The sequence below is a fragment of the Mesocricetus auratus genome, unplaced genomic scaffold (assembly GCF_017639785.1).
Source record: "Mesocricetus auratus isolate SY011 unplaced genomic scaffold, BCM_Maur_2.0 Super-Scaffold_100008, whole genome shotgun sequence".
NCBI lineage: Eukaryota > Metazoa > Chordata > Mammalia > Rodentia > Cricetidae > Mesocricetus > Mesocricetus auratus.
The window spans coordinates 74,230,311-74,354,171 of NW_024429192.1; the positions used below are offsets into that span (position 1 = coordinate 74,230,311).

Genomic DNA, 123,861 nt, shown 5'->3' on the forward strand with positions numbered 1-123,861 from the left:
CAACTGTTGTGCCCTGTTCTTATACAACCTGAATGGTCAGTGACTGTTCTTTATAATACTTTCTATTATTTTTCTGAGAAACATATGTTAATTTATGGTTTGTTTCTGAGTTTGGAGGAATGTTAATCTGAGTATTCCATTGCTGTAACAAATCATGCCCCCATAAATTTGTGACTGTGTTAACCACAGATGGCCTTAATTTTGCTCTCTATCCTTCTGACCCTATACTTTCTACCCATCTCATGCTCTGTTTTACATTAAAGTGCCAATCTCTAAAAGCTGAACATTTACCTCCTAAAGAGTCCAATTTGGATGTCAAGATTCTGGTGCAATTATTGTTCATTCACATATATGTCTACAAGACCTTCAATGACATCATTTATTCATATTTTTAACTTTAATCTTTCTTCATTTATAGAAGTTTGCCAAAATATTTGTGTTATACTTTTTTTCTGGATTTTTTCTCTTCTATAGCTTTTCTACCATCAAGAGCACTATGATTTCTTACAATAAGCATTAGGTTCCTTAATTGCTTTGGGAAGGAGTTTCCTCTATGGTTACAGGAAACAATTGAACTGAATTTGGCATGGGGATCTGGGAGATGCCCCTCAAGATGTTTCCCAACAGCAAAGGGCTATCTACATTCATTAGTCCAATGCCTGCCCTTGCCACAACTGCATAATCCAGAAAGGAGAGGTGTTCTGTATGGATTATGCTTAGATAAAATATTGTTTCTAGGAACATCTGTTTCCAGTCCCTTTTTAGGTGGCCTTGTTTGCCACAATTGAAACTCTTGACATTTAAATTTTTTTCAATTCTTTGGAAATCACTTCTATACAAGCATCATCATGGTCATGAGATTCAATATTGACTGTATCTCAGACTCATTCCCCTAAGGATGCTGAGATTACCTTTCACCATTTTACATTGTGCATTAGCATTTTCAAAAGCTGGAGATTCAATTATTATTTGTCTAGCTTCTGAATTTGGTATCATTTTATTTCCCACTGAAGTCAACCTTTGCAAGAAATCTATGCAAGTTTCCTTTGGGCCCTGTATAATTTCAGTAAATGACTAAATTTTCTTTTCTACTTCTCCAATTCTGTTTCAAGCATTCAAAGCTGCTGAGTGTCATAAATACAGGGCATAGTCATCACATACAGATTGTACAATATCATTATCTCCCTCTCTAAGAAATCAATCTTAGGAGATTTTTATACCTCTAGCCCTGCTTTGTTGTTCAGTGGTCTTAGCCTCATCTTTCTACAAGTTTCTCCACTGTAATTGAGGACCAGGTCACAAAACTGCTGTAACCAAGTCTCTCCAGTCTTGAGGGATAGTTCTCTTACAAGCTGACCACGCATTTAACATCTGCTTCACAAAAGGGAATGCATGCCATATGAGACAATTGGTTCCTTAAATCTCCTTAAATCCAACATTTCCACAGTAGTCTGTTTAGCTCTTACACTTCCTTGTGGATATCTATCACTTGGATGTTGTTACTGTAAGGTGACTGGAAATATTAAAGTTGGTTGTTTGAAAACCTTAGGTTGGATTGGGTGTTGGTGGTACATGCCTTTAATCCCAGCACGTGGGAAACAGGCAGGTGGATCTCTGTGAGTTCGAGGCCAGCCTGGTCTACAGAGTGAGTGCCAGGATAGGCTCCAAAGCTACACAGAGAAACCCTGTCTTGAAAAACCAAAAAAAAAAAAAAAAAAAAAAAAAAAGAAAAAAGAAAACCTTAGGTTGTTCCTCTCTAAGCTTACAATGCAAAGCTGAAATTGGTTCTCCATTAAATTCCTCTGTTTGGGTCTACCTGTCTCTATGATCTTTTTTAAAAAGTTTTTCTAAAACTTGTATCTTAGCATTCAGATTAACCAGCTTTTTAGTGATAAAACAAAAATGATAAAATTGATAATGTTTATAATAGACCTTACACAAATCGCATCTAAATTACCTATCCTTTCATTTAATGTTCCATTTTCAAACCATGTAGTGTATTATCATAAAAAGAGCTAATTCTCTCCGTTGCAATGATGTTTTTAATGTGGGAAAAACTCTCTCTTTAAACTAATTTCTCTCTTTAAGAATTCCCAATTATTGGAGCCAGAGAGATGGCTCAGTGGTTAAGGGCACTGGTTGCTCTTCCTGAGGTCCCGAGTTCAATTCCCAGAAACCATATGGTGGCTCACAGCCATCCATAATGAGATCTGGTGTCCTTTTCTTGCCTGCAGGCAGACATGCAGACAGAACACTGTATACATAATAAAAAAATCTTTTAAAAAAGAAATCCCAATTGTCTAACCAAATCTGTCAACAATGACGGCAAAACAACAACAAAAATTCCAACCTCGCTTTGAGGCTTAGGGAAAAAACAAGAACCTAGCTGGCAAGGTGGTGACTCCAGCGGGAGCCCCTTGTGCAGCTCTGGCCTGTGCTGGTGGCTGCAAAGCTACAGGCAAGTGGCTTTCTTGTGAATTCATGCCTTAAGGTTGGGTGCCAAATGTAAGCATGAGTGCTAAGCTCCTGCAAACCATGACTCAGCCACTTCCTGGGCCAGTATCTAATTAAAACTTGCCTAAGTTTGGTTTTAAATTGTCCTAGTGGTCTTATTCTCAACTGGTGGAATTAACACACTGTGAAGGCAAATGAGGGACTCCATCTCCCCTCATCCCACAGTGCCCTGTTGGTTCCTAGACATTCTTCAGATCTCAGCTTGCCCCTGTGTTCCACCCCTCCCCCGTGACACCCCTCCCCCATGGGCTTCCTCTACCTACTGTCTTCAGGTTCTGTGATGATCGGCTTTGACTGTAAACTTGACTACGAGCTGGCTCAGACAGATGAGAGTCAGCTGTGTATCTGTTGGGGCTTTTCCAGGAAGACTGGTATGTGTGATAGTGACTAGGGGAAGAGACACACCCTAGATGTGAGTGGCACATCTCCCAGCAGTCTGACACCCTGGATATTAGGGGAAGTTGGTGAAAGGCAGCGTATGTCACTACCCTTTTCCTGAGTAAGTGCACCTGTCACTGCTGCCATTACCTGATTCAGATTCTTAAGTCTTTCAGCGTGGACTCAACACCAGCCACTCTCCAGGGCTCTTCCGGGCTTCCAGCGCTGGTTAACATGCTTGGGTAACTCATCTACTGGGACCCTCCGCCTCTCCAGAACCACTCCATCTCTGTCAATCAAGGACCTACTCCCCATATTACAGGTGCAGCAGCAGGCGAAACGTCCACACCAGACACCAAATGTTGGTGCCTGGAACTGAAATCCTTGGCCTCTGGAAGTGTAGGAAGTTCTTGTCTGCTGTGTATGAATTACTGCTATCATTTGGATGTTAAGTGTCCCCAGGGACCATGTGCTAAAGGCTTGCTTTCAATGGCAGTGATATTGGGAGGAGGCTGAGGCTTTAGGAGACAGAGCCCCGGTGTCTGAGTCCTTGGGGATATGATCTTGAGAGGGAACACAGACTCCAGCCCCTTCCTCGACCTCCTTCACCTCCCGGTCACACAAGGTGGTCGGCTTTGCTGTGGCTTGCCGGGACATACGTCATCACAGGCTTCAAAGCCACAAGCCAACAGACGACTGTGGAGCGAACCTCTTGGACTGTGGGCCAGAAAGAGAGACCCTTTCTCTTTCTGAGGCATTCTAAAGAGATTCGTGGGTTTTTTCTTTATGTGTGGTTTTGCCTGTATATTTATAAGTGCACCACATGTGTGCCTGGTGCTGAGGAGGCCAGGAAAAGGCACCAGGTCCTAGGGCACTGGAGTCACAGACAGCTGTGATCTGCCATGTGGTGCTAGGATCAGAACTGGGGCCGTTCTTAACGACTGAGCCTTGTCTCCAGCCCCACCTCATGTCACCCCCCACCCCAGGGTTTCTGAGAGTAGTCTGGCTGTCCTGGAAGTCCCGCTGTAGACCAGGCTGGCCTCAAACTCACACAGATCCACCTGCCTCTGGGTTCAAAGGTGTGGGCCACCATGCCTGGCTGTATAATTTTAATTTAAACTGTTGTTCTTTTTTTTTAAGACAGGGTTGAATGTAGCTCAATGAGTTCTCAAATTCCGTGTGTGGTCAAAGCTGGCTTCCAGCTCCTGCCCCTCCTGCTTTTGCCTTCTAGATACTGAGGAGACAGGTGCATGACACCAGGCTTGGCTTCAGCTCTGGTGTTTCTGACACCTAACCCAATTGCTGATACTCGAGATTTTATTACAGCAGCACAAGTGGAATAAGGCAAATAGTGTATGTGTTTTTAAAAAGGACTTTATTTTGGAAATATTCTAATGTCCAGAAAAGCAGAAAGAGTGATGAAGTCTCACGTATGCATGGTTCAGCCTCAGCAACTGTCAATATTCTATTTCATATACTTGACCACCTGCATGGTTAATGTGATTGTCACCTTGACAAGATCTAGAACAATCAGGTACATGAGTTGAATCAGCTTCTGGCATGTGATGAAGGGGGTAGGAAGACACTCCTTTCCTGTGGGCAGCACCGGTCCACAGGGTGGGGCCCTGAACTTATAGAGAGGAGAGAGACAGCTGAGAAGTAGCATCCATCTTGCTCCCGACTGAGGGTCCACATGACCCGCCACCTCCAGCTGCTGCTCCATGGCTTCTGCTACCATGATGGACCAATCTTTCCTGTAGAAGTTGCTCTCTGGATATTTTGTCCCAGCAATCTGCAGAGCGATGAATACATAGGCCATCATCCTTTCCTTCCTTCACCCCCAGGTCCTCAGTGTCTAAGGAGATAAATGCTGTTTTAGGAGAAACTCAGTGTATTGGAGTCCAACAGGTCCCCGAAATGCACACAACTGGAAATCACCATACAACCTTCCCTTCCACACACTTCTTCTGTCTGTCCTGGCCATCCTGGAGACAAGTCACAGTGGAACCGCCTCAGGTTCAGGTGCTAAAGTGATTTGGCCTTGAGCCCAGTCCACCCTCCCCAGCCAAGCAAACACAAAGAGATGCGTCCCACCGAGTCACCTACTTGGCTGAACTGTGCACCTGGTAACCTCCTTGGGAGCTTCCTTCTTGGATATTTTTCCTCTGCCGCACAAAGTGCCTACGCCATCACTGGAGAATGAGAAAAACAGGAAAGCCCCTGAGAGTTAACAGTAAAGGCTGGTGTGGCCCAAATCCGTAACGAAGACGTGAGAGAAGGCAAAGGATGTCATTGTCCACCTCACGCTAAGAGGGACAGCAAAGAGGGAAGCTCTTACGCCAACAACTTCTACACTCACCGATCATAGTGAAAAGGGACAAAAGTGTTTGTCCTCATTGATGTCACAAAATCATTTCACAGCTGTTATTTTTGGCAGCCACTGTTCTGGAGGGCTTCTGGTATATTAACGTTACCTCAGGCAAAGCCACCACAGGCCAAAGTTCATTGTCATTTCAGGGAAAAGAGATTTAAGGGGGAAGGTTTTTATTTTTTGAGACCAAGCCCCATGCAGCCAAGGCTGAGCTTAGTGAATATGTGGCTGAGAATGACTTGGAATTTCTGTTCCTCTGCCTTCACTTTCCAAGTACCGAGGTTACTGATGCGTGCCCCTATCCCTGGTTTATATAGTACTGGGGTTGAATCCATGGCCTTGCCCTGCTCGGTAAGCATTGTAGTAACTGCACTACCGCTTTAGTCAGGACTTCTTAACAGTCGATATAAAAGCATCTGAGGCCTGGTGAGGTGGCAAAGTGGGTAAGGGTGCTTTCCACTAGGTCTGGGGCCCTGAGTCATCCCTGGAAGCCAGGGATGGTAGGAGAGAACCGGTTCCCGTAAGTTGTCCTCTGACCTCCACATGAACGCTGTGGTGTGCATACACAGACACACTAAGAAAATGCATCCAAGTTTTAAGCGTCTGAAAGGTTTTCCAAAAAGCAGAGTCATCTATCTAAACCCCATGGGCAGAGGACAGAGGCCTACAGAGTACTTGACTAGAAGTGCAACACCCAGGCTTTTGAATGCCAGCACCTCAAAGAAACAAACAGAACAATGAAGCCGGGCATCTGTTTCAGCCAATGTTTTGTCCATTGCCAGTGCAGTCATACAACCATCACTAAAGGTCCCACTCAGCCAGCTGAGCCGATCAAGCAGTGCACGCTGAAAGCCCAGCAGAGGAGGAGGAGTGCGGCAAGTGTGAGGCCAGCCTGGGCTACACAGCAAGACTTTATCTCAATAAAAATAAACCCCAGCAAAAGCCAGATGAACCCATAAGGAATCCTACAAAATGCACTACAGAGAAGACCGAAGCCTGTCCCTGTGGCCCACAGGCTCCTCCATCAACACTAAACTAGCTACCCCCGAGCTCCTTGCACTTACTTGTCTCCCTCCGGCAAGGAGTACCACAGACTGCCCCACATTGGTCACTTGGGTTGTAGCTAGACCATGTGGAACATGAGAGTCCTAAAGGCCAGAGAATCAAGTGACAGTTGTCAGGATAGGAGGCCGGGGTAAGTAGGGGAACCAAGGCTGAGAAATCTGAAGGCCCCCAGGCTACTGAATCTCATTGTTTACAAAAAGAAATATTAACTTAGAAAAACCACACTTGTTGGTCTTTGGCTAAGATCACGTGTAGAGAAATCACCATCCGTGTACACTGGGCTCTGGCCGTCACCCTCTGCTACCCATGCTCCACTAGCCAGGTGTGCTGTCCTCCTGAGGACAGAGGCCATGCTAGCCACTCCCTCAGCTCAAAGCAGCAGTTTGTGTGTTCCTTCAAGTCCCCTCACAGACCCCTACTTGAGCTAATTGGGAGAGAAAGGAAGAGTGGAGTGAAAGAGAAGATGTGTAAAGGCATGGTACTGCCATCTGGAGGAGTTTCTTCTCAGTGCCAGAGATACTGGGGAAATGTGGGGGTCCCTCTTGAGGCTAATGAAGACTCAAGGCCAATTTTACTAGAGTTAAAGAAGGCTCCAAGTCACACACGCTGTGATTTCAGCAGCTCCCGGAGGAGCACAGAGGAGAGAAGGTGTGTGTCTGCCACACAGCAGCAGGCAGCTGCACATGAGTGTTGGCGGGTTGCTTTGGAGAAAAGGAAGAAGCTCACAATGTCAGGGAAAGCGTGCTTAGAACACAGACGGAAGGAGAAGATACAGTTTACTGGGTAATCTAGAAAAGCCAGGTGACTTATGAAGCGGTACGACTGCAGCCTGGGAATCCACTGTTCTAGGGGTGAGGATTCTTCGAGGGAAAATTACAGTATTTCATTGACCGTCTCCTTAGCATGGCAGGAGGTGAGCTCACCTTCCTAGGAGTGGTCCTTCAACTCTGCCAGATAGTATCTTGAGCAAAACTTTTCCCTTAACCGTCTTCTGGTTCTATTCTTGAAGTGGTCAAAATAATGCCGTCTTGTCCAGACTCCGTGTTGTGTCTGCTTAGTTGCTTCTCAGCCCACAACCCCCCACAACAGCCAACACACACTTCTGAGTTCCATGACCCTGACCATGTTCTAGACGTGTTAATCAAAATAATTAATGTTGGTGTGAGCTAAACATAAAGTCAACTGTCATATCTGAAATTCCTATGTTTGTCCAGAAACAAATACCCTGAGGTTAGTTTGACCTTTACATTAAATCAATGTAAGTTTGGATTTTGTCTTTAAAAATGCTGTACCCTTGATCTTTGACACTAAGAGATTTTTCCAAGGCATTGATTGCTGGAAAAAAATTAAATGACTCATACTCTTTTTTTCCTCTTTTCTTCTTTCTTTCCTTCTTCTCCTTCTCCTCCTCCTCGTCCTCCTCCTCGTCCTCCTCTTCTGCCTCCTTCTCCTCCTTCTTGAGACAGGATTTCCTTTTGTAGCCCTGGCTGTCCTGGAACTTGCTCTCTAGACCAGGCTGGCCTCGAACTCATGGATATCCACCTGCCTCTGCTTCCTGAGTGCTTGGATTAAAGGTGTGTGTCACCACTAAACTGACTTAGAGGAGCCCATTCAACATGGAGAGATACCTTGCCCAGCTTAGACACAGGGGTGTGAGGGTGGAGAGGTGCCTTGGTTCTACCTCAACTAGATGATGGGACAGACTTAGTAGACTTTCTAGGGGAGGCCTTACCCTCTACATGGAGCATATGGGAAGATGAGGGAATGGGGGAAATGGGAGGAGAGAAGGTAGGGGGAACTGGGATTGGAATGTAAAAAATAAATTAATTTAAAAAAAAGAAGAAAAAGACATGCACCACCATGCCTGGCTGGCTCTTGTGCTCTTCATTGACTTAATTATTGTAGTGATCTGCTTCTTTCTTGTGTGAATTATTTCACTCTAACATCAAAACTTAAAAGCTGATAGTTTAGGCTGTTGAATTAAAGCTGATCTAGTGGGCCGGGCGTTGGTGGCGCACGCCTTTAATCCCAGCACTCGGGAGGCAGAGGCAGGCGGATCTCTGTGAGTTCGAGACCAGCCTCGAGTACCAAGCGAGTTCCAGGACAGCCTCCAAAGCCACAGAGAAACCCTGTCTCGAAAAACAAAAAAAAACAAAACAAAAAACAAAAAAACAAAAAAAAGCTGATCTAGTGAGACCTCAGACTAATAAAATAGGGGAAGAATATGTTTGGCAGACAAGGATTAAGCTTCTAGACCTTATGGACCTAGTTCAAAACCTGGGTATGCCTCTCTCTAACTGAATGATCTTTGACCAGCTACTCTACCTTAGTGGTTAGATAGGAAGGGTCCACAGAGACTCATGCTGAAGGCACGATGCCCAGTTGGCAGACCTGGTCATTGAGAGGTGAATGGACCATGAGAGTTCTGACTTTGAATTCATATTTCATGGCCTCTTGTGTGGGAGACAGGGGATGATTGGAGGAAGGCCACTGGGGACTTACCTTTAATGGTTCTTTGTTTTTGACCGTTTCCTGTCTATCTTAGTGACTTTTCCATTGCAGTGACAAAACACAATGACCAAAGCAACTTATAAAAGAAATAGTTTAATTTGTGACTCATGGTTACAGGGATTCATGACAGCAGGCAGGGCACTGTACCAGTAGCTGATGCTGCTCATCTTGAGATACAGCCATAAGGCAGAGCCTGGGAATGGCACCAGTCTTTGAAACCTCAGAGCCACCCCTCCAAGTGACTTATGTCCTCTAACAAGGCCACACCTCCTAATCCTTCCCAAATAGTTCTTCTATCAACTGAAGCTCAAACATTCAAACATGAACCTAAGGGGCCATTCTCATTCAAACCACCAATGAATTCCTCTGTTTCCTGGCTGCCATGAGGTGAGCAGCTTTTCCCAACAGACTCTTTCACTGCCCCCTCAATCCACCCCACATCACCTTGCTGCAACTCTACAAACTTCAGTCTGCCTTAGACTACTGTCTCGAATTCATTCTGACTGTTAGTGAAACTGTAAGGATCACATTGAACTCATGGGAAGTTATGTGGGCTAATTAAGGAACTGCATCTGGGTGGTGGTGGCGCACACCTTTAATCCCAGCAGTCAGGAGGCAGAGACAGGTGGATCTCTGTGAGTTCGAGGTCAGCCTGGTCTATAAAACAAGTTCCAGAACAGCCAGAGCTACACAGAGAAACCCTGTCTCAAACAACAACAACAAAAGATTAACTTGTGAGTGCTGAAGATGTGGCTCAGCAGGACCCAGGATTAATTCCCAGCATCCACAAGGCAGTTCACAACTGTCCATGACTCCTGTTCCAGGAAATCTGATGCCCTTTTCTGGCTTTCATGGACATTGTGTGAACAAGGTGGATGGACATATATGCAGACAATGCTTCCATACACAAAGAATAAAATAACTCATGTGGGGGTGCATGTCTTCAATCCCAGCATTCAAGAGGCAGAGGCGGGAAGATCTCTAATTTCACTACTAGTCTGGTATAGACTATACAGCCAGTTCCAGACCAACCTCAGAGCTATGTAGTGGGAGCCTGGAGTGGGGGACAGAGACATACAAAGAGACAGATGTTTCTTGCCCTTGGAGTCATCCACAACCTCTTTGGCCACCAGTTCCTAGCCTTCTGTGCTCCTATTTCCCTGAAGCCCAGGGCTCCTCCTTCAGGAAGCACTCCCTACCCTCACCTCTACTCTGTCTTTTTTTTTTTTTTTTTTTTTTTTTTTGGTTTTTACGAGACAGGGTTTCTCTGTATTGTTTTGGAGGCTATCCGTCCAGCCTGGCCTTGAACTCACAGAGATCCGCCTGCCTCTGCCTCCCGAGTGCTGGGATTAAAGGCGTGCGCCACCACCGCCCGGCCTCTCTACTCTGTCTTAAGCAAAGTTAGAAGATATCTGGTATTAGACATAATAGGTAGAATAGAAGACAGTATATACACTAAAGAAAAAATTATCTTGTGCCTGCCTGTCCCAGTCGAATACAAATGCCTTGTGAGCAGACTCTAGGTCTATTGTTTTTGTATCTTTGGCATGTGTGCCTGGCCCCAGATTCACTCTGGATGGGAACTCGGCTGTCTTGAAAGCACAGCAGGTGTTCCATCCAGGAATCCACTTTAACCTGGAGCCTGGTAACGATGATCTCTGAAATTTCTCTGTAACTCTGCTTCCTTCTCTGTCCTCCTCACTCCAGGTCTGTTCGGGCCCTTATTATTTGTGGCAGTCTGACTTAGACCTCCTTCCTCCAACGTGCACTGCGCGTGACTCCAGTTCCGGTCTGGTTCCTGACCTAGTGACTGCATTGAAACACACATCTCACTAAGTTGTGTGTGTATACCCTCTGCTCACATGATCTCCATGTCTACAGGGGAAGGCACTTCCCCAGCCTTCCTACCTCTGGCTTTCTCCAGCCCCCAAACTGTTCCCGGAGCTGTTCCCAAGCTGTTCAGGGACACACACGCCCTGTGTGGACTTTTCAGATACTCCCTGTGCTAGGAGCACTCCACTCCCAACGCATTCTTCAAGATCAAGTTCAGTGCCAGTGAGACAGTTTGGTTGTCTGGCAAGCCTGCAACCCAAGTTCAAGCCTCAGAACCCACTGGAGAGGAAAAAAACAGACTCCAAAAATCTTCTGACCTTCACATGCGCTTTGGAATGCTGATGCCCACATCTACTCATACATAGCACACACACACACACACACACACACACACTACATGCACACAAACACATAGTACATACACTTCACACTATTATACACACTACATATACATCACACACACAAACACACATTACATACACATCACAATATTACACACACATCTCACACATACACACACTATATACCTATCACACATACACACATATTATATACGCATCATAATATTATACCCGCATCTCACACATACACACATTGCTTATACATCACACACATATTACATACATATCACAATATTAAACACATATCACCCACTCATTATACACACCACACACATAGCACATACATTACAAGCATTGCACATATGATATACATATGACATACACCACACACACACAGCACATGCATCACACACATATCAACACACACACACACACACACACACACACACACCACCACCACCACCACCTATAAATTTGAGAAATCTCTTCTCGAGGAAACATGGGCCTCTGCCCCTCCTCCCATACATGTCTACTTCTTACCTCCATGCTGTTCCCAGGTTCTTTAAGGAGCTGTTATCCATTACACGTTTTCCCCGCCCTCCTGGCGATCCACTGTAACACCCCAAAGCCAGCGTGTGCAGCGGGTCACTCAAGTGGCCATCCGTTTCCTTCAATTTAATAATCTGTAGAGTTCAACACATTCGCTGTGCGCCCTCCTCATCTTAACAATGGGGAGTAAGGAGCTCCAGGGATATGCCGTGCCTGGCTCCAAGCCACTCTGGATCTAGACTTGCCAGATAAATGGAAATCTTATTTATCCATGGCACTTGGCACTTGGCAGAGGAAAGTGGGACTTAAAGACAGGGAGTGGTTTCCCAAGTGGACCTCAGGCCATCTCGTCCAGAGCACTTGGTCCCCTCCATGCTTGGTGGACTGCAACTATTCTCTTTCCACAGCTGAGGCAAGCAGGGCTGCTTTATTGATGGCAGCTGTGTGCCTGGCTGCCTGAGTAGCAACAGAGCGTGTAGTGCAGGCACTGGCTTACCACACGCGTCCATGCTAGCTCATGGCCTGACTCCCTGGCTCTCTTGCCAGTCTTAGGTTACAGCTTAGCCATGTTGCCTCAGGAGAGCTTGTCCTATTGGGTAGGAGGGTGCCATGCAGGATCTGAAGTGGGAGATTCGTGGGTTGAGTCCCCCTCCACTGTCTGTGCAACTCTAGGTCAGGGGAGGTAGTTCTAGGTAGGCAAGGGTAGTGGGCCAGCTACATGAGGGTGTCCACTGAGTGCTGAGGGTATGATGCGTGTGTGTGTGTGTGTGTGTGTGTGTGTGTGTGTGTGTGTGTGTGTGTGTGTGTGTAAGTATGCTCATTGTCAAGCTGTGGAACAGAGAGGATGGGCTGACATTTGTACCATTTCCCTTTGCTTTTTCAAGGGGTTCACTGTGTAGCCCTGGATGTCCCAGAACTCACTCTGTAGACCAGGCTGGCCTCAAACTCACAGAGATTCGCCAGTCTCTGCCTCCCCAATGCTGGGATTAAAGGTGTGTGCAGCCACTGCCCAATGACATCTGTGCCTTTTTGCTGTTGATTGTTTTGCTTGCTCTTGAGTAGTTTCAAATATGCAGCAAACCACAGCTGTTGTGGTAGATTTCCTCTGCATCTCCTGCTGGAAGATGCCTGAGTGTGTCCAGCAGTTTCAACTCCAGCCTGCGTTTGCAGAGAGTCAAATTTAAGGCCCCTAATTTCTTATCCCAAGAGCATAGGTAGTTACTTTTTCCTTGGTGGTTTCCTGGGCTGGAAAGCCTAGTGGTCCCGCTTCAGCGTGCTGCTTCAAAGGCTGGAATGAGTGTAGGGTTGTAAAGGGGACTAGTGCAGCACCAGAGAGCACTGGGAGTGCTTTTGATATGATTATTAGTGTTCATTGGAACAGTGGACGTCACAAACTGGGTGTGGTGACTCACACCTATGATCCCAGGACTCAGAAGCTGAAGCAGAAAGACACAGATTTGAGGGTAGCCTGGACTACATACTAAAGCATGACCTTGTCTTATAAAACAAACAAGAAAATAATTTTACATAACTGGAGTGTTTAATGGGCCTTTTTCTGATACCCTGGTAATGATGAATCAGGGCACAAGGGTGAGGACCCAGAGATCTTTAGTATCCCATTCTGTAAAAAGAACCCCAACATAGTAGCATCCACTAATCATGGCTTGTAAGCAATCTAGGAAACTTGAGACACTGGGTGGGCAGACATCCTATAATTGACTCGAGACTTAAGAAACTAGGTCCACATCCTATTACTGTTTATGCTTTCCAAGTCCAAGATCCACCTGATAGGCCAGGGGCTCAAGAGCAAGAGGTTATAAAGGGTACCACTGATGGCAGAAGCTAGTTGGTACTAGGAGGAATAGAGGTTGGGGTAGAGAGAAGCTGTTCGCCATCAAAGTGCTATGCACCAGCAACAGGCCGAGGACCTTTTGAAGACCTAACCACCCCTTCCCCTTGAAAGAAAAAATCAGCATTGGACTCACCTCAAAGTCCAAAGGTTGCTGCTTGGAAGTCTTGCTTTGAGACTTAGTATGAAGTTACAGCAACCTAGACACAGATTGGTGGGGAGGAACAAGGTTCAGAAATGCACTTATACATATGTGGCCCATTGATGATTGATGATGATACCAAGGTAAGGTTAGTCTTTGCAACAAATGGGGTTGAACAATCACAGAAATTCATATGCAATTATCCTAGTCACTGTTGTATTGTTGTGGAAAGATACAATAAGCACAGCGACTCTTATAAAGAAAACTATTTAATTGGGGCTGGTTTACAGTTTCAGAGGTTTAGTCCATTCTAGTCATGACTAGAATCATGGTGGCATACAGTCAGACATGGTAGCTGAGAATTCTATGTCTGGATCTGCAGGCAGCAGGAAGAGAGCGAGACACTGGACCTGGTTTGGCCCTTTGAAACTTAAAGACCACCCCCAGTAACACACTTCCTCCAACAAGACCACACCTACTCCAAAAGGCCACACCCCCAATCCCTCTCAAGTGACTCTACCTCCTGATGACCAAACATTCAAATATATAAATGAGTCTGTGAGGTACATTCCTCAGCAGTAATGTAAGGCTCAAGTTTTACTGTAGACCACACTGAAAAACTAAGGTAAAATAGATCATGGACATAAATATAAGAAAAATAATAGCTCAGGGGGAAAAAGGAGCTTGCCATACAAGCCTGAAGATCTATGTTTGACCCGGACCCATATAAAGATAGAAGGAAAGTGTGCACTCCAGAGCATGGTCTTCTGACCTATATACGTATGCCTAGCACTTGAGAGCTCCTGTCTGAATTTGCTTTCTATTGCTATGATAAACACCATGACCAAAGACAATTTGAGGAAGGAAGGATATACTTAACTTACTTGTGTCAGCCATCATTAGGGAAAGCCAAGGCAGGAGCTAAAGCAGAGGAATGTTGCTTACTGGCTTGCTACCATGTCTTGCTTGGCTCGCTTTCTTACACAGCTCAGAACCACCTGCTCAGGGGTGGCATGGCCAAAGTGAGCTGCTTCATGCCTATCAATCATCAATTAAGAAAATATCCCATAGGCTTGTCTACAGACCAATTTGATAGTTTCATTTTCTCAATTGTGGTTGCTTCTTCCTAGATGAACCTAGTTTGTAGCACAAGTTCTACTTGGTCTTCATAATACAAACCTAGAGTCAGATATCAGGGTAAATGCTGAAAGATGGGAGAGACAAAGGAGTCAGCCACAGCCACCTCTGACCTTGCCAACTTCTCAGCCAAAAAGTGGGACAAGTTCAGGACTCCGTCCTGTCTTACCACTTTCTCTCTTCACTCAGCCACATCACTTCCTCTTTCCTCCTCCTGAGTGCTGGGATTGAAGGTGTGAGCCACCACTGCCTTGTTGGGCCTAAGAAAGGCTCCAATGCGAGGCCCAGTGTAAGCTCCTGAGCCTGGCTAGAGTTTGGCGACCTGTCTCTAACCTGTAACCTCCACGTGGGGGTGACTCAGCCAGACCGGATGTAAGATTGCCCCCTGCCTAGCTACCTGCCTGCTTGGTAGAATGCTATTGGCCCTTACTCCTCACGTCACCTTACCCTATCCTATGTTTCCCATCTCCTACCTCAGCCCTATATAAGTTCCTGCCTGTTGGAATAAATCGAGATCCTGCTTCAACAGACTCTGGACTCAGTGCCCCCCCCCGCCCCTGTAACTAGTAGGGGAGGGTCTGAGTCGTCGACACTCACCATCCCGCTCAGCCCCGGGAAGAGATCAGATGGACTGACCCTTCCCCTGCTCTACCTGCAGGAAGGACCCTGTACTGCCTGTCCTCTGTGGTTAACTCTGCACTCTGATCTCCAGGCAACCTTTATTTGTTAGAGCACAAACAAAAGCGCATTCCTCCTTTATTGTCTAAAATAAAAATTAAAAAAGGTTATAACTACTACAAGAAAAACTATATACAATAAGTACAATAACTATATACATTATATACAGGCAATAAATACATCAACAATGTCTAGTCCACTAGTAATTGACAAATTCATAGAAAATACTCCTGTCTATGATATCCCAGTGAGTCCAAAAGTCTCTGTCTATCATAACTGGAATAACCAACCCAAAGCTATCTTTTTATGTCTCTCAAACATACACACTTACATTTCTTTAATGAATTTCCTTTGTGAATTTGTTAACAAGGACAGCTATAACTATAAAGTCTTCAACTCCATCTAAGACACGAGAAGGAAATATTACCCTGTTGGGGAAGTCCTTTGTCAATAAAGCACTGCTGGCCAATAGGAATCTAGATACGTGGGACTAGGAGTCCAGGAGGACTCTGGGAAGGAGAAACACAAGAGAATCGAGATGTAACGCCATGGGGTAGGAAGCCTGGACTATTCTCTGGTAGGAGAAATACTTAGATTAACAATTATGGGGTAATTACTTAAGTCAGAGCTAGCCAGTAAGAAACAAGCAAGGCCAACAGCTTCATAATTAATATAGCCTCCTGTGTGTTTATTTGGGACTGATGCGGCTCTAGAACCAGGCTGGCGGGAAGGCTTCACTCAAAGGAAAAAGCTCCTCTTTACATTACCCAAGTAAGCAGGAAGTACAAGTAAGCAACTTGCAAAATATGTGAGAAATGACAAACAGCTGGCTGCCTGGACAGTCACCCAAGGTGCCTCTGTAACATTGGGGCGTTTATCTTTGACCAGCTGGCCTAGCATATCTGACAGACTTTTCTGTGAAGCAGGATATTCTGAAGGGCTGTTCTACCTTGTCTTGGTAAAGTTCAGCAGTCCTTTCTTTTGTGTCCTACTTGTCGAATTTGGACAACAAACTATCAACTGTTGAGGCAAGGGTGCTTTCTTAACCAGTAAATAACTTTTGCCACGAAGAAAGTAAACTCCATGTGGAGTTTCTTCAATGCCTATCATCTTCTCTGAAGTAGATTTGTGCCAACAGGAGCAGATATATCTCATTGTCATAAAAAATAACCTATGTTATTAAAACATCTTAAATGCCATATTCTGTAGATCTCTGAAATGTTTGAAGATGACCTATCTATCTAAACTATATCTGTTCACCTTGAGAACACACCTAATATGACTACAAGTTTGATTGTAATAGGTAACTAATTGCTAACCTGCATTTCTTATTAACTTAAATAGTTGGTAATAATAGCTTTCAAGGGCTAAACATTTACATTACATTATTAAATGAGTTGTATGGATACAATATCTTGAACAAGATTAAAAATGTATGTACAGTAAGTTCTAACAAAGATTAAATTTGTATCAATATATAAAATCCATATTAATTCAAAATATTTAAGACTAGCAGTTGCCTTTTTGGTTTAAAAGTAGATTCAATAATCTACCTTTTTACTCTATTTCTATATCCTCCCTCCTTATTTCTTTCCAGAGTACATTTAATAATTTACCCATATATTCTATCATGTCTATATTCCCTTTTCTTGTTTCAAAACAAGAACTCTGAATCACTCTCCTTTGTTCAACTTTTTTTTCCTGACCATTAGCAATAACAACTTGCAACCAAGTCCCCTAAATGATGACCCATAGCCCACTGAATGACTAAAACCCACCATTCCACCTCTTGGGAATGTGGGTATCTTGTTCTTAAATTTACTTCCTGCTGTCTGGGGCAACAGCATCTTCAGGGGATCCTGAAAATAAAAATTTTGGTTAATTGTCAAGTCCTGGGAAAGGTAGCTGCATCATTCGTTGTCCACTTCCTGTGTAATGGGAAAGTGCAGGACTTATCTCAAGTCCTGGCTAGAGTAGTCTGAAGCTGAATCATCTCAGCTGGCCACCTTGAAATTGCCCTAAGCAGTTTGTAGTCCAAAGCCAATCTTTAGTTGGTGTTTTTGGGTTTAGCGTTGTTATGATAGTCCTGGTAGAACCATCATTGTAGGGTCCCATCATCCTTTAGGAGACTTCAAATGTCACTGTTAGGTGTGGTCATGGTTCACTAGAAAAAACTGAAGCATTTTAAATGTTATATACATCAGATTTCAAAGGGGTTAAAGGACCATACTTTATTATGTACATCCAGAGTACAAAAACTTAATTCCTAGTTACCTGAGAGAGACTGAAACCTGAAATCATGTACAGGAAGCTAGATGAAGCCTTTTTCTAGAATTAATTAGTATTCTATATGTCCATTAATATCATGACAAAAATTTAAATATAATTAATCTTATAAATTCTGAGATAATATTTATTTTATTTTATTTTATTTTTATTTGTTTTTTTGAGACAGGGTTTCTCTGTGGCTTTGGAGGCTATCCTGGAACTAGCTCTTGTAGACCAGGTAGGTCTTGAACTCACAGAGATCCGCCTGCCTCTGTCTCCCGAGTGCCAGGATTAAAGGAGTGTGCCACCACCACATGGCTTGAGATAATATTTATACCTTAAGAAAAGCTTTAAAGAGTCAAGATAAAATCAAAGGGTTATGAGGTTATCGGCAATACAATAGATCCTTAAATTTTGTTTTTCTTCTGTCCCTTAATAGGTGATTCTTCAGACATGAGGCAGAGATTTTAGATTTTACTTTAACAAGCAGGTTTGGATTTAGAGAAGGAGAAAGCCACATTCTAACTCCAAATCAGCTTTAACCTTTAGTTGCACTGGGACTACAAAAAGACCATTTGTTTTATATGTCTGTAGAGAAAGGAGAAACAAACATTAGGGAAGATTTATGAAATTTTATCCTGTGGAAATGTGACATACCAGTAGACCGATTTACTCCTTTTCTTGGGACAATTTTTTCTGGGTGATTTGTCCTTTTTCTTCACATCTCACTTGTCCAGTGGCCTTCAGGTTCTTTAGCTGAATGCCTTCGTTCTCCTGAAAAGACAAAAATAAAACCCTTCCCCCAAACTAATTTTGAGACAGTTCCCTTATGGCAAGTTGCAGCTGATCAAATGAAAAGCATTTGTTAGTTTTATTGGTTAGTTGGATTGAATGACCATGTTGTTTGATGAACTATCACCTCTTCTAATCAAGAGGTGTCTCTTCTTCGAATCTAATCTTTATCAATTTTGATGAAATCCATAGCTTTTCTTCTCCTCTGGAAACAAAAGCAAAACCTCTTCCTCAACTTAACACATATCCTGGTTTCCATTCTAAGGTCAGCACATTTTTAAAGTGCACAGGCTGATTTAATTCCATATAACTTTTTCTGTAATCCAATGCCTCTCCCAGCTGTCATTTATTTCTCATTAGCACTCATAAAATTCAAAGTTAATAAACCATTGTGCATTATATTTCTGGGGGTCTTTATTACTCCTTTTGGTTTATTTAGTATGACCTTTAGAGTTCAATTCGATCTTTCTAAAACTGCTTCCTCCCAGCAGGATTGTGTGGCATACCTGCAATATGCTTTATATTGTACAAAGCAAAAAAAAAGTTTCATTTTACTAGGGACATATGTTGGAGAATTGTCATTCTTAATTTGTACAGGTATTTCCATGATGGCCATAACTTCTAAAAAATGTATGATTAAAGAATCAGCCTTGCTGGGCATTGGTGGGGCATGCCTTTAATCCCAGCACTTGGGAGGGCAGAGGCAGGCGGATCTCTGTGAGTTCGAGGCCAGCCTTGTCTACAGAGTGAGTTCCAGGACAGCCTCTAAAACAATTCAGAGAAACCCTGTCTCGAAAAACCAAAAAAAAAAAAAAAAAAAAAAAAAAGAATCAGAATCAGCCTTTTCAGAACTCAAAGTAGTTGCCCATTGAAATCCTGACTAGGTATCAACAGTGTGGTGTACATGGTTTACATATATTAATTTTCCAAATTCTACAAAATGAAATACACCCATTTGCCAGATTTCATTCCTTTGAGTACCCTTTGGGTTACTTTCTACTGGTAGTGGAGTGAGTTTGTATAAAGAACAAGTAGGACATTTCCTTATAATTTCCTTAGCTTGTATGGAAAAGTCTTTTTTCAAACCTTGATATTGACATGTTGTTTTTTTATTAAATTCAGGTGCCTCCAGCACAACATTTCCTATTAATAGTTGATCAGAATATATATACATATATATGTATATATATATTCCTGATTACTCCTTGTAACTGAATAAAAATGTCAATTCTGTATTGTGAATCAGTAACTACATTGAAAGGCTCCATAAAATCCATTAATACCATAAGAATAACATAAAATTCTGACTTTTGGACAGAATCATAAGGCCTTTGAACCACTTTACTTACATTTTCTGATTTGTAACCTGCTTTTTCTGATTTATTTGCATCAGTATAGAATGTAGGGGATCCAGATATTGGTGTTCCCCATACAATGTGAGGAAGGATCTAGTTAGTTCTATTTATGAATTGAATTCTCTTGCTTTTGGGATATTTGTTGTTAATTTCTCCTAAAAAAATTACTGAAAGTTCTTTGCTAACTACTTTCTGCCCATAGTTTTTCAATTTCATCATTAGCAAAAGGTACTTCAGTTTCTGCTGGGTCTATTGCTGCTAATTGACAAAGTCTCAATTTTCCTTTTTGAATAAACTCAGAGACCTTTTCCACATAAGTTTTTAATGTTTTACTCTGTTTTTGTGGTTTAAAAAATCCATTCTAAGATAACATCTCCCCTCTGCATTAACATTCTGTAGGAGAATACTTAGACAGTAAAATAACCAAAATGCAATCAAGCTTTGGATACAAAAGATCCATATGTGCATTTTGTAATTTCTTTATCAGGAAAGCCATTCCTCTCTCAGATTCAGTTGATAATTCTCTTGGACTATTGATGTCTTTGACATTATCTAAGGCTTTGAACAAATTTTACTCAGTTCCTTTAATTTCAATTCTAATAGTGGGCCTTAGATAGGAAATGTCTCCTAGCAATATTTGAAATTAAGAGTCTGCAATTGATTTCTCCTAATTTACATCTTTTGGGGTCTAATTTTCTGGAGACCTAATTAATATCCTAAGTAATTGATAGAATCTCCCTCTCCAAGAAATCAATCTTGGGAGATTTCCATTCCTCTAGACTTACTTTGTTGTTCAATGGTCTTAGCCTTATCTTTCCACAAGGTCCTCCATTGTAATTGAGGACCAGGTTACAAAACTGCTGTAACCAAATCGCTCCAGTCTTGAGGGATAGTTCTCTTACAAGTTGACCACGAGTTTAACATCGGCTACACAAAAGGGAACGCATGCCATATGAGACTATTGGTTCCTTGAATCTCCTTAAATCTAACATTTCCACAACAGTCCAGTTAACTCTTGCATGGCCTTGTGTATATTTGGCAGTTCCTGTAAGGTGACTGGATAAATTAAAGTTGGGTATTTGAAAACCTTAGGCTGTTCCTCTCTGGCCTTCTAATGCAATGCTTAAATTATTCTCCATTACATTCCTCTGTCTGGGTCTACCTATCTCTATGATCTGTTTTAAAATTTTTTTCTAAAACTTGTATCTTTGCACTCAGATTAACCAACTTTTTAGTGATAAAATAAAAATAATAAAACTGATGCTTGTAATTTGCATCTAATTTATTTATCCTCTCATTTAACTTTTCCCTTTTCAAAATGTTCAGTGTATTATCATATAGAGACCTAACTCCCTCCATTGTAATAGTGTTTCCCATTTTTTAATGTGGGACAACTCTCTCTCTCTCTCAAGTAATTCTCCCCTTTAAGAATTCCCAATTGTCTAAATAATGCTGATGATGATGGTGGCTCAGCATAATGCTGTGTAGCGTGTCTGATGGGAGAACACAGATGGTGAACAGCTTGGCTAAGGGCAGCTGCAGCTGCTAGCATGTAGCTATGAGCTGACAGTGGCAGCCTGAGGAGGGGGTCTAGTGGAAGCCTGCAACCCACGGGGAAGAGGGGGCACATGGCTTCGTGTGGAAAAAGCATGTGTGCTGCGAGCTGCCTGAAGGCAGAGCCAGCCAGTCTAGGGTGGGTAAGTCCTGTGGTGTTTGGAGCTCAGGTGCTTCTGGAGTTTGAGTGGCAGTTGGAGATTGATGTAGAGAGGCTGCAACAGGAATATCCCGAACTCTCTCAGAGGCTTGGGGAAAAAAGCAAAAGAAAGCCCAGCTCATGGGGCGGTGACTCCAGCGGGAGCCCCCAATGCACCTCCGGTATGTGCCAGTGGCTGCAAAGCCACAGGTAAGTGGCTTTTTTGTGTGTGAATTTGTGCCTTAAAGTTGTCCACCAATTGTTGCATGTATTCTAATTGGTCTTAATAATAACTACCCAGAGTCAGATATCGGGGTAAATGCTGAAAGATCAAAGACACAATGGAGCAAGCCATAGACACCTCTTACCTCGAAAACTTCTCTGCTCCACCTTATCACTGCCTGTCTGTACAGACCTCCAGACCTCTATGGTTAACCAGTGGCTAGTTCTACCCTCTGATCTCCAGGTAAGCTTTATTTGTTAGAGTGCAAACAAAATATCATAACAGGTGAAGGTGGTGGGAAGCCCTCAAGCCCTGCTCCTAGCAGGAAGATAAATGATGATGCTAAGTGGCTGGGGCAGAATTCAGGAAAGGAAGCCAGCCTGTGCATATAAGGCCAGGGGCAAGCCTGCAGGGGAAGTGGACGCACCGTTTGGTGTGCTCTAAAACCAAAGGGCGGTTGCATGTTCTGCTCCTTCATAGGACTCCAAGGACGCAAAGCAGTAGCAGCTCCTGTACCAGCTCCTTGTGTCATACGGTAGGAGCGGGGCTTGGAGAGCACGACGGGGTTACCTGATGGGATGTGGCCACTGTGGAGCACACAGATCAACCGTCTGATACTGGGCATGTCCTCATGCTGTACAACAGATTCCTCTGAGGTTCAAACACTCTCTCCAGCAGGGAAGCTCCTTAAGCCAGAAGTAAACAACTCAAAATAGCTTCAGGAAGTCCCTGAAACTGCCAAGATTCACCGGGCTACTCCTTGCCAGAGTAAGCAGCGAGAGCTCAGAGTCCCTGTCAGACAGAGCTCGGCTGGGCTGCAGAGTCCTGAGAGTGGACCAGCTGCCTGGAAGAGATGATTTAGACCAACTGAAGCACCTGGAAGGACATGCTTCAACCTGCGAGCAGCCTGCCGCTGTGCCTTGTGCTCCAGGTTCCCAGCTTTGTGAGCTGTCACCCATGTTTATTTAGGTGGGCTTTGCTGATGGAGCTGATTTTGAGTCATTTCTGCTCCTGTACGTAACCCAGTAAAACTCATAGTTCACCAAACTGGACTCTGGCTCTACCTGTACTTTGGTATGTCATGGGTTCCTTATCTGGGATAAATAGGTAGGCGTGTGTGTTGTGTCTCCCTGTAGAGCCACACAGATCAACCACATTCCATTCTTCAAACTGGTGGAAAGCTTGGTTGTGGCTATGGATGTGTTTTATCTACATGGAGTGTTTTATCCACCTGTCTCTGCCTCCCAAGTGCTGGGATTAAAGGTGTGTGTGCCACCACGGCTCAGCTATATATTTAAACTAATTCTGTAGAACGTGGCTTACTAAAACACATTTCTAAAATTTAAGGGTTTATAAACAAATACTCCACGCTGGCTTCCATGTTTTGTGATATCTTGATGTGGGAGGTTTCACGCCACACTCTGCATGTACACCCCCAAAACACCCTGAGCTTTCCAGTTGTGAGACACCAGCGTCTCGGCCAGCACAGTGAGCATTTTCTTGCTGACAGTTCTCTGTGTTATTTAGTTTAGTTGTCCTTTTTTGCACTCTTTTTTTTTTCTTCTTCTTTTTTCGAGACAGGGTTTCTCTGTATTGTTTTGGAGGCTGTCCTGGGACTCACTCTGTAGACCAGGCTGGCCTCGAAGTCACAGAGATCCGCCTGCCTCAGTGGTAGATCCTTAAAGCTGGTCCCTGAGATTCCATATCTTAATTATTCCTTCAACACTGACCTCAGTACTGCTGTGAGGTTCATCTGAGCTGCCACAGTGAACTGTCCCAGCAAACCTGACCAGGTCAGCTTATGTCATTACCATAAACCACCTGTGGCAACCGAAGGTTTTATAAAGAGCGAAGGCTTACTTACTTCAGTTTGGGAGGTTCAAAGCCCAGCACCACTTATTTGGGCTCTTGTGTGGCCAGGAATTGCTGAAGAGAAGTCCACAGTCCCAAATTTTCCTCCAGGGCTTAATGTCCTAAAGTGAGTGCTCCCATCAGGCCCCGCCTTCTAGAGGTCCTACAACTTCCCAATAGCATCATCTAAGAGTCAGGTTCTTGGGGATCCACGCCATAGTGAGCCCTTGAATGTGGCAGTTGAAGGCAGGAGAGTCAGAGGTGTGTGGGGAACAGCCAGGAAAGGGTGGGAGGGACCCAGCCTGCCTTTGAGGGCGCCGAGGAGGACCACGGGCTAGGGAGGGAAGCAGACCCCTGGGTCCACATGGCCAGCCTCAGTTCCACAGCTTCATTGAGCTGAGGTCAACTCAGTATAGGGAAAAAAGTGCCCCCCCCCCAGACGCGAAATCGCTTTGCTAGAGCCTAAGAACAACAAAAGGTAAACAAAACCAGCAAGGACTCTTAGGGATACATGCTTTGGGATGCAAAGCTGCTCAGGAGACTGGGCTGGAAAGGTCTACAATCTCAGCGGGGAATCCGGAACTACCTGACCAATTGTGCCGGCTGCCGCTAACTGTGATTGGTCCTCAGAGCCATGGTTTCCGAAGTATCTTATGTAAGTTGCAATTTTATTTTACTTTTTTCTTGGAGGCACAGTCTCCCTCTGTAACCCAGGTTATCCTGGCGCTCACTAGGTACTCTTGAACTCATGACAATCCTCCAGCCTCAGGTGCTGGAATTTCCATTGTAAGCCTCCACATTCTGCTTCGTTTTTCCTTTAATGGTGTCCCTGCACTCCGCCCCCTTCCGGCAAGGCTCTTAGTGGGGACACTCCCTTTGCTAAGAGCTTTCTTCTAAGCATGGGGTAATGGCCTCTGCTTCATCTGCTTTCTCTCTGGCCTGCAGCTATGGGAAAGCTAAACGAGTGGGTGCTATGACAGTCTGGGGCCCAGGGGGACTGATAACGGCAGGAGGAAGCTTCAGCCACTTGGAGAGGGTGGCCCTTTGTCCCTGTGGCTGGCTTCTTGACAGAGCTGGGTGAGGTCTCTTTTGAGTTGAATATCCTGTCCAGTGTCAAGATTCTCACCGTCTCTTGGACTTTCTACTGCTTCACCGTGTCAGGGCAGGGGCCACCGTCTTCCCCGCTCTCTCCCCTTTTGATATCTTACTTGGCTCAGTGGGGGAAGTCTTGTCTGCTCCACCACAAACTCAGTGGAAATAGAACTCTAAACTCCAGCCTTCATAAAAGCAGTTAAGAAATTAACAAAAATTCTCAGAATCAGAGGAGCCAGGTTCCATTTCCAGGACCAGTGACAGGTGCTACCTGAACCCCAGCTCTGGAGACTCTAGTCCCTGGTCTCTGCAGGAACCAGTGCTCATATGCACAACCCTGTACACATAATTTAAAATAAGAAATCCTTTGCATTTTTTCCTACGGAGTATCAGGACTCTCAGGAGACAAAGGTGCTTGCTGTCAGACTGAAGACCGAGATTCGGTTGCTGGAACCCATTTGGTGGGAGAAGAAGAGTGACACCTGCAAATTGTTCTGGATTCCAGGTGAGCATGATGGCATGTGCGTGTTCACGCTGGTAAACAAATACCTGTGAAAACAAAAGGCAACAGTGTCTAGCACAGCTGGGCCTTGTGGTGCACGCCTTTGGTCCCAGCACTCTGGAGGCAGAGGCCAGTGGATCTCTGTTCGTTCAAGGCCAGCCAAAGTTACACAGTAAGGCCCTGTCTAAGATAAATAAACAAAGCTTTTAATATTTTTAAGAAAAGGAGCCATAGGATCATTTATACAAATTTGGAAAAATTTGACACAGAAACATTTGACAAAATAAAAATTTCCTTTAATGATAAAACATGCAACCAATTAGGAGCAAAGGGAGCATTCTTAGTCTGGTAAGGGCATCTAGCAAAGTCCAGAGCTAACAGCTAACTGTTCGGGAGACCCAAGAAAGCTGTAACATTTTTCAGAGCTAAGTCTGCTCTCAGCATCATATTGCTATGAAGAACTCAAACCTGTTTTTTCTTTTTCTGAATTGTTAATCCCCACATGTCAATCTGTTTAAGTTGTTTGTTTTATCTTATTTATGGTTGATAATAAGACACCTCCCCCATTTGTAGTCTTCACTGTCTGCCACTCCGCCCCTGGAGGAGGGAGGGACAAATGTCGGGCACCTAAGGGGTCCAGTCATTCAAGAACCTGGAAGTCACTGGCTCAGAGTGGCTTGGATGGGTTTTGAGTTTCCAAGGTCCTGGATTAAGCCCACATGAGTTGAGAATCTATCACACTCATAGACCTCATAACAATAGCACCAAACCCAGTACTTTGTAAGTACATAGAAATAAATGGTGCTAAAACACAAAAGGACAGATGTCCTGTGTCCGATGACTAGGACTAGACAAATGACCACTAAGATCTTTCAGATTAAATACAATCCCTATTCACACTCCATCTGCCTCTTTTGAAAGACAGGAATGGGTAAGATTATTTCTAAATTTCATATGGAATTGGACAGGACCTATAATCCCAGATACTCAAGCTGAGGCAGGAGAATCATTAACTCAAGGAGTTCCTGGGTTACAGAGTGAGTTTGAGGTCAACCTGGGCAACTTAATGGGGCCTTATATCAAAATTAAAGGGGCTGTATTTACAGACAAGTGGTCCAGCACTTACCCCTTATGTCCAATCCCTGGCACCCCAAAGCAGAAAAATAAAACCTACATAGAACAACCAAAAACAGTTATGAAAACAACCATATTGAAAGCTCACTCCTGATTTCATAACTTACCAAAACAGTGGCTAAGCTTATGTAATTCTTGGTGAGCATTAACATAGCCTCAAGGCACAGAAGGCCTGTCTTTGGCATTGCTCTCAGGTTCCCATGGTAACCACTTCAAGCCTTTCAAAGGCAAGAACTCCAACTGTTCTGACCGACTCCCACCAGGCCTAGCTTCTTGATGATCTCACTACATCTTAATACCGTCCTCTGCCTGAGTCGGACCATCTCAGAGTACACAGCCTCCCAGTGACTTCATTTCACCTTTCCTTCAGCTCCAAGTGGCCACGTAACTGGCAGTCTCTGAGGCTTTGGCCCTGTGGACTTTTGTCCTACTGCATTAGCTCCCATGCTGGTCATGAGACTGCTCAAGGCTCCCCTGCCTGTCTCCACCTCCCTGGTTAGGTGGTTGAGAACTGCTGATTTCTCTTGGTGACTCCTCAGCTTCCTAGGTGGGTGGCCCTGTCCCTGTCATTTTAGGCAGTAGGGCCTCCTCCACACCCGACTTGGCACACTTGAGTCTGGACCAGGAACGAGTGAGCAGGGGCAGCTTCCTGGGTAACTTGAGGCTTCCCCCACGGAATGTGCTGCAGGTGAGCCTGGCCACTCATGATCTAGAGTCTCCACCTTGGGTATCTTTGGTGGAATATGAAGAGCAACAGTGTGGAAGAACACATGGGTATGCATGTCCAGGCCCTGCTAGCCTCCTCACAGCTGACCGTAGAAGGAAGGTGCACCACATCTCAGGGTGCCCTGGCTTCCAAGATCAGATCCTGGTAAGGGTTGCAAACCCAAGAGAGTGGCCTTATGTTCCTGGCACAGTATGGGCTGGCCCTGGATGCCCAGCTCTGAATTCTGCTTTGTTTGGGCGATGCTGACCCAGGCCAGGTCTGGGTGCCAAGTCCTGAAGGCTAGACAAAGGCAGGGAGAGTAGATAGCATCTGAGGCCCAGCTCCTGGGAACTGCGAGGGTGCCCGCCCTGTGCTTACACTGACTTCCTGCTCCTGGCATCTCCGTCTGGCAAGTTGGGCGAGGCCACAGTCTGAGGGTAGGGAGGTGGGGGGGCATCCTCTCTCAACCCTCCTCATGGACTCTGAACACCGGGCACAGAGTGGTGGGAAGCGACGGTATGTAGTGGGTTAAAAAGGGCATCAACTTCCTATGTTATTTACGTGAGAGTGACAACTGAGACAGACACAGGTTATGGGACAGACAAGAAGATAGACAGAAAATGTTGACTAAGAAACACAACACTACACACATACACACACTCTCTCTGTCTCTCTGTCTCTGTCTCTCTCTCTCTCTCTCTCTCTCACACACACACACACCAATTAATTTTAAAGAAGATAGGTTTAACCTGCCTTTAATTCCAACACTCAGACAGATCTCTATGAGTTTGAGGCTAGTCTGGTCTACCTAGGGAGCTCTGGGCCAACCAGGGCTACATGGTATGATCCTGTCTCAAGTAAGGAGATGGAAAGGAGTGTGTGTGGGATGAAACATGGGGTGTTACAAATAACTTGAAAGGCGGCTGTAATTACAAAAGACACGAGAGCTCAAGTACTCCAGGTAAGGAAAAATTAATGTCCTATTTTATTTTATGTTGATAAAACAAAATGCCTGAGACTGGTTAATTTACACAGACTTTTTTTCCTCAAAGTTTAAGAAGACCAAAAGTGGACTGTGGAATGTGCCTGGTCCCACCACCCTTCGGTCCCAAATAAACACACAAAGACTTACATTAATTACAAACTGTTTGACCAATGGCTCAGGCTTCTTACTGGCTAGCTCTCTCTTAGTTATTAACCCATAACTATTGATCTACATGTTTCTACATGGCCTTATCTTACCAGAGAATGCCTCATCCTAAATTCCCATAGCTATGTCCTCTCCCCAGAATTCTCATCTTGTAGCCCCACCTATACTTTCTGCCTGGCTACTGACCATTCAGTGTTGATTCATCAAACAATAAGAGAAACATATATACAGAAAGACATCCCCCATCAGCCTCTGGTAAAGACCTCATGTGGCTTCAGCTTGTGGTGGGAAGAGAAACGGCATGTCGGCACATGAATTTAAAAAGGAAGTACAGGGACAGCCTTGCTTCTATGAAGCAACATTAAGCCTCCACAGAGGCCTGGGTTGGTGCCCTGAAGACTTCTAGCTGGATCCTCTCAAGCGTCTCCTGCATGAAGACTCAACAGGAGCTTCCGTGTGTTCAAACCATAGTACACAAAAGGCCTTCCTAAGAAACTAAGACTTTGAAGGCCAAAGCACAGAAAGATGTACCAGGAAAATACACCAGTTGTGTCAGATCAAAACACAGGCAGGGGCGCCACGGGTGTGCAGAGATGCTAACAGCAAATCAAGCTCCTGGGAATTCTGCTGAAGGGGGGGGGGCGGCACAGATGAGAATGCAAGGAAAGAAAGGGGCTTTCTGTCTGTGTGTGTCTGAGTTGGCCTTTCTCTGCTGCTGAGGTTAGCTTTCAACTCTTGAGATAAAGTGATTCCCTTGCCTCTATTCCCTTCTCTATCTGCGAAGTTGCTGGTACTGTAGACACATGGCATTGGTCTATGTTGATTTAAGGAGTCAGTGGGCATTTTTTCAATTAATTTTATTAATTTGATTTTATGTATAAGTGTTTTGCCTGTGCATGTGTAAGTGTGTGTGTGCTTGGTGGCCGCCAAGGCCAGAAGAGGGCATGGGATCCTCTGGAGTTGAGTATTGGATGGTTGTAATAAGCAATGTGGGTGCTGAGAATCAAGCCCCAGTCTTCTGCCAACGAAACAAGCACTTTTAACTGCTGAGCCATGGCTCGAGGCCCTGGGAGTCAGCCTTTGCGTGTGTGTGTTGGGGGGCAGGGACACATGTGTGCATGTATGTGGAAGCGGGAAGTCAGCCTTGGATGTCAAGCCTCAGGAGCTATCCACCTTGCTTTTGAGGCAGGTCTGTCACTGGCTCTTGCCTATCAGGCTGACTGACCAGCGAGCCCCACAGATCTCCTTGCCTCTGCCTTCCCATCACTGAGACCACAGTGTGATTTTCATGTAGGTTGTGGGTAGGAGTTGAACCCAGGCTTCATGCTTGCAGAGCAAGCACCTTACCCTGTTGGCAGCTGTGCAGCCTAGTTTTGGACCAGAGTATGAGGCAAAGCCCATGAGGACAGTCATGCTCCGCAAGGACCAGAGGACTTTGGGTCAGTGCAGAATACTTGTGGGATCACCGGGCCGCACACGCTCTTCTCTCATAATATTGATTCTTCTGGTGGTTTCTAGTGTCATTTTGTCAGTCATGCATGGGACAGATGTAATCATTTCTGGAAACCCCATTTTTTTCTTGAATATTTTCCCCTAAAATTCTTTGGATGTTGATGCTTCTTGTCTGGGGATGGCAGATCTCACTCCAGGCCCCCGGGCTGTTCTAATTCAGTGCTGACTGAGGCCAATCATTCTTATTTCTGTAAATACATTTTGAAAGAGATTGCTGTTCTTAAAAAAATGTGGGCCTATGCTTATCGCCTTACAGTTTTGTAAACACAGGATGTACCTGGCTCAATATTTGGCCAAGCTGCAAAATGATAAGTTGTTTTTGTTTTAAAGATGTTTTGATGTAAAAGTTGGGAAAAAACATATTTGACATTTATTTGCCGGAGGTTAATGTTGGAGGGTGGGAAAAACATACTTGTTAGTGTGGAAAAACATGCTTGATTTTGATGTCTGAAAGACTTGGCTGGAACTTTTTGGGGAAGGCAGGCCACTTTATGAAACTCACCTAGTGGTTAACAGTTCCTGTCTTCAAGCCGACACCCTTTCCCCGTCTCAGGACCTGAACCCAGGCTGCAGCAGGACAGCGGCATCACCCAACTTTAGTGTCAACTTTTGCCAGCAAATTAGAAAACAGATAGACTGGATTCCTTGGGAAAACACAGTTTTCCAGAGCAGAATGAAACTAAAGGAAAATTTGTAAAAACTGTACAAATGTCACCAGTGATTGAAAAACCTTGTGTGCAGCCCACAATTTGCAGAAAGCAAATTCTGACTTTCAAGAAACCGCTAATTCCAGTCATCTACCAACTTGTTTCAGAGATTAGAGAAGTAAGGGATATTTTTGTTTCATTTTGAAAAGCTAATCCAAGCTTGGTATGCAAATTACAGAAGGATGGGACAAAAGGCAAATTCATGCTAAATTCAGCTTACAAACAAAAATGATAGCTGAATCTAATATGCACAAAAAAGACAATTCTTCACTGCCAGTGTGAGGTTGGGGTTGAGCAGGGTGTGGTGGTGCACTCCTTTAATTCCAGCACTCGGGAGGTAGAGCTAGGTAGATCTCTATGAGTTTGAGACCAGCCTGGTCTACAAATCGAGTTCCAAGACAGCCAGGGCCATACAGAGAGACAGTATCTCAGAAAGGGGGTGTGGGGGCTGGAGAGATGGCTCAGAGGTTAAGAGCACTTGTTGCTCTTGCAGAGGACCTGGGTTTTATCCCAGCAACCACATTTTGGTTCACAGGTATACCTTGTTGCAGAAAATCTGTCTCCCTCTTCTGACTTCCGAGGGCAAAACACCCATACATATAATAAATAATACATATAATAAAATGGGGCTGGAGAGATGGCTCAGCCGTTAAAGGCTAGGCTCACAACCAAAAATATAATAAAATGAATACGAAAGTATATAAACATATATATGCACATATATGTAAGTATATATGTATGTTGTTATGTATGTATCCCAGTCCTGTGTAAGAGCCAGCGCCCTTAGCGCCCCAGCCCTCCACATGTAGCTTTGGAGGAAACCGATGAGCCGCTTCCACGCTTTGGAGGAAACCGATGAGCCGCTTCCACGCTTTGGAGGAAACCGATGAGCCGCTTCCACGCTTTGGAGGAAACCGATGAGCCGCTTCCACGCTTTGGAGGAAACCGATGAGCCGCTTCCACGCTTTGGAGGAAACCGATGAGCCGCTTCCACGCTTTGGAGGAAACCGATGAGCCGCTTCCACGCTTTGGAGGAAACCGATGAGCCGCTTCCACGCTTTGGAGGAAACCGATGAGCCGCTTCCACGCTTTGGAGGAAACCGATGAGCCGCTTCCACGCTTTGGAGGAAACCGATGAGCCGCTTCCACGCTTTGGAGGAAACCGATGAGCCGCTTCCACGCTTTGGAGGAAACCGATGAGCCGCTTCCCCGGGTGCTCACGGTTCGCTCTCCCACCTCAGTGTAGCGCTCTGCTTTCTCTGTATTGCACAGAACTCGGTGGTGGTGTTTCTAAGTCTCGCTGCATCTTCCTGTCCCACAATGATCCTTTTCGTCGTGTGCCTGATGGACAGAGATGTGGAACCTCCTGCTCATGGTCCATTTTCTCTGGAGAGAAGTCTCTTCATGTCTCTTGTTGAATTTCTATTTGGGCTGCTTTGGTTTAAAAATGCCTGAATTTGGAGCCTGTTTGTGCATTCTGAGTCCTTCTTCGCTGCATGTGGTAGTGCAACCGTTTCTGCCTGTGTGCCTTTTTACCTGTTTATCAGGACTTTCACAAACCAAAGGCTAATTTTTTTCCTTTTTTAAAAAAATTAAATTAGAATCAAGCCTGTTTTACATGTCAATTCCAGTTCCCTTTCCTTCCCCTCCTCCTCTGCTCCCCACCAACCCCCTATCCCATCCCCCTCCTGCTCCCCAGGGAGGGTGAGGCCTTCCATGGGGGATCTTCAAAGTCTGTCATATCCTTTGGAGCAGGGCCTAGGCCCTCCCCTGTGTATCTAGGCTGAGACAGTATTCCTCTATGTGGGAATGGGCTCCCAAAGTCCATTAGTGTTCTAGGGATAAATACTGATCTACTACCAGAGGCCTCATAGATTGCTGAGGTCTCCTCACTGACACCCACGTTCAGGAGGTCTGGATCAGTCCTGTGCTGGTTTCCCAGCTATCAGTTTGGGGTCCATGAGCTCCCCCTTGTTCAGGTCAGCTGTTTCTGTGGATTTCTCCAGCATGGTCTTGACACCTTTGCTCTTCACTCCTCCCTCTATTATGGTATCTCTTTTCTTGCTCTCCTCTATTCTTCCCCTAACTCAATCTTTCTGCTCCCTCGTGTCCTCCTCTCCCTTCCTCTTTCTACTAACTCCCTCTCCCCTCTCCCCGTGCTCCCAATTAACTCAGGAGAGCTTGTCCCTTTCCCCTTCTCTGGGGACCCATGTATGTCTCTCTTAGGGTCCTCCTTGTTTCCTAGCTTCTCTGGCAGTGTGGATTGTAGGATAGTAATACTGTGCTCTATGTCTAAAATCCATATATGAGTGAGTACATACCATGTTTGTCCTTTTGTGACTGGGTTACCTCACTCAGGATGGTTTCTTCTAGTTCTATCCATTTGCCTGAGAATTTCAAGATTCCATTTTTTTTCTGCTGAGTAGTATTTCATTGTATAAATGTACCACATTTTCTTTATTCATTCTTCAGTTGAGGGGCATCTAGGTTGCTTCCAGGTTCTGTTTATTACAAATAATGCTGCTATGCACATAGTTGAACAGATGTCCTTGTGATATGAATGTGCATCTTTTGGGTATATGCCTAAGAGTGTAATTGCTGGATCTGTGGTAGACTGATTCCCATTTTCCTGAGGATCCACCAAAGGCCATTTTTTATGAACATCAATTTTGTAATTTTTTTCTTTTATTGAGCATGCTTTTGATGGTCTATTATGCCTCCCCCTGATTTTCTCCTGTTCTCATCTAAAAGATACTTGAGTTACTGTGAACAGTGGTGAGCACATGTCTGTGGCAGTCACTGATTTCAGCTCTTGTGGTGCTGAGTTGCTTTGAATAATTGTAAAAATGTCAGTTGGCTAAACTTGTGTAGGCCTAGTTCTCAGCCTACATGGATCCATCACTCCACAATATTACACAGTCTCTGTGTAAGCTTAAAAATACAGTATTGTGTGCTGAGGGTGGGGATCAGTGGTAAAGGTGCTTTCTGTGCAAGTGTGAGGACTTGAGTTAGAATCCCCAGCACCCATGTCTAAAAAAAAGGAAAAGAAACAGACATGCCAGCATGGTGGTGCTCGTCTTTGATCCCAGCACTCTGGAGGGAGAAGAAGGCAGATCTCTGGGTCCCAGACTAGTCTAGTCTACAGAGTGAGTTCCAGGACATCCAGGATTATACAGAGAAACCCTGCCTGAGAAAATCAAAACCAACCAAACAGACAAACCAGACACACAGTGCTTCTATGGGATAGTGAGAGAGATAGAGGCAAAGGATTCCTGGAGCTCATGGCCAGCTAGCTTGGCACAGAGCAGAAAACAGCAAAGGCCCAATTCCTAACTGACATTCCATGTCTTCCTCCATGGTCTAGCCTAGCCCTACCTTCCCTACTTTCAGTGCAGAAGAGCTCTAGTTTTGGGCCAGGATCTTCTCCCCCCTCCCCCGTCTGTCACCCCTGTCTACCCCCACACTCCTGTCTGTCATACTATAGGAGTGTCTCACTTCTATCTACCCCCACACTCCTGTCTGCCATACTGTAGGACTGTCCACCCTGTCTACCCCACACTCCTGTCTGCCATACTGTAGGACTGTCCACCCTGTCTACCCCCACACTCCTGTCTGCCATACTGTAGGACTGTCCACCCTGTCTACCCCCACACTCCTGTCTGTTATACTGTAGGACTGTCCACCCTGTCTACCCCCACACTCCTAGCTTGGAACAGAAAGCTCTGCCCACTTGCCTGAATACTTCCCAAGCTACTTCTAACTTCTAGAACTAACCCACACACATGACCTCTCTTCTCCTCAACCCTGCTCCATCCAAACCAAACTTAAAGTTAGCAAAGGAAGTCCACATGCCCAGAACTCATCACAGGGATGACAACAATTTAAAAGATCAAATCAGTGTGTTCTCTGCAAAACCAGTACAAATAGTTGCCAATGAGAATTACCTAGATGAACTCTAGGACACAGAAGTTAAAAATCAGAAAGATCACGAATAAATGGCTTAATGATGCAACTCAAAATTTGAAAAAAGAGGGCTGGAGGGCTCAGAGGTTAAGAGCACTGACTGCTCTTCCAGAGGCCCTGAGTTCAATTCCCAGCAACCACATGGTGGCTCACAACCATCTGTAATGAGACCTGGTGCCCTCTTCTGACATGCAGGCATAACAGTGTGTACATAATAAATAGATCTTTAAAAAACATTTGAAAAAAGAAGACCAAGAACAACATGAAGAAACCAAATCCAAACTCAGTCAACAGCAAAAGTAATAAAAATCAGGATAGTACTGTTTTCTTCATTAACTGATCCCTTGAGTAGAATGAAGTGTCTCTCTTTATCTCATATGATTAGTTTTAGTTTGAATTCTATTTTGTCAGATATGAGGATAGCAATGCCTGCTTGTTTCCTGATACCATTTGACAGGAATTCTTTGTCCACCTTATACTTTAAAGCAGTGCCTATCTTTACAACTAAGATGTGTTTCTTGTAGACAGCAGACAAAAGGTTTTGTTTCTTGATCCATCTGCAGGTTTTTCTGCTGTCAATTGTTTTAATTCATTGTGGTCCAATAGGATACAGGGAGTGATGGTAAGCAAGTGGGAGAGCCTGATTTCAGCACCAAATGTAAACAAGGTGGAGTATTACTGCTCTAGGGCTACAAAGGTGTCCAGACTTTTCTGGAAGCCAGGCTACCTAGGACAGCTCTGGAGACTGGAGCTGCAACAGGATAACTCTGGAGAGAAAGGTGTCCTGACTTTTCCAGAAGCCAGGCTTCCTGAGGCTGGGGTGGGGGTGGGGCTCCCCACAGATTATAGCAACCCTGCTCCTCTACTGGAGAGAGCCATTACTGCTGAGCTTTGCTCTGTTCCTCTAAGGGAACATGCAGCTTCTTTTGCTTTTGTTACAGTCTTCTAATGCCCCTGCAGATTATAGCAATCTCCTCCAGCTCCTGCGAAAAGTTGTTACTTTTCTGCTACAGACTTGCTCAGCCCTCTAAGGGAAAGTCCTGCTATCTCTTCTATTCTGTGCAAACAGAGCAGCCCACCACTAAACAGGCACAAGGGCCTCTATAGGGCTTCTTGGGGGTGGAATTTTCCCAGGGAGAGGTTTTTCTGCTCAGGGATTGGTTAGTTTTCCTGCTCAGGGATTGGTTAGTTTTCCTGCTCAGGGATTGGTTGCTTTAGTGGATCAGGGGCAGACTTGGCTCTGATTTCAGGGCAAACTGTTTCTTTCGCATAGTTCTTTTTAGCCTTTTGGCTCTAATTTTAGGGCCAAGGCATATTTCTTTCACTAGCTTTGATTCTAGGGACAAAGTGTGTTCTTTGGCACTGGTTTCAAAGAGTCAGGGTGTTTTTCTTTGGTCCTGGGCTCAGGGATAAAGTGTTCCTTCCACTAATTCAGGTTTCAAATCCAGTGTGTATTTCACTGGCTCTGGGTTTAGAGTCAAGGTGCACAGGGATTAGTTGGTTCTGTGTTTCAGTTGGTCAGGGGCAGAGTTGGCTCTGGTATCAGCTGGTTAAAGTGGGTTTCTTTGGCTGGCCCTTTTACCCTACAGTGATGGCCTATCTGTTGGAAAAATTGAGACATTGAATGCATTCACAAGTCACAGCAGAATCCTACCAGACATTCAAAGAGCTATAGTCAATTCTTCTTAAAGTGTAAAAAAGAAACCAGAAACAGAAGGAGCACCCCAAACTCCTTCTATGAAGCCAATATCACCCTAATACCCAAACCAGGCAAAGACACAATAACAAGAAAACTACAAGACAATATCCCTGATGAACATAGACTCAAAAATACTAAATAAGCCGGGCGTTGGTGGCGCACGCCTTTAATCCCAGCACTTGGGAGGCAGAGGCAGGCAGATCTCTGTGAGTTCGAGGCCAGCCTGGTCTACAAGAGCTAGTTCCAGGACAGCCTCCAAAGCCACAGAGAAACCCTGTCTCGAAAAACCAAAAGAAAAAAAATACTAAATAAAATACTTTGAAACAAATACAGGCATACATCAAAAATACTCAACATAACAAAATTTGCTTCATTCCTGAAATGCAGGAATGGTTCAACACACACAAGTGAATAAATGTAATAAACTACACAAATGAACTGAAAGACAAAAATCACATGATCATCTCAATATATGCAGAAAAAAAGCCTATGAAAAAACACAACATTCCTTCATGTTCAAAAGTCTTAGAGGGCCAGTCGTTGGTAGCACACACCTTTAATCCCAACACTCGGGAGGCAGAGACAGGTGGATCTCTGTGAGTTCGAGGCCAGCCTGGTCTACCGAGCCAGTTCTAGGACAGCCAGGACTGTTTACACAGAGAAACCCTGTCTCAAGAGACAAAAACAGAAACAAAAAAATCTTAGAGAGCTGGGTGTTGGTGGCACACGCCTTTTATCCTAACACTCAGGAGGCAGAGGCAGGCAGATCTCTGTGAGTTTGAAGCCAGCCTGGTCTTCAAAGAGAGTTCCAGGACAGCCTCCAGAAATTACAGAGAAACCCTGTCTCGAAAACAACAACAAAACAAAACAAAAAACAAAACAGTCTTAGAGAATGTAGGGCTAGAGAACACAATAAAAGCAACTATGAGAAACCCACAACCAATATCATCATAAATGAAGAAAAGTTTGAAGCAAGCCCACAAAAGTCAGGATGAGACAGGGATGTCCACTGTTTCTACTCCTTTTTCAACAATGTGTTTGAAGTAGAAACTGGAGCAATAAGACCAGAGAAAGAAATTAAAGGGATACAAATAGGAGGAGAAGAAGTCACACTATCCTCATTTGCAGTTAATATGATGCTATCTATTAGAGATCCCCAAAATTCTACCAGAAAACTTCTAGAAATGATAATTAAATGCAATATGCCAGATACAGAACCAACTTGCAAATATCAATAGCTTTTCTATGTACCAACATCAAACATATGAAGGAGGAAATCATAGGCACACTCCTATTCACAATAGTCTCAAAAAATGTCCAGGAATAAACCTAGCCAAGGAAGTAAAGGCCCTATGCAATGAAAACTTTAAAACTCTGAAGAAAGAGATAGAGAAAGACACTAGAAAATGAAATGACATCCCATGTTCATAGATTGGTAGGCTTAACATTGGGAAAATGACCACTCTAGCAAAAGCTATTTACAGATTCAATGCAATTTCAATCAAAACCCTATGTCATTCTTCTCAGAAACAGAAAAAAAATTTATTCTAAAATTCATATGAAACAACAGAAGACCAAAGACAGCCAAAACAATCCTGACACCTCCCCCAAAATGCTGCAGGGATTGACATTCCATATCTTAAAATATATTTTAGAGATAAAGTAATAAATCAATATGGTGTTGGCACAAAAGTAGACATGTAGATCAACAGAGAAAATCAAATACATGAAAATCAGTACATGTAACTTGGATACTTAATGTTTGACAATGATGCCAAATATATTTCACTGGAAAAAAAAGCATTTTCAATAAATGGTTCTGAGAAAACTAGATGTCCCCTTGCAGAAGAAAGCAATTAGACCATATCTATCACCTTGCACAAAAACTAACTCCTAATGGATTAAGGACCTGAAATACTGAAATTGCTAGAAGAAAATATGGGCAGTGGCCTGTGCGATACAGGTACAGGAAATGACTTCCCAGCGAGGACTCCACTTGCCTGAGAAATAAGGCCAAAAACTGACTAGTAGGATTTCATGAAACTAAAAAGTTTCTGCACAGTTAAAGAAGTCAACGGGGCCAATTCCTGGGATCCCAGAGTGGATCTGATCAGAGTCCATAATGGCTAGTATTTAATTAAAACTTGCTTCAAATTTGGCTCAAGAAAAAAGAAAATAAAAACAAAGAAACAATCAACCAAGTGAAGATGAAGCAAACAGAATGGGAGAATCTTTGTCAGCCATGCGTCTGACAGAGGATTAATATCCAGAACACATAAAGAACTCAGAAAAACAGACAAAGAGAAGGAAGAAAGAAAAAAAGAGACCCATTCAAAAATAGGCCTGGGACTTGAATAGAGAGTTCTTAAAAGAAGAAAAAAGAATGGCTAAGAAATATCTCAAAAATGTTCATCTTCCCTAGCAATTAGGGAAATACAAACCACTTTGAGGTTTCTTTGTACCCGAGTCAGAATGGCAGAGATTGATGGAACAACCCACAACAAAGGAGGGAGGGAATGCAGAGAAAGAAAACACCCACTCACCGCTGGTAGGATGGAAACTGGTGCAGTCACCATGGAAATCCAAGTGGAGGATCCACAAGAGTTTAAGAACAATTCTATAACCCAGTTATACAACTCCTTCACATGTGCCCAGAGGATTCAGCGTCCTGCTACCCAAATACGTGCTCAGCCATGGTCATGGCTGCTCTATTCACAATAGCTAGCTTTATATCTACATAGCTCATCACATTGAATCCTTTCTAAGTACAATATATTTGGGTTGGATTATTTTGTCCACTCATTTAGTCTCTGTCAATTACTGCTGCTTGTGGATCATTTATGTTTAATGCAATTATTGATGTAGTGAGACTTAAATATGATGTTCTATTTTTTATATTTTTATTTTTGTCTCCCCAGTCCTGTTCCTGCTTACTTTTCCCTGCCTTCCTGGAGTTTACTTGAAAATTTTCTCAAATTTTATTTTGAGTTTCCTATAGGTTTTGAGTCATATCTCTTTCTTTGGTTTCTAAGGGTCGCTTTAGAATAGGACTGTGTTTTTTGTTGTTGTTGTTTTGTTTTTGTTTTTATTTATTTGTTTGTTTATTTTTGGTTTTTTCGAGACAGGGTTTCTTTGTGGCGTTGGAAGCTGTCCTGGAACTCGATCTCTAGACCAGGCTGGCCTCGAACTCACAGAGATCCGCCTACCTCTGCCTCCCGCGTACAGGGATTAAAGGCTTATGCGCCACCAACGCCTGGCAGAATAGGATTCTGTGTTTAACTCAGCAGTCTTTTTGTGGCAACATTTTGCAGGTGGAATGAGAAACATTTTATCTCCTTTTCCTCATCCCTGACATCACTATGTTCAGATGTCTGCTATCCCCCACCTCCTAACATCAGTGTGTTCAGGTGTCTCCTATCTCACCCCCCTCCTGACAATAGTGTCATGTTCAACTGTTGTCTTCCTGAGTGTCCTGATGTCACTATGCTCAGGTGTCTCCTACCCCATTCCTGATGTTACAGTGCTCAGATGTCTCCTACCCCATTCCTGATGTTACAGTGCTCAGATGTCTCCTACCCCGTTCCTGATGTCTCTATGCTCAGATGTCTCCTACTCCCTTCCTGATGTCACTATGATCAGATGTCTCCTACCCCCTTCCTGATGTCACAATGTTCAGATGTCTTCTATCTCCCCATGCTGATGTCACTATGTTCAGCTGTCTCCTACCCCCTTCCTGATGTCACTGTGTTTAGGTGTTGTCTCCTCTTTGTAAATGAGAGCCACAGCCATACTTTTGCTTCACTTATGAAACAGAGTTTAGAAGATGAAAGGGAGGAAAGTCAGTTGTATTCACCAGTAGTTTGCTTATCACATTCTTTCCTCCTAATATCTTGGAGCTCTTCTGACATGGAAATATCTGAACAACTTATTATATAAAATAGTACGTAGTTAACATAGTTAAGACACACTTGTTAGGCTAGAGAGATGGCTCCATGGTTAAGAACGCTTAATGCTATTTCAGAGAAGTCTGGGTCCTGTCTGTAACTCCACTTCTAAGGGACCCCACACCCTGTCCTGGCCTCCTATGCTATCAAGCATTCACACGGCGCACAGACATACATGCAGGAAAACACCTACACCCATAAGACAAAAATAAATCTAAAAAGTAAAAAGCCCCACAACTGTCCATTTTCTGTATTTGGGGATTATTAGCAGTAAGATGTGTTTTAAAATTAATTCTCTAGGTTAGCATACAAAGTATCGGGGTTCACATTTTCACCTCTTTGGCACTTATTGTAAGCAGATTGTAATGATGTCCTTTAGTGATGCTTCATGTTTTCTGTACTTGCTACTTCTCAACATCCTAGGATGCGTGGCTGATGTGACATTAAATGAACCTATTAAACTCATGTGTTACACTTGGCCTACAGGTGGTGGCGCTGTTTGGGGTGGTTTTGGAACCTTTAGGAGGTGAGGCCACCTAGCTGGAGGAAGTGAGTCCCTGGAGATGGGCTTGAGGGTGGCAGCTTCCACACACCCAACGACCATGCTTTTGCCATCATGATGGGCAGCATCTCCTGAAAGTGTGAGTCAAATGCCCCCCTCCTCCCTCAAGTCAGGTAGTTGGTCACACTGACAGGAAAGTCATGAATTTAGTGGGTTTAGAGTGTTAAACAAATCTGCACATTTTCAACTAATGTTTTTTCAAGCATAAATTTGTCTTCTTCCTTGACTTTTGTAGAGACTCTGACTACATGTCCATTAATCTGTCCGAAGCATCTGGGGGCTTGGCTTTCCCCCTACCCTGGCGTTTCTTCCTTGTGTATCATACTTGAGTCAGGTCCTATTTCTATGACTGCAGGTTCACTAATCATATCTTTTACAGACTGTGCCAGGTGTTTGGTTTTGGTTTGTTTGACACAGGGCCTCACTATAAAATCCATGCTGGCCTCTCGCTTGCAATCCCCCTGCTTCAGTCTCCTGAGTGTTGGGATTAAAAGTGTGCACCACCGCACCCAGTGAAGTAACACACTTTTGAAGCTTAGCTTATGAAAAGGTAGCCTCAGGTAACATTATCAGTAATAAAGTCTCCTACATACAAAGGATTATGCATAAGGACACTGATAATAGTATTGTTTATAATAGAAATGTATCACTTGCAGGGGCTGGGTATGTAGCTCAGTGGTTGCTTGTCAAAGGCAAAACATACAATCATTTATCAAGAGATGCCTGAGGATGACTACATAATTGGCTGAGTGCAGTCAGACCTCTGGTTCTACAACCACAGACTCAACCAGCTGTGGATGAAAATACTGTAGCCAGGTGTGGTAGCATATACCTTTAATCCCAGCATTTGGGAAGCAGAGGCAGCTAGATCTCAAGACCAGCCTAGGCTACTGTCCAGCCTAAGTTACTGGACAATCAGGTCTATATAGTGAGACTCTGTCTCTACAAAGAAAAAAATTAGCATGTGAAATATATATATGTATATATTTTATATTACATATGAAATAATATGTATTTTCATATTATATATGAGGAAAATTGTATCTGTGCTGAACACTTCTGTATGGTTATGATTCTCTAGACAAAGTAGTACATTAGCTATTCACATATCTTAAGTAACCTACAGATGATTGAATGTCTGCAGACTGAAGATCACACTATTTATACACCAGCTCTGAGCATCTGTGGATTTGGGGAATGAGTCCCTAGGTGACATCATGACAGTTCAGTGTCCCTTTGAGGCACGATGTGAACTCCACTAATCTCCATACCCTTTGTGGTCATGACCATTATCATGTGGGCATTTTTAACAAAGTGGGGAGTGTTTCCAATCTGATGCCTAGTGACAAAGGGGCATGACTCTGTGATTTCAAATAGACAAGGGTATGAAGTTGTGCCCTGATGTGCACGGCAAAGGAGAGATGTCATGGAGCAGCTAGGCGCTGGAGAGTTGAAGGGGGTGAGGTGGGCGGAGAGAGTAGAAGGAGAGTCTAGGTCCTAGAGCATCTCTCTGGGGTTGGGGAGAGGTCAGGCTGGATTGCATGGAGACTGCATCCAGTATGGGCCTTGAAGGGACAAAGAATCTACAGGACCCCAGTGCTCTGTCACATGGAGCTCTCTACCCACCCTCACAGAACTCTTCTTGCTCATTGAAGATGCTACAACCACAGTGACCTCTGATGTCGATGGCTACTTGGCACCTATCTGGGCCTGAGTTTCAATGAACTTCGAAGATCAGCTGAGTCAATGAGTGACTTCAAGCCCCTCCCAGGCTCCCAGGAATAGCACTAGGACCTTCAGGTAGTATTAGCCTCTTCTTCAAATCTGGGACCTGAGGCAGGGGCTGCACTATGAATGGAGAAAACAAAGCATTAGTTCAAAAAGCAGGGGTGAATCTAACTCCAGGCCTGCTCTGGGCCACAGAAGACACCCATGCCAATAACTGAAAGAAAACGGGAGGGGCCCCTGCCCACCTACCCAGGCCACCATGGGTTCCCAGCCCAATGGCTAGTGACATTGGAGGTCTCAAGATGCTGCCTTTGGGCCAGTGAGAACCCAGGCTCTTGGCTTCCACCAAGAAGTGGCTCTGGACAAGAAGGCTTTAATGGTTCTGTAAACATCTGCTGGACTAGGAGGAAACATCCTGCACCAGAAGCTGGAAGATGGAAGGAAGGTTGGCTTTTCACTCCCTTTGAAATAAAGCCTGTTTGCTAAGAGCTTCCCAAATCCAAGCCCCAGGAACCTGGAGCCTAAATTTAGATTGTCCATGGAAGGTCAACGGATCCCCTCAGGGCAGGGTCAGCCAGCAGCTGCTGGAGATAAACTTTGCTTTTCTGCAGACTCAGGTCTTTCTGTCACACAATTAATGGGATCCTGTGCCACTTCCCCTGGGAAAGCAGAACAATAGCGATGCAGGAACAGGTGGCCTGCCTGGCAATCCCCCTACCCGAGACTGGGATTCTTGTCCCCACACAGTCCCAGGCTCGCTGGCCCTGGCTCCCTGCTGCTCTCTAGCCATACTGATTTTTGCCTGCTCCAGGATCAGTTCCATTCAGAGCCTTGTCCCACTGCTAGGGCAACTTACCTAGTTTTATTTTATTTGGTTAGTGATGAAACTTGCTGAGCAAGTGCTTTACCCCTGAGCTGTCTTGCTGAGCCCCAAATGTACATGTACCCCAGGCTCCTTCCATGTGCTCCCTGGGAACTTCTTCCTGGAACCCCGAAGAGACGGCTCCTCTTTGGGGAGCCCTTTGTTGCTTTTCTTCCAACCAGCACCTCATTGGTGGCTTGTGAAGCGCCCTGTGCTATGTGCTCTGGTGGAGACACTGGCCAGCGCTCAGCACTTTTCCTTGGGTCTGGGATGGGACCCTTGTCCCACCTTCAGTCTTGGAGGAGGCTTGAGGAAGCAATGTGAGCCCTAGCTGCGCTTTTCTGGAGTGGTACTGGCCGGTTGCATGCTGGGGAACATGACATCTGAGGTTCCACCTCCAACTCCTAGAGATACTGTGAGGCTGTTACCAAAGGTATGTGAACTTGTTGATACCATCCTGGGTGTCAGTCTGGGTATACTACCAAAATGGTGGAGAGGAGGGCAGGCAGGAGGGAGGGGAACATGTCCTACTGTTTGCATCCCCAACTAGCTGAAAGCAGCAACTTGCCTCTTGTCTCGGACAAATGGATGGCAATGATCACTTTGTTGAGACTCACTGGTAGGAAGTCAACAAGCAAAAGCTATCCTGGCTTGGACCTTCTGAGGCCTGGATGTAGGGAGGTGTACTCAAATATGTCCATCAGTGCAACCTTGCAGAACAGCAGGACAGACAGACAGAGAAGCCAGCAGCAGCAGGAAGATTAGTTTAAGTCCCAGAGGAAGGTGTATCTGGTCAATGAGTATAGCCTATGCTCCTGGTCACATTGTCAATCCCAGCCACTCACAGCCACCTAAGTCTAGGCTGCTCCCAGGATCCAGGTCTTCGTCAATGGGCAATGAGAGCCAAACAGGGTTATAGGTGAGAGCCTGAAGAGGCTGCCTTGCTGGGCGGTCTGAAGAGGCTTCAGCAGTTGCCCCAGGAAGATGGCATGGATCTTGAAGGGAAGGAGACTGGCAAAATGCATTTCTCCAGCCTGGAGCAGAGAAGTAGGATCAAGAGGGTGAGCCTTGGAGTTTACACCCACTGGGCAGTGGAGAGGCCCCCAGAAAGGCAGGGGAGGGTTTGCAGACCATGGAAGGCAGCAGACAATATACGGTGGCTGGAAGGAGCTATTCCTACATATCAGGAGAGTTGACTGGGGACAGGAAGGGTGTGCCTCAAGGCCTGGCACCTTTTCCTAAGCACCTTTCTGTGTAGGGTGAAGCAGGTACTGAGCTGGTCCCAATACATCTTATTCAGAGTCATCTCGGGAAGGAAGCCGGGGACCAGAAGGGAAAGATTTACCCAAATCCCCACATCTGTGGCTGTTCTCAACAATGTCATCCTTTTTCTATAGAGGCCCCAAGTTCTTTTGAGCAGAGAAAAACAACAAAACAAAACCCAAACACAACAATGACAAAAAAAAAAAAAACCCATCCGGAGTCTAGGACTAACTGGGAACAAAGGGAATGGGGAGGCAAATGCTGGAAAGGGGTTGGTGCCCTCGTTGGGATGTGGGCTGTGGGGCCGGGTGCCCCCACCTGAGCCTCAGGGACCCAGAGTGTCCAACCCAGTGGACCTTTCAAGAAATGGCTGGGCCATTGTGCAGAAGAATGCCCGGAAATCCCGCGACTCCCTCCTCCAGTGAGGATGGGGCTCTTCCTCCTGGTCAGGAAACTCCAAGTTGGCTTCCGGAGGGTGGCCTGGGGGCTGGGGTGGCAAAGCACCACGACTGCTTGTAGGAGGGCAAGGCACAGCCTCATTATGTCCTGCTGTGTCTCCGCTGTGCCGGGGATCACAGTCTCTGTGCTGGAGGAGACTGGGGACTGGGTGGTGCTGCCTGACACACTGGACCATAGAGGATGCAGGCAGCATCACACAAGAGACAGCACAGGCCCTTCCCCTGCCCACTGTGTATCAGCCCCGAGTGCCTAGGGAAGGAGTGAGTGTAGGCGGTGGCTGGGTAGGATCTTGGATGAGGTTATAATCAAGGGCATGACCAACAGAGGTTTGTTTAGCATCTCTGCTTGGTGTGCCGAGGGACAAACAGTGTAGAGGTTTGTTTCGACTGTGCACAGGGGTTCTGGGAAACTCCATGCCAAGCCTTTTTGCATGGAAAGGTTGGAATGAAACGGGATGTCGTGAGTGGAATTGGTCGGTGTAGGCTAGAGGTCATGCAGCTAAAGTTAAGAGACAAGCCACGCAGATCGCCTGTGAACCCACCAAGGTCAGCCCGAACTTGGACAGAAACTGGTAGGTTCATAGACGGCTGCCCTGCTGGGAGCGGTAGGGGCGAGCAGGACTAGTCCTAATGGCTGTGGTTTCTTTAACTGTTACTGCCAGGGGGTCTGCGATTGGGTGTAGAGGCCGAAGGTCTGCTCATGGATTGGCTGGCCTAGCTCGGGCTGCGCCCTGGGGGCAGAGTCCGCCCCCGAGACTTCAAATAAATCCCCAACAGGCACAAAAGAACTTAGTTGGTGTTGTTGATCCTCCCTTCTGGTCCACTTGAGGAAGCTCTGGAGCAGAGGCACCAGAACCAGTGGAGCTCACAGCCCAAGCAGCGTTCTGCGCACCCGGAGGCCCCAGGGGCCGTAGGGCGAGCATTCGGTCTTTAGCCATGGGGTCCGCAGCGTTGGAAATTCTGGGTCTGGTGCTATGCGTGGTAGGTTGGGTGGGCTTGATTCTGGCGTGTGGGTTGCCCATGTGGCAGGTGACTGCCTTCCTGGACCACAACATCGTGACGGCGCAGACGACTTGGAAGGGGCTGTGGATGTCGTGCGTGGTGCAGAGCACTGGGCACATGCAGTGCAAGGTGTATGAGTCTGTGCTGGCGCTGAGTGCCGAGGTGCAGGCAGCTCGGGCACTCACCGTGGGCGCTGTGCTGCTGGCGCTGGTGGCGCTCTTTGTTACCTTGACCGGCGCGCAGTGCACAACCTGCGTGGCCCCGGGGCCAGTGAAGGCGCGCGTGGCCCTCACGGGCGGAGCGCTTTTCGCGCTGTGCGGGCTGCTGGCGCTTGTGCCGCTCTGCTGGTTCGCCAACATCGTGGTGCGCGAGTTCTACGATCCGGCAGTGCCGGTGTCTCAGAAGTACGAGCTAGGCGCGGCGCTGTACATCGGCTGGGCGGCCACCGCTCTGCTCATGTGCGGCGGCGGTCTCGTGTGCTGCGGCGCCTGGGTCTGCACCGGCCGCCCGGAGTTCAGTTTCCCGGTCAAGTACTCGGCGCCTCGGCGGCCCACGGCCAACGGCGAATACGACAAGAAGAACTACGTCTAAGGGCGGGAGGCACGGCGGGGCCCTTCCCGCAGCCAAGCGGGTGATCGGAAGGATGGACGCGGGAAGCCGCACGTGGGTTACGCAGCGCAGACTCCGAGGCAAGTCAAGCAGGATTCCGACCAGACTTCCATGCCCACAGAGGGTTCTCTGACCGTCACCAGCCAGGCCCTTGCTCAGAACAGACTACAGGCGCTTGTGAGGACTTGATCGACCTCCTTTTCTATGTGCAGTTGACCGCGGCGTTTAGGTGGGGCTCTCGGATTTCGTCGGTGTGGCAGGCACCAAACTGCAGCTGACAGTCCCTATTGAGACTGGGGAGTTCTGGATGCTGCCTTAATGTCCAGTAGCTCCTGCTGACCTGAAAGTACAGCTGGAGTACTACAGGCTCGCAGCCTGGGCTGCCAGAGGGATATGTTATAAAGGGCATTTTCCATTTTAGTGGAGAGCCCACTGAACCAAACAAAGGACTTGGCCTGGACCTCCTCTCACTCCAGCACTCCCCCAACGGGGGGGGGAGGAGGGACTGTAGGTACCAGAGCCTTAGTGGGGCTGCCCTCCTCGCAGCTTGGGGGTGGGGCGGGATGGGCAAGAATTTGCTTAGTAAATGGTTTGAACACTCTCCGCCGCGTACTGTCCTCTGTCCAGCTAGCCACTCCCTGTGCCCAGCACAGCTCTTCATCCAATCGCCCACCAACCTCCTCAAAGTCTCCCACAGGGATTCCTCCAGTCCGCAACTGGAAGATGGAGTTACACTTGTAAGAAGCCAAGATGGTGGGCAAAAAAATCCCAGGGCAAGAGTTGGAGTCAGGCTGGGATGTATGCGGGGAAGCTGACCCCAGGAGAGGACCCAGCTGGAATTTCACTTCATGGGAATGGACCTGGGCCGGGAGAAGGTAGCTAGGCTGCTAGCTTCTCCCAGCAAGCCCCTAAAGCATTTCCTCCCCGTGCTTGTCCAGCAAGTACCATGAAGTACAGTGTACTTCAGCTCCAAGCACCATGATGTGACCACAGACAACTGTAAAGTCAGACCAGGCACTTGCCTCGGGTGTGGGAGCCAGGGTGAATCGAGGATGTCACTGGTCCTCAGTTCTGATTGCAGTGCATGACAAATGCGAGGAGAGGCACTTGCTCAGATAACCTGGGCCCGACTCCAGCTTTGTCCTAGCTCCTCCGGTTAGTGTGGCTCTACACAGGGTCTAGGCTGTGTCCATGCTCTGTGTAATGCAAATGTGTCGACAACTAGAGAACCTGGGGGTGTGACTATTCTGGGGGAAAGAGGGAGGAGGGCCTGGGTTTGGTAAAAGACCCTAGGGAGGAAAGGCAAGTAAAGCCATCAGCCACAAAGCTTATTGTTTCTCCCTACTTGGACATTTTTCCTTTTGCTAAAAGACCAGAAACAGGAGTAGCAGATGGAGGGGCTGCAGGGAGGCATACAAAGCCAGGACAGCAGGAAGGCTTGGTTTCTGGATCCCAGAAGTCTGTTCAGAAACGGTTGGGCCACATCCATTGCTAAGTCTTTCAGGCTTGGCTGGGTTCCTCACAGTGAGGAAGGGGTAAATCCTTAGGACATGAGCTCAGAGGCTCAGGACAGATTCTGGAATTAGGGACAGAGAAGTCAAGGGTGAGACTTATGGGGAGGCTTACTTTCAGTGGCCCGAGCCTGTGAGACTGTCAGTGGAAACCTCACTGTGCCAACAGGCACATGTGCAGGAGTGATCAAGGGCAGCCCCAAACTTGGGGACATGTGATCTAGAGCTAGCCCTGTACCCCAGCTGGCGCCCTTGGCTGGTGCACTCTTCTCCCATTGGACTCTACCTGGTACAGAGTAAGGAAGGGAGCTACCCCTCCCGAGTTTTTCCGAGTGGCCAGGGTGGCTATGTGAAAGTAGCTGGTGGCACTACCAGCGTCAGGAGAGGAGCCAGTCCCCACCAGCGTCTACCCGCTGTACCCCTCACTTCCCTAAGAGCAGCCTGATCATTCGGGGTCCCTCTTCTAGGCCACTTTGTCTGCTCCCTGTCACTGACTTAAGATCACCAAATGGATATACTTCCTACCATGTCTTCTTCTCCAGGACCCACGACCCCAGGCAGTGAGCAGCCCCTCTTCACCTTCCAGTCTCCAGGAACAGTGACAGTAGACTTTACCATTCTAGGTTCAATAGTCGAAACATTCTGAGTGGGTGTGTGCAATGTTGACAGAACCCTGGGTAGTGTTTCTCTTCAGGCACCCCTTGGGGGTTAGCCCTCCTCGACCTGAGGCCTTCCCTCTGCACGCCTGCAGGGACAAGGCATCTGAGCAGGCCCTCTATGGCAAGCTGGAGGCCATGGTGGAGGGGTGTCCAAGAGGGTGATTGACACAACTACAGTCTGGCAGGCAGAGTCCAGTCCTTCCTCAGACTGGTGGGCTGCAGTCATCACAGGTACTGGTTGTGAAGACACTTGTACTGAGGGGCTGGCCCAGCCTCTGCCCATTGCCTTCAGGAGGCCAGGGGAGCAGGCAGGGAGCCCTTGTCTGTGCGGCTGCGAGAGGAGTCTCTGACTTTCTGTCTGGCACACAGCACACAGGAACCAGGGTGCCCTGGGTCCCAAGAAGGCTCAGAGTACTTGCAAGTACTGACCGAAGATCTGAGGCACAATGGGACGAACCCCAAACAAACATTTTACTTTATTAAAAACCACGTAGTCCCACACTTCAAATGTATCTTGCAATCTAATAGAGGTCGGGTGATATAAATAAGGAAAAGGAGGTCACTTCTGGAGAAATCAAATTCTGGAAGAAAAAAAAGAAGGTTTCACACAATTCATCCTTTCTCCCCATGCATCAAACAGACTGAACCAAGGCCTCCCTCCCTGAGGTGTGTGAGGCTGCTGTGAGGATGAGTGTGGCGCGGAAGGCCACAAGGATCTCCAGTGTGCACTGCTCTCCCCTCACGGAGCAGTGTCTTCCCCATCCCTGCAGTCCCACCCCTGCTGGACGGCCACATACACAGTGCTGCTGAGGCAGTGCAGGAGGGAGGTCTATCTCCAGTCAGCGGCACATGCCGGGCCCACAAGCCGAGTACACGAAGTCACTGCTAGTCTGACCAAGGATTTCCTGGTCCAGTCTACATACCCTCCTTAGTATGGCCCCGAATGCTTAGGTTACCCTGATTGAATGGAGTTCTTGAGACCAGCTAGGCCATTCTGGCCCTTCAGCTCAGGGTTTAACAAGGATAGGGCAGCCCCAGATTGAGTGTTCTGGTGTCAGAGCCTTGGAAAGGCTGCGATGGCTACACAGGCATGGGGAAAAGCCCCACTCCATGCCACGTGGTCCCCCAAAGAGAAGAGTCACGTGGGAGAAGAGCCAGGGCTTTACTGGGGAGGTTCCGGGCTCTCAGCACAGCTGTCCGCAGCTGAAGGCTTTGCAGAGCCCGCATCTCGTCATCTGCAGCTGGGCAGTTGCCAACAGCTTGCCATCTCATTAAAGACTGAGCGCAGAGAAGCTCAGAGTGCCACTTGTGTGGGCTCCGGCCGTAAGAACTCTGGTGGCCCCTGGGGCTAGCACTGGGTAATCATGATGCTCAGCCCCATGGAGTGGGCATTAGAGAGAAAATGTGGGGTTGTTCTGAGGGTCAGAGGTGCTTAATGAAATTAAGCTTTCTCAGAAGCGCTCCATTGTGGCCATATTGGAAGTCTTAGGACAGACATTCCTGGGAAAAATCTCCAGACCCTGCTCTGATCTGAAACACAAGTAAAAGTCTCTGTTGAAGGAGACAAAGCAGGAGCCGGGCTTGAGGCCCGAGGACTCCCGCCGCACCCCATCACCCCTACCCCTGGGCTTACCCTCAGGACAGCAGAGATACGAGAGCATCCAGGAACTTGCCCCGGTCCTCAGCTTTCAGCTCAATTACTGAAGTAATGAAAGGAAAACATCCTGTGAGTGGGGAGGAGTGAGAAACAAGGCTGCAGACACAGGCTCCCCCTCCCCCTCCCTCAGGCCAGAGACTCTCCACTGCATTCCACACTGCAGCCTCCTGCCAGGCCTGGGACGTCCTGCAGTATTTGAGGTCATCTCTTCCCCACATACTCCCACTTCAGATCTGCTGGCTGCACTGTGGAGAGGCCAGAGCCTTGTCCTGTAAGGACTCCCAGGGCACACAGGGTCAGCAATGTCAGCCAGCAGAGCGGACACAAGGCATGTGACAACTTTGATAGTCTTAGACAGGGACTGGCATAGGTGCCTGGCCCCAGAGTGGTGCAGGCCACATCAGCCCTGCTTTGTCTTGTGCCGCAGCTTCGGTGTCCTCTTCTGGAGAGGACATAATGTAAACTACTTGTGTTTTCAAGGGCAGGCGGGCTCAGGCAGGCACGGTGCTGCCAGAGCCTGGCTGGCATCAGGATGCTCCATGCCGCTGGCCAACGACCCAAGAGTACAAAGTCTTGCCGACCGGGCAGGTACTGACCACAGTCACTTCCACACTCCCTACCTCTGGCTCTCCAACCCTCATGGGAATCTGGGGTCTTCCAGCCCACACTATCCCTGTGTAACAAAGATGGGCTGTGGTCAGCCTGCCCATATCACAAGCAGGAAGCAGGAACTGCTGTTCAAGATGCCACAGCTACGGCTGTCTGGCACAAAGAAGCCTGCCTGACACAGTGTAGGCAATCTGAACACAGGTCAGTGTTAGGAAATCAGAGAGTGGCAATGTAAGAAAACGTCCTTTCTGAGAGATGCGGATAAAATACTAAGGTAGCCAGGCGGTGGTGGCGCACACCTTTAATCCTAGCACTTGGGAGGCAGAGGCAGGCAGATCTCTGTTAGTCTGAGGACAGCCTGGCCTACAGAGTGAGTTCTACGATAGCCAGAGCTACATTAGGAAGACCCTGTCTCAAAACAAACAAACAAAATCACAAACCCTAAAAACAAATGAGAGGTGTGATGGTGTGAGCTGTGTCCCTCAAGTTCCAGATCTTAGAATACGACGCATGGGACAGGACCTTCAAAGAAGTAAACAAGGTGCTCAGGGTGGGTCCTAACACAGCACGACTAGTGTCCTTCCAAGAAGACGCCAGACACAAACGGAGGGGCTTCAGAAAGAAGACAGCCCTGTAGCCAAGGACAGAGGCCACCAGTCATGCTGACACCTTGACTTCAGCACCAGGCATGGCACTGAGAGGAATCAGCCCATGCAAGCTAACAAGACAATAGTATTGTACAGCCTGTGATCTAGTGGCAGCAGTGTGTTGGTAAGCCAAATCTCTTTTACTTTAAAATGTGTCAACAAGAGGCTGGAGAGATGGCTCAGCTGTTAAAAGCGCTTGTTGCTCTTGCAAAGGATCTAGGCATGCAGGCAAACATTCATATACATATACATATACATATACATAAAGTAATATAAATAAATCTAAAAATGTCAGCAAGAAGACGGAGCAAGGTGGGGTGGTGCACCTATCACTTGGCAGGCAGAAGCAGGAGGGTTTCTGAGTTCGAGGCCAGCTTCTTCTACACAGTGAGATCCTGTTTCAAAAATAAGGTAACAAACTAGGTACAGGGGTGTACATCTTTAAATCAATTCCTGTTGGGGAAGTCCTGTGTATATGTCAATAAATTACTGCTGGCCAATAGGAATCTAGATAGGTGGGGCTAGGAGTCCAGGAGGATTCTGGGAAGGAGAAAGACAAGAGATTCAACATGTGACGCCATGGGGGTAGGACGCCGGGAACTATTCTCCGGTAAGAAGCATACTTAGATTAACAATTATGGGGTAATTACTTAAGGCAGAGCTAGCCAGTAAGAGACAAGCAAGGCCAACAGCTTCATAATTAATATAGCCTCCTGTGTGTTTATTTGGGACTCATGCGGATCTAGAACCAGGCTGGTGCGGCAGAGCCCAGGCGACTGGCGGGGGATAAACCAAAGCGGCTAGCAAAAGTAAAAGCTTCTCTTAACAAATTCCAGCACTCAGGGGACAGTGGCAGAGACAGGTGGATCTCTGAGTTCAAGGCCAGCCCTGTCTATATAGTGAGCTCCAGGACAGTCTGAGCTGTGTAGAGAGCCCTGGCTCACAAAACAAAACAAACAGCAAAACAAAAACCAAACAATTCAAGGCCAGCCTGGTCTACAGAGCTAGTTCCAGGACAGCCTCCAAAACAACACAGAGAAACCCTGTCTTGAAAAACCAAAAAAACCCAAAAACAACAAAAAAACAAAACCCAAAACCCAAACAAGCCAGGCGATGGTGGCGCACGCCTTTAATCCCAGCACTCGGGAGGCAGAGGCAGGCGGATCTCTGTGAGTTCGAGACCAAGACTGGTCTACCGAGCGAGTTCCAGGACAGCCTCCAAAACAACACAGAGAAACCCTGTCTCGAAAAACCAAAACAAAACAAAAAAAAACCAAAAAGAAAAACAAAACCCAAACAAATAAACCAAAAACAAGACAACAGACCAGCCAAGTAAACCAACAAAAAAAGACAGTAGTTTGATGGCCCATGCTTGTAATCTCAGCATTTGGAAGGCTGAGGCAGGAAAATTATGAGAACAAGGCCAGCTTAGATTATATAGCAAGACCCTGTCTATAATTTTTTTTTTAAAACAGGGTGCTGCCACCTGTCTCAAAATGTGCTTTGTGGTGAAGTGGTCACTGGGCCTTTCCTTCTCTGACGAACACATTACGCGTGATACCTGTTAAATTGTCTCACAGGTAAAGTGCTGCAGCCTCAGGTAGGGCTCTTCATATTGCCTGCCTTAGGTTGCCATAGGCTGTGTTATTCCCTTGTCCACATGAGTGAGACTGTCCTGACCAGTGTGGCCTCTAGAATCACCACAGTTTGCTCTTCGTGGGTGGGAAATGATTTGCAGGGCAGGGCAGTAAGGCTGCATCCAGGCTTGTGGTTCCCAAGCCAGTGTTCTGTGGATGCTGAGAGCAGCTTCGGCCAGGACTGCTTGGGTAGGACAAGAAGGCTGCTGGCTAGGTTCCTTCATTACTAGCTTGCCTAATTCCAGGGCCAGTGCTGGCCTGTAGGGTGTGACGCAGAAGTGCAGCCACGGGGCAGAGACCCTCACCTGAGAGGTCAAAGTGGTTATGCAGAGTCCGAGAATTGGTGCTTTCCGCTGCCTTCTCAAATGCCCGACCAAAAAAGCTGTAGGAACAGGACACACACGTTGGGAGACAGACCACAGACAATAGACCTTTCCCAACCCTGTCCCTGTGATAGACACCACAGGGCAAATGGCAGAGCTGGTAAGCCGATGTGTTGACACCCAGGGCCTTTCTGTCCATGGGCAAGTAGACGATACTCACTTCTTTCTGTCTGAGCCGTCAGTCTCTGGGGGGATGCCCACCACGGTCACTGTGCCCTGCTCTATGCTCAGGGGGGCAGCCATCACCAAGGGCAGCAGCTTGCATCGTCGATTCTTTGTCTATGGGGACAGGGACACTCTCAGCCACAGCACAGTCATCCTCTGCACTGCAGGGTGGAGCACACTGCTTAATACCTAGAGACTTTGATAGCATCAGGCTACCCCCTAAAGCCTACAGGGTGTAGGGTATCACCAGAGGATAGGCTACTATTCAACAGGACATCTGAGTTCTTAGCCACCCAGTTACCTACTGGCCCATGCCTCTTAGCACCTGGCTAGGCCTTGCAGGGGGCTCAGTCAGCCCTTGCTTTCCTCTGAGCACCTCCCAACAACCCTGCCCTGGTCTATTCTTCCTCTCAGTGCTTCCTGTTTGAAACTCATTCATGGACTCATGTCTCATGGGTCCCTCCTGCAAGTTAGGGTAGAGGAGGTGAGGTCTCCCTCAGTGACACACCTGCAGCTCTCACCACACCATCAAGGTGACCACCTAACTGTCTTGGTTTTTGCAAGGCTGAGATGTGACCCAGGATGTGAACTAGGTCAGCTGGTGGGTGTGTAGGCAATGTCTGATAACTGACTAGACCCTGTCAAGTGGCTGCCTCCTACAGAGGAGGAAACAGAGGCACGGAAGTAAGAAACTTTCTCACAACCGATACACAAGGCTGAGGTGGTAACGAAGCCAACAGGACTGCAAAGCTCGTTTGGTCTAGTTCATCTTTTGACATTTTTCATTCCTAGCAGGTAAAGGGGTTGGTTCCGGGACTTCTGTGGACACCCAAATCCAAGAATGTCACATTTCTCATGACAACACTGGACCGTCTGAATAATCCATGCATGCCCTTGTATACAGTGTAACCATCTCTAGACTACTTATACTACCCAATACAATGTCTCCACGAAGTCAGTGCACAATAAATACAAGTTTTGTTTCTTGTTTCTCAAAAGAATTCTTTTCAGGGCTGGGGATCAGATATAGTGACAAGGTCTCACATATACTAGGAAGGTTCCACCACTAAGCTATATCCCTAATCTTCACAACAGTTGTGGCCAAAGATTGGTGAGTCTGAGGAGGCAGAGCCCACGGAGACAGCACTTGGTTATCTTCAGGACATGGACGTCATTGCTTTACTGGCTGACTTGCAGCATGTCTAATTCTCATAACTCTCATCCCAAAGCAGAGGAAGACTGACAGTTGAAGTCACCGTGCCCTGCTCTATGCTCAGGGGGGCAGCTATCCTTTCTGCTTCCCTACCTAGAAGTCCTCTATTAGCTGGCTTAGGACCTGTCTAAACACCAACTGAGTTAGAATGTGTTCTAAGAAAGGTATTAGGCCACAATCTACAGGACTAACTCCATCTTTTCCTGATTTACCACAGAAGAACATAAGCCCCAGTTGCAGGCTTTCTGGATGTCCCTCCCTATTCAGCTGAATGACATGAGTAGAGTGATCATATCAGAGCTGTAGGAAACTGGAGGGTTCCTAGAAGTTAGCTGAGTTAAACTATGGCGCAAACCAAGAGTGATGCCGTCCGCACAACTGGTGAACAGCATGTACCACCTTGGGTAGCACGCATGCCTGCCCTCTTATACCTACGCCACTGCCGCCTCATCCCCACTCCTCCAGCTCCTCACCGAACACACAAAGGACTTGAGCAGATGTCTGCTGAGCAGACTCAAGGACGCTGGCTTGGAAAACAGCGCAACATCTGGAGTGCCCTGGAAAGGGAGAAAGATGGTCAGAGAAAGTCACTAGGAGGTGTGGCCTGGCCCTGCAAGAGTAGGGAGCCTCACCTCCATGAGTGAGCAATAGAGAAAAGGGCCCTGGGAGGTGACGAGGTTGGTGCAGAGGCAGCTGGCGATGGTCTGCTGGGTGGCTTGCAGGTGCTTCTTGGCGAGCTCCAGACCAAGGTATAGCTTGTCCAGGTTACTCCTGAAACAGGGCAGACACTGGGCTTACATGCTGCTTTTGGAGTAGTGTTGCTAAAATTCCAAAGTCATCGATAAATAGCTTGATTCCTGGTTCAAGAGGGGTTTAGCAATAAGGATTTATCTTCTTAGCCAGGTGGTGGCGCACACCTTTAATCCCGGGACTCGGAGGGAGAGGCAGTCGAATCTCTGAGTTCGAGGCCAGCCTGGTCTACAGAGTGAGTTCTAGGACAGCGTCCAAAACAATATAGAGAAACCCTGTCTCGAAAAAAAAAAAAAAATCAAGTCAAAAGACTAATTAATAGGCATGGTAGTGTACACTTCTAATCCCAGCATTCTGGAAAACTGTGACTCTGAGGTCAGTCCAGCTACAAAGCAACACAGGAATCTACAGATCCCATAAGAAGGACCGAAGAAGGTACCTGGAGGGATGTAATAGCGTAGGCTTAGGCAAGCAACGGAGGAAGCGTAAAATTCCACACACCCACCCAACAGATGGACTTTTATTCTTCCTTCCCAAAAGAGAACATTCCCCTCTGAATATTTTAAATGAGCACAGCCTCTATGCCCAGCAAGCTATGCCCAAATCCAGGACTCAGCCAGGGTTCCATAGCTTCCTTCCTAAATACAAAGCATACAAGATTATTTGAGAAATACTTACGGCCTGAAAAGAAAATTATCCCAAAGGAAACAGGTGATTAGAGAACAAATGAAACTTAAAATGTCCCCATTTATGTTTTGAGAGATGTGGATGACTAAACATTCCCATAACAAGAACAGGATCCTATGTAAAAAGGTCAGAAACCAGAAAGTGTTGGCAGAAGTGGACACTTTGGAAAGAAGTAAAACTTTCAGTCAGATGCTAAGGGATGAAGTCAAGGAAAGCTACCCAAAGATCCATGCAGAAACAAATCCATGGAAATACAGAGCAGAGACAAAACAGCACATCCTTGCAGGGCGACAGAAACACGATGAAGAAGCAACAGTGCTAGAGGGATAAGAAACTGTAAAAGAGCAGCCATGGACTGCAGGGCCAGGGTCCGTGAAGCGAAGCGACTGGTCTGCAACCCGAGTACAATGGGGGAAAGCATGTTAGTGGAGCAGGGTTGGGCATTATAAAGAAACAACAATCAAAATGGGTGTGACGACACACACAGCAGCCTCAGCACTTGGGAGGATGAGGCAGGAGGATCATAAACTTGAGAACAGCCTGAGACATATACAGAAAAATAAACAAACAAACAAATAAATAAAATTAAAAGCAAGAACAACCAAGAATCAAAAGGACTCCCACTTTTATTAGCAGTGTTGGCTGCTGGAGGTCAAGGCACAGTGGAATCTACAGTCTACAGGATCTACCTTCACCCTGAGTTCTAGGAATGAAACCACAGATCATCCGAGGGTAGAGAAGGGCATCTTGTAACACAGAGGACGCAGGATGCCTGTTACATGTGCTCCCTTTCTCTGAAGTTTATCTGAGAATTGTGCTCTAGGAATACACAGCTGTGGTGACAGCAGGCAGCAAGCCTCAGGGGCTGTAGAGGTCTAAGCCAAGATAGGAAGACGGGGCAAGTTCTCCTGGAGAGAGGGATTAGGAGATGACATGTGGGGGCTCAGTCGAAGTACTTACCGCATAAGTGTAAAGACTGAATTCCATCCCCAGCACCCATGTAAAAAGTGGGCACATGCCTTTAGTCTAGCACTGGGGAGGCAGAGGCAATAGGTCCCTCAGGCTTGTGTGGCTAGCTAGTTGGCTGAACTGGTAAGGTCCAGGTTCAGTGAGAGACCCTGTCTCCAAATGTAAGGTGAAGTTAATGAAGAAGACACCCAACACTGCCCTCTGGCCTCGGCATGCACACACATACGTGTACACACATAAAGAGACTACTTGTTGAGAGAACTGGGGGAGAAGGAGGGGCAGGAAATGGACCTGAAGAAAGGAAGCAATTAAATTAAATCTTCAAACGGGAGCTGGAGAGTTGGCTCATTGGTTAGGAGTGCCATCTGCTCTTGCAAAGAACCTGAGTTTGACTCCCAGCATCTACCTACGTGATAGCTCACAGCTGTCAGTTCTAGGGGATCTTATGCTTTCTTCTGACCTTCACAGGCACCGGGCATGCATGAAGTGTACATACAGACATTCAGGAAAAACACTCATACATGTAAAATAAAAATTTTAAAAGCCTAGAAAAAATATACCAAACCAAACAACAAAACAGAGCAACTAGATTATAAAAGAGAACACTTAGGTTCTAAACTTGCAAGAAAACAAAAGAACAAGGGACCACCACAAACTCCAAGACACAAGAAAAGCGACACCCATCTGTCCCACTGTCAACATCACCGTGGGTGCTTGGAGTCAAGCAATGAAAACTCTGGGCGACTTGGATGTTAGATACCAAAGCTGAGGGGAGCTTTGCCCTATTCAACAGCGTGTAATTGTAACAGGACAAGGTAAACTACATGGAGCTGTGATACAGTGCAGGGGAACCTGGTAAAGACTGAGGAGCCAGAGCAGTGTACTCCAAGTCTCCGCAGAGCCTCCGCCTAAATTGCCGACAGGGAAGACACTGCTGACAGCGGAACAAGAGAGCAGGAGAGGACGTAAGAAAATGAAGCAGGGGGCTGAGAGTGTGCTCAGCAGCACATGCTTAGCATGCGCAAGACCCTAGGCATAACCCCAGCATAAAAGACAAGAGGAAAGGCACAGGAAGGTAGCACAGACCGGGATTACAAGAAACCCAGACTGCAAAAAGCACAGGTAGTGCCACTTGCAGAGTATGTGATCTTTCCTATCCAAAGCTTAGAGTCCACAAAAAAGTCAGACTAATGAGTTCAGCAATGCAGCAGGCACAGGGTATATTAACAAAAGGGGCTGGAAAGATGACTCAGTGGGAAAGGTGCTGTCTGCTCAAACTTGGCAACCTGAGCTCGATCCCCACGCATGTCTCCACCTCATCATGTATGTGTGCGCTTGCATATACACAATAATAATATTTTAAATTCTTAACAAAGTAAAATTTATACTCTGTTAATCAGGAAATCAATATTCAGCCAAGGGAAGCAGTGCCTGCCTATAATCCCAGTACTTGGGAGGCAGAGCCAGGAGGACTAGAAATTCAAGGTCATCCTTGGCTATATTTCAAGTTCACATGCTCCCCAAACACAAAATGATTGATCTACAGATTGAAAACAGGAATGGAAAATAGCAATGGAAGACTACTTCTTCAGGGACTGGTGAGCTGCTGATCACAAGATTAAATTCAAGTTACCTAGAATAGCAAAAATAATCCTTAAAAAAAGAAAATTGGAAGTCATGTTTTCTAGTTGAAACTTGCTACACAGCTACAGTAATCAAAACAGTGGTGCAGGCATAAGGTTAACATTTAGGTAGATGGAAGAGAACCAACAATCTAAAATACATCTTAATGCTTATAGTCAACCAATTTTTAGCAAAAGTGTTAATTGAACGGCAGAAGAAAAAAATTAAAAACAAACAGCCCTAGGAAGAGTAGGTGTCCACATTAATAAAGTTGGAGGTCAGTAAGAAGGCATAGTAAGTAAAGCCTGATGACCTGAGTCCAATCCTGGAACTCATATGGTGGAAGAAAAGAACCAAACCCTACAAGTAGTCCTCTGACCTCAGACACGTATACTGTGACACCCATGTGCACATACAATAAATGAATGTTGTAATAAAGTTTTAAAAAGAATAAAGTTGTTGTACACCTTCTTGTACTAACCACAAATATTAACCTCCAAAGAGTCATACACCCAGTGTAAGAGCTAAAACTAGAATATGCTTAACAGAAAAAAAAGCATGTGAAATCTTTGTGATTTGGACTTAGCAGTGGTTTCTTAAGAATGACACCCAAAGCACAACAAGCAAAAGGAAAATCAGATGATCTGGACACCGTCAAAATTAATACCTAACTTATCAGTGGGAGATGTGAATAGGCAGGGCTTCAAACAAGCTGCCCAAATGGCCTATCAGCACATGGAGGGGCGGGGGAAGGTCGGGGGTCTACATCATTAGGTTCAGTGAGAGACAACCCAAAAGCACAGCTACCACTTCTAACTTCAAAACAGCCCACAAATGTTGGTAAAGCCATGGAAAAGCTGCATCTCTCATACACTGCTGGTGGGAACTGGAGCAGCTATCACGGAAAACAGTCCAGCAGTTCCTCAGAAGGTTAAACCAAAAGCACACATGTAACCCCACAATTCCACTCTAGCAAAAGAAGTGAAAGCCCAGCTACACAAAACCTTGTACATGATTACAGAAGAAAAACCCATGTCTATCAGCTAATGAAACGGCACATAAAATGTGGTATATCCATCTAGTGGAGTAAGATTTACATTAAAGGGAAGTCCTTACATAAGCTATAGATAGCATAGCCATTATAAGCACTACACTAAGGGAAAGAAGCCAGATGCAAAGAACCACACATTGCACATCATTTGTATGAGCACTCAGGAGAGCAATCTGCAGAAGCAGTTGTTCAGGGCTAGGAGGGCTGGGTGGAGATGGCTAAGGGGTGTAGAGCTTCTTCTGTGGCAATGAAGAAGCTTGAAAACTGCATAGTGCTGGCTGTTGTACACTCTTTCCTTCGGGTGTGCTGTATGTGTGTTTTGCTTCTTTAGGATACGATCTCACTATATTGCCCAAACTGGCTATTTTTTCCAACTTTTGAGGCTCCTGCCTCCATCTCCTGGGCACTGGGATTACAATCAGACACCACTACTTATGGTTGCATCATATACTTTAAGTGGGAAAATGTCTGACAGCACAAGAACTATATCTTAATAAAACTTGAGGGGGGGGAAATGGGGAAACCGAAGGCAGAGTCCTATGTTTTTGGGTTTTTTTGTCCTTGCACACAAAATCAACAGAAACAGCAGTTCTGTTAAGTTAGAAAAGCAATCTGACCTAACCTTTTTGTAAAAACCTGTGGGATTAAATCCATAATATTTACGAGAGTATTAGGGTCCAGTCTCCATGAAATCATTATTAAAAACACAAACATCAAACTGAGCATTGCAGTGTACACCTTTAATCCCAGAACCTGGGAGACTGAAACAAGTGAATGTCTGAGACTTTGCGGCCAGCCTGATCAACATAGTTAGTTCCAGATCAATCTGGGCTACATAGTGAGACCCTCAAAACAAATAAACAAGCAAGCAAATAACTAAACAAACAAACAAAATCAACAAATAATAAAATGATGAACAGCATAAGATTACTTCTGACATACAAGTGTACCAGAAGTCACAACTCCAAAACACCAAAACTGAAATGTCCTACTTTATGATACATTAAAAAACATAAGGAGAATTAGAGATAAAAGAATTGAGAAAGGAACAATTAGAAGAAAAACAAGGGCAAATAGCAACGCCTTAATGGATCCAGAAGGCAGAGGAAAAAGAAGACAATCACAAAGGGAAAGAAAAGGACTCAAGAATGCGGGGGATGTGTACACATCACCAATCCCAGCCCATGGGAGGCTGGGGCAAAAGGATCATTAATTTGAGGCCAGTCTGGGCTATGCATTAAATGTGAGACCAGCCTGAGCTACCAAGACCTTACTTATCTCAAAGAGAATACAAAATTGACTCAAGAAGAAGTGATGAACCCTGGAGCAGGGCCAGCAGCGTAGGAACAACTATAGGACAGTCATCCTCATGCCCAGGGCATCCTGGTGATTGATCTCCCTGTGCTGGGTTAGACTAAGGTCACAGTACAGCTGCCCAGATCATACTCATTACCTGGAGAGGCTATCGAGAGCCTGGATGAAGTGATCTGTCCCTGAGGCATCCTTCTCAGGACTCTCCATCAGAGACGTGGTGGCAAAGACCACATCGCTGGCCAGGAATTTATGCTTGAACCCAAAATGAATGCTGAAAGTCTGCACACGCATGTCCTTCATCCTGACAAGGGAGGAAGCAATGTAGTTGTCACTCAACTTGTGAGAAAGCTTATACATAGACCACACCAACAGATACCCCAAAGTTCCTCATAGGTCCCAAGAATGCTCACTGTGACCAATGCTTAGAGGATGAGGTAGCCTAAACACCCAGCCAATTGACCTGACCTCAGTTGCATGGCTGGCCTAGGGATGAGAAGCACAGCCCATTGGGCTGAGGTATGGGCAAGATTCTTGTCTGTGTCCTAATGTCAGCTGCCCAGGCAGGAGCACCCTGCACAGGACCTCAGTGGTGCCTGAAGACTTGGTAGAATAGAGCATGCCTGTACTGGCCCTGGTGCCTCATTTCTGTCTACATCACAGTCTCAGGATACGAAGACCCTCAACATGCCAGGTGTGGTGGTGCACACTAATCCCAGCACTCAGGAGGCAGAGGTGAGTGGATCTCTGTGAGCTCGAGGTCAGCCTAATCCACAAATGAATTTTAAGATATATGACTATGTGGAGACCCTGTCTCAAAAAAGAAAAAGAAAGAAAAACTAAACACTATGGGCAGTTTAAGGAAATATATTTTATTTTTTAAAATCTTTTTTTGTAAACTTATGATGTGAATGTGTGTGTCTATGCATACATATGCCCAAAGAGGCCAGAAAAGGGTACAGGATCCCCTGGAGCTGGAGTTACAAGTAGTTATGAGCCAGTGGACAAGATCCTTGGAACTGAACTCATGTCCTCTGGAAGGGCTGTATGCACTTTTTAAAAAAATTATTTTATGTATTTTGCCTGCATGTATGTTTTTGTGAGAGTGTTGGATACCCTGGAACTGCAGTTACAGACAGTTATGAGCTACCATGTAAGTACTGGAAATTGAATCTGGTCCTCTGGAAGAGCAGCCACTACCCTTAACCACTGAATCATCTCTCCAGTTCCACAGTATGTATTCTTAACTGTTGACCCATCTTTCCAGGCCAAGAGGGTACATTTTTAATGTAAGAAAAGCTTGAAATTTCAAAAACAATCAAAGTTGAGTCAGTTGTAATAGTCTGTACATTCTTGGGGTTAGTTCTTATTTTTGTATCAGTATAGTATAGTTAAATCAGAAGCCCTATCTTTAAGAGGTGTAATCCAGAAAAGCATTTACCCAAATTTATTTGCAGATTCTTCAATCATTTCCCGCAAATTCTCCTTCAAGGAGACATCCATGGAATGAAACTTCTGTTTCACTTGCTTCAGGGGAAGCCTGGAGGGAACAAGCTGTGTGAATGAACCTCAGGCACAGATAGCAGGGAGAAGAGGCTTGTCATGCATGGGGTCGCTGTACATGCCCACCAGGGATGTCCTGACAGGTGCATTCAGACCATACACTAGGACATGGAGGAGGAATTGTACTTTACATTCAGACCATACACTAGGACATGGAAGAGGAATTGTACTTTACATTCAAGTAAGTCACAACAGGGTGGGGACAGTGTAGAAGGTTACAAGTCAGGACAGTCAGTCACTCACCCCATGTCTGCAAGGAATTCCTGGAGTCGCTTCTGCCCATGTACAGACCAGAGCTTGAACCTGGCTGCAGTGTAGCTGGTGTTGTACAGGCTTTCATGGAGGGACCAGTGCTGGTATAGTGCCAGGCGGAGGCTGGGTCCAAGGTCAAGGAGCACATGTGGTGCCCAGTGCCCACTCCCTACTTGGAGTTGTCAGTGGCCTACATCCTTGGGCTGGTACGGACAGCCCTGTTGGTGGGACCCGTTTCTTGGGGCCTGCCTGCATATCTATGCTGGGCACGGCAGATCTCAGGGCTCTCTGACTCATGCAGGGAGCATTGGAAGTTGAACTGTTTCTCCCTTTGTACCATGCACCACCTTTTCTCTTTGATAGACCAAGATGCAGAGTTTGAGAGTCAGTTACTGAAGTCACAGCCCCATATACCATGAGGAGCATAGTAAGCAGCTCAGGTTATTACTTTGGTCTGTTGCCCCTGGTCTGCCTAGGCCAGCCTATCTCTTCCTATTCCTAAAGAAGTTTTTCCACCGCTCCTTGAACTTGCCCTTCACCGCCAACACCCCTTGAGTACACGTGGTCCCTATCACAGGCTCTCCTCTACAGCGATCAGGTTAACTCTGCAGTCCTGCTGGTGCCTTGCCACAGCTCCACTGGATACTTGGTGTTTCTTGTTCTCATCAGTGCCCTTCCTTACCAACTCCTGGGCCCAAGGACTGCTGTCCACTGCTTCAGCTCTCAGCAGTCTCCCACATGACCCAGACGTGCTGGTCTGTGGCCAGCAAACATACCATACTGCTTGTAGGATGACAAGGGTGACTCTATCACCATAGTGATGAAGCAGAAAGAGCCTGCTGAGCAACACGCTAAGGGCGGTGTGTGCTGCCTAACCCTCAAGGCACTAGCTGCAAAGATACTCATACTCAAAGGAGATCCGGGTGCAGTCTACAGAGAGCATGTTCTCCTCGGCTTCGTTCCGGTGGTTATGTCGGGTCACATGACGCTGCAGGATGCCCACATCAGTCACATACTTCATTCTGGAAGAAAGCACGGCAGGCTGAACCAGCTCCTTCCCCAACTCAGGGGCCTCTCCACCCAGCAGTTGTTACTGAATGAGGACTGAGGAAGATATAAACTGGCCAGTCAGGGATCGACAACAAGACAGCAGGGTAGGATGGCCTCTGGTCAGGCTACATCCATCCTCAGGCATTGAGACACCTTTTGGGAGCAGAATGGCGGGGGGGCTGGCTGGGTATCCAGCCATATAACAAATCAGACCCCATAACAACAATCCACACAGAAAGTAGACTAGCACATATATGGCACTCAAGTGCAGACGGGGTAGGCAGACCCCATTGGGACAGGCAACAAACCAAGGTCTCATCTGAGGCCAAGGGGAAGTTCCTAATGCTGCATGCACTACTGTTTCTAGATTCTATGTCACTAACATGCTTGCCCTATGCCATCCCTTTTCAAGCGGAAAAAAAATATTTATTTTTAATGTGTCTCTGTGGGGTACCTGTGTAGGTCAGAACCCCAGGAGCTAGAGTTATAGGAGACTGTAAGCTCAAGTCCTCCATAAGAGCAGCAGGTGCTCTTACTGCCAAACCATCTTCCCAACACCCACATCACCCTTAACAGGGAAGGAGAGAGAGAGAGACAGAGAGAGAGAGACAGAGAGAGAGAGACAGAGAGAGAGAGAGAGAGAGAGAGAGAGAGAGAGAGAGAGAGAGAGAGAGAGAGAGAGAGAGAGAGAGAGAGAGGCTTGGTCTGTTCATTCTTTTACATGTCCTACTTGATATCTAGAGGAGGCTGAACTGCCCGAGGGGGCAGTGAGAGACTACTTTCCCCAGTTCAGAATCTACCAAAAGGGGAGCCTGCCACACTCATAGAGGACCAGACTGCTTTGTACCAACCCTCCTTAAAGTCCCCTGCTTACCTTTTGAGATCAAATCCACACTTCCTGACAGGACCTCTAGGCCTTTGCTTTCTCTTTCCTTACTTCCTACATGCATCCTAACCTCTGACATGCATGGGCTATATGTTAGTGCCTGCCTCTAGAATGGAGAAGTCAAAACAAGCTCTTCCTGCCACTGTGAGCTCCACTCAGTGGACTCCTCAGGGAGACAGAGGCCAAGCTAGGCCATAAGCAACGACAGAGACCTGGTACTGAGCCCAAGAGCCCAGGCAAGGAGAACAGCCACCCTTTTCCTCCTTCTCCATAGACTTTTCAATGACACTGCTTCCCATCTCCTTGTGGCAAACCCAGGGGCTGCCACATAGCACAGAGCTGTCCCCCCAGATTGAGGGCATCTTCCTTACTGAGTGATCTTGTCATGCACCCACTGGTCCGTCAGTCCCACAATGGCCCACCTGGAAGGAAAGCAGAAGATGACGGAGTCAGCTACAAGCTGTTTGGGCTTGGTATGCTTTCTGCCATGGAGACAGTTGACACGATGGACAGCCGGGCTCAGCATTCCCAGGAGTGTCCTGTTACCATGGCCTCCCAACTCACTGTGCCCAGCCCAGGATTTGTAAATAATCCTCTTGGGACTTCTTTTCTACTGTGATTTTGAAATATTGAAATTTTGAAACTGCAACTTCCATCTTAAAAAACTGGACGTCTTAGGCAAGGTTTTCCTAGATACTAGGATAAACACAAGGTCAGGTTTCCAGTTGCTGGGCAAAGCTTGGGTAGACATAAACTATAAAGGGGTCACACAGAAGCCACAAGTGTTAACAAGTGCCCTAAAATAAGACCCAAAAAAATAAAAAAATAAAATAACAGACTCATCACAGGTCAGACATGAAGGCATTAAGTCATGTTTTAGTAAAAAACATGCCCTATGATAAGTAGGCTGAAAAAACCCAAGCCCAGTACTCCGCAGTTCCCGTCAAGACTGGCTGCTACTGAGGCTATTAAGAAACTAATTTAGCTTGAATACCAAAGCAATGTGGCAAGCAGGTACCCATCACTGGAAGGAGTCCTGCCTCACCTGATTGTAGGATCTTTCATATTAGGCTCCAACTCAGTACTCAGCATTAAACAACCTGGCTGGGGCAGCTGGTGGGCAAGTGGCCGAGCAATGGCACACAGTATAAGAATGAGAGCTGAGAACTGGCGGAGGCCAGCAGATCAGCATCCTCACACCTAGAGAATGGCGGAGCACCCTTGGGCTTAGAGGTGGCCCTGCAAAGTCCTAGCCTGTCCTGATTCTGAGCAGACCAATGTGACTATCACTGTGGTGATCAGAGCTAAGGGGCCTTGGTAGACTGTGCAGAGAAAACTAGGACCACAAATAAGGGGCCAAGGAGGTGGAGCCAGACCAGATTTACATGCTTCTCATTTATAAGGACCAGATTTTATTTCTAGATCAACCAAGTTACCAGTGACTGGCAGGCCCACTGGTCTGTGTGTTCAAGGCCCTGGTTGTAGTCTGCACAGAGAAAATGCAGGCAGGGACAATTCTGCATTGGATTGTACCAGGGCTGCAAGGATGCCTAGTAAGGGCTATACCAACCACTCAAACCTCAAATTAGTGTACTTACAGGGCATAAGGCTAAGCATTAAGTTGGGGACAGGAGCCTCACTGTCCTCTGTAAGGTCTTAAGAGGCCCCTAGCTTCACACTTAACCCCAGGAAGACTAGGGTTGTAAGTCATCCCAGGGAGGGGATGTACCTAGCATTCTTGGTGGAAGCAGGGGGCTGTCATGTGACACTGACGTTGACTGGTGGCAGGACTACCAACATGGATGCTGCAGGGTGTACAGGAATGTGTATGCTACATACCACAGCATGTCATTCAGGTCCTTGGACATCATCCATGCAAGGTCAAACATCACCATGGCTGACTGCAAGGAAGCAGAATAGCCTGAAGCCAAAAGCCATTGAGTTCACAGAGGGGCAATACAATGGTGACAGCTTTAAGCCAAGAAGCTGATCAGGGTGTTCAGGCTTGTTTCCAGCATGAGGAAAGAGTTCCCATCAGAGTGAAGGAAGGGTGACAGGGTAATTCCACTGACCTGAACATTAGTCTCCTCTATCTAAAGTCACTTGTATCTGCAGTTTTACCAAGTAGCAAATGATGACTGGAAAGAAAGTGCCACCCAGCGGGAAGGCCAGGCATAGCAGTGTGCAGAGACCTCTGTACACCTTCAAGGCTATAATGAGAACATAGGTTGGGAGGCCCTGCTCTCTGACTGTCCACCATGCATTTTCATTCTTCCTGCTAGGAGGCAGCCTCAGAGTTGTCTCTAGGAGGCCAGATGAGGCAGGGCTTAGGTTCTGGTCCCCAGGATATTAAGGGGAGGGGTTTCTGGACTCCTCCTGAAGGTCTTTCAGGGACAGAAGAGGTAAGCAACCCTGAGTGGTGAGACTGAATGTAATGGATGTCTGGCCAGCACATAGTGAGAGATGCTGGCTTCCTCCAGGAAGAAAACTTGCAAGGGAATTGTCCCCCTATCTGGAGAAAGGCAGGCATCACTTCTGAGATCATCAGGTCCCTCCCTACCCACTGCAAGGGCTGAGCAGAGAACTAAATGATGGCAAACCCAGTCTACAGATGAGACAAGGGAAATACAATATGGGGAGTCCAAGGTCTAAGAGCCAAATTTGAGATTAAATACAGTGTTTTTAATTGAAAACAAATTTGATTTGTACTGAGCATATATCACTTTTGCACTATCATAAAGTAAACAAAAAAATCTTAAGTTGAAATAACATGTATTAAAAACCACATATCTTCTAGAGCTACTGAAGGCCCTATATTCTGGTCAACGCCGACAGACTTTCTACACTAAATTCTATTTAAAAATAGGTGTGCCACTGTAATTCTACAGTACAGAGATTAGTAGACTTATTTACTTATTTATTTTGAGATAAGAGACTCATCATGAAGACCTAGATTGCCTGGGACTTGCAACGTAGACCAGTCAGGCCTTGAACGCTAAGCTCTGCCTCCCAGGTGCTGGGATTAAAGGTGTGTGCCACTGCGCTAGCTAGTTTTATGTCAGTTTATCATAACCTGAAGTCCTCCGAAAGGAAGGAAGTCTCAATTGAGAAAATACCTCTTTAAGATCCACAAGCCTGTACGGCATTTTCTTAATTAGGGATTGATGGCGGAAGAGCCCAGCCCATTGTGCTTGGGCTCATCCTGGCATGATACGAAGAAAGCAGGTTGAGCAAACCATGAGGAGCAAGCCAGTAAGTAGCACTCACTCCTCCATGGCCTCTACAACAGCTCCAGCCTTCAAGTTCCTCCCTGTTTTGAGCTCTTGCCCTGATTTCCCTCAGTGCTGAAGTGAGGGAAGCGTAAGATGAAACAAACCAAACAAACCCTTTCCTCCCCGAGCTTCTTTGGTCATAGTGTGTCATCATAGCCAACAGTAACCCTAACTAAAACAGCCACCAAACCCAAATGAATCTGTGTTCCTAAACATGTTTTATTTTATGTGAGTGTTTTGCCTGCATGTGTCTGTGCACCATGTGTGTGCCTGATACCACAGAGGCCAGAGGAAGGGCCTGGATCCATGGACAGCTGTGAGCTGCCATGTAAGTGCTGGGAGCCAACGCTGGGTCCTCTGTAAGTTCTTAACAGCTGAGCCATCCCTAGCTCCATTACTTTGCATTTTTCATGATGAACACAAAAATAGCTGCTGGTAGCTTCATGGCACGAGGGCAGACTACCCCAGTGACTGCCTCGGAAAGGAGCGGAGGTACTCTTAACTTATAGTGGGTACACCCAACACTGCAAGAACATGACGAAATATGCAGCATCCAATACATCTAGCTTGCCCCAAATTCTAAGCTAAGCTGTACCACCCTGTCCAGCATGTTAGGTTCCTCTGGACCTTCTGGATGACTAAATGCTTTAGGCCACTATGGCTGTGAGGCACAATCAGAAAGTAGCCCAGAAAACTTCAAAATTCAGAATGTCAAGCATAGAGAACACATGCACTCTCTTTGAGACAGGGTTTCTCTGTGTAGTCCTGGCTTTCCTGGAACTCACTCTGTGGGCCAGGCTGGCCTCAAACTCAGAGATCTGCTGGCTTCTGCCTCTAGAGTGCTGGAATTTAAAGTGTGCACCACCACACCTGGTTTTGCTTTATGAAATGAAGTTTTGCTTAATTCTAGAATTAAAAAGTAATTAACAACTACGGGGGGGGAGTGGCTCACTGGTGAACACTCCTAACACATGTGAGTGCTAGGTTTGATCACTAGCACTACAAAAACTGAAAAAAAAAAGCAAATTATTGTTATTATTTACAAAGGGGAAAGATTTATTTTGGATTGCAGTTTCAGTCACTACAGTGGGAAGGGCATGGCAAAGCAGAACAGCTCATGTCAAGGCTGGCAGGAAGCAGAGAGAGTCCCATTATGGTCTTTAATCTTGGTAGGTACAGCAATGTATAACTATATTCCCAGCTACTCAGGTGGAGGCAGGGGGATCATTTAAAGCCAGGAGCCCAGGGCTGTATAAGAGGTCCTTATCTAAAAAAATTTGATTTCTACTGAGTATGTATCACTTCTGTACCACCCCAAAGTTAAAAAAACAAAACCCACCAGGTATACTATCAGACTCCATTGGGAAGCATCCGTTCTCTTCAGTTTCCAGAAGATCAGGAGTGGACAGCTTAGAGGGGCAGCACCACCCACCCAAAGGCACAAGCTGAGGAGACGCAACTCTGACTCAAGCCAGGTTTTTCTGGCTGTACAACCTTTGCTCTCTTACATTCTAGGACAGTGACCCCTAGAGTCAGAACTTTACAGTGCGTCAGATCTATTCATACTTACCGATGTCCCATAATATTCATACTGCTCGTAATCAAAGAGGATGTCTCTCCTGTAACAACACAAAATGGTGTCATTGACTGGAAGCAGCAGGACAGGAAGGCAAGTTTTAAAAAAGGTTAAAACTTTAGTTTAAAAAAAAAAGCAAATTAAATCATGGTACCATTTGTTTTCACTTACTGATTCTTTGAGAAATTATCTCAAAGCAATTCAAAAGAACAAAGACACACTATTATGTGAAAGAAGAAAAGAAACAAAAAAGGAGGACATGACTGCTCCTAGGTATGGTAGAAGAGAAGGGTTTTTTTGTCTTTCTGTTTTGTTTTTTTGAGACAGGGTTTCTCTGTGACTTAGGAGGCTGTCCTGGAACTAGCTCTTGTAGACCAGGCTGGTCTTGAACTCACAGAGATCCACTTGCCTCTGCCTCCCGAGTGCCACCACCGCCCGGCGAGAAGGATTATTGCAGATAAAAGGGAGAGCATAGCCAGAGGCAGGTACATCCAGGAGAGCACAGATGTGAACAAGACCAGACAGAGCTGGGCCATGTGAGGAGCAGGGAAAGGGAGGCCAAGCCAGGAGGGTAGACGCAAGGGGCCGTGTAACCAAAATGGTTAGATTGTATAGGGAAGGGCCGTCCAACTCCTCGGCGGGAGACTTCAGGGTAGAGGGTTAGGTATGCTGGCCATACACTGTTAGAGGTAAGGACTGAGGGATGCTGGGAGAACCACTTTGACATGTAAAAGGCATCTCGGCCATTTGTTCCAAGTTTGAGACCTAACATTGTGTACACAAAGTTATTAACTATAGACTTATTTTGTAATGGTAAAGTACTAGAAGTAACCTATAATTCAAAAATGGAGAAAAAGGTCAGATATGGTGGCACATACCTATAATCCCAGTGCTCAGGAGGCGGAGGCAGGAGACCGAACAGTTGAAGCCAGCCTGGGCTACATAGTAAGGCAATGTCTGACTCTTTTGCCTGTGTTTAGGACCCTTTTCATCCAACAGGGTTGCCTTGTCCATCACTGATATGAGAGTTTGTGCCTAGTCTTGGAATTTTTGTTTTGCTTTTCAAGACAGGGTCTCTTTGCTATGTAGCTCTGGCTGTCCTAGAACTCCAGCTGTAACCAGGTTGGCCTTGAACTCACAGAGACTCACTTCCCTCTGTCTCCCAAGTGCTGGGATTAAGGGCAAGCACTATTACCACCCGGCTTAGTTTTATTGTAATTTGGTATGCTAGGTTCAGTTCAGTTGATAACTCTTGGAGGCCAGCTCTTTTTTTTTTTTTTTTTTTTTTTTGAAGGGAAACTAAAGAGTGGATTTGGGGAAGAGGGAAGGTGGGGTGGGACTGGGGAGAGTGGGGTTCTGTGGTAGGGATGCAATGTACGAGAGAAGAATTTAAAAACAAAAAAGAAAAGTGCCCAACATTGACCTCTGACCTGTTGTGGGACATTTGTACACTGTGTGAAGATGCATTGCTATGACTGGTGTAATAAAAAGCTAAATAGCCAATAGCCAGGCAGGAAGTATAGGTGGGACTTCCAGGCAGAGAGAATTCTGGGAAGAAAGGTGAAGTTATCAGCCAGACTTGGAGGAAGCAGGTTGGGCAGTATTGAGATGAGGTAATGCCACATGGTAGAACATACATTTATATAAATGGATTAAGCTATAAGTGCTAGTTGAGACAAGCCTAAGCTAAGACCAAGTTTTCATACATAATACTAAGTCTCCGTATCTTTGTGAGCTGACAGTCCCGATGAGAAAGCACTGCTACACTGACCTCCATACACATATATACACCCATATTATACCCAATCAAACACATTTAAAAGTTCTTTTTTTTTTTTTTGGTTTTTCAAGACAGGGTTTCTCTGTATTGTTTTGGAGGCTGTCCTGGAACTCACTCTGTAGACCAGGCTGGCCTCGAACTCACAGAGATCCGCCTGCCTCTGCCTCCCGAGTGCTGAGATTAAAGGCGTGCGCCACCAACGCCCAACCATTTAAAAGTTCTTAAAAACTAAATTTAAAAAAAAATGAGTGAAAATCTTTTTTTTCAGTGCTATGAACTAAACCCAGAGGACTGAATTCACATATGAAAATATCACACTAGACCCTATTAATATGCATAATTAATATGTTAATAAAAACTAAGACCAACACAAAAGAAATAATTAAATACTAAGCTGCTTCTAGGTTCTTTTTTCTTTATATTTATTTTATGAGTGTAGATATGTACCTGTGACTACCCAGAAATTACAGATGCCTGTGAGCCACCACCTGGATGCTGAGAATCAAACCAGGTCCTCAGCAAGAGCAACAAGTGCTCTTAATCACTGAGCCATCTCTCCAGCCTCTAGTTTTGTTTTTGGAGTTTTCTGAGTTAGGGTATGGCTAGGTGGCCATGGCTGGCTTAGAACCTGCAGAGAACCACCTGTCTCTGCTTCTCAAGGGCTATGATTAAATGGGTACATCACCACACTGGTCTTAAACACTAAGCAGTTTTTATTTTTATTTTATTTATTTATTTGGGGTGGGGGGGGTCAAGACAGGGTTTCTCTGTGTTGACAGTTCTGGCTGTTCTGGAACTTGCTTTGTAGACCAGGCTTGCCTTGAACTCACAGAGATCTGCCTGCCTCTGCCTCCCAAGTGCTGGGATTAAAGGTGTGTGCTGATGTTACCACCACCACCCAGCAACTAAGTTTTTAAAAGGCTGTTCAGAAGTATAGAGATCTGTGACCTGAGGACATAGTTCAGATAATAGAGTTGGCCCAGGACCACATAGATTGGGCGTGGTGACACACACCTGTAATTCCCTGCAATCCCATCTCTAGAGAGGTAGAAATAGGAGGGTGGAAAGTTAAAGGTCATCCTTGACTACACAGTGAGTTTGAGGCCAACCTAAACTACAGGAGACTCTTGTCTCAAAAAAACAAACAAACAAACAAAAATGAATTCATAAGTATAAAAAGATTATATCAAGGAATAGTGGCACACACCTGTATACTCTTAGCACCTGGAAAACTGCAGGTGCATCATAAGTCAAGGCCAGCATGGGCTATACAGTAAAACCTTGTCCCAACTATTTTAAGTAGAAAATGCAAAATTAGATGTGTAGCTTGATAGTAAAATATGTCCAAATATGGATAACTCAAGAGACAGATGCAGAATGTTTCAGAGAATAATCCAGAAAACAAATCCAAACACCTTGAACTGTGGTCACTTCCAGAAATGGCCTGACACTGTCTTTATAGGAGGGCAGTCTTCTTTCCCGTGGTTGGTGTGCAGAGCCTTTAGCTGGACCACAGAGGACAACAGCTAAGACCTTTAGCAAGCCAATTTACTTCAAGCTAGAAGAACCATTCTAGCAATTTCATCTCAAATTGCCCTCAGGGTTTTTACACTTGCAGTAAGAGAAATTATGAGGAACTTACTTTCTGCTTCATATTTCTTTCCATGAAAAGTTTTATACAATTGTCAAGTATCTTTTATTTTATAAATATTTTTATAAATGAAAAAGCGGCTACATCTGAAGAAAAAACATCTGGTGAAGCCATCATTCCTATAAGAAGGGCCTGAATTTGGAGACTGTCCTGTCATTTTAAGAACCTGAGGACAACACACAGGGCAATTCAAGGTGATTTTCAAGGCAATGGCCACATACTCACTCCAAAGTGGTTGGCCCAAAAGATTCCTCTCTTTTCTTCTCTTTCTTTCTTTCTTTCTTCTCTTTCTTTCTTCTTTCTTTCTTTCTTTCTTTCTTTCTTTCTTTGGTTTTTTGAGACAGGGTTTCACTGTGTAGCCCTGTTTGCCTTGAATTCATACAAGATTCCTCTCTTCTCTTCTCTTTCTTTCTTTCTTCTCTCTCTCTCTTTCTTTCTTTCTTTCGTTTTTTGAGACAGGGTTTCACTGTGTAGCCCTGTTTGCCTTGAATTCATACAGCTCTGCCTGTCTCTGCCCCCTCCCAAGTACTGGGATTAAACGTGTGATCCACTGCCGCACTGCAGCCCCAAAGATGCTTAACTAAGGGAATGTGGTGTCCAGGAGGCACTAAGGGTACCCAGGCCCACTGTGTCTAGGCTCCCGCACAGCAGAGTGCATCATGGAACTCACCTCCGGGCCTCCCACTCTCTTCGTTGCCTCCTCTTTGTGGTTCGTGCCACAATCTCCTGAAACAGCACAAACAAAAGAAAAACATAGTGGTTTGAATGAGAACGGCCCCCACAGGCTCTATGTTTGAATACTTGTTTCCAGTTGGTGGAACTGTTTGGGCAAGAGTAGGAGGTGTGGCCTTAGAGGTGTGTCACCAGTGGGCTTTGAGGTTTTAAAAGCCCACTCCATTCCCAGTGTGCTCTTTCTGCCTCCTACTTGCAGGTAAGAATGTAAATTCTCAGCTACTGCTCCAGTGTGATGCCTGCTGTGCTCCCTGCCATGGTGATGATAGACTCAAACCCTCTGCAACCGTGAGCTCTAAATTAAATGTTGTCTCTTGTACATTGCCTTGGTCATGGTGCTTGGTCACGTTAAGCCTGACAAGACACTTTGAAAGAAGCCCCTAGGCAATGACCCCTGAGAGAGAATGTGGGTTTTGTCCATGCTCCAAGTCCAGCTTATATCTGGGAATCTGAAGAACTGAGGGATGACTGTGTCACTAGGCCTCCAGAACTTGGCAGACACCATCCAAATACTGAAGAGCCTATGCTTTCCTTGACGTGCTCAATACTACACTCAACATCTGGTTTCTCTGCCTGTCCAGCATCCAAAACACCTAGACACTATAGTCAGGAAGATGGAGCTGTAATGTCCCCAATTCCTGTTAGACATACATAAGACCCTTAGACATTACAGAAACCAAGTACAATTCCAAAGGTGACAGCACAGTCATGGAAGGGACCTCTAAACATACCTAAAACCCTAAGACACTATAGAAATTAAGTATAATTCCAAAGATGGGAGCACAAGTGTGACAGTTAGGGACCTCTATGTGGCCTGGTTTCCTTTTGTGGTTCACACAGACTTGAAGGTCAAGAAGCTGCCAATCTGGGCATACCAACAGGAAGAGAACAAAGTCCCCAACAAAAGCTGTCTAACTGGGGGGATGGGGGTGGGTGCACAGGACTATATAGTGAGACCTTGTCTCAAAAAGAAAAAACAAACCACCCCAAAACCAAAGTCCCCATAAAAAGAAAGGAAGCTCACCTAGAATAAACTCAAACTTCTGAGCATTAAAGCAAAAAAAGAAGAAAAAAGGGCAGTAACAAAAACTCACGCACAACAATTCCTTATGTGTATGGGAAAGTAGAACAAATGACTAGGTGTCCCACCAGAAAGCATGGAGGCACAGCCCTGCAGGCTCAGCATTCAGGAGGCCGAAGGATGGGAATCACAGTTTGATGAAGCTAACCTGGATTATACTGCAAGACCCTGCCTCAAAAATAAAACCCGAGTCGGGGGAAGGTTGTGCTTTCATAAGATAAAAACCAGCAAGTTTGCTAGAAAGTGAACCAATAAAATGAAGAGATAGATGGCTAGCGGAACAATGGAAGGGGGGGTCCAAGAGGACATCCTGAGACTGCCCAAGCTCTTGTGAAAGGAAGACAAGAGTGAGGGGGTCTTGAGACAGCCGGCCACTTAGTCTCTGTCTCAGACTGACCATGTCTTGAATGTCACACATATGGCCAGAATGGGTCCACTAAAGCACACTCTTGGAAACACTGGAAAACCCTAAGATATCCCAGGGGCAAATTCTAATTATGCCACAAAGATCAGGAGCCACAGGCGTCTTCAACAGTAATGCTGAACAAAAGAACAAAATGTAGCTGTCCACACTAGAGGGACGGCCACTGCCTACTTGCTATCCTTCAGCTAGCGGAAGCCCATGTTGGACAGACCCCTCTATTGGTCAATCTCAGATCACAAAAATGCCTTCCCTAGAGTGTTTACACAGGGCTTGCCAAGGGAGCACAAGCATACACAGTACCTTTCTGGTAACTGCAATGAGCAATACTGTGGGAGAATCAGATATTTAATGTTCCTCCATAGTGGATTTTTTTGGTTTTGTTTTTTAAATTGTTTACTACCTTTCCTACATAGGGCTAAACTGTCCTAAATTTCATTTCCTTTGCCAGGATCCTCCTGTAAGGTAAGATACAGCTCAAATAACCCCAGAAATCTACCTGAGGCCACAAAGATAGGTGCTAGAAGGCAGAGTCGGTACCTACACCTAATAACTACTCCACTTCCTACTGCCTGGTACCCCCAGCTGTGCCCAGGCCCGGAACGCCTCACCTGGCTCACACATACCTCTCCTAGCTGTGCTTCACCTAGAATGGCACCCAGCCCAAACGTACCTCTTCTAACCGTGTACGCTTCTCAGAAGGCTCTGACCCATCGCTGTCACTTCCTGAAAGATCTTCATCCTCTGCTTCATCCCTAAAGATGTCATCATAGGCAGGAACTTCAAGGTCATCCTCTTGTTTGATGAGCAACTTGATCTACGTATAAAACAAAAAGCAATCAAAATTGTCTTCTCTCCCTGCCAGGAAGCCATTTCTCAGGATGCTTGAGTAGGATCTTACTTTTTCTTAATCAGCTGGCTCCTAAGTTTTCTGTACAAACAAATAGCACCTATATAAGAACTCCAGGCTTCTCAGCAGCACTCAGTAAGGTATCAGAGCTGTCTCACATGGCATGCAGAAATTATGAAACTAAGTTTGAAAAGCATTTCCAGTCCACTTTAAGTCTGGACAACATTTCTTTTTCTTTTTTTTTCCTTTTTTTTTTCTTTTTGGTTTTATGAGACAGGGTTTCTCTGTATTGTTTTGGACGCTGTCTTGGAACTCGCTCTGTAGACCAGGCTGGCCTCAAACTCACAGAGATCCGCCTGCCTCTGCCTCCCGAGTGCTGGGATTAAAGGCGTGCGCCACCACCGCCCGGCTTGCAACATTTCTTTCTGATGTGTATATTAAAGAACAAAAATAAAGGTCTCACCAGTTGACTTTTGGTAGAGGATATGAAAATGTTGCCATGGATGTATATTAGGATATGATTTATCTCCCAAAGGGTTCACCAAGCCAGAAGCTTGCTGCCTGTGTAGGGTGTTGAGGGAGGAGAGCCATTTAAAGGTGGGGTCTGGAAAGTGTTAGGCCAGTCAGGGCTCTCCCCTTACTGATGCAGTGACAGCATCTCTTAGAAGTGTGTCAGGCCTTGTAGAGGCTGAATCTCTATGTGCAGGTGGTTATAAAACTTCCTCAGCTTGCTCTGCTGTTTCCTGTCTCACCATGAACTATATCTCACTCTCCCAAACACTCCCGCTATTGGGAAACCATTCATCATAGGAGTCTCACAAGAGCACAGCAGATGTTTGCATCATGCTCTTGAATATCCAGGACAGTAAGTTATCTGTAGCCTTCAACTATAAGGTACCCCGTCTCAGATATTTTCTTTTCTTTTCTTTTCTTTTTTTTTTTTTTGGTTTTTCGAGACAGGGTTTCTCTGTGGCTTTGGAGGCTGTCCTGGAACTAGCTCTTTGTAGACCAGGCTGGTCTCGAACTCACAAAGATGGGCCTGTCTCTGCCTCCCGAGTGCTGGGATTAAAGGCGTGCGCCACCAACGCCCGGCTCAGATATTTTCTTATACAGACACAAATCGGTCAAGACAGACATGAACCCCTAAGCCAACACAATTCTTGTCTCTAATAGCAATTCCGGACTGACTTCTCTTGAAGAGGGTCCTTCTATGAGAATTTCACAGTCATAGAATGCTTAGACAGCTGGTCTGTGCTGGTTGTATATTTAACACATAGAGGTTCAGAATAAGTATAGTAGAGATATTTGGGGCTAAAATATTCTGATCCCCCACCTTCCAAATGATGCAAGATCCACAAATGTGTCGTGTAAATGCCCACGAGCTAGATAGTTGAGGTTCTTGCATTGAAGATGCTCCCTAACTGGAGAGGTGGGGTACACGTTGCAAAGAAGATACGTGCAATGTTGCCACAGCATAGAAAGGAACAGACTGATTAAAGGGAGATCACACACAAGGGAAGGCCCTGAAAGGGCTAGGTACCTGAGTGTCATTGTACACATTCACGACGTTTACTGGCCTGTGGGTATCACACACAAAAAATACACTGTCTTCATCAGGTTGAAGGATATCCAGTAGGTCTACGTTGGCTCCACAGTTTATGAGGACGAAATAGCAGAACTGAAAGGAGACAGAGACACTGTGAAGGAAATGCCCCAAGGAGACCCCTCCACCTCTGCCCTCCTCTGCTGAACACCTTATGGCAAGGCCCAGGAGGAATTGCAAGCAACTTGACAACTGCCCATAGCTGCCTTGGTTACTGCCTTTCCAATATGACACGTAAAAGTAGGCTCTGGAGCTCTTCTTGCTTCTTAAAGAGCATGATGAGGCTTAGCAAACTCAAGACTTGTGCACAGACTCAAACAGCAACAGACCATGACTCCACACACATACCAAAGGCTCTCTATATTGCCGGAACTATATTGTCCTGTTGCCTTACCCACGACAGAAAAACCTTTCCTCAGTAACACCCAATTGCCTGGCTATGGGCTCACACTTGCAATATAACACTTTAAGGTCAAGGACGGGCCACTGCCCAAGAGTTCAAGGTCAGCCTGGGCCATCAAGTAAGATATTGTCTCACAACACTGGAGAAAACTCCATCAGCACAAGTTATGAATAAATCTCTTCCAAGTCATTCTAGAAGTGGTCAGGGACTCCAGAAACCCTCTGCCATGCCCTACCTACTCCCTATCGGTCCCACAATGTCCCAATTTTCATCTGGCCCTAAGCAAAAGTAAGGAGTCTTGGTTCTGTCATTAAATTCCAAAGGGAAAACATGTTTGGAACCTGGAATGCATTTTCTTGAGGAGATAGCAGAAAGCAGTGATGTATCCTAGGAAAATAAGTGAGGTCAGAATACATGCTGTCCACATCCACACCTTTTTCATTTTTGAGACAGGATCTCGTTACATAGTTGAGGTTGGCCTCAAACTTGCTCTATTTCGGACTTGCCTCAAATTGGTGATGGGGGGGGGGGGGACAGGACAGCAAATGTTGACTCTGCCATCATAACTTAAAGTGTAATGAAATTGAAACTTCAAAGCACACTTATCCTACTTTAGAATTAGGAAGAATGCTAAGAATTAGGAAACTGCAACTGAGTAGAATAGCCTAGTTATTCTAAAATGTATGATTTCATACCTGCTCTTTATGTTCAAGAAATGCAGTTTCAAGTTCTTGCCACCCAGCAACTGGAACCAGCGTATACTGCACGTGGTCGCACTGGAACAGGGCCTGGGGAGGGAGCACACTGTCAGAGCCCTATCAGTTAGGATGACTTACCTTCAACCGCCAGAGACAAACACATCAACTGAGCTGGGAGATGAAGGTCTATGGGATATGCTGTTTGGTAGGAGCTGGGCAGTGGTGACACACACTAACCCCAGCATTTGGGAAGCAGAGGCAGGGGGATCTCTGAGTTCCAGGCCAGCCTGGTCTATAGAGCTAGCTCCAGGATAGCCAGGGCTACACAGAGAAACCCTGTCAGAAACAAAACAAACAAACAAAAAAATCAGCAGGAGAAGCCAGGTGGCAGGGATGTGAGTGTTCAGTGTACACTTGTGCCAAATCTGTCAAATTTTGCCAAAGTCAAACACTAAGGGAAAAAGTAACTTTAATTGCAGGTGTTCTGAAAAGTTCCTGACCCCCACTTATTGTAAAAACTCAGTATAAAGTCCTAACTGACGATCCTCTCTATAGCCTAGGGGCTCCTGTATTTCCAGCACTCACTATGATGCAATTCCCGGCTATCGTAGTCCTCTCTCAAATTCCATCTTTGATAGATCACTTACAGGTTCAAAGTTTCAGTAGTGAAACCATTTTCACTTGAGTTTTTGCAAACAAACAAACAAAACCACCACTTGTGTCGCCGTTTACCCAATACACCTAGCCCCAGTATAGTTCAGAGAGGGACAGGTGGGCCCGTCTTTGGGTCACCAGCTCTCTCTGGTTCCCGCCCAGCTTCCTCTGGTCCCTCCCTTTCTGTGCCCCACCGGCTGGAGCCAACCCTGTTCCCTCACGTCTTGCACTGCCTTATCTTCCTAAGGTATTCGGAGCTCACCTGAAGGATCTTGCAAGCACACAAGGCATCCACATCCGAGGCCACAAAGAGAAGGACCCTCTGTTGGAGGAAATGAGGACAGGTGAGTTGAGCACCGGCACTTCAAACTCTGTGGCAACACCCCGTCCTGCGGGCTCACTCACGGACACTCGCCCTCATCCCTTCCCCTCAGATAAGGTTTGGACCAGGGTCGTGGAATGGGAGTCACCTGGTTGTGGACCAGCTCGTAGAACTCCTTGCGGAAATCGGACACGAACATAGCCACTGCGGCCGGATACCCAGAGCTGGAGCCGAGACACCGGGAGCCTGGGAAGCGGTCAACACTCCCGCCAAATCACGGCTCTTCCAATTGGCCCACGCCAGCAGCCAATAGTTCTTAGCCTTTCCTCCTTTCTGATTGGGTCCTATTGGGAACAGCCAATAAAGCTCTGCTATTCGCAGCCGGAGAAGTCCCGCCCCCGCCCCACCCCCCAAAGAAGCTTCGTTTTGAGTCAGGCGGCGAACTTTTATTACTCCCTTTGACTTCCACTTACCCAAAACCCACTACGCTCGGCGGACATCTTTACTTCGGGAAGGAAAGCCTATCGTCTCATCCTCCTGTACTCAGGAAAAATACACCCCTAGACATAGTAAATTCAGTTACATATCGTTTGAGGACCGCAGTTACGTTCTCGATGCACTATAGCGCGTACTTCCGCCCGAGTCCATAATGGCTGAAGCCAAAGCCGGAAGTTCTAGGTGCATTCTGGGTATTGTAGTCAATAACAAGAATGAGGCCTACCAAGTTTGTTCGGCGCGGCATACTATCTAAACATTAGGAATAGTCGCTGTCCTGTGAAATAAGTTATCGAGTGTTTTAGTGTTTTCTTTGAATACTTTTCAAAGTTCAGGCATCTCCGTGACTTTTCGCTGGCGACGCTAGGCCTCGGGACGCGCCCTGTAGCGTCTCTTCCGTCACTTCCGGCGAGCCTCTCGCGGGTTCTGGGTTTTAGAGCGGCGGCCGCGGTTGTGTAGAGGGAGCCCTGGGTTTCCATTGTAAGGTTCACGAAGAGAAGCGGCGTTTCCAAGTGCTGTCAGTCATGGTAAGCTGGCTGGGGTTCGGGAGCCAGTTGAGGCCAGTGCTGCCTGCGGCGCTCGGCGGGCGGGCGGGCGGGCGGGCGGGCGGGCGGGCGGGAGGGCTGGACCTGGCGGCGGAGGTGCCGAGTCACCCGGGCCTGCCTCCGGCCCGCTCCGCTGTCCCAAGCGCCTATGTCCAAAGTGGGATCCATAGTTACGAGCCGCCTCTTTGCCTTTTAGCTTGTCGGAGCCATAAATCGTAAAAGGTGGGACCGCAGCCCTTGAGGATAGAAAGGAACCTGCTACTTTGTGTCCATAGTTCCCTTAAGATCTCGACACGCAACAGGTTTCCATGAACTCAAAGTTAACTGCAGAGTTCCCCGGGAGTGGCGCAAGGGAGGAAAATCCGAAGGACATTAAGCTTTGCCTAAGTTCCGTGGCCTTGTATGCAGTAGAGATAATGCCTTAGGATATATGTCACGTTGTGTTCATCACGTTGTGATAACGACAGTAGGTGATATTTTGGGCGCTTGTTTTTTTGTCAGCGCACCCTTGTTTAATTCCTGCAGTCCTCTGGGAACGTAGGTAGTTATTATAGGAACCGAGGGATCTAAAACTCACAGATGTAGTAATCACGAATGAGAAGCACTGAGATTTGACGTCACACCTACCAGGCTGCCGTGGTGTTTCATTGCTAGTGTATCTAGTGTCGACTCCATGTCACAAGTTTGTTAAATACAAGAAGTGTCACTGTTAAATCTTTTGTTTGTTTGGTTTTTGTCTGTTTGCTTTTCGAGACAGGGTTTCTCTGTAGCTTTGGAGGCTGTCCTAGAACTCACTCTGTAGACCAGGCTGGCCTCTAAATCACAGAGATCTGCCTGCCGAGTGCTGGGATTAAAGGCGTGTGCTACCACCCTCAGGCTAGATCAAATTTCCAAGTTCATGTATGTAACCAGCACTGAGTGCTTGATGTGTTAGGCGTCAAAACTTTAAACATGGGCGATAGGAGCAGTAAAGGAAGAGCATAAGGCCATGTTCATGGGTGGATGAGTTGGAGGGATATTGCTAGGGTGCTGCATACTCTACATCTGTCTTTCATGTTTCAGAGTCAAAAGGAGTTTTGTGGGTTATTCACCTAAGACAGTCGAACAGTTCTGGTACTTAGAGAAAAAGATAAAAGATTGAAAATGTCTGTGCTAGTAACTGAAGAACCATTCTTTAAGACGTTTTGGTGGGAATGTGTGTGCACAAATGTGCTTGTGCAATAGAGATGGGGGGCATATGTGAGTCCCTATCTGTGCACGAGAGGTCAGCAGACTACCTACCTCGGGTGCAGTCCCTCATGTCTTCACTTTGCTTGCTGGTGTGAGAACACAGTGTGTGTGTCTGTTCTGTGCTGGGAGCATCCTGGAGCATCCTGGAGAAGCACCAACCCTGACTCATGGCCAAGCAAGGGAGGCTTGCTGGAGAATCAAAGGGATTGCTGTAAAGAGCCAGATGAGGCCTGGCATACCCAGCATACATTGGCTGCTTTTCTAGCACCTGGAATGCCTTTTTGTTTTGCTGCCCATTTGACTTGTGCCATGTAGGCCTCTATAATGAGGACGTCCTCTTGAACACTTGCTTAACACCCATTCTCAGGTGCTTTCTGCCCCCACACCTGCTTCTTGTCTAAAACTCCAGACATATGTGATCTGTTGTTATCCTCCTTGTCTTTAACACAAGATTCACCAGGGCAGAGATGGTATCTGTCTTTTTTTGTTTGTTTGTTTGTTTTTCGAGACAGGGTTTCTCTGTATTGTTTTGGAGGCTGTCCTGGAACTCACTTTGTAGATCATGCTGACCTCCAAATCACAGAGATCCCCCTGCCTCTGCCTCCCGAGTGCTGGGATTAAAGGTGTGTGTCACCAAAGCCCAGCTGGTATCTGCTTCCTTAATACCCAAACATTGCTAAAGTGGTATTCCTTAAAGCCCACATCAGAGCTGTGCAAATAGTAGGTACTCAGAAAAAGAGGTGGTTTTCTAAGTTAAGGGTGGAGGGGGAAAGGCTCCAGATAACTACAAGCCCAGACTGGAATGTGCCAAGTTAGCAGATGGTGGATGGTCCGTAATGAGTTTCTGTGATGTGTATGCAAGGTCCAGCCTTGATCTGAGAATAGGGAATAGTAGCAGAAAGATGAGAAGGGAAGGTGTGGTATGACTAAATCTTACTTTAGTTAAGTTGCAGTGTCTACACATAATGGAAACTAGACCTGAGGGATGAGATGGAGAGAAAAAAGGATTTGAGGTTCATGTGCTGCCAGAACAGTCTGGTTAATGAGATTTTAATTATTGCATTCTTTGGCAACATCAGCACTGATGACTTGACATGTTTAGTCTTTGGTCTGAAGAAATATACCTTTGAGCTAAATACAGTGTCTGCACAATCCTCATCTTTTTGGTTTTTTAAGTACCTTTGTTTGTTTTGATAATAATACCATTTCTTTCTTCCTTCCAGTTCTCTTTCAACATGTTTGACCACCCGATTCCCCGGGTCTTCCAGAACCGCTTCTCTACGCAGTACCGCTGCTTCTCCGTGTCTATGCTAGCCGGGCCTAATGACAGGTCAGATGTGGAGAAAGGAGGGAAGAGTATGTGCTTGTTCTTATTTTGATAGTAACCTTTCCTGCCCTAAAGTCTAGGAATGAGTCTTGTAGTCTCCCATAGCCCTTATTTTGCATGTGGGCATCAAACACTAACATTGTAGTAAAAATGTCACTCATCCTAGGGCATGGGTGATGGGAACAGGGTGCTAATTATGTTTGATGACTGAATGCCATTCAGAGCACAAAAGTAAATGACTTCAAGTAAGATTCTTTATGAAAAGTCATTATGAAATTGTGGTTACCCTAAAACCACTGTTTAAAGCTTTTAAAAGATGCATCAGAAAGTATACATCTTGCCTCTACTTTGTTCTATCCCTTTTATTTTTATTTACTTAATATTCCTGAAATATTCTTTTTCACAGTAATTATGCCGCCCTCTGCCCTCGATCAACTCAGTAAGTATTTCTAAGTGACTTAACAATTTGGGTAATATAAGTGTGGATTCCCAATGTGAGCCTAGGTTTTTCGTTGTGTTCAGATCCAGGTAACATTGGTCAGGATGTGGTTAGAATCCTCTTTGAAGGTTATGCTGGGTTAGAAGGACCAAGGCCACAGTACCTTAGACGAGGCAAGGTGTGGCTGTGCTTTGTACCGCCTGACTACAAACACCCCTCAGAGAAGGGTATTCCTCCCTCTGTCTCTTCCCATCCAGCCCCTTAGCCTATTCTATTGCCTGCCTTGCCTCAAGCACTTGTGTAGATGTAAAGTGCTTGAGCAGTTCATGGTGTGGTGTGGGCTCACTGGGTTGTCCCCTAACAGAAAAAGAGGTTGGTTTCCAAGAGGACCACAGGATTACACCTTCACATCTTCACCTCCTTTCTAGATAGCTCTCCTGAGCTCCAGGCCTGAATTTCTCCAGGAAACGAGATTGAGCCATCACTTTCTTCCTGTGCCAGATACGGCCCCTTGTGAGAAGAGCCACATGCTTCCTTTGGTTATGTATGCGCTCTTGGCTTTTAGAACTTGATGTTCCCACTTTGAATTCATCCTGTGGAGACTGGTTATGGGACGTAGTGGAGACTTAACAGAGAATAGGTGCCGCTTTGCTGAGTTTAGGCTTTGCACTTTGCCCCGCCCAACTGCTGGCTTAGCTTCTTTGGCTCTCAGTATCTCTATTAAGCAGGGACACCATCAGTGCCTGTTCATGGGCGCTGCAGTGATATTGAACATATCAAGCCCTTCTGGTTCTAGTGACAAGTGGTGAGGTGACTGATGAGCCATTTCTAGCTGGGGCTGTGTCCAGTGGAGGCTTCTACTTGGGCAGCATGTAGAATATAGCTGCGGAGTTTACAGTAGGCTGTCATTACAGAGACAGGATGGGTCCTTGGTCTTGCTTTGGGTATGAGTTGACCGAGGAGCCCAGGTGTATCCCTTATAACAGTGTCCTGGAAGATACTCAGGAACTGGATCATTGAGCTTCTATGAGCCACTGTGCTCAAGTGTTGGCACTTCTCCTCCTCCTCCTCCTCCTCCTCTTCCTCCTCCTCCTCCTCCTCCTCCTTCTTCTTCATCTTCTTCTCCTTCTTCTTCTTCTTCCTTTTTTTTTATTTTAATAATTTAACTTTGCATTGGTATGAAGGTGTCAGATCCCCTGAAACCAGAATTACAGATTGTGAGCTGCCATGTGGGTGCTGGAAATTGAACTCGGGTCCTCTGGAAGAGCAGCCAGTGCTCTTAACCTCTGAGCCATCTCTCCAGCCCCATGTTGGCACTTCTTAAGTAATAGAAGAAACCCCTTTCTAGCCAGGTAAGACCAAGGCAGTCCTGATTTGTGAAATGCAGGTTATTTCTCTGGCTGGAGGAAGGAAGTAATGCAGTGGCCTGGGGAGCTGGAAGTCAGTCAGTGGGTGAGGATACCGCAGCAGTCTTGGATCTTTAGCTGGAGCCTAGTCTGGGGCACCCAAGAACATCTAGGGGTCAACTGGTAGCTTCCATGCCTGGGGATGTTTTAGTGATAGAGAGCCTAGCTCCTTGGCCCCGGGCCACTTGACTCAGACACCTTTATGCTATCAATGTCACCTTAGTGAGGCTGTTTTCCAAGCTGCTGTGGAGCCCCCCTCCCCCAGCCCTCCCTGACTGACCTCACTCACTCAACATTTGGAGGGAGATCAGACGTCTCCATTACCTCCTGATGCTCCCTGACTTTTCTTGCCGAGTGTGGTGGTGGTATACAATTGTAGTCTCAACACTGGGGAGGCAGGGGCAGGCCTCTAAGCTGGAGGCCATCCAGGGCTGTGAAGGAAGTCCTGGCATGTGTGTTTAACCTGGCAAGCTGCAGTCACTTCAGTGGCAGAGTTCCCAGACTTAAGCAGATTTGTTCTGGATCCTAAAGTCACCACTCCTGAGCAGGGTAATTTTGGGCATGTGACTTTATCCATATGTCTCAGTTTTTCCTATTAATTTAAAAAAGGGAGAGATGATGGTGCCTTCTTGATTATTCTGGGAAGATTTAACAAATGCCCAGGACATGTTGATGCTCTCTCAACCCTTTCCCCAGACTTTTCCTGCTTGTGTGGCCAGGCTCTCCTTTCTCTGCCCTTGTGTTGTCATTTGAGTCAGTGTTCCGCCAGTCCTGTTTGCTGTCTCCTGCCCTCTGTGCAGCCCTAACTTAACCCTCAGGCCACTGGAATATGGAGACACACTGTGCTGTGACCTTGCTAAGCTAGGGCTGCCCACTGTTCCTAGATACATGTTTCTGTTCTATGTTTTTCATCGGTAGTCTCCCCCTCTGTGACTCATTGTCACACCTGACCCCAGCCATCTTGCCTAACTGATGGTCATTCCTTGGACTGGCTGAGTTCTTCTCTGCATTTCTTCGCTCAGCTGTCCCTTTCTTAGTTGTGTGTCTGGTGGCTAAGCTGGAAAGACTGGCCTTCCGGGTTGGGAAGCCTGTTCCCTGGTCTTTCTCCCTGTCTACCCGTTCCTTCCTGGGTTCATGTCAGTTCAGTCTCACTATCTAAATAAAAACCTTCTAAGGAACAGATTTTCTGGGTGGCATGTGGTTAGTACTTGAATTATTGATGACTAAATGAACATGCTACTTTTATGAGCCATACTTTTAGAAAATCATGTCTGTGGAAGCAAAACTGAGATAACCATTAATGACTTGAATGTACATATGTCCTGTCTCCATGTATTCACTGTAATAAGATACACAGACAAGAGATGTCAAAAGTTTATAAAGTAATTCTATGTGTATACTTGTTTACACCTTTTAGAATTTTTTTTTAAGTTGAGAAACCTTGAGTAGTGGACATAGTTTTATTATCCTTGAAATAGCTGCAGTAAATTGAGGGACTGATGAGCAGGTGATGTTATAGAAAACTAGTCTCAAGCTGTTTCCCTCTGTGAAGAATGTTGATTTGTACTATATATTCAGCATTTGCCTTTGTGTTTCCTAGCTGATGAATATTTGATATAGACAACTGGGTACGTTTTGGCATATTCAATGTGCTAGCATTTTTAGTTTTGATAAACACCATTGCAGGCAGTGGGATTGTGCCAGAGAAATGTTACAGCTAGTGTGGATGACTACATAGCCAAGGTGTCAAACACAAGCATTTCCTAGAAATGTCTTCAACTGCAATAAAAAAATTTTAAAAGACTTGATTTCTTGATTAAATGATTTAAACATTAAAAAAAAAAGAAAGAAAATCATGTCTGTGCTGGTGCTACATGACTTTAGTCACCAAGCTCCTCTAGGACCACATGATATGCTCTTGCAGACAGTGATACCCTTTTGATTGAGCAGTATGGGAATGTAGGGACAGGCACTGAAGTTTAGGGGTCAAGACCACAGGACAGGGCATTGGGTAAGTGAGGTTTCTTCCCAGGAACTGGTGGTAGGTGGGGTACCTGATTGTGTCTTATAACCTCTTTGTTCTTAGGCCGGCTCAACATTACCTATCCTATGCTGTTTAAATTGACCAATAAGAACTCAGACCGAATGACACACTGTGGTGTACTGGAGTTTGTTGCTGATGAAGGCATCTGTTACCTCCCCCACTGGGTGAGTTGGGCTGCTAGGGCCTGTATAGTGTCTTTCCCTTGGGGTCCTCCTAAGTAGAGACACCCCTTTTGCATGTATGTGCATGCCTGAGAGTCCTTCCTTCAAGTAAAAAGGCCCAGTAAGAAGAGGACATCTTCAGCAGCATGCTGTACCACGTTTAAAACATCATGCTTGACTGTAGATACTGGTCAAGCTGATGTGAAGGATGTCGTTGCAGACCTGGGTGCTTCAAGTTCTAAAGAGCATGTCCATGCCACCCTTTTCCATCTGGGCCCCATGCTCTCCCAACAGGAACCCTGCCTGAGCTTGCAGCTCTACTTCCAGGCCTTTGCTGTCTGTGTTTGTGCCTTGACTTACTGTGGGACTTCTTGCTAAGCCTAGATCTGACCTGCTTATCCCTTACACTCATCACTTACTGCCCTGGCACAAGGCACAAGGCAGTGTCCTGCTGAAGTAGCAGGCCTGGTCTCTGAAGCTGCCCTGGATGGGTGAAGTGCAGGGTAGTGACTCTCAGTCCCTCTCTTCCTGTGGAGGCCCTGTGGCTCACCTAGTGAGATGAAACCGGTGGTAGTGAAGGTCCTATTTAAGTCTCAGGCTTACAGTTTGGGTGGCTACTTGTCCACATTCTTTGACAACTTTAGCCCTGGCAGCTATTTGAATTCCTTTCTCTGAGATGCCACATGATACCTAGGAAGCTATTTTTCCTTTGTGGGCTGGCCTTCCAGTTCATGGCATGGACAGGCATTTGCCTACTGTCTCCCAGCTTCTAACTCAGGTGACAAGGGGGTATGTGTATGTGGGGGTGATTTCACTTGGCTGGTCAATGGACTTTATCTTACCTGGGGCTGCCAAGTTTCAGGGAGAACCAGGCTGCAACAAATGCTAGTCTGTCTCCTAGCTGCTGGACCCTCATCTGTTAATCATACTTATTACTAGTTTGCCTGCCAGCATCGAGGTGCCACCAGGCTAGGGCCTGCCATCCTGTCTGCACCTAAGTACCCACTAACAGGCCAGGCAGAGAGTCCCTTTGCTTCCTTGTTGTCCTGAAGTCATTTCAGAAGTTTGTTTGGTCCGACCCTTTTCCCTGCTCCATGCTGTCTGTGACTGTATCCAGCTTCTGTCTGGGCAGCTGCCGGCTTCCCTCGGGTGCCCTCTTGTTCTTTGCTCCAGAGCTTCATGCCCGGTTATGTTGTCTCCCTCCTTAATGATAGCTTTGTATTGTACTGCTTTGACCTATAGCGGGCTGCGTGCCCTCAGGACACCTGTCCTTAGGGCCACAGAACCCTTGCTCGCCTAAGCCAGCTGCCTTACCAGCCTGTTGTGGCTGCCTGTAGCATTTGGAGGAATGGTTACCCTCCGTTTCTGTCATTCCCAGCCCTTTAGTACAGTGTGCTGGAGTCTCTGCAGTCTCGACCTGGGGCTGCACCTCAGCATGTCCATTCTTAGACGAGTGCCCCCTCACTTGTACCGTAACCCTAACCCTTGGAACATTCTCAACAGGATTTGCATCCCTAGAGACTTGCTTCAGTTAGCTTTTCATGGGAGGGGCCAGCATTGGGGCCCCTAAAGATAAAAGGAGATAGCCCAGTCTTGATTACTGTTGGGGCGTGAGGGGAGGCCAATGGAATTCACTTTGCAGTTCTTTCTATTCATCCATCTGTATACCAACTTCTATTCAAAAATATTTAAAATTAGCAAAAATCCATTCTGGGTCCTGCAACCTAGCCCTCTGCCCCAACCACGCCTCCCTGCCTCTGACTTGAGACTTGGTGGTACTGCACTGCCCTAGTTTCCTACCTGGCAGATCCTCACAGCCTTCTGTTCCCATCCTCCATCATTGTCTACCTCACTGCATGTCTATTAGAGCTTTTGTGACCCTCTTAGCAGACTTCTCTGGGCCCTCCAAGACTAGCCTTTCCTTGTATGACTATTCTCTCATAAGTGTGGTCCTGATGACTTCGGGGCCTTGAGCGCTGCTTGTGGGACAGCTGTGGAGCTGGAGATATTGTTGCAGAGGCTACAGATAGGTGGCCTTGGTAGAGACAGATCACAATGCCCGACCCCTACTTGGTCTGTTTTCCCTGTGTGTCTCACTTGATTTTTCCTCTGTGACATCGTATCACAATTAAATACTTGTTCTAAGTCTTCGTCCTGGGCTCTTTCCCCCACTCCAAGTAAGATTTGATCTGCTCAGGGTACTGACTGACTGATGTTAGCCATGGAGGCTTCTTAATTTTCAGGGGTTTCATGAAGATTTTTTCTTTTTAGATGATGCAGAATTTGCTGTTGGAAGAAGGGGGCCTGGTTCAGGTGGAAAGTGTCAACCTTCAAGTGGCTACCTACTCTAAGTTCCAGCCTCAGAGCCCGGACTTCCTGGACATCACCAACCCTAAAGCAGTGTATCCTTTTGACATAAAACTTGCACTGTAAAGGAAGGTTCCTGGGGGTCACTGAACAGCATGTGGAACCACACATTGTTTCTGATTGAAGTTGTGACTGATAGTAACAGCATTTGGCTAACAAATCCTCTTGGTCCTGACCAAGCACATAGGTGCTCTTTGGCCTTAAGTGGCCCCTGCTGGCTGAGTCCTAGACAAAGGGACATGTTGGATACTTGTCTCCATAGTGTAGACAGTGGTAGAAGTGTCCTGTCCTGGACATCTCTGGGACATTTATCCTTCAAAATGACCTACAAATGTTTTGCTGTCAGTGCAGGATGGGTCTTGTCTTCACTAGATCTTTGAGTTTCAGGGGCTTTCTTTTTTTTTTTTTTTTCTTTTTTTTTCTTTTTCTTTTGAGGCAGGGTTTCTCTGTGGCTTTGGAGCCTATCCTGGAACTAGCTCTTGTAGACCAGGCTGGTCTCGAACTCACAGAGATCCGCCTGCCTCTGCCTCCCGAGTGCTGGGACTAAGACAGTATACAGCAGAGAAGTGGGAGCTGGTACCACAGCATTGGCCAGGGCCTACCAGTGTAATTCTAGGAGCCAGGCTCGCTCCTGGAGGTCAGCCTGAGGAAAAGTGTGCTGTAGAAAATGCTGGGGAAGTCATCCATCGTGTTACAGCTGTGTGTTGTTAATGCCTCATGGTACTATCTGCGTGAGGTGAGCAGCTACAGCAGCCTTCCACAGACACTTGTTTCCAATTGAAGGTATGTCCCTTGTCATGATGCCTTGACAGCATGTATGCAGATTAGAAAATGCATTGAGAAACTTTGCCTGTCTGACCACTGGAGATGTGATTGCTATCAACTACAATGAGAAGGTAGGTGAGCCTGCTACCATACTCCTAAAAGAACGTTATGTTGCTGTGCCTGTGTACCCCAGAGAGAGGAAACGACAGGCCAAAGAATTGATTCCATCTAAGTCTGTTTCGGTGATCCAAAGAGTTTACTAGGGTGAGATAGGAACATGGGTGAGCTGGGAAGTTCCATCAGTGGAATTTGCCCAACAGTTTACAGACAGCTACTGGGGGGGGGGCTCTTGAGTTTGGGAACTTTCTTCTGGTGTTGGTGGGCATCAGGCATGCCTGTGGTACACATATATACATGCAGGAAAAACATTCAGAAACTTAAAATAGAAACAAATAATCCCCATTTTTTTTGTTTGTTTGTTTTTAATTTGTTAAAAAAACTAAAAGGCCTTGCTGGTTGAAACCCCAGTGTTGCATTCTAGTAATCTGACCATGTAGGACATAGTAGGGTTGTAGGTTCAAGGTTTGACTCCCCACTCCACAAGAGAATGAGTCCATCATTGTCCACTCTGGTGTTGAATTAGGCTTCTTTCTACAAATGCTTTTTATCATCTACTTGCTGCCTGTTCTTTGATTTTTAAAAATTATTTGGGTTCACATTTGGAACCCTAATTCACTTGGTATGATAGTTAATGTTTTTGTTTTTTTTTTAAGACGTGTGTGTGTGTGTGTGTGTGTGTGTGTGTGTGTGTGTATAAAGTAAATCACTGGGCCATCTTCCTAGCCCCCAATGGTGGTTAATTTTGATTGCTGCTTAATAGGATTTAGAAACACCATTTAGCTACTGATAGACATTTTGGAAGGATAGACTTAGCATTACTGGTGTGAACATTCTTACACTTGTCTTTTTAGGCACTTAGCTAATTCTTCTCTTAGAATAAATTCCTAGATGTGAATTTCTAGGTCAGGAATATTCTTTTGCAAGGTAATGCTACCTAGCTTGTGGAATCAAGCTCACATGTGGGGACCCCAGAGCTGCATTGTCTGTGCTGGAAGGCATGATGGTGTGAAGTTGATGTCTGCAGAGGCTAGGCAGGGAGTCACAGCAACGGGGATGTTGCCAGGCCCTATCACTACCTCAAAGCTTCATCTTTCTGTTCTTCCTGCAGATCTACGAACTGCGGGTGATGGAGACCAAACCTGACAAGGCTGTATCCATTATTGAGTGTGACATGAATGTAAGTGACTTTTTCAGGTATTAGTGAGGTCCGGACCCCAGGAAGGTGTCACACAAGGGGAACAGGAGAAAGATGCTATCAAGAGGATTAGGAGGAGGCCATTCACCTAGTAGTCCCCAGGGGATGGGAGTGGCAGTCATTTGACTACCCTCAGGTCTGCCAAGGAGTAAATGTTTGCCTATTAGGATCTAAGTGGGAACACAATTATTGACAAAACTGGTTGTCAAAAAAAGAAAAAGAAAAAAGTTACACTGTCTCCTTTCATGTATGTGGCATCCTAAGCTATCAGGCTTTAGAAATGGAAGACAGATTAACAGTTACCAGGAACAAGTGGATGGTTGTAGCACTATTTAGTGCCTTCCCTGTGGTGGTGTATACACAGACCTCCATGGTGCTGGTTATATTTAATCGCACATACACAGCTCCCAAAACAACAGTGTGTCTATAACGTTGATGTTCTGTATAAAGTGCTGCTGTGGGGAAAACTGGGCAGAGTGCACATTCAGTGCTCTTGCTTAGAACTCAAGCTACTCTTGTCTGAATTAGTTAAGGAGGCTGAGTATGGCTGTGTCTCAGAATTTCACCTTTTATTTTCAAAACAGGTAGATTTTGATGCTCCCTTGGGTTACAAAGAGCCAGAAAGACCAGTGCAGCATGAGGAGTCGATAGTAAGTGGTTTTCTTGAGTTCTTCCTGATTAAACATGTGTGTGATGTTTATCCATGCTTCTTGTGTTTGTTTTAATTACATTTAAATACGTTGTGTGGGGGTTGGGGGTGCCTGTGCATAGCATGTATGTGGAGGTCAGGACAACTTTTGAGAGTTGGTTCTCCGACCATGTGGATACGAAGGATTAAACTCAGGTCTTCAGGCTTGATGACAAGCATTTTTACCTGGTGAGCCAACTTGCTGGCCCATTCCTATGTTCCTTGGTGAGGTGACTCTGCAGGGCCTGGCTGGGTCATGGTCCTTGCTGCTTTTCCGGCTTGCCTCCTAGGAGGACAGTGTTTTCTAGCTGATAGAGGCTGGGGCAGCAGTGGAAACAGGCTCTGGGGAAAACTGAAAGTCCACTCTGAGAGGCTCACTTGTGTTTCTGTCTCCTGTCAGGAGGGAGAAGCTGACCATAGTGGCTATGCTGGAGAGGTGGGCTTCCGTGTAAGTACCATGCAGTGTGTTTCTCTCTGCATCCTGATGCCAGGAACTGTTCTCACCGATGCTTTGTGAACATTATCAGGACATGAGCTCTGGGTACCCATATGAGCAAACGAGTCAGGCACTTGCTCAATTACCAAACCTTTCAATATGTGCTTTCTCTGGAACCTTAACAACCCTGAAAGGCTTCCAACTTCTCTTGTTCCTTTCAAAACATACACCTAATATAGGACTTGGGCATGGTCCCTAGTTAGGTGTGTATGTGTGTGGAGGGGTGTCTACCAAAAGTCAAATTAGTATAATAATACCCACAGCCCCTCCTTTAGATTCATTAGTTGTTAGCACATTTGCTTTTACCTCTGAAAACATAGCCTGCTTTTGTTTGCTTGCATTATTTGAAAGTTAGCTGCATGTTTGCTAGCCAGACTCCCCGGTAAACAGGTAGAAGTGTGCAGGCACTGAGGTGTTGGGTAGATATGTGGGAAGGAGGAACCTGGCAGGTGTTTGCAGCAGAGGTCCACCGTCACTGCTGCTGCCTGCCTTATATGGCTCTTTTGGGCTTCCTTCAGCTCTCTGAGGAGCTGGTAGAGATATCTTGGCTGGCAGCACTCAAGGGGGTCTGGGCATTGCCACTAGCTCACACCTAGTCAGAGGTCTCTGACTAGAAGGCACATATTGCTCACACTTGAGGTTTAGCTAACACCCTCTTGACTTCATTGTTTAGGCCTTCTCTGGTTCTGGGAATAGACTAGATGGAAAGAAGAAAGGGGTCGAGCCCAGTCCCTCCCCCATCAAGCCTGGAGACATTAAAAGGTAGGCCTGTCCTAGTGTGTCCCTGCTGAGTGTTTGCCGTTTTCTGAGAAAGGTCTGACACACAGACCTTTGTGTCAAAGCTCATGGCATAAGAAAACCTCATTCCATTACTGGAAACAGACCAGCAAGCTGCTGGGTAGGTTCAAACCCTTGCTTGCTCTCTGACAATGGTAGAGCGTGGTGGTGTTGGTCTAGGGATTCATGGTGAACCCTCTTCTGGAGGCTCCCAAGTCAGGGATAGGGATGTGCTAGCTGCCTACTATTTGTGTGACCAGGAAGAGGATAGTGGGGTGGGTTCCAGTAGAGCACTTTGAGAGGTAGTCCCAGGCTGCACCCAGAGCCTAGTCCCCTATCTCACAACCAGGGTTCTTTGTGTGCCTCCTAGCGGGTGCAGAGAGGGTAGAGCAGTGTATACCGGAGAACTACCAAGAAAACACTTGCCGTCTCTTCCTCTTGATTGTCAGAAGTAAGTCTTAGTCCTTCTTGGAACTAATGTTTCTCCTTGTCTTTCACCTTCACAGAGGCATTCCTAATTACGAATTTAAGCTTGGTAAGATCACTTTCATCAGAAATTCACGCCCGTTGGTCAAAAAGGTTGAAGAGGTGAGTTTATTTCATTGGTCATCAGTTTTATTTACTAGTAATGACTACTGTTTTTGCCATCCAAAATAGGGTGCTTCTGTCATATTTAACTCCCTTCTTGTGGCCTGATTACTCTGTAGATCATTGCAGGTCTCCTGGCTAAGGCCTGGTGACCCAGAGGTCAAGAGCTGACTCTAGGTTGGCCATAAAAGGATTTGGGGCCCCAGGTGGGTCCTATCTTCTGTTTGTTTACTGTTTGTTTCAGGATGGGAAGTTGAACCCAGAACCTTACACATACTGAAGTATATATATCCTTGCTTAACTCTGTTTCTTTCTAACCTAGAACTAGAGCATGCTATTTCTGTACAGTGGCTCCTGAGTAAGTGGCATGGCTGTACGATAGGGGCAGTAGGGTAGGAACAGTCCTGCAGGAATGAGTACTGTGAACAGGCCCACCTGGCTCCACAGCTGGGCATGATGCCTACGTATAGGTGCATGCGCTTGCAGGGAACCAAGTTGGCCAAAATCATCAAGACATCGAAGGTTAGCACAAATACAGTCACAGAGGTTCAGGCCTCTGCTACACAATGGTGATTGGTGTGATTAGAACCCTGTCTAGGTGCCAGGTACCCTCTGTGTACGTCATAAGTAATCTCACTGATGGGGTATACTTGTGCTCCTGATGCTGTGATTGTGTTTGTACAGATGTGTGGGTGCAGAGCCAGATCCCCTGACCACCACACATGATGTCAGTGTCACCCCATTGAGAAAATGACCTTCACAAAGATCCCAGGATAGTAGGTCTCTGATCAGCTTGTCCCTGTCACGGGCTGGGGTGTAGAGGGGAGGCTGCATTACCATATGGGAACTTACTCCAAGGTGTTGGGCATTAGTTATGAGTGGCTCATTCTGCTGCAGATTGTATTCTACACAGCAGTTGTGCTGGGAATACAGCTACCCACGTGTGACGTGTGTTTCTAGGATGCCCATGTTAGACCCCAGACTTTCCTGGTTCCTTTGTCAAAAAGGCTCACCCTTAACTGGTCATGGTACGCACCTGTAACCTCAGCATTGGAGGTTGAAGCAAGAGGACCCAGGAACTCACAGCCAGGCTTTGCCAAATGAGATCTGCCTTTAAAGGGGGGGATTTCAATAGGGCAGAGATCAGCTGTGCTATGAGCCTATGGGATGGGGTGCTGCACCATCAGTACTCTTGGTTACTGAACTCTTTCCCCTCTAGCATTTGGGGTGGCCAGAGACAAAGACTAGGGTGCTCTCTTTCATATCCCAAGCCAACATGCTACCTCTTGTGGCCTTAAGCTGACAGTGTTGTATGTTTTCTAAATTCACGGGAATAGTAGGCCTCTAGCACCTCCATGAAAGCTGCCTGCATCCTTTATCAGATATAGTTTGGCTTTTATTAAGCCCAGTGAGAGTGAGGCTGCAAGCACAGCTGAACCTGTTTTACCATAAATATTTAGTATGTGAGATTGAAGATGTAGCTTTTACTGTATCCTGGAAGCCACTAAAGTTTGATGAAAGGCAATGGGATAGTAAGTTTGGGAGAGGAGGCAACTTCAGCAAGGCTCTAACAGAAGGACAACTGGTGCCTGCTTTTTAAATTGGCCATAGACAGCAACATTCTAAGCTGGACCTGGGGAAAACCAAGAGGCAGTTTGGTATATTTCCCAGAGCTCTCAGAAGGAAACTTTAGAAACAAGAGGTAAAGATAGAATGCCTTTTACAATGCGTTTTGAGCCATTGAAGTTTTCCCACACTATTGGGGTTCTGCCTCCCCAACTCCCCGAGAAAACCTCATGGAAGGTCACTAGCCTAGAACCATCTATAACAGTAGATAATAAAGGAGTGCATGTTTGCATCTGTTGTAGCCTTTGCTAAGTGACTGCTATTCAACCCCAGTCAGTGGTAGCGGGCTTGCTTACTGCTGTTAAAGATCAGAGCTTGCTCAGCCAAGAAAGAAGACATAAATATAATGTTAAGCAGCAGGGTTCCCAAAGAATGTTCCCTTCCAGTAAAGATACAGAAAACTTGTAGGTCTCAGCTAGGGGTAAAGCTTGGTACTAGATAGAATACTAGGTTCGCATGGTCTGGTGTCCATCCCTAGCACTGAGGCGAGATGAGTGAAAGAATGTGAGTTATGCAGATTGTGACAAGCCAGTCATGGTAGTGTGTACCTGTCACGCAGCACCCAAGAGACTGAAGCGTAGGATGATTTGAGCAAAAGGATTTAAGAGCAGCCTGGGCAACATAGAAAACTTTGTTGCAAAAATAACTGAGTGAATGAATGAAAGGGAGGAGGGTGGGGAAAGAAAGGAATTGTGAAAGTAATTTGTCTAAATGAAAGGCCATTAGTTTATAGATTAGATGGGACCCCTGAGTTCAAACAATGAATGAAAATAGCTCTAGCTGAGCAGGGAAAGAGGTGAGAGGTTCTTACCATAGGTTAGAGACACACACAGGAAATTGGGTAGTAGAAAAGTGTCTCCAAAATCTGCTGTCTGGTAAGGGAGCTGGAAAGATGGCCCAGTGGTTAAAAGCATGAGCTTCTCTTGTAGAGGACCTGGGTTTAGTTTCCAGCACCCACATGGTGGTTCGTAACCATCCCTAACTCCAGTTCCAAGGGACCAGGCACCTTCTCTACAGGTACTAGGCACAGCCTCAGTACACATACATAGACATAGGCAAACACACAAATGAGTCTGACATTTTTTTTTTAAGTTCTGAGAGGACATGGGGGAAAAGCTCATGGGGCCCCCTCTTTAGAATTGAATTATTGATTATTGATAGATTCTGGAGAAAAAGTCATTGTATTCAGTTGTATAGCCACTGCTGAATCCACTGGGTTCATGTTCCCGGTGGAACATGTTCACACAGATATCCTGGTTAAATCCAGTCAGTCACAAAACAGAACAGACGAGAATAGAAAGGTTTGTAGGGAAGATAGGCTGGTGGGATGCACACAGGGGATGAGATCAACTTGTATGCGTTAATACATAAATTTGACAAAAACACCTTTTTTTGTTGTTTGTTTTGTTTTTCGAGACAGGGTTTCTCTGTATTGTTTTGGAGGCTTTCCTGGAACTCCTCCGTAGACCAGGCTGGCTTCAAACTCACAGAGATCCACCTGCCTCTGCCTCCTGAGTGCTGGGATTAAAGGCGTGTGCCACCAACACCCGGCTGACAAAAACACGTTTTATTTAAAAACGTTTTCAACAGAAGCCAAGTGTGGTAGCATAGCTATAACTCTAGCAATCAGGAGGCTGCTGCAGGAGTTTGAAGCTAGCCTGGGCTACTTAAAATGACTCTTTCAACAAAGCAAGACAAAATTCATTCCAAGAAGAAAGCTTTCCAATTGGAAATTCTGTCCCCAGCTCTCCCTGGGCTGAGCGTTGGTTGTCTTCACAATGCAACTGTTTGGACACAGGGCCTTTTACAGGGTAAAATTATGGGAAATGGAGTCCTAATCCAATCTCACCCATGTCCTAGATAAAGAAAATGTGACCACACAGAGGAAAGGCCAGGCACAGACATAGATGGGCCATGTTCAAGCCAGAGGAGCCTGCAGTCACATTAGTCGTGACCTCTCACTTCCAGAATGCTCACAGATTAATGTGGTTTTCCAGCCACCAAGTCTATGAACGTGGCAGCTATGACATGGCACCATGTCTATGGCGTGGCAGCTCTACCAGACTGGTCCACTAGCTGACTTATACCATTGAGACACCAGGTTCAGAACAAAAGTATTCTCTGACAGGTTGGACCTCACGAGAGACACCTTTGAGAAGCCTTTCTGGGGACTGTACTTTGGGGTGCGCCTCATCACATAAAGGAAGTAGAAGCAGCCGGAGCCAGTTTACACCTGCAGTACTTACAAAGCTGAGGTAGATCAAGGGCAGAGGCCTGTCTGGGCTGTAGAGCAAGAGTATGGCAAGTCCCAGCTTAAATGCACCTTCAAATGTGATCAGATGGACGAGGAGACGGAAGTCGGCAAACAGGAGGCTGTGTGGCAGAGGACACCATCTGTACTTCACATGGCTCTGCACTAGCATGGCTGTCATCATGTAAACTCTGACTGCCTCAAAGGCACACGGGTCACACAGTGGGTGTGAAGAGTCCTCTACCATAGGGAACAAGATAATGCCTCAGCTCTCCAGCAGTTAAAAGGCAGGGGGAGACTGCTGGCTTTGCAGTGTCAAAGAAACAAACCTTACTGCTTATAAAAGAATTGATCCGTAGTGTTTCTTATGGTTGGTCTATGTATAAAAAGCTCTTAAAAAATATGTGCACCTTTTAATCCAGAATTCCCTTCTAGGAAAAAAACAAAACAAAGACCAAAGCTGTGTGCATAGACTACGCCACTTATCCCAGAAGTTTAGTGCATTGCCACCCTGGAAGTAAGAGAATTTAGTTTAGAAACCGTGGCTCTGAGATTTGGGGATTAAGTAAACACATGCAGAAAAGTGACTGGAGATAAAATTTGATTTGGTGAAGTGGAGGGTCATAAGAGTGTTACACTTTTTTTAAGTTGAAAATGATGGTTGTGAGGCTGAAGAGAGGGCACTGACCGAGGACCTGGGTTCAATTTCCAACACCCATAAGGTAGCTCAAAACCACCTGTGCCTCCAGTCCTAGGGGAATCTTGTGCCCTCTGCTGGCCTCTATGGTACCACATGCATGGTTTACACAGATAAATGTAGGCAAAGCACCCATACACATAAATGATTATTGTGTAAAAGGTTCCCAAGCTATCATGGTTTGATTTAGAATTTTTCAGCTCTGGTGATATGAAAGTGATAGGTGTTCAATTCTGTGTTAGAATTTTGAAGTTTGATCATTTCCTGGGCTAATAAGCAGTGTGATCCTTCTGAGTGCTGGATGACAGTAAGGAGCCACAGGTTCCTGTCCCTCCATATGGGCACAAGGGGGCGCCACCAAAACAATGAATGCTCTGAGTGCCTGTCTTTTGGGAGCCCAGAAGAGGGAGTCAAATCCGTTGGAGTTGGAGTTACAGGCAATGGTGAGCTGCCTTGCATGGATGATGGGAACTGAATCTGGGTCCTCTGGAAGATCAACACATATACTGAGTCATCTTTCCAGCCCCTCCAGAGGCATTTCTTAATGTGAATAATAAAGTAGGCAAAGTAGATACAGGAAACATAGAATAAAAGCAATTATTGTAAAGTTTGAAAAGTTTTTGAAAATAAGTCCTGTTTTCATACCTAGGATGAAGCTGGGGGCAGATTCGTTGCTTTCTCAGGAGAAGGACAGTCGCTTCGGAAGAAGGGAAGAAAGCCCTAAGTCCAAAACTGTTGGCTGACTGGAAAATAAAAGATCCATTTGTAACATACTGGCTTATGGTTACTGGCTCTGACAAGTTCAGAGAATGCTCTTTTATTTATGGTTTGTTTAGTTATCTAAGGACTATCAAGCTTGTTGTAGGTGCAAAACATAACATAGCCTGGGAAGAGACATTGCTCTCAGGTCCCAGTGGCGGCAGCTGTCTCTACTTCATGCATTCTGCTCCAGGGCTCTCCCAGGCCTCACAGGGCAGTCCTTTTCTGCCTTGCTCTTCCCTCCCAGGGCTGTACAGGACAGTGCCCAGCAGATGTGACTACTCAGGCCTCTAGCTGAGTCCTTGACAAAGATGGTCTCTGCCTTTGCTTGTAGTGACTTCTTGAGAAGGGATCTCATCCAGATGAATTCACTCTCGTTTTGATCTGCTGGCTGTCAGTGAATTCATGCTGAAGCCAAATGTGAACGTTAGAATGAAGAAATGCTCAACTATGCCCCCATTCAATTTTACTTCCTATCCTAAGTTCTGATAGTTTGTTTTTCAAGTACTAGACGAACTAAACCTCACAAATATTAAGCATGCCACATACTCTGCCATGGAGGTTCATCCACACCCCGTTTTCTTACTGTTTTATTGTCCTCAGATCTGCACTTTGTATGATGTAAGATCTTTTGACATGCTGATCATTATTTAAAATTTGTTCCTTGAGAATAATTCTTATTCAAAAATTAAATAAACTGATTAAAACTTGACTCCAGCTGTTGATAAAGGTATGTCATGGATTGGTAGTTTGGGTCACTAGCCAGTAGTCACAGGAATGCCCACTTTTAGCAATCTACACTTCAGCCTGTTATTAGAAGACTGCACCTTTGAGACTTAAGAGATGGTGGGGACAGGCAGCACTCCCTGACACTTGCAGTGGGGATGGTCAGGCCTAACAAGGTCCCCATGGACAGTGCACTTTCCCTATGGGTTGATGGCTCTAGTGTGTCCATTTGCTCTTAGAAATACCCACAAACAACATGATAATTGGCTTCTATCTCTGTGGCACATACATCATCACTGGCCAAATAATGGCTTTGGAAGGTATAAATGCTGTGGCACCTGCCAGACCTGTCATATGAGGACATCGGTTTCACTAGCAGCAAGGCATTTGTGGATTCTGTTGGCTACTATAAATTTTGTTCAGCTGGGAAGATGACTCGGTAGTTAAACACTTGTTCTTGCAGAGGATCCAGCTTTGGTTCCCAGCACCCATGTGGTGGTTCACAGCCTTCTGTAATTCCAGTTCCAGAGATCTGTGTACACATGGTGCACATACATATTTATTACACATAAAATGAGTGCATTTAATATGTGGCTGCATGTGCAGGTGCGTGCATGTGGAGATCAGAGTACAGGTCTCAGGAGTCCCTTCTGACACCTTGAGGGATACAGGATCAAACTTCTCCTTGGTTCTGTCACAAGTGCCTCTTTTTTTATTATGTTTACAGCGTTCTGTCTGTACATATGCCTTCAGACCAGAAGAGGGCATCAGATCTCATTACAGATGGTTGTGAGCCACCATGTGGTTGCTGGGAATTGAACTCGGGACCTCTGGAAGATCAGTCAGTGCTCTTAATCTCTGAGCCATCGCTCCAGCCCCGACAAGTGCCTCTTAAGAGATGAGCCTTCTTTTTTTCTTTTTCTTTTTTTTTTCTTTTTTTTTTTTTTTTTTTTTGGTTTTTTTCGAGACAGGGTTTCTCTGTGGCTTTGGAGGCTGCCCTGGAACTCGCTTGGTAGTCCAGGCTGGCTTCGAGCTCACAGAGATCCACCTGCCTCTGCCTCCCGGAGTGCTGGGATTAAAGAGGTGCGCCACCAACGCCCGGCTGAGATGAGCCTTCTAATGACTGATGTTAGCCTCCAGGCAGTCTCTCCCTCTCCCTTTCCCTCTCTCTGGGGTGTGCTGCCACGTGGGTGCTGGCAATCAAGGTCAGTCAGTGCTAACGGAGCAATCAATCTCAAGTAAATTGGCTTTTCCTTTTCTTTTTTTGAGACAGGGTCTCATGGTATATCCCAGGCTGGCCTTGAACTCACAGGGATACCCCTGCTTTTGCCTCCCTCAGAGCCTCTAGAATTCCTTTCACCCTTAGCCACCCAGCACCTGCTTCCTCCTCTCCACACACCGAATAAAGCTCATCTGCACTTCAGTGTGTGCTCAGACCAGATCCCTGGTAGTCTCAGATTGCCAGGTGGGTTATTCGGAGTTGAAAGTCTTCACTTGCAAAGCTGAGCCACATCGAGATTTGAAAATAAAAACCGGGAGACCTGGCCGGAACTGCCGGGTTTCAGACTGTCAATTACAAGGCTTTGAAGCCAAGTCACCGGCCAGACACCGGTTGGTGAGGCCTCTGACGATCGGCCACTCAGTGAAGACGTCCTGCTTAGCTGCGAATTTACTTGGAGCCCATTGGTTCATGTCTCTGTCAGTCACACGGGGCCTGGACATGGCGGTTGCCGGCAGCTGGCAAGTGAGTGCTCTGGGCTGCTGGGCTGCGGGGCTGCGGGGCTGCGGGGCTGCGGGGCTGCGGGGCTGCGGGGCTGGGTGGGGTTTGGCCCCGGGTCTGCCCGCGCTCACGCTGTCTCTGCCCGCAGCCTCCCCGGCCCTGCGAGGACTACCGCGCTGAGTGGGAGCTCTGCCGCAGCGCCAGGCACATCCTACACCACTACTACGTGCACGGCGAGCAGCCGGACTGCAGGCAGTGGCTGCGCGACCTGGCCAGCTGCCGCGAGTGGGAGGAGAGCCGCAGCCCCGAGGCCCAGGTGCGAGCAGGGTGTGGGTGTGTGCAAACATCCCTCGGGGACATACCCCTCGTGCTTCCCTCCCACGGAGTACCCCCAAACGGCGTCAAGTAGAAGGAGGGAGGCAGAAAGAAAGGAGGTACAGAGAGGCTTGGGGAGGAGGACAACCGCCCAGCGTTAGGGTCAAAAGCCGGCCCTTGGGGACAGGACGGAGGAAGAAAAGAGCCAAGGTGCCTGGAACATGAGGGTGAGCTGTAGAGGGCGTAAGAATGAACTGCAGAGTACCTAAAAATGTTCAGCACGTGTGTTTGTAGTTGCCTTTGGAAGGCCAGCCCGGCTCTGAGAGCTTGAAGAGTACTGTAGAGGACAGAGACCAGTACTGAGACTGGCCCTTCCCTAGGAGGTGTGTAGAAACCTCTACTTACTCTGAATAGCATGTGGAATGACGAACCAAAGAAAGGCTGCCCCTTAATCTAGCTTGGTGAACCGGTGACTTTGTTGGGTCACTTATAGGAAGGAGCATGGTGACTCAAAGACAGCAGCATTCCCTAAGGCCCAGCACGGTGATCCTAGGAGTCCCCCTCCCCCGACACCTTCCCAGAGCAGCTCCAGAGGCTTCTCTCCCAGCGCTTGTTGCTGCTTTTACAGTTTTGGGTAGGAGGCTGGTGAATTTTTAACTCTCTGAACTTCTTGCTCCTAAGTTTCATGTGTTTCCTGAGCAGTGAGCCTCCCTGCCACCCCCAGGTGGGGGTGACTCAAAGCGAGGAAATAGCCATGACACAGGTGACTCCGTAACCATTCATTGTCTCCTTGGGTGGTCTCTGATACAGGGTGATAAGGGAGCCCTGCCGTCTTGGGGCGCACCCCAGTCTGGAGAATGGTGTTGCTTTCATGGGCAGTGGGGTGGGGAGAAGGGGAGCAAAAAATTCCAGGACACAGCCGGCATAGGGAGATGAAGGAAGAAGAGGCTAGGTGTTGAAAACATTCGTAAACATTCTGAAACAGACAAACCAACCAATGTGGAAAACAAGCTGCCAAAACCCTTTTCTAAAATTCAGAAAACAGGGGCTGGAGAGATGGCTCAGTGGTTAAGAGCACTGACTGCTCTTCCAGAGGACGGGAGGGGGTGGTGGTGGTGGTGGTGGTTCAATTCCTAGCACCCGCATGGCAGCTCACAACTATCTGTAATTTCAGTTTCAGGGGACCCAACACCCATGACAAAATACCAATACACATAAAATATAAATAAATAAAAATTTTAAAAAATGTGGAAAACAGAAACATGGCAAGCCCTAATAAGTGAAAGTAAAAAACATGACAGAGAGCTTGTTCATATGGCAAGAAACTGGAAACTTACTGTCTGTCACTATATATGAGCTATAACTATATATGACATATATAGTAACTATGTATATTTATATAATATATATCATAATGAGAAGCACCTTTTACACGCACTGTGCAGAGTTCAACAGTAATTTAGCTTCACACTTCCATCTCTTCCTCGCTCCGTGTCGCCACTCACAGGCTTGCTCTAAACTCTCCAGGTCAGCTGGAGCTGAAGGCTAGGAGACATTTTCAAATGGCTGAAGTCAGAGAATGACATGGTTGTGCCCTCAGGAGGTGGAGGCAGCAATATCAGAAACTGAAGGTCATATATAGTGATCATGAAGCCAGTCAGCCTGGGCTACTTGAGACCCTGTCTGAAAAACCAAAGAACACAATAAAATTGCTATTTAAGATGATAAATTAAGCTGGGCAGTGGTGGTGATGCACACCTTAATCCCAGCACTCTGGAGGCAGAGGCAGGTGGATCTCTGTGAGTTCGAGACCAGCCTGGTCTACAAGAGCAGTTCCGACAGGCTCCAAAGCCACAGAGAAACCCTGTCTGGAAAACCGGTCCCACCCAAAAAGATGATAAATTAAGATGACCTGTGCTGCAGAGAAAGCATGGCCTAGATGTGTGTGTTAAAAAATGGAAGAGTTGTCAAGGTGTGTTATGGAGAAACAGTCGAGCTCTAGAGCTCTGTTCGTCGTGTTCCCCTTTGCCCCTCCTTTCAGAAAAGTGCTGAGGAAGAGGGTGGGACCGGTACCAGGTGACAGTCCTGGGGGTGCTGGGATCCAGCTGTGAAGCGGTAAGTGACCAGAGTCTCATTTGCACAGCGATCCCTCTGTGAGAGTGAGCAGACGCGGGTCCAGGCTGCACAGAAGCACAGCCTGGTGTGGACCTTGAGGCAGAGGCCCCCTGCAGACTGGAACCTCCCTCTACCACAGGAGAGGGACAAGTGATGAGTGACAAGCAACCGCAGCCCTGCCCTTGACCTGGACTCGGACTAGCTTCCACCCGACCTGGAACACAGAGGAAGGCATTTCCAGCTCTAACTGCCTGTTGCCTACCTGCATCTGGGCATCTCACCACTGTGATAAGACACCTGTGTCCACAACTGCAGGCAGCCAAGCACTGTGGCAGGTACCTGTGAGCAGCCACATTGGTCCATCTTGTCCATGCCACCTCCCGGAGAACAGCCACACCAGAGGTGGCAGTCCTGACGTGTGAGACCCTTAAGTGCACAGTGGCGGTCCTGACCTGTGTGGATACATGGCACAGTAGGCAGAATAAGGTTGCTAAACGGTTCTGCTGCAAGTGGATCTCCTTGACCATGAAAAATGGACCTCGGGGCCTTGGGTTTGGTGATTTACTGTGTTATTCAAGCATGGAGCTCAGCCTTGCCCAGCTCCCCTGGAGATAACAGTAGAGCATGCTCAGTGGGCAGAACAACTTGCCCCTCTGCACCAGCCCCTTCTACTGGTTTTGCAGACTTTTACACAGTCTTGCAGGAACCACAGAATCTGGGGCCAAGAGTTCAAGTCCAAGGAATATGGGATTTAGACCTCCTGATTTCTCCTTGTTGTTAATGTATTAAAAGCCATTTCAGATGTTGGATTCCAAAAGCAACCCGAAATTAAAGCCACATTTGTTATACTTTGCACCTGACCTAGTTAGGGTATGTGTCTATTGCTGTGACGAAACACCGTGACCAAAAACAAGCTGGGGAGGAAAGGGTTTATTTGGCTTACACTTCTACATTGTAGTCCGTCATTGGAGGGAGTCGGGACAGGAACTCACACAGGGCAAGAACCTGGAGGGAGCTGATGCAGAGGCCATGGAGGGGCTCAGCTCACTGGCCTGCTCATCATGACTGCTCAGCCTGCTGTTTTATAGAACCCAGGACCACCAGCCCAAGGATGGAACCACCCACAGTGGGCTGGGCCCTCACCTACTGATCACTAATTAAAAGAATGCCGACTAGGTAGTGGTGGCACATGCCTTTGATCCTAGCACTTGGGAGGCAAAGACCGATGGATCTCGGTGAGTTTGAGGCCAGTCTAGTGTGCATAGTGAGTTTCAGGACAGCCAACACTACATAGAGAAACACTTTCTCAAAAAACAAAACAAATGGGGGCTGGGAAGATAGCTCAGAGGTTAAGAGCACTGGCTGCTCTTCCAGAGGCCCTGGGTTCAATTCCCAGTAATTACATGATGGCTCAACCATCTATAGTGAGATCTGGTGCCCTCTTCTGGCGTATAGGTATACATGCAGGCAGAACACTGTGTACATAAATAAATAAATAAATAAATAAATCTTTAAAAACTATTGCCCTACAGCTGTAACTTATGGAGGCATTTTCTCAATTGAGGTTCCCTTTCATATAACTCTAGCTCAATGATTCTTTTTTTTTTTTTTTTTTTTTTTTTGGTTTTTCGAGACAGGGTTTCTCTGTGGCTTTGGAGGCTGTCCTGGAACTCGCTCTGTAGTCCAAGCTGGTCTCGAACTCACAGAGATCCGCCTGCCTCTGCCTCCCTAGCTCAATGATTCTTAACCTTCCTAATGCTGCGACCGTTTAATACAGTTCCTCATATTGTAGTGAACCCCAATGATAAAATTATTCATAACTGTAACTTTGCTACTGTTATAAGTTGTAATGTAAGTATCTGATATATGATATGCAACCCCTGTGAAAGGGTTGTTTGACCTCCAAAGGGGTCTCAACACACAGGTTTAGAACCTCTATTAGCTTATATCAAGTTGATGTAAAACTAGCCAGCACAATGCCCAACGAAGCTATACTCAAGATTAGTATTTTGTTCTTTTGTAGTGTTTTAAATATTTACTTAAACCCTGAGTCTGTTTGGCTTCTGGCTGTTCGTGCTACCCAGCTGTCCTCTGCCACTCTGCACCTGACCTAGTTAGGGTATGTGTTATACCCTCCGGATTCTTCCCTCCCAATAAATCTCTTGAATGAGGTTTGGGTGAGACCTTCTTTCCTGGAGCAGAGACGACCCTGGGTAGAGCAGAGCAGAGCAGGACTGTAACACTTTTTGCTGGGGTAAACCTTCCCTGGCGAACTGAAGTTGAAAACAATCTTAGCCGGGCGTTGGTGGTGCACGCCTTTAATCCCAGCACTTGGGAGGCAGAGGCAGGCGGATCTCTGTGAGTTCAAGGCCAGCCTGGTCTACAGAGTGAGTTCCAGGACAGCCTCCAAAACAGACAGAAACCCTGTCTCAGGAAAAAAAAAAGAAGAAAAAAAAAAAAAAGAAAAGAATTCAAGCCAAGAGACAAAATTACAGTGTGATGAGGGAAGCTAAGTAAGTAGAGTAGAATTAGAAGTGGCAGGCAATTTACATGTGATTGAAATTCAGCAAATGTCCCTCTTTTGTTACAAGGTTGTTTCTGGGTCAGGGTGCATTTCTTTGGCTCTGGGTACACGGCCAAACTGTGTTTCTTTGGCTCTGGTCAGGGTGTGTTTCTTTGGCTGACCCTTTTTTTTCTACATAAACTGTTTACCTTTCTTTTATCTGGACATAGCCATCAATTTTAACATTCATACATAAATCCTTCTTAACTAGAATCTTTTCATCTTTCCATCCAGTTAACCTTTTAGAAGATTTACTGTTTCCCCTCTTAATATTATGAGACATAGGTGCTTAATTATTGAGAGTAGTCACTGAGAAGACAAGCCCCCTGCCCCTTTTTAAAATGATTCGAGCATAAAGGAATAGTAAAAGGCATTTTTAAAAGTCAGCAGCAAGCTGGGCGTTGGTGGCGCACGCCTTTAATCCCAGCACTCGGGAGGCAGAGGCAGGTGGATCTCTGTGAGTTCGAGGCCAGCCTGGTCTACAGAGCGAGTTCCAGGACAGCCTCCAAAACAATACAGAAAAACTCTGTCTCCAAAAACAAAAATAAAAACAAAAACGAAAAAAAGAGAGAAACCCTGTCTCGAAAAACAAAACAACAACAAAGAAAGAAAGAGGAGCAGGGACGGGAGGGAGGGAGGGAGGGAGGGAGGGAGGGAGGGAGGAAGGAAGGAAGGAAGGAAGGAAGGAAGGAAGGAAGGAAGGAAGGAAGGAAGGAAGGAAGGAAGGGGAAAAAAGCCAGCAGTAACAGTAGTTAAGTTTGTTTTTCCCTACTGAAGCTTGTGAGTTTCCCTGTCTCAGGAGGAAGGCTGTTAGTAGGAATGGCAAGGCCTGACTGTTACATGTGAAACACTTAGAGGTCTAGTCAGAATCTGAAAGAAACTGGGCAGGGGCAATCTCTTTACTACCTGTTGTTTTGTGGCTTGTAGAACAATTAAGAAGTCTGTAAAGGTCTTAGCATGTTTCCTCTGTTAATGGAAGAAGATTCTGAGTGTGTCTTAAGATCAGGGAATTTATTTACTTGCTTACTTATTCACATTAAGCCCTTGTGGCAGAGACTCCAACTGAACATTAATCAGCTGAAGACTGGCAGGTAGCTGAGCCCCAGGTTTGAGTTTTCTTATTTAAGAGGCCCAGGTAATTAAACTTCCCTTGAAAGCTCTCAGATTTGTATCATCAACAAGTAATTTGTTCGAACTTTACATCCAAAGTTATTGCAAAGCCAGGATGGTTTTAAGGCGAAAAAGACTTTTTTGCTGAGGATGCAATGGTCGGGCATCCTCAGGTGAGGAGCTGGTGGAGGCCTGCCTTTTCTGCAGCCATGGGTGGCAGGGCTGCTGAACTGTCTGGTGACGATGTGGCCTGAGACAAAGGGACACCACAGGAATTATGCATTCATGGTGTGCCCAGATATGGAAGTTTACAGGCTTGTATCAATGATGTCTTAGTTCTAACTTGTTTAAGTAAGGCACTTAATGGTCCTGCATGATGAAGAGATTTTGGAGGCAAAGAATTCCCCATGTCGAAAACTAATAGAGAAGGCAAAATGGAAAATTGTACTCTTTCCTTGTGGTAGGAGTTGAAGTAGAATCAAACTGGGCTTATTAAAGAGAGAAGAAAAAAAAAGTGTTGGAAAAGACCTTTTGGGGCAAAGGACCCGTGCTTCTGAGATTGACTTATGGGGTTCAGCTAGCCTGACATGACCAAATTAGCTGCTTTCCTCAGAATTCTCCTTCTCCTTGAGATCTCTTAACACCATGGGCAGACAAGCTGTGAGCTTTTAGGAGATTTCCATGCATCTCTCTGTGGTGGCTTCATTAAGAATGGACCCATAGACTTATATATTTGAATGCTTAGTCATCAGAGAGGGGCATTATTCAGAGGGGATTTGGAGGAACAGTCTTGTTGGAGCAGCTGTGGCATTATTGGAGGAAGTGTGCCACTGGGAGTGGGCTGTGAGGTTTCAAAGGCCCAAGGCAGGCCCAGTGTCCTTCTCTCCTGCCGCCTTCAGATCCAGGTGTAGAACTCTCAGCACCATGTCTGCCTGCATGCACCACACCATGATAGCAATGGACTAAACCTCTGAAACTGTAAGCAAGCCCCAAATAAATGTTTTCTTTTATAAACGTTGCAGTGGTCATAGTGTCTCTTTACAGCAACTGATCTGAGACAGGGGTGTAGACTTCTCCGTTTCAGAGCTGGCAGGGGGTGATGTGGAAGGGGGCAACACTGAGTCCCTAGAGGAAGGTCCATCTAAAGGGCGGTGATAAAACTTAACAGATGGCAAAGATCCACAATATCAGACACCCTATGTGCTATGTGAGTGATCCAGCGACTGTAACATCAAAGAGTGAGACTTTTAGAGCTATTACAGTTCTCACTGAGAGTGTAGTTAACAAAAGTGTTTGGGAAGTTTTGCCCTTATTAGAGGAAGAGAAGAGGCAAGAAAGCCATTTTAAAAATAGCAGGCTTTGCCATAGGTGATGATTTCACCATCGTAAGGCCATTGCTTGGTGGAGGAGAATTTGACATTTTTCTTTGGCCAGCATAAATTCAGAATTGGTCACTGGGTCTCCTCTACTACAGCTTTGTGGGAAACACTGAGACAAAGTTAACAAGGAAAATCTTTTAACATCATGATTAACGTAAGTTTTGTTCAGTAAGGTGAAATGTAATACCACAGCTGACTGGACCATGTACTGTAGTTGTGTAGAAGGATAAGGTGACTGTGTAACCAGCTACTTGTTGCCTCAGACTCCTACAAAAGGAGCAAGAGGGGCTGGAGAGATGGCTCAGAGGTTAAGAGCACTGACTGTTCTTCCAAAGGTCCTGAGTTCAATTCCCAGCAACCACATGGTGGCTCACAACCATTTACAATTCAATTGGGTGCCCCCTTCTGGCATGTAGGCAAAATACTGTATATGTAATAAATAAATAAATCTTAAAAAAAAAAAAAAGGAGCAAGAACCTGGGTGCTTTGTGACAGAAGGCAGTTCAAGCCAGCAGTAGATCTGTTGAGGTAGATCGTTTCCAAGTCATCTGAGGAACAGTCACATTGACTTCCAGACTGGCTGTACAAGTTTGCACTCCCACCAGCAATGATTAAGTGTTCAGGTTTCCCCACATCCTCACCAACATTTCTTTTATTATCATGGCTATTCTGAATGGGATAAGATGAAACCTCAAAATAGTCTAAATTTGTATTTCTTTGATGATTAAAAATGTTGAACATTTTAAAAGTATTTCTTAGCCATTTGTGTTTCCTCCTTTGAGAGTTCTCTGCTTAGTTCTGTACCTCATTTTTAAATTGGGTTATTTCTTTTTTTTTTTTTTTTTTTTTTTGGTTTTTCGAGGCAGGGTTTCTCTGTGGCTTTGGAGGCTGTCCTGGAACTCGCTTGGTAGTCCAGGCTGGTCTCGAACTCACAGAGATGCGCCCGCCTCTGCCTCCCGACTGCTGGGATTAAAGGCGTGCGCCACCAACGCCCGGCTATTGGGTTATTTCTTAATGTTCAGTTTTTGTTTTTGTTTTTCCAGGGTTTCTCTGTGTAGCTCTAGCTGTCAGCTTTCCTGGCACTTGCTCTGTAGACAGACTGGTCTCTAACTCACAGAGATCCGCCTGTCTCTGCCTCCTGAGAACTGGGATTGAAGGGGTGTGCGACTACCACCCAGCTAGCATCTAGGTAGGATTCTTAGGCTGGTGGGAAAACTAAGCCCTGACCTTTCATTTTACAGAAATATGTCTGCTCCAGAGGAGAAGCAGGAATGGACATGCTTTGTAGACTGCATTAGCTGCTGGAGTAGGTGGCAATGACCTGGATATAGATATGATGGAGAGGGTCAGGGAAATGGTTGCATGTAGTTTGTTTTCTGGGACTTAGTTTACCTTGGGTGACAAGGGGGAAATAGTTCCTCTGACCACATCAGTGTAGCCCTTCATGCGTGGTTATTGAACACCCAGTGGGTTAATTGCACCAGTTCGGTAGGTTTTGTTTTGTTTTTTGTTTTTTTTTTTTAAACTAACGTACAGTGTTTAGGTAAAGCTTGAGTAGAAACTAAACACTTTAAAATAAACCTTGATTAGACACACCTGAGTATACTGCAGCTAGACTCTCTGGAAGCACTCCTGGTGATTTTCTTTCTATTAAAAAGTGAGTACTATCTAAATTAGGAGACCCTTTTCATGATTCATCGCATGTAAATTGGGTGTGAGTCCCTGTAGCCTAGAGGGTAGTAAATTTAAAAAACAAAGCAGAACAAAAACCAAAAGTTGAAAAGCGTTTGAAGGTGATTGTATAAGCTGATGACATCAGCGCTCCATGGTATGGTTAAGGGGGCGGTTTTTTTTACTGTAGATTCGAGAGAGAGGACAGCCAGAGGCATCTGGAAGAACCCAGAGCAGAGAGAGAAAAAGTAATAGATTGAAAATGGTCAGCAAACTGGAGCCGACCACGAGAGAAGCAGGAGCAGACAAGAGAGAGGAGGAAAGAAAACTGCGGGCAGCAAGAGATGGAGGCAACGAGGGAGAGCACAGCCGAAATAGCGGGGCTATAAGGAGAATGCGTGGCTAGCGGGAGGGAAGTTGAGGGCAGGTGAGGAGGTGAGCCGGACTAAGGTGCTAGTGTGAGCTTTGAAATGTGTCACAGACACATACCCGTGATACCGATGGAGACTGGAGTCAGCATGCACTTTGGTGTACAAATAGGCACCACAGGTAGCAGTCATTTGTCCCTTCTGCCAGTGAAAAGGGAAATAGTTCCTTTTGGTAGCGGGGAGCCAGATTCACAAGTTCCTCAGGAATGCTGGCTTTTTTTCTAGCCAGGAAATGGGGTTTCCTTTGGACCTGAAAGTGATTGTGTGAAGTTGTTTCTTTTTGTTAACTTCTGTTAACTGCAACTGAAAGGTTCAAAATTAAAGCAAAGAATAACATTAAGGGAATTAAAATGAAACGAACCATCTTGGCGGCCTAGTGTTGCCTCCTTAGTCTAAGGAAAATAAAACAAAATCTTGGAGGCTGGTATCTTAATTAGGGTTTTTATTACTGTGAATAGACACCATGACCATGATAATTTTTAAAAAGATTTATTTATTTATTTATTTATTTATTTATTTATTTATTATGAATATAACATTCTGCCTCCATTTATGTCTGCACGCCAGAAAAGGGTGCCGGATGGTTGTGAGCCACCATGCAGTTGCTGGGAATTGAACTCAGGACCTCTGGAAGAGCAGTCATCGCTCTTAATCAGTGTGATGATAAACAGGGGGCTCAGTAAAACTAGGAGGTTTTATGGGTATCACCATAGTTGCTGTGCTGTGTGGTTCCATTTACCAAGATGGGGTAAAGTCACATGGCATTTGTCTTCTTTATAACATTAGCAAAGATAGTGACCTTGTCACATGGTTGCTTCCATCCTGGTGGGGTTATCAACAATGATGAGCAAGCCACATACTTACTTTTTGTTCAAGGTGAGCCCAACCCCCTTCATCATAAATCCCTGGGGTATCCATACATCTCATAGATTAAATGTGACCTTTATATCCACTTTAAAAAACATAGTATTATATTTTACATCTGTTTAAATGTTTTTAAACCTACTTACTGTTTATTTCTATTTTCCTAAATAGGAATTGAATCCAAGTTATATACATGGCATACTGTAGAAAATTAAGATTACCTGTAATAGGATTTCTGCCTGCAATAATTAAACTTCTCCACCAATGCTGTAAGACAGATCAAGCTGAATTGAAAAAAGTATAACAACAGGTATATTGAGCAAAGCAACTCCCAAGTGGGTTTGCTGGCCTCTGAGAACAAGGCCAGAGAAGTTGTACACCCAAGCTAAGGCAGGGAGATTTTATAGATTGAAGGCAAGGGTGTATACATGTCTGCTACAAACTGGATTTGTACCCAACTATGGTCAAAGACTGAGTGCATAGGTGGACACTTGGGCTGCTAGTGGCATTAGGGGTGGTAGCTGCTGGACTTTTTGTGCCTTCCTTTGTTCAGAGACTCTCTGAGCTTCAGGGTTTGAATGGGGGGGGGGCTTCCCATACTGTGCAGGCACAAGCTGGAGGCTTCAACCTGTACATAGACCTTTAACTATTTTAATCTTTTTTGTAAGGCTTTAAGTTAGTTTTTCTCTACTTGGGATTTTGCAGCTTTTGAAACCACATCCCTAGTGCTCTTACAGATCCTGGGATAAAGAATGTTTACATTTCAGCATTAGCTTCAAAGATGCCAATGACCTTGAACTGGGGAACATTCTTGTAAACAAGAACCAAGAAGTAGGGAAAGTATTCAGAGAGCTAGACATCAGTAATTACATTTGGCCATTTCAATTTTATATGTTTCTTTTGATTAAAATTTTTGTGGTTTCAAGATGGACATAGTGGCACACAACTTTAATCCCAGCATTAGGGAGGCAGAAGTAGGTCCATCTCTGAGTATGAGACTAGCCTGGTGTGATGATATTTTGTTTATGATATATCAAATAAAGCTTGTCTGAAAATCAGAGTGCAAAGCTAGCCATACTAGTTAGTCATAGAGGCCAGGCAGTGATGGCACATATCTTTAATCCCACCCTTGGAGCTGGGCATTGGTGGCGCACGCCTTTAATCCCAGCACTCGGGAGGCAGAGGCAGGTGGATCTCTGTGAGTTTGAGGCCAGCTTGGTCTACAAGAGCTAGTTCCAGGACAGCCTCCAAAGCCACAGAGAAACCCTGTCTCGAAAAACCAAAAAAAAAAAAAAAATCCCACCCTTGGGAAACAGGGGCAGACAAATGTCTGTTAATTCAAGGCCACCCTGAGTTACGTAAAATTGATCCAGTGTAAAAGAGAAACAGAGCTCACACAAAGGTGATCTCAGCACTTAGGATCCCACATCTTTAATCCCAGTACTAAGGAGGTGGAGACAGGAAGAGATATGGCGGAGTGGAGAAAGGACTATAATGTTAGAACAGACAAGTGAGAGATACAGTCTAGGCAGTCAGTCTGAGGATGCAGTCTGAGGATGCAGTCTGAGGATTCATGGAGAAAGGATCACCTATTACGTTTGAGGTAGGGGTAAGACCTAGTGGCTGGCTGTTTTGCTTCTCTGACCTTTCAATTTACCCCCCTAATATCTGTCTCTGGGTTTTTAATTATTATTACTTGTTTTTTGTTTTTTCGAGACTGGGTTTCTCTGTGGCCTTGGAGGGTGTCCTGGAACTAGCTCTTGTAGACCAGGCTGGCCTGGAACTCAGATATCTGACTGCCTCTGCCTCCCGAGTGCTGGGATTAAAGGCCTGTGCCACCTCTGCTTGGCTCAGCCTAAGGTTTTCAAACAACTAACATCATTATATCCAGTAACCTTTTAAGAATTGCCAAATGATAGAGGCTCTCTGTAAGACCTGATTGGACTCCTGTGGTAATATTAGATTTAAGGAGATTCAAGGAAGTGATAGTCTTATATGGCATGCATTCACCACTTGTGAAGCAGATATTAAACTTGGGTCAACTTGTAATAGAACTATCTCTAAAGATTGGATAGACTTGGTTAATCCTGTTCTAAAGCCTGATCCACAATTACAATGGAGTACATGGTTCATCTAAGACTATTGAACAATGGTGTAGATTTAGAGATATAGAAATCTCCCAAGATCAACTTCTTAGAGAAGATTATGCTACTATAGAGAGGCAATCCCTATATGATGGCCACACCCTGACTTTATGCCATGCAGCAGCTTTGAATACTTGGAACAGAATTAAAGAAATAGGAAAGAAGATTGAATCATTTACTAAAGTCATTCAGGGCCTGAAAGAAACCGTTACTGATTTTTTACTAAGATTGACATCACCAATAAATAGAATCATACCAAATTTAGAAGCTAAGCAATGATTGAATCTCTGGCTTTTGAAAATACTAATTCTGAATGCAAAAGGCCTTCAAAGTCAAGATCAGCACCCTTGGAGGAATGGATCTGAGATAAAATCAATATTGAATCTCATGACCATGATAATGTTGGGATAGGAGAGTTAATTTCCAGAGGTTTGAAGAAAATGGAAATGCCAAGAGTTTCAATTGTGGCAAACAAGCATAATCCACACAGAGCACCCTTCCCTTCTGGATTATGCAGAAGGTATGGCAAAGGCAGGCATTGGACATTCAGGGTAGCCCTTTGCTATTGGAAAACTCCTTGAGGGTCTTCTCACAGGCCCCTGTGCCAAATTTCGTTCAGTCATTTCCTGCCATTGTGGAGGAAATTCCTCCCCAGAGCAATTAAAGAACGTAATGCCTTAAATGGAAGAAACTATCTGCTCTGGATGATGGAACAGCTATAGAAGAGAGAACAAAAAATTCAGGAAAAACTATAAAGTGAGTATTTCAGCAAACTTCTAAAAATGAGCAAAGACCAAAAATAAAAATACCAACAAATGACATTATTATTGAAGGCCTGGTAGACATCGGTGTGGGTGTAACAATAATTTTACTAGAATCCAAATTGGCCTCCTCAGGAGGTAAATGTTAAGCTTTTAGAAATTGGAACTTTATCTCAGGTAAAACAGAACATGAGATGGGTGGAATGTATAAGACCCAAAGGACAGAGGGGAAAATTAAAGCCACATGTGGTAACATAGCAATGAATTTGTGGGGATGTCATTTGTTACAGCAATGGAATATTCAGATTAATATTTCTCCTAATCTTAGAACCAAACTATAAATTAATGTGTGTTTCTGGGAAAAATATTACAAGACAATATAAAAAACAGTCACCAACTGTTATGAGAAGCTATTTCCTTGAGTGAAGCCGTCCCGCCAGCCGCCTGGGCTCTCCCGCGCCAGCATGGTTCGGAGAATAGTTCCGGGCTCCTACCCATGGCGTTACATGTCGACTCTCTTGTCTTTCTCTTACCCAGAGTTCTCCTGGACTCCTAGTCCCTCCCATCTTGGTTCCCTATAGGCTCAACAGTACTTTATTGACATAAGACTTCCCCAACATCTCCTCTTTTCTGTTTAAACAAAAAGAAAGGTCTTAACTTTAACATAGTCAAATTGTATATGACAGAACAGTTATCAAGTAAGAACACAGTTACAACATTTTGTCTATTAACATTTAGCAAGATCTAAAGAAAATATCATCCATCCCATCCTTGTGAGTCTAAAGTTCTATATGTAGCTTATCTCTTATCATAACTAAGGAAAACTATAATTATAGCTATCTGTCTTCAACTCCATCAAAGACCACAGAAGGATAATATATAAACACTAGGATTGACAGAGACATCTTGCTATCTGGACAGTCACCCAAAGTTCCTCTGTATTGTCCGGGCATCCATCTTCAGCCCATAGGCCACAATGTGTCTGGAACACTTCTCAGCAAAGCAGGAAATTTCAAAACTGTCCATCTGCATCAGCAGTCTGTCAGTCATTTTTCTGTGTCCTGCAGAAAGTCTCGTAAACTCTTCATGAAGCAGGAACCCTGTAAGACTGAGTTCAGCAGTCACTTTCCTGTGGGTCCTGCATGTCCAGATTATACAACAACAGTCAAGCAGTACAGGCAAGAGCAGTTTCTTGCCCAAATGGCTAATCTTGCCATGTTGAAAGCAAACTCCATAACAAGTTTCTTCGATGCCCATCTTCCTCTCAGACGTAATTGGTGCTGCCAGGAGCAGACATTTCTCATTGTCAAGAAAAGCCCTAAACCATTTTAAATGCCATTTTCTGAAGGTCTTTGAGAGGTTTGAAGACTGTTTATCTATCTCAAATATTTTTCTGTATATCTAGAAAACCTAACTTATGTAACTATAAGTTCTATTGTAAGTAACTATCTATAGTCTGTATTCAATTATGCATTATGTTTTAAAAGATCAGTATAAGCACAATACTTAATCAAGAGGAGAAATATACACATCACAAAATTGACCTTGAATTTGTATCAATAAATGAAAAACAATACCCATACCATAATTCCCCTTTTTACCATTAAAAAGAGATTTGCTGTGATCATTAACCAATTATAAACAACCCATTTAAATGAAAACAAAGATTTATAAACAAGATGGGAATTGGGACGTCGCTCATTCCAAACTGCTTCCTGCTGGAAGGGGGCGCCGTTCATACCATGGGGATCATGACAAAACTCAGAAACCTGTATAAGTCCATATTTTCGGGGTCTGTAAAACTGCATCATTTTAGCTGTTTCAATTGTTGGAACACCTGGTCCACTGCTTCTGGGGGTCTTGGTTCGTCAAACCACAGAAGCCTGGAAGAAATCCTCAGCTTTTTATGTTCTGTGGAAACATAAATTAAAACTCCTTTTCCGAGTAACATATCCTTGTACTTAAATTTTGAAGTCAAGGCATTTTCAAAAGATAGAAGTTGGATTAATTCAGCAGCATTTATAATCAAGTGTACTTTAGCATTTGTTCCTTCCTTAGCAATCAAAAAACTGAAAAACACAATAGCGTACAGTATCCAGACTCTCTGTGTATTTTCCATCTTTACGTGGCTTATTTATTTATCTAATATTACTTTATTTCTTTCCCTTTTATTTATTTTTCTCTGAGACAGGGTTTCTCTGTGGAAACCTGCCTGCCTCTGCCTCTGGAGCAATCCTACCGGCGTGTGCCACCACACCCGGCTTTTGTATTTATTTACCACTTTGCCGTTTCATTTTCTCTCTCAATCTCACGTATATTTTTAAACACACTGTAAACCTTTAGAGGTTTTGTTCATCCAAGTCTGACTTTACTGTAAATCTTTACGTTTTTCTGGCCACGTGTCTTATCTGTAAAACCGTGGCTGTTTTAAACTGCCGGTGTTTTTTTTTTTTTTCGTCAAGATGGCGGGCGTAAGCGTGACTCCAGCTTACAGCCTCAGTCCATGCTGACCTCCAGCAAAAGCTGCCACTTCCAGCTGTACGTACACACCTTTCAATCGTTAGCAGAGTCTCTTAAAACAACCTTGTTGGTTTTTTTTTTCTTTTTCTTTTTCTTTTTATGCCGAGTCAGGAAGACTCAGGTAAGCGAGCCGCTTGAATCTCGGCTTGTTGCTAGCAAAACAGAGCACACCTGAGAAAATGCTGCTACCAAAATTCTGTGCTTCTCTCCGTTCTTCTGTTTCTAAAATTCCTTTAAAGCTTTTGTCATTCTGCGTGGAAATTCATGATCCCACTCCTGATCACCATTTTGTTATGAGAAGCTATTTCCTTGAGTGAAGCCGTCCCGCCAGCCGCCTGGGCTCTCCCGCGCCAGCATGGTTCGGAGAATAGTTCCGGGCTCCTACCCATGGCGTTACATGTCGACTCTCTTGTCTTTCTCTTACCCAGAGTTTTCCTGGACTCCTAGTCCCTCCCATCTTGGTTCCCTATAGGCTCAACAGTACTTTATTGACATAAGACTTCCCCAACAACCAACCATTCAGGTTGAACAAGAGCAGGTCACAACAGCTGCTGACCTGTCAAAGACACCAACAGCCCTACCTTTAAAACAGTTGATAGACAACCTGTATGGGTTGAGCAATGGCTTTTAACTACAGAGAATCTGTAGGCTTTAGAACAACTGGTACAGGAGCAACTAAATGCTCACCATATTGAAGAATCAACCAGCCCTTGGAATTCTCCTGTATTTGTTATTAAAAAGAAATCTGGGATTGGTAGGATCAACATAATAAAAATGGCAATCTTGCCAAAAGCAGCCTACAGATTCAATGCGATCCCTATCAAAATTCTGGCACAATTCTTCACAGACCTTGAAAGAACAGTAATCAACTTTATATGGAAAAACAAAAGGCCCAGGATAGCCAAAACAACCCTATACAATAAAGGAACTTCAGGAGGCATCACCATGCCTGACTTCAAGCTCTATAGTCCTGAAAACAGCTTGGTATTGGCACAAAAATAGGCAGGTAGACCAATGGAACCGAACTGAAAACCCTTATTTTAACCCACACATCTATAAACACTTGATTTTTGACAATAAGCTAAAACTATACAATGGAAAAAAGAAAGCATCTTCAACAAATGGTGCTAGTATAACTGGGTATTGGTATGCAGAAGACTGCAGGTAGATCCATGTTTATCACCTTGTACAAAACTTAAGTCCAAATGGATCAAAGATCTCAACATAAATCCAACCACACTGAAACTCTTAGAAGAGAAAGTGGGAGATACTCTTCAACGAGTTGGTACAGGAGATCACTTCCTGAACATAACACCAGTGGCACAGACTCTGAGATTGACAATTAACAAATGGGACCTCCTGAAACTAAAAAGCTTCTGTAAGGCAAAGGACACAGTCAACAAGACAAAAAGGCACTTCACAGAATGGGAAAAGATATTCACTAACCCCACATCTCACAGAGGGCTAATCTCCAAAATTTACAAAGAATTCAAGAAGCAAGTCTCCAAAACACCAAAGGATCCAATTAAAAGGTGGGGCACAGAACTAAATAGAGAATACTCAGTAGAGGAGGCTAAAATGGCTGAAAGGCACTTAAGAAAGTGCTCAACATCCTTAGCCATCAGGGAAATGCAAATCAAAACAACTTTGAGATACCATCTTATTCCTGTCAGAATGGCTAAAATCAAAAACAACAAAGACAATTTATGCTGGAGAGGATGTGGAGAGAGGGGAACACTCCTCCACTGCTTGTGGGAGTGCCAACTTGTACAGCCACTTTGGAAATCAGTATGGAGATCCCTCAGGAAAATGGGAATCAATCTACCACAAGACCCAGCAATTCCACTCTTAGGCAAATATTCAAAAGAGGCAAATTCATACAACAAGGGCATCTGCTCCACTATGTTCATAGCAGCATTATTTGTAATAGCCAGAACCTGGAAGCAACCTAGATGCCCCTCAACTGAAGAGTGGATAGAGAAAATGTGGTACATTTACACAATGGAGTGTTAGTTAGCAGAAAAAAACAATGGAATCTTGAAATTCGCAGGTAAATGGATGGCACTAGAAGAAACCTGAGTGAGGTAACCCAGTCACAAAAAGACAAACATGGTATGTACTCACTCATATATGGATTTTAGATATGGATCAGGATAGTGCCAGTCTGCACTTCCACTGACAGAGAGTCTGGGAAACAGGAAAAAACCTAAGAGATATGCATGGTACCCCAGAGAAAAGGAATGAGGTAAGATCTTCTGAACAGATGGGGAACATGGCAAGGGGTGGAGGGGAGTGGGAGCTGGGAAGAAGAGAGGGGGAGAAGAGGAAGAGAGAGTAGGTCATGGGGGAACAGGAAGGTTGAGTGGGGGTAGGATAGAGGGAAGAGGGAATCATAGGTTAGAAGACAGATCTGGCACCAGTGAGACCTCTGGTGATCTAAACAGATGACACCAACTGGCAAGCTAAGCAACAGTGGAGAGACCACCTTGAATGCCCGTTCCTGATAATGAACTTGATGTCTATAACCATCCTGGAGCCTTCATCCAGTGACTGATGGAAGCAGAGGCAAACATCCACAGTTAAACACTGGACTGAACCCAAGGAACCCAGTGACAGAGAGAGAGGAGCGATGAGCAATTTGGCTGGCAAAACCGGCAGAGACAGCTGATCTGAACAGGGGAGAGCTCTTGGACCCCAGACTGACAGCTGGGAGGCCAGCATGGGACTGATCCAGACCCCCTGAATGTGAGAGTCAGTGAGGAGGCCTGGGAAACCTATGGGGCCCTGGGCAGTGGATCAGTGTTTATCCCTGGCATACAAGCAGACATTGTGTGTCCATAACACAAAGAGGGATGCTCTCTCTCAGCCTGGACTCTTAGGGGAATGCCTAGACCCTGCACTAAATGAAATGACAGACTTTAGATATCCCCTATGTGGAAGGAAATGGTGATAGGGTGGGAGGCTGGGGGGGGGGATGGTGGGAGGATGCGGGAGGGGGAGGCAGAGGGAACTGGGATTGACATGTAAAACAAGCTATTTAAAATTAAAATAATAAAAAAATTTAAAAAAAGAAATCTGGAAAATGGAGAGTGGTGACAGATCTAAGAGCTGTTAATAAGGTGATTCAGCCAATGGCTCTCTACAGTCTGGAATTCCTTTGCCTTCTTTATTATCTAAATTATGATCTCTTATAGTATTGATTTTTAAATTGTTTCTTCACTATACCTTTGCAAGAAGAAAAAGAGAAAAATTTGCCTTCATGGTGCCTACTTATAATAATTCTTAGCCTGCTAAGAGATATCAATGGAAGATTATCCCACAGGGAATGATAAATAGCCCTACCCTGTGCCAATAGTTTGTACATCAGCCATTGGAAAGGATACGTAAGCAATTTCCTCAATCTATAGTTTACTATTACATGGATGACATTTTACTATCCAATTCAAATGTAGATACTTTAGAAAGAATGTTTAAAGAAGTAAAGGAAATTTTGCCTTGCTGGAGATTAAAAATTTCTCCTAAAAAATACAAAGGGGAGATTCTATTAATTATTTAAGATATAAACTAGGTTTATAAAAAATTAGACCCCCAAAGGTGCAAATTAGGAGAGATCAATTGCAGACTCTCAATGACTTTCAAAGAGTCTAAGGAGACATTTCCCATCTATGGTCCACTATTGGGATAAACCATGATGAACTGAGTAATTTAAATAAAACCTTAGATGGTGGCAAGGACTTAAATAGTCCCCAGGAATTATCATCAGAAGCCGAATGAGAACTGGCTTTGGTGAAAGAGAAATTACAGGATGTACATGTGGATCGTGTGGATCTGAAGCTTAAGTGCATTCTGGTCATATTACCCTCTAAGCATTCCCCTACAGGAATTTTAATGCAGAAGGAAGACATTACCTTAGAATTTACCTTTTTACCACGTAGAGTACAAAATTAAAAACTTATGTGGAAAAGGACTCTGAGTTAATGCTAAAAGGAAAATTGAGACTTTATCAGTTAGCAGGAATAAACCCAGCAGAAATGATAGTACATTTCAATAATGATGAAATTGTAAATTATGGGCAGAAAGTGAAACTTGGCAAAGAGCTTGCAGTAATTTTTTGGAGAGATTAACAGCAAATATCTTTTTTTTTTTTTTTTTGGTTTTTCAAGACAGGGTTTCTCTGTATTGTTTTGGAGGCTGTCCTGGAAGTCACTCTGTAGACCAGGCTGGCCTCGAACTCACAGAGATCCGCCTGCCTCTGCCTCCTGAGTGCTGGGATTAAAGGCGTGCACCACCACCTCCCGGCAACAGCAAATATCTTAAAAGCAAGAGAATCCAACCTATAAAGAGAACTAACTGGATCCTTAAGGCCTTGCATTGTACAGGAAACACCAATAACTGAGCCCCTACATTCTATATTGATGCAAACAAATCTGGAAAGGCAGGTTACAAATCAGGAAGTTTAAGCAGTGTGGATCCAAGTCATTATAATTCTGTCCAAAAGTCAGTATTATATGCTTTCTCATGGTATTAATGAATTTTACCAAACCTCTCAACATAATTACTGATAGACAATATGCCAAGTTGTTTTGCATATCGAAACTGCTGAATTTATACCAGATGATACAGATTTGACTTTATTATTTGTTCAGTTACAAGAAATAATCAGGAATAGGAATCATCCCATATATATATAACACATCTAATCCCATATGGGTCTGCCAGGTCCTCTGGTCAAGGCAATGAAGAAATTGATCAACTATTGATTGGAAATATGTTGCAGGTCTCAGAATCTCATAAAAACATCATGTCAATAGCAAAGGTTTAAAATTTTTTTTCATTACTTGGCAACAAGCCAAGGAGATTACAAAGCCATGTTCTACTTGTTCTTTATACAACCAAATTCCATTACTAGCAGGAAGTAATCCAAAGGGTACTCAAAGGAATGAAATCTGGCAGATGGATGTGTTTCATTTGGTAGAATTTGGAAAACTAAAATATGTACACCACAGCATTGACACCTAGTCAGGATTTTAATGGGCAACTGCTTTGAGTTCTGAGAAGGCTGATTCTTTAATCACATATTTGTTAGAAGTTATGGCCATCATGGGAGTACCTGTACAATTAAGACTGACAATGCTTCAGCATATGTCTCTAGTAAAATGAAACAGTGTAGCACAAACTATAAAAACCCAGCTATAGATATCAGGGTTAAAGCTGAAGATCAGAGAAACAAAGCCGCCAGCCACTAGAAAGTTCTCACCTCTACCAATGTTCAGACTGAAGGAGTGATCCACTGACCTTCAGACTGCACTGATCTGCACCAAATCTTAAACTGCCTCTCTGTCTCTGTCTCTCTGTCCCTCCCTCCCACCCTCCCTCCCTCCCTCCTTCCCTCCCTCCCTCCCTCTCTTTCTCTCTCTCTCTTTCTTTCTCTCTGTCACTCTCTCTCTGTCTTGCTCTCTT

At 45.5% G+C, this 123,861-nt stretch overlaps 4 protein-coding genes and 2 long non-coding RNA genes across 9 annotated transcripts; 4 read left to right on the forward strand and 2 right to left on the reverse strand.

Annotated features, from left to right (window-relative positions):
* Positions 1-4,250: 4,250 nt before the first annotated feature.
* Positions 4,251-11,712, reverse strand: LOC121141806. The gene is made up of 3 exons (XR_005878740.1): positions 11,554-11,712; positions 4,999-5,084; positions 4,251-4,747 (listed from the first exon to the last, which is right to left on the reverse strand). It is a non-coding gene; the product is annotated as an uncharacterized LOC121141806 (long non-coding RNA).
* Positions 11,713-23,852: 12,140 nt separating this feature from the next.
* On the forward strand, positions 23,853-31,815 carry LOC121142014. The gene is made up of 3 exons (XR_005879021.1): positions 23,853-24,205; positions 25,036-25,147; positions 31,115-31,815. It is a non-coding gene; the product is annotated as an uncharacterized LOC121142014 (long non-coding RNA).
* Positions 31,816-44,992: 13,177 nt separating this feature from the next.
* On the forward strand, positions 44,993-47,044 carry Cldn5 (claudin 5). Its single transcript, XM_013118668.3, has one exon. The coding sequence runs from the start codon at positions 45,769-45,771 to the stop codon at positions 46,423-46,425; it is 657 nt and encodes a 218-aa protein (XP_012974122.1). The 5' UTR covers positions 44,993-45,768; the 3' UTR covers positions 46,426-47,044.
* Positions 47,045-49,070: 2,026 nt separating this feature from the next.
* On the reverse strand, positions 49,071-80,739 carry Cdc45 (cell division cycle 45). Its single transcript, XM_040751186.1, has 20 exons — positions 80,583-80,739; positions 80,258-80,453; positions 80,050-80,109; positions 79,131-79,223; positions 77,970-78,107; positions 76,253-76,396; positions 74,016-74,071; positions 69,909-69,957; positions 66,906-66,967; positions 65,438-65,488; positions 64,033-64,152; positions 63,122-63,253; positions 62,757-62,855; positions 61,458-61,619; positions 55,557-55,695; positions 55,398-55,481; positions 53,707-53,825; positions 53,469-53,545; positions 50,247-50,313; positions 49,071-49,194 (listed from the first exon to the last, which is right to left on the reverse strand). The coding sequence occupies exons 2-19, from the start codon at positions 80,306-80,308 to the stop codon at positions 50,249-50,251; spliced, it is 1,701 nt and encodes a 566-aa protein (XP_040607120.1). The 5' UTR covers positions 80,309-80,453; positions 80,583-80,739; the 3' UTR covers positions 49,071-49,194; positions 50,247-50,248.
* Positions 80,740-80,850: 111 nt separating this feature from the next.
* Ufd1 (ubiquitin recognition factor in ER associated degradation 1) lies at positions 80,851-100,797 on the forward strand. 4 transcript variants are annotated; one of them, XM_040751188.1, is made up of 12 exons: positions 80,851-81,131; positions 83,603-83,709; positions 84,113-84,145; positions 87,638-87,759; positions 90,028-90,158; positions 90,947-91,019; positions 92,117-92,185; positions 92,788-92,853; positions 93,292-93,339; positions 94,061-94,149; positions 94,671-94,752; positions 99,976-100,797. In XM_040751188.1, exons 2-12 carry the CDS (start codon positions 83,703-83,705, stop codon positions 100,048-100,050), a joined length of 795 nt encoding a protein of 264 aa, XP_040607122.1. In that variant the 5' UTR covers positions 80,851-81,131; positions 83,603-83,702; the 3' UTR covers positions 100,051-100,797. The 4 variants fall into 4 exon arrangements, with proteins under 4 accessions (XP_040607122.1, XP_005077561.1, XP_021087127.1 ...); XM_005077504.4 differs by having other exon boundaries at positions 80,864-81,131; positions 83,603-83,735; XM_021231468.2 differs by lacking the exon at positions 80,851-81,131 and adding an exon at positions 81,348-81,371 and having other exon boundaries at positions 83,603-83,735.
* A 1,646-nt stretch (positions 100,798-102,443) lies between these two features.
* CUNH22orf39 (chromosome unknown C22orf39 homolog) lies at positions 102,444-105,821 on the forward strand. Its single transcript, XM_005077503.4, has 3 exons — positions 102,444-102,555; positions 102,680-102,847; positions 104,990-105,821. Exons 1-3 carry the CDS (start codon positions 102,502-102,504, stop codon positions 105,113-105,115), a joined length of 348 nt encoding a protein of 115 aa, XP_005077560.2. The 5' UTR covers positions 102,444-102,501; the 3' UTR covers positions 105,116-105,821.
* Positions 105,822-123,861: the final 18,040 nt, after the last annotated feature.

What these genes read in the sequence shown, in the direction of transcription:
- Cldn5 (XM_013118668.3), top strand. Translation starts at nt 45,769, where the DNA reads ATGGGGTCCGCAGCGTTGGAAATTCTGGGTCTGGTGCTATGCGTGGTA.
- Ufd1 (XM_005077504.4), top strand. An exon ending in TGTGGAGAAAGGAGGGAAGA is followed by an intron (nt 83,736 to 84,112) that starts GTATGTGCTTGT and finishes TCTTTTTCACAG; the next exon opens with TAATTATGCCGCCCTCTGCC. An exon ending in TGGTCAAAAAGGTTGAAGAG is followed by an intron (nt 94,753 to 99,975) that starts GTGAGTTTATTT and finishes TTTCATACCTAG; the next exon opens with GATGAAGCTGGGGGCAGATT.
- CUNH22orf39 (XM_005077503.4), top strand. Translation starts at nt 102,502, where the DNA reads ATGTCTCTGTCAGTCACACGGGGCCTGGACATGGCGGTTGCCGGCAGC. An exon ending in CGGTTGCCGGCAGCTGGCAA is followed by an intron (nt 102,556 to 102,679) that starts GTGAGTGCTCTG and finishes CTCTGCCCGCAG; the next exon opens with CCTCCCCGGCCCTGCGAGGA. An exon ending in GCCGCAGCCCCGAGGCCCAG is followed by an intron (nt 102,848 to 104,989) that starts GTGCGAGCAGGG and finishes TCATTTGCACAG; the next exon opens with CGATCCCTCTGTGAGAGTGA.
- Cdc45 (XM_040751186.1), bottom strand. Translation starts at nt 80,308, where the DNA reads ATGTTCGTGTCCGATTTCCGCAAGGAGTTCTACGAGCTGGTCCACAAC. An exon ending in GCTCTCGATAGCCTCTCCAG is followed by an intron (nt 55,696 to 61,457) that starts GTAATGAGTATG and finishes GCCCTGTTTCAG; the next exon opens with GAGTAACCTGGACAAGCTAT. An exon ending in TAACCACTTTGACCTCTCAG is followed by an intron (nt 50,314 to 53,468) that starts GTGAGGGTCTCT and finishes TCATTACTTCAG; the next exon opens with TAATTGAGCTGAAAGCTGAG.